At 49.5% G+C, this 123343-nt stretch overlaps 8 protein-coding genes and 2 long non-coding RNA genes across 15 annotated transcripts; 6 read left to right on the top strand and 4 right to left on the bottom strand.

Moving 5' to 3' along the window:
• The first annotated feature begins 380 nt into the window (after positions 1-380).
• ANAPC1 (anaphase promoting complex subunit 1) lies at positions 381-25945 on the top strand. The gene is made up of 47 exons (XM_071452905.1): positions 381-1171; positions 1950-2111; positions 2239-2290; positions 2855-2964; positions 3138-3220; positions 4018-4091; positions 4316-4461; positions 5091-5311; positions 5894-6103; positions 6380-6475; positions 6724-6814; positions 6904-6969; positions 7128-7265; positions 7598-7738; positions 7977-8037; positions 8324-8511; positions 8971-9045; positions 9185-9450; positions 9662-9753; positions 10049-10197; positions 11154-11232; positions 11311-11347; positions 11438-11508; positions 11628-11806; positions 13693-13919; positions 15032-15150; positions 15578-15849; positions 16379-16613; positions 17358-17449; positions 17595-17729; positions 17848-17930; positions 18043-18121; positions 18394-18468; positions 18986-19062; positions 19251-19341; positions 19433-19486; positions 19749-19942; positions 20152-20238; positions 20650-20767; positions 21500-21577; positions 21906-21973; positions 22915-23053; positions 23581-23667; positions 24123-24218; positions 24369-24567; positions 25036-25170; positions 25664-25945. The coding sequence occupies exons 1-47, from the start codon at positions 959-961 to the stop codon at positions 25777-25779; spliced, it is 5856 nt and encodes a 1951-aa protein (XP_071309006.1). The 5' UTR covers positions 381-958; the 3' UTR covers positions 25780-25945.
• Positions 25946-27440: 1495 nt separating this feature from the next.
• On the top strand, positions 27441-46220 carry LOC139602695 (uncharacterized). Its single transcript, XR_011683408.1, has 3 exons — positions 27441-27552; positions 31719-31926; positions 44497-46220. It is a non-coding gene; the product is annotated as an uncharacterized lncRNA (long non-coding RNA).
• BCL2L11 (BCL2 like 11) lies at positions 39958-50506 on the bottom strand. 2 transcript variants are annotated; one of them, XM_071452706.1, is made up of 4 exons: positions 50394-50506; positions 49876-50242; positions 45369-45481; positions 39958-43076 (listed from the first exon to the last, which is right to left on the bottom strand). In XM_071452706.1, the coding sequence occupies exons 2-4, from the start codon at positions 50231-50233 to the stop codon at positions 43020-43022; spliced, it is 528 nt and encodes a 175-aa protein (XP_071308807.1). In that variant the 5' UTR covers positions 50234-50242; positions 50394-50506; the 3' UTR covers positions 39958-43019. The 2 variants fall into 2 exon arrangements, with proteins under 2 accessions (XP_071308807.1, XP_071308724.1); XM_071452623.1 differs by lacking the exon at positions 50394-50506 and having other exon boundaries at positions 49876-50356.
• A 4196-nt stretch (positions 50507-54702) lies between these two features.
• On the bottom strand, positions 54703-79979 carry BUB1 (BUB1 mitotic checkpoint serine/threonine kinase). The gene is made up of 41 exons (XM_071452462.1): positions 78951-79979; positions 78756-78838; positions 78084-78198; positions 76869-76997; positions 76548-76664; positions 75673-75791; positions 75440-75541; positions 74704-74830; positions 73623-73824; positions 72748-72892; positions 71501-71686; positions 71175-71239; positions 70821-70908; positions 70544-70613; positions 69785-70004; positions 69587-69677; positions 68833-68946; positions 66639-66698; positions 66412-66556; positions 65994-66190; positions 65455-65495; positions 65094-65188; positions 64745-64791; positions 64453-64643; positions 64098-64246; positions 62976-63304; positions 62305-62357; positions 61673-61813; positions 60801-60896; positions 60388-60478; positions 59935-60010; positions 59251-59431; positions 58689-58767; positions 58069-58292; positions 57567-57707; positions 56881-56996; positions 56099-56260; positions 55816-55973; positions 55548-55725; positions 55273-55379; positions 54703-55074 (listed from the first exon to the last, which is right to left on the bottom strand). The coding sequence occupies exons 1-41, from the start codon at positions 78969-78971 to the stop codon at positions 54879-54881; spliced, it is 5247 nt and encodes a 1748-aa protein (XP_071308563.1). The 5' UTR covers positions 78972-79979; the 3' UTR covers positions 54703-54878.
• Positions 79980-80462: 483 nt separating this feature from the next.
• NPHP1 (nephrocystin 1) lies at positions 80463-92284 on the top strand. The gene is made up of 20 exons (XM_071452093.1): positions 80463-80642; positions 80844-80908; positions 81592-81652; positions 82062-82198; positions 82536-82728; positions 82915-83016; positions 83497-83588; positions 83720-83759; positions 84040-84124; positions 84675-84769; positions 85057-85185; positions 85960-86034; positions 86301-86411; positions 87332-87414; positions 88320-88396; positions 88672-88771; positions 88879-88991; positions 90253-90326; positions 90438-90482; positions 91868-92284. The coding sequence occupies exons 1-20, from the start codon at positions 80574-80576 to the stop codon at positions 92144-92146; spliced, it is 2025 nt and encodes a 674-aa protein (XP_071308194.1). The 5' UTR covers positions 80463-80573; the 3' UTR covers positions 92147-92284.
• A 1133-nt stretch (positions 92285-93417) lies between these two features.
• On the top strand, positions 93418-96416 carry MALL (mal, T cell differentiation protein like). The gene is made up of 4 exons (XM_071452388.1): positions 93418-93990; positions 95067-95234; positions 95445-95567; positions 95902-96416. Exons 1-4 carry the CDS (start codon positions 93889-93891, stop codon positions 95962-95964), a joined length of 456 nt encoding a protein of 151 aa, XP_071308489.1. The 5' UTR covers positions 93418-93888; the 3' UTR covers positions 95965-96416.
• A 38-nt stretch (positions 96417-96454) lies between these two features.
• Positions 96455-110905, bottom strand: ASB3 (ankyrin repeat and SOCS box containing 3). Of its 3 annotated transcripts, none has more exons than XM_071451974.1 (10): positions 110834-110905; positions 103228-103438; positions 102767-102928; positions 101895-102007; positions 101391-101526; positions 101011-101188; positions 99475-99672; positions 98399-98650; positions 97539-97672; positions 96455-96971 (listed from the first exon to the last, which is right to left on the bottom strand). In XM_071451974.1, the coding sequence occupies exons 2-10, from the start codon at positions 103421-103423 to the stop codon at positions 96724-96726; spliced, it is 1617 nt and encodes a 538-aa protein (XP_071308075.1). In that variant the 5' UTR covers positions 103424-103438; positions 110834-110905; the 3' UTR covers positions 96455-96723. The 3 variants fall into 3 exon arrangements, with proteins under 3 accessions (XP_071308075.1, XP_071307905.1, XP_071307989.1); XM_071451804.1 differs by lacking the exon at positions 110834-110905 and adding an exon at positions 110739-110761; XM_071451888.1 differs by lacking the exon at positions 110834-110905 and adding an exon at positions 110739-110761 and having other exon boundaries at positions 98405-98650.
• Positions 104610-109753, top strand: CHAC2 (ChaC glutathione specific gamma-glutamylcyclotransferase 2). 2 transcript variants are annotated; one of them, XM_071452224.1, is made up of 3 exons: positions 104636-104849; positions 106691-106726; positions 107892-109753. In XM_071452224.1, the coding sequence occupies exons 1-3, from the start codon at positions 104715-104717 to the stop codon at positions 108273-108275; spliced, it is 555 nt and encodes a 184-aa protein (XP_071308325.1). In that variant the 5' UTR covers positions 104636-104714; the 3' UTR covers positions 108276-109753. The 2 variants fall into 2 exon arrangements, with proteins under 2 accessions (XP_071308387.1, XP_071308325.1); XM_071452286.1 differs by lacking the exon at positions 106691-106726 and having other exon boundaries at positions 104610-104849.
• On the top strand, positions 110843-119646 carry ERLEC1 (endoplasmic reticulum lectin 1). 2 transcript variants are annotated; one of them, XM_071451595.1, is made up of 14 exons: positions 110843-111163; positions 111818-111922; positions 112012-112092; positions 112492-112569; positions 113120-113183; positions 114286-114326; positions 116019-116242; positions 117312-117441; positions 117755-117916; positions 118216-118275; positions 118370-118494; positions 118915-118992; positions 119180-119255; positions 119396-119646. In XM_071451595.1, the coding sequence occupies exons 1-14, from the start codon at positions 110858-110860 to the stop codon at positions 119465-119467; spliced, it is 1602 nt and encodes a 533-aa protein (XP_071307696.1). In that variant the 5' UTR covers positions 110843-110857; the 3' UTR covers positions 119468-119646. The 2 variants fall into 2 exon arrangements, with proteins under 2 accessions (XP_071307696.1, XP_071307776.1); XM_071451675.1 differs by lacking the exons at positions 113120-113183; positions 114286-114326.
• On the bottom strand, positions 112302-114290 carry LOC139602579 (uncharacterized). The gene is made up of 2 exons (XR_011683328.1): positions 113321-114290; positions 112302-113277 (listed from the first exon to the last, which is right to left on the bottom strand). It is a non-coding gene; the product is annotated as an uncharacterized lncRNA (long non-coding RNA).
• Positions 119647-123343: the final 3697 nt, after the last annotated feature.

Genomic DNA, 123343 nt, shown 5'->3' with positions numbered 1-123343 from the left:
AGTAGGGCAGGGCTTTTCTGGAACAAACACCCTTGTTCCAGTTCACTGGGACAAAACAACAACAACAAAAAGAGAGCGTCAGCACAGAATTTTTTCTTCCTTTATTTCGGAGCCCCTTCAGGCACTGGAAGGGGCTCTAAGATCTCCCTGGATCTTTTAGATCTCTTCCTTCTCTTTCCCAATTCTGATGGAGATTGAGCCTAAGATTGAATACATCTTCAACCCCACCTCCTCTCTGAAAAGTAGTTCAGGGAACAAGAGGGTTCATTCTGAATCTCCCTTACCCTTTCCTCCCTTTTACACCCCTGGCTTCCATCACAACCACTCTACATGGATTCTGATTATTCTTTATCCTGAGATGCCGGGATGATTTGGGTGGGAAGGAACTTTAAATAGATCTAGTTCCTTGCCATGGGCTGGGAAACCTTCCACTATCCTAGGTCGCTCCAACCTGGCCTGGAACACTTCCAGAGATGGAGCAGCCATAGCTTCTCTGGGCAACTCTTCCAGTGCCTTACTGCCCTCACAGGGAAGAATTAACTTTCCAGCATCCCGTCTAAACGTATTTAAAGACAGTCTAGCACAGCCCCAGGCTGCGAGCTGGGCGATCCATGACGGAAGCCGCCACGGGAGGACAGCAGTCACCAACAACTACCAGCAGCGCTCGGTGGGACTGTGGCACTTTGAAACGGCAATTTTGGGGGAAGTCTCCCCTCGGGATGTGCCGAGAGGCGCTGGATTCCCGCCAGGACTCGCCGGGAGCAGCCGCGCTCCCCGGGGAGCGGCGCGGGCCCCCCCCGTGAGGCGCGGCCATGGCGGAGCGGGCGCGCGCGGGGCAGGGCGGGAGCGCCAAGATGGCCGCGCCCGCGTGAGGGGCCGCCGGTGCCGCTCCACGCGCGTCCCGGTGCCCGCGGGAGCCGCCGGAGCGTCCCGGAAATAATGTGGATATCGGGGCCCCATGTCGGAACACTGTGACGAGAGGGCGACGATGATTGCGGCCGGCGACCTGCAGGAGTTCGCGCCGCGGGGCCGCGAGCAGAGCCGGCGGCACCCGAGCGCCCTGAGCCTGCAGCTGCGGCGGCTGCAGCCCGCGCCGGAGCTCTGCTCCTCCGACGGCGCCGCAGGGCTCGTGGGCTCCCTCCGAGAGGTCACCATCCACGACCGGCACCGGGTACGAGCCTTCCTGAGCCGGGGGTTGGGAGGGAAGGGAACTTAAAGCCCGTCCGGTTCCCTCCCGCCGCCGTGGGCTGGGACAGCTTCCATCAGAGCGGGTTGCTCCAAGCCTCCTCCAGCCTGGCCTTGACTTCCAGGGATGGGGCAGCCTCTGCCAGGGCCTCACCACCCTCCCAGGGGAGAATTCCTTCCCAATGTCCTGTCTAACCCTCCCCTCTGGCAGCAAGAAGCCATTTCCCCTTGTCTTGTCAATCCAGACTCGTGTCCAAGTCCCACTCCAGCTCTCTTGGAGCCCCTTTAAGCACTAGAAGGGATTTTAAGGTCTCCTTGGAGACTTCTCCAGGTGAACATCCCCAGCTCTGATGGAGATCAAGCCTAAGATTGGATCCATCCATATCCCAGCTCCTCTCTGAGAAGGAGTTAAGGGAGCAAGGGGGGTTCACTCTAAATCTCAGAACTCTACAGAGGGTCTCCCTTACCCATTCCTCCCTGGTTTCCATCAAAATAAATCTAAATGGATCCTGGTTGTCCATTACCATGGAATGCCAGGGTTTTTTGGGTTGGAAGGGATCTTATGGATCATCTCATTCCACCCCCTGCCATGATCAGGGACACCTTTCACTATCCCAAGGTGCTCCAAGCCCCATCCAGCCTGGCCTGGGACACTTCCAGGGATAGAGCAGCCACAACATCTCTGTGCCAGCACCTCGTAACTGGCCAAACTCATCACACCCATGGCTCTTGTGGCTTTCCCTCGACAAACCTCTGTTTTCCAGGAAAGCTGGCAGCTGAGGAAAGGCATCAGTGATGTTGGGGAGGAGGTGGACTACGATGAGGAGCTGTACGTGGCCAGCAATGTGGTCATCTGGAGCAAGGGCAGCAGAAGCCAAGCATCCGCCGTGTACAAGGCATTCACCGTCGACAGCCCCGTCCTGCAGGTACAGAAATGTGGGAAAGGGGCACTGGGGGAACCCACAGACCCTTTCCAGACAGGGAACACGGGAAGGTGATGTTGTGTGGGAGCAGCTCATTCTGGAAAACTGATGATGTTGTGTTGGGTTTCAGGCCTTGTGGTGTGACTTCATTATCCCCCAGGAAAAATCGGAAAAAGCTGATGGTGAGTGTCCTGCTTCTTGTGCTGCTGGCCAAATGCTCAGAGCTCAGCTCCCTTGGCTTGGAATCATGGAATTGTTTAGGTTGGGAAAGCCCTCAGAGGCTGCTGAGTCCGGCTGTTGCCAAGGCCACCACAAAACCACATCTCCAAGTGCCACATCCACGTGCCTTTTATAGCCCTGTGCCTGTGTCAGGGCTGGATACTCTTTTGGGGAAGAAATTTTCCCATTATCCACCCTGAATCTCCCCTGGTGCAACTTGGGGCTGTTTCCTCTCATCCAGTCCCTTGTTCCCTGGAAGCAGAGCCTGACCCCACCTGGCTGCACCCTCCTGTCAGGGAATTGTGCAGAGCCAGAAGGTCTCCCCTGAGCCTTCTTTTCTCCAGGCTGAGCTTTCTCAGCCAGTCCTTGTTTTCCAGCCCCTTCCCAGCTCCATTCCCTTCTCCTGGACACACTCCAGGAGCTCATTCACCACCACTTGAAATGTCAGAATTTTCTTTTTGAGTATAAGGGACATCTGGAACGGAGTGAAACTTCACCATTTAATTGTTTTCTTCCTTCCTTTCCAGTGCCAGGCAGTGAGGAAACAGTGGAGAAATGTATCTGCATTTTGCAGAACTCCTGCATAAACGTGCACAGCATGGAGGGGAAGGATTACATCGCTGCTCTGCCTTTCCAGGTAACTTCTGCCATGCTTTTTGTCCACAACTGGTGCATCTGTCCACGTTTACGTTTCCCTGCTCTGCATAAAAAGCCTGAACATCTTATTTTCCTATAAGACCCTCAAACATCATCAACGCAGCACATGGTTGATTTTTTTATCCCACCACAAATCCATATTTTTTTTTATAGGTTGCAAATGTCTGGCCAACCAAATACGGGTTGTTATTTGAGCGCAGTAGTTCTTCCCACGAGGTGCCTCCAAGTCCACCCAGGTATGGGATGAGGAATTTGGGTGGTTTCCTGTTGGATAATCTAATAAGGAATGGAGGAGTTGGAGGGCAGTGGTGAAAGATCCGTGTGTTTCTGATAGGAAAAGATGAAATTGGGTGGAAAAGGAGGAAGTTGTGTTTGGCCCTTCCCTGAAAGTGTTCAAGGACAGCTTGGATGGGGTTTGGAGCAGCCTGAGATAGTGGAAGTGTCCCTGCCCGTGGCAGAGAGTGGAATGGGATCATTTTAAGATCCCTTCCTACCCAAACCATTCTGGGATTTTATTGATGTGCTTCTTCCAGTCTTTTTATCCCATCCCAGTGACTCTGCTTGAGCACACTCAAAGCTGAGTGTTAGAAACTATCTGGGAGTGCTGGTCCTGGGAATAGGATCTGGGAAGCACCAGCCTGATTCCATTAAGGTCTGTCCTAGGAATTGATTCCAGGCTGTCAGGGACAGCTGGGAGAGTCACTGAGTGATTGTCATCGAGACATTTTCTCTCAGCTGCTGGATCCAAACTCCTCTTTGGTGGGGATCCCATTCCCTGTAGGCTGAGGCTCCCAGCCCCTGTGGAAGCCCTCTGTGGATCCCAAAGGAAGCAGCTGGACAATGCACTGATGAGCAGCTTTTATCCACCTTTTTGTGTTTTCCCCTGGGATTCTCTAGTCCTTGGAAGAGCTGGGATTAGGAATACAGGTCCTGAAGAGTTGAATCTACTCAGTCAATCCAACAAGCTTTTTGAGATGGAATCTGTGTCCCTGCTGTCACATTCCAGGCTCTGATTTGTCTGGCTTTTCCCTAGGGAGCCTTTGCCGACGATGTTCAGCATGCTGCACCCCCTGGATGAGATCACCCCTCTGGTCTGGAAGTCTGGAGGTACATTGGATGTCACTGGAGTCCCTCCGGGTGGCAGCAAATCCCAGTGTGTCCCTGTATCAAAAAATTCTGGAAGAGTCACTTCCAGGGATGCAGTTAGAGTGGCTGCATGAACAGGGAAGCTGCCCAGGGGAGAAACCCAGATTGTGGACGGAAGAGAGTGTGGGGAATGCTCATAGGATTGCTGTGGGGCTGATCCTTTGGGATGCATCCGTGTTTTCCAGGAGTGTTTGGATCGTCCCGGGTGCAGTACGTGGCTGACCACACGCTGAGGATCGTGTTCCTCAGCGCTGACCCTTCCATTGTGATGACCTACGACACTGTGCAGAGCTTACACACAGTCTGGGCCCTCAGGAGAGTCAAGCCAGAGGTACATGTTCCATGGGGAATGAAGATCCCTGGAAAACAGCTGTGTGCGTTTCCGTGCCCTGATGTGCGTTAGGAATGCCTGGATTTTGGGATTTGTTTCATTTATAAGAGTAGGATGTTTGGTGGGGCTGGTTCTTTTGGTTTTTAAGACATTTTTTCCATGGATTTGCCTGGAGCAGGAGGATCATGGGGTCATGGATTATGTTATTAACATATTATTCCCTACATTGGACCAGAAGGCTTAAGAAAAGTGGAAAGTAACTTAGTGCCATGAAAACTTTAACAGTGAGGGTTGTGAGGCCCTGGCAGAGTTTCCCAGAGAATCTGTGGCTGCTCCATTCCTGGAAATGTTCCAGGTTGGACAGTGTGCTTGGGATAGGGGAGGGTGTTCCCATGGCAGAGGGTGGAACTGGCTGGGCATTAAGGTCTTTTCCAACCAAATCCTGTGATTTTGTGGAAAAAAAAACCCAAAAAACATTGGAGCAGTTTCTGTGGGAGTGGAAGAGCAGGGTGGATGGGATTAACTCAGTAGGCTGAGCATGAATTTGTAACATGTAACTGATGGGAAAAGCTGTTGGAAAAGCCTCTCCCTGGCTGTCCTTGCCCACATGCCATTGGTTTTCCTCCCAGGAGCAGAGCCTGGTGCTGAAATTCCCAGAGCAGGGGGGCACCCCCCAGCACATGGCCACCAGCAGCTCCCTGACCGCTCATCTCCGGAGCCTCTCCAAAGGAGACTCCCCTGGGGGCTCCCCTTTCCAGAACTACTCATCCATCCACAGCCAGAGCAGATCCAGCTCCTCTCCCAACCTGCAATCCCGCTCTCCCACCATCTCCAACATGGCTGCTTTGAGGTGAGCACCCACAGCAAATCCCAAAGGATGGCACCCATGGAATAGCATGGACACATTTTGCTCTCCGTCTTTCCATCCAAGGCTCTGGTGCCTCTTGTGTTGCAGCACCTGCAATTTCCCTTGGAATGCCCTCCCTGTGCCATTATCCCAGTATTACAGGAGGGGAGTGAGGCCTGTGCCAGAGCCAGGAGGCTGCTCTGTCGTGGATCAAGGAATGTCTGTGGGATGTTTGAGTCCCAGGAGTGTTTTGGGCTGGCTTCTCTAAAGAAATTAGAAGGAAGGGGTTAGGAGGGATTTTTGATGGAATGGACCATCTGAAATCCTTTTGAAATCTCATCTGTTGGATTTGGACAGAGATGCCCGGAAAATAATTAGAGAATTGTTTTCCTGTGCTAGAAAACTAAAGGAAATCAACAGTGAGCTAGTTCCTGGTTTATAGTTTGGTTGAGTTTTTGAAGTCAGTGGATAAGCTCCCTGGGGTTCTCCCTGAATTTGAAGATCCACTTTTTGACTGCATCAATATCTGATTTTTCTATGATTTTGAAGATCCCCTCCTCATCCATATCCTGTCTCTGCCTACAGCCGTTCCCATTCCCCAGCCCTGGGAGTCCATTCCTTCTCTGGAGTGCAGAGGTTCAACTTCTCCAGTAGTGCCCAGTCCCCAAGGAGACCCAGCGTTACCCATTCCCCAAACTCCATTTCCAATGACTCCTTCCTCGTGCCGGAGACGGAGCCGATCGTTCCTGAGCTCTGCATCGACCACCTGTGGACAGAAACAGTCCCAAGCATGAGGTCAGCTGGTTTTCTTGGCTTGAGAGTTGGGAAGCAGGAATCAAAGTGAAAACACAGCTTATTTGAGTAGTTTTTCTGCAATTGGAGCCTTCATGGACTTGCACTCCCTGATTTTTTTGGGGGGGAAATGGTGCTCCCTAGGTGCCCGGCTCCCTTGCAGAGAACTGAGCACTCAGACCAGTTTTTCCTGGTGTGTTATTCCAGGCTTTCTGAATGGTTTCATGGAGTCTCCAAAGGAAAGCAGGTTCTAACCTGGTCCTTGTGTCTCTTTTCCAGAGAGAAGAATTCCCAGGCATCCAAAGTGTTCATTTCCACTGACCTTTGTGGGCAGAAATTCCTGTGCTTTTTAGTGGAATCCCAGCTCCAGCTGAGGTGAGCATTCCTTGGGGACAGGTGAACCAGGAGAAGCACTCCAGAAATTCCCAGCTGGAAGTACATCAGGGGTTTTAATTAAATAGAAAATTAAAAATAAGTTGATTTCTTTTGGGCAAAGCAGGGAAAACAAAGAAGGAAGCACAAAACTCAGGAAAAATCCACTGCACTGTTGGAAGTCTGTGTTTTCTTTCTGTAACAACACCCAGGACAAATCTTTTATGTTTCCTGTTCCTTCTAATCCCTAGGTGTGTAAAATTCCAAGAGAGCAACGATAAATCACAGCTGATCTTTGGATCTGTCACCAATATTCCAGCAAAGGATGCAGCTCCAGTGGAGGTACTGTTACCTGTGGAATGTCCTTGTCATGCAGCTGCTGCCTCCTTAATTAAACACAAGGAGCTGAATGTGCTGCTTGATTATTCCAGGGAATTGACACACTGCTGGTTCTGGAAGGCAGTGGGAATCTGGTGCTTTATTCTGGAGTGGTTCGGGTAAGCGACACCTTTTCCGTCCCTAATTTATGTGCAGTGCTGGAAGGGGAGTCCTGAAGCATCCATAGCATTAATGGGACAATTAAATAATTTTTGGGGGGGGGGGTGTTATTTTTAGAGAAAAACTTAACTTTTTGTTTCCCTTTTCCACCAAAAAGGTGGGGAAGGTTTTTATTCCTGGGCTTCCTGCTCCATCCCTGACAATGTCCAACCCAATGCCTCGGCCAAGCACTCCCTTGGATAGTGTCAGTACTCCATCCAAGCCTTTGAACAAGCACCTGGGGCCCCTGGAAGAGGTAACAAATAAGGAAATATTCCTTTTCTTCTAATGATTGGTGGTTTTTTATCTTCTAAGGTGACTTTTGCAGTTGAATCTTTCCTTCTTGTTTTGTAAATCCTCTGAATAAACTGTATTTAAAGAAGATTTCTGTGGTGCTGCCCTGTTTATTTATTTCTGTTTGCCATAACCCTTCCAAGGCAGGGATTGGAAAGATCTGTAGTCATTTCTAAGATTCTTGTTAGTACTTCAAACCCAACAATTATAGCTGTTCTTTGATCAGATCCACTTTATTTCTGAATTCCACTTCAATTTGAACTCTAAAATGGGCTCGTTTTTCCCACTTTCCAGAGCGTGCTTTTGTCACCAGTTCCGGAATTAAGGGATTCTTCCAAGCTCCATGACTCCCCCTACGTTGAGGACTGCACTTTCCAACAGCTTGGGACTTTCATCCAAGCTCTGAGGGATCCTGTCCACAACAGAGTAACTTTAGTAGGTATTTTCCTGTCATTTGGGGCAACACTTTTGATAACAAAGATTATTCAAGATAATTCCAAGATTTCCAGTGTTTCACAGAGCTGGCACCTGAATTCCATATCTTAATGTAGCATAAGCCAAGATTCGGGAATATCTTCACCCACTAAAGAGTTCTGAGTTGATAGAAAATGACTCTGCCTGCATTTCCTTGATGCATTTCCTGATTTGTTTCCACTTTTGTTGGATTTTCCAGGAGCTCAGCAATAACACCATGGTTCGGATCAGTATTCCTGAAATCGCCACCTCGGAATTAGGTAGGGTTCCAAAGCTTTAGGTGGCTTTTGCTTTGCTTGGGAAAGGGCTGAGGTGCCAGTTCAGACGTGGCTGGTTTCAGTAATGAGCAAAAAAAGGAGTATTTTTCCTTATTTTTGTTCCAAATCGGAGGATTTGTGCTCGACTCAAGGAAGAGCTGTTGGAGTTTTGTGGCTCTATTTAGAGTTGAAAGCAGGCCCAGCAAGATGAACCTTGGAGATTTCCACCACTGATGAAGCAAATCCCAGGACACCGGAGCTGATGGATGATTTCCTTCTTTTCCAACAGTGAAGAGATGCCTGCAGGGGGTGAAAGCCATCCTGCCCAAGGAAACAGCTGTGCAGATGTTGGTGAAGTGGTACAACGCCTACAATGCCCCAGGAGGGCCCAGCTACCACTCAGAGTGGAATTTATTTGTCACCTGTCTCATGAACATGATGGGTTACAACACCGAGAGGCTCTGCTGGACACGGAATGTGAGCAAATCCATTCTTCACTTCTAGTTTTCAGGCCTGTTTTATTCTGTCTTTATCATGAGGTACATTTACAAGGTGCTTATTATAAAAAAAAAAAAAAAAAAAAAAGAAGGAGATTTGATTCCTCCTCAGCACGTAACACTGCTATATTAAATTTGGTTAATCTTATACATAATAAATCAATTCTGAGTTTAAACACAGGTCACAGCTCAGGTTGTTGTTCCCTAAAGAGGATTTTGTGTTTCTGGGGATTGTTCAGCAAATCCAGAAATACCTCAAGCCACATCATGTCCTACTTGGCTTGAGTTCAGATGTTGTGATTCACCTAGGAAACCTTGGTTCCAAAGAAATCACAAGAAACCCTGGTTCCTAAGAAATCCCAAAAAAACCCTCTTTATTTAATTTTATTTTTCTATTTATTTCTTTTATTTTTATTTCTTTTTCTTAAATTTGTTGCAGCTCGATTTTGAAGGATCGCTCTCCCCAGTCATTGCTCCAAAGAAGGCAAGGCCATCAGAAACTGGGTCAGATGAGGTAAGAAACGGTTCCCTCTGTTATATTTGGATTGGTTTTTAGGGAAAAAATTCCTCTGTAACAGTGCTTTGGAATTCCTTTCTGGAAATTATGTTCACCATGGATCCTCTTGTCTTTCTTTCCTGTTTCTTTGCTCTAGGACTGGGAATATCTCCTGAGCTCTGACTACCACAGGAATTTCGAGTCTCATCCCATTGCCAAAGCTCTGCGCCTGGACCCTCTGGAAGTTTCTGCTTCCAGGGATGACTTTTCCCAGAGCCTCAGTTTGGATTCCTCCACGCTCCTTTTCTCCCACATCCCTGCCATTTTCTTTGTTCTCCACCTCATCTATGAGGAGCTCAAACTGAACAGTCTGATGGGAGAAGGACTCCGCTCCCTTGTGGTTCTCCTGGTTCAGCTGGCGAGGTATTCCCACTGGAAAATTGTTTCTTTTGGTGGGATTGCCCAAGTTGGAGCAAACCTGCTCTGTATTTGAAGGAAAGGAATATTTAAAACCCTTCCTAATTGTTCCATGGCTCTAAATTCTTCCCCAGTAGCAGCAGCTGCCCAAAGGTGGCATCTAGGAGGTTGGAATAGTTTTTTCCCCAGTCTGTGACTCCCCTCTCTCTCATTCCAGGGATTTGAAACTGGAAGCTTACGTGGATTATTACTACAGGGACTACCCAGCCCTTGTCAAAACCTCCAGGCAGACCTGCATAATTGACCAGGGTGAGTTCAAGCCTTTGGCTATTCCGTGATACTTGGATAGTCCCTTTGTTTCTAACATTCCCCTCATTCTGGAGGATTATCCCCTGCTTATTCCTTTGAAGTAATTTTTCTTCCTTAAATAGATGCCTTGAGTTTTCATTCCTGTCATAAAATCCCATCTGACAGGAGGGATCTGTAACATTTTGTGGGGAAATGCTGGATTTGTCTTGTTGAAGGAAATGCCGGAGGAATTGGGAATGGTGAGGAATTCTTGTGCCTTTTCCCTGAGCTCACGGTCTTTGCTGTTCATCTTAAGTCCAAACAGGTTTCATGCTCCATCCCTCCTTTTTTTCTGCTGAGCCTCCAAGTATCTTCCAGTGGCTGAGTTCCTGCCTGAAGGGAGAGGGAGTGCAGCCTTATCCCTACTTACCAGGGATCTGTGAAAGGAGCAAACTGGTGGTACTGGTGAGTACTGGGGGACAGGGAAGACAGGGAATGTGCCTTGTTCTGTCAGCACTGCCCTGTGGGCAGGGCTTGCTCCAGCTGCTGAATTTCCTGGGAGTGAAGCATCTCTAAAGGAGGGTGAAATAACAGAGGGATTCATTTACTGGATGTATTGGAGCCGAGCAGCTTCACCACTTCTGTGTTTTTCTGTGGCTTGTGCAAAGTAATAATGGAACTTGGAATTATCTGTGTTTAGGGAATGAGAATTCCCCCATTTTTTCTCCTTGGGCATGCCCCAACATCAATATTTAGTCCTGTGAGTGCTGATGGTATCTCCTGGTCAGCATCACTTCCTTACTCATTGATGGGAAAACCCTTCCAACTGGGAGCAGAGGTGTCAAGCCTGAGGTGCCTAAGGAGAAAAACAGGGAGAAAAAGCCAGGATCTATTTTCCTCCTGTCCCTGCCTGATCTGCCCTTGCAGAGCTCAGAGTTAAAAGATCTTCATAAAGCCCACAAGAGCATTTTACCTGGATGTGATTTTTCCCAGAATTTTCAAAATATAATGACTGATCCCTTGGATTTTGCTGGCTGGACCCAACAGCTTTTCACTTGGAACCTTCACAAAATATCCAAGATGGGGAGGAGACCAAGTGGAAAACGTGTGTGTCCTGCAGGAGAAATGACATGTGAGAAACACAAGAAGGATAACTGGGAACATGTTTTTCTGTTGGGAAGATATTTATCTTTTATCTCTGGAGCAGTGAGGGAAAATTCAGTGCATTGTTTCAGTGTGGATTTTTTCCCCCAAAATTTAAAGCTTCAAAGTTTGTTGTTGTTCAGTTGTTTCAGTCACCTTTCACAATACACCTGCACCACTTCTGAGGTTGTGTTGCAGTTACTTCCTGCCTGTTTTTCTGGGAAGCAAAGGAATATCAGCCGCCAAAACAACTTTTTTTTGGTATTTCTCCTCCCCAGAGTGTGGCTTTGTACATCCTTGGGGATGAGAGTGCTGTGCTGAATGAGGCCTCCCATTATTTGTACAAGATCACATCAGGTAAGGATGCTTTGACTCCATCCTGGGAGTGTCTCAAGCTTGGAAAACATGGAATTAACACAGCCTTGTCTTTCCTAGGCCAACGGAAGCAGCAGATGGAGCAGGATGACAATCGGTATGGAAACTTTTGGTGCTGTTTTATTGAGTTTGTGACTTCCTGCTGACTTCTGGGTGAGCTTTTATTGGCCTCTCCTTAATTTTCCAGGTGCAATTTCAAATCCAGCACTTCTGTTTCCAGCCTGGCTGAAAAATTGGTCCTTTGGATGACCAGTGTTGGTAAGAGCGAAACAACAACATTCCCAAATAACCTTGTGCTTGGATAACAAGAAGCACTCTTTGTCTGGGATTGATAACACTTATTTAGGATTTTTTTTTCCCCCCTCCTTAATTTTAAGGTTTCACCTTGAGGGATCTGGAATCTCTTCCCTTCGGTGTGGCCCTTCCCATCCGGGATGCCATCTACCAGTGCCGGGAGCAGCCGGCCTCGGACTGGCCAGAAGCCGTTTGCCTCCTCATCGGCCGCCAGGATCTGTCCAAGCAGGCCTGGGAAGGGAGCCTGCAGAAGGGAAAATCCGTGAGTATGGCCACAAAGGGATTTCCCAATCCCAGGGTTTGGGCAGAGCAAGCAGCTCAGGGATTTCCAGCTTAATTCCCAAACTGAGGGCGACAAAATGGAGGATTTACATGTACGAGGGTTTTGGTGTGAAATGCAACGTCCAGCAGGGATGGATAATCATGGATAGCTGGGAAAAAACTCAAGATAAATCACATTTTTAAATTTAGACAAAAGTTTTACCTCCAGAGCTGTTGGATTCATCCTCCTCCCATTCTTTGGTGCTTTCTCCAGAGGCTCTGCCATCAAACCATGGCCGGAGGAGAAGGAAGTGGGTATTTGTCAGAGGCTCATTGTGTTGGCATGGCAGGCATCCTCCTTTCCACTAGAAGAGCTGGATTTGGAAATACACTTGCCACATTTCTCTTTTTTTTCCCAAAAAAGGTTTTAGTTATTTGTATCTTGAGGTAAAATGATTTAAAAAACAATGTGATGTTTTTCTCTTCCTTCTGATGGTGGCTATCACCAGCATCCCAAGGAATTGTTTCTCACTGAAATACCCTTTGTTGAAAACCAAAAATCTTCCTAAAGCTGGCATAAAACCCCATCATGGCAAAAGATTGGAGCCTTTTCCAAAGTCAGGAACTGGAATTGAAATCTCAAGTCCATCTTGGTCAAGATCCTTTTTTGCTGTCTCAGCTTTGGAAGGGATATTAAAGTTATTCCAGTTTTCTGCAGCAAAGGCTTTATGACTAATTGCATATCAAAACTGTAATTAATTTGGCAGAAAGGTTCATTAACTCCAGGTCAAACTCCCACCTGCCACCACACGAAAAATCCTTTTTGTTTGCTGCCGGTGGAAGCTGTGCCCAACCGAAACCCTCACAAATCATCGAAAACGATGATAAATTTGATTTTATCACTGACTTTATAACAATGCCTCGAATTGATGTGACCTTAAAAGGCCAAAGTGAGCTTCAAACCCCAAATTGTTTGTCATTTCTCAGGAGGGCAGGGTGGAGTTTCCTGTTTCAGAACGGACGCTGCTGCTCTGGGTGGTGCAGTTGTGTGTTGAGATTGAGTGTGGATTTACCAGAAGAAATTGGGTTTCATTCATCAGCTCTTCATTTACTTGCCTTCCAGGGGCCACATGTTCCCAGAGAACCACGGGAAGATCTGCTCCCTTTGGGTCCTGTCATCACTTGTGTGATGTGAGCAAACAGGAGAGCAGAGTTTTAGAAAAGCATTTCTTAAACCTTGCATGGAAAAGGGGTTTTCCAAAAGTCCTCCTAAGCTTTAGTGCTTTTCTGTTCATGTATGGAAGTTCCAAAACCATTCCCAAGTTTTCTGATAGTGAGGAATTTTGGGATTTTCTGCTGTGCGGGCTGTTTGTTTTAATGGGTAATTTGCTTTTCCAAGGTGGTTGTGGAGGGAATCCAAATTGATGTGTGGAAACATCAACCCTTTAAAAAATAAAACAGGGAGCAGAATCTGCAGAACAGCAGCTCTGGTTGGAGTGATCACAAATTGAGATAATCACGAACTGGGCTGATGGAGTAGGCAGGGAAAGGGAAACCCTTTCCTACAACTGCTCCAAAACAAGGAAAGATTTTGAAAGGACAAGAACTTCATCACACGTCACCTCCTCAATGCATTTGGGGTGTCATATCCTCTTGTCTTTAGTTATTTATCCGATTTGGTTGTGCAGAAGTACTTGATTTCCATCTTTGGAAATCCTCCAGGCCTTTTAATTCCTGTAAGGAGCATGGGAATGCCGTGACCCTCCATCGGTGTGTCCATCCCTCCTGTGTACAGACCCATCACATTGTGCTGGGTGAGTTCAGGTTGTGGTGCCTTCCTGACAATTTTCCCCTCCCCTGGAATTGTCTTTTCCCTTTCCCTTGCAGTCCGTGGGCACGGTGCTGTCCTCGGACATTCCGTCAGCGGCCGAGTCGGAGGAGGATGAGGATGGCATGAACGACATGAACGAGGAGGTGATGTCCCTGATCTGGAGCGAGGACCTGAGGGTGCAGGAGGTGAGGAGGCTCCTCCAGAGCGCCCGGCCCGTCCGCGTCAATGTGGTGCAGATGCCAGAGGCCAGTGACCACGAGTACATCGAGGAGAAGGAAAACAGGTAAGGAGTCCTGGAAGCATGGAATGCCTTGGCTTGGGTTGGGTTTGGATGGACCTTAAAGCTCATCTCATTCCAAGCTCTGCCATGGCCATGGATACCTTCCACTATCCCAGGTTGCTCCAAGCCCCATATATAAAATTGGAAATTTCTCCATTTCCAGCTGTTTCTATTTCCCAGTATTTCGTTCAGCTACAAGGTTGTGGGGATATTTTTGGAGGCTCAGAATCTAATTTAAAAAAAAAATCATAATCCAAGTCTTTGGAGTTGCGTGGATCAAAGCTCTGCTGTGTTGGAGTAGGGGGCTCTTGGGAAGGACAGACAGCACATTGAGTTCAGCTGGGGTTGAAGGGATTTTGTAGCACTTTCCTCTGCCCAAAAAATGTGAAATATAAGCAGGACCTACTGTGTAGAGACCAAACCATCCATGCCCTGCCTAAAGCTGGAGAACCCTTTGTGATAGGCTGGTCTTGAGACAGGGGACCTTGGAATTCCACAGAAAGCACATTCACTGTCGCATCCCATTCCTTTGAAACCTGTCTCCAGTGGCCTCGATTATCCCTGTCCTGCTTTATTCACTTTTTGGGGGGGGGGGGGGGGGTTTGAAAACCTCTTCTTTAAAAACCAAATTAAAAAGCAAACCCGAGAACACCATTACCCTGCAACATGTTCTGAGTCTGACCTAGGGAGCTGAGTAATCTAAGGAGTTTAGAAAGTGTTTCCAGACTAAATCGTAGAGAATTGTGGTCGGCATTCTTGGAAGCACCTTATCACCTCTGTACGCGGGTTATTACTCGGTGTTATCACCACTCATTGCAGGATCCCGCAGGGCAACCACCTTTACTTGGCTTTCTCCCCTCACCTCGCTTCCAGCACGGCTGGGAAGTGTCTGTGGAATGGATTTATTGAGCCAGCTTTAAGGGAAAAGTAGTGCCAGGTTCCAACAGCCAAAAGGTATCTTGGAGATGAACCTTGTAAGGACCAAAGATTTGGTTCAAAAGGAGGAGGAAGGAGTCACAATGAGGGAAAAATGGTTCTGTCCAGTGCCCGTTGTTTGTAGGTGTTTATATTTGGGAAAATTTTCCATGTGGTTTTTGGATTCACCTCCCCACCAGGTTGCTGCAGCTGTGCCAGCGAACCATGGCACTCCCAGTTGGACGAGGAATGTTCACCCTGTTCTCCTACCATCCTGTGCCTACGGAGCAGCTGCCCATCCCTAAGCTGAACCTCACTGGTATGTTGGTCAGGGGTTCCTTCTCAGTCCATCCCAGAGCAGGATGGGCTTTCTTCCAGCTGTTATCCTATTACAGTCATTTTTATAACATCTTCTCCACCAAGGATTTCACGGCTCAAGTGTGGGTTTTGTGGGGAAGCAGCTCCTTTGGGCTTTGAATCTGCCACCTAGAATGGTGGAAGATCCTTCTGGAATGGTCAGGGGGGTCAGGGCCGGTGTTATCAAACACTGAAACCTTTTATTAGGTACAGAAGGAGAGAGGAGTGGAAAAATGGCATAAGCAGTGCTGAGGTCATACAGGATGGAGATCCTGCAAAGGGCTGTCCTGACATTCCTGAACATTCTTGGATCAGAACTGTTCCCTCTCTTGGCACTGGATGAGGAGCTTGGCTTTTCCTGACCGCTGTTACCCCCTCTCCCATGGCAGGCCGTGCCCCTCCGAGGAACACCACTGTGGATCTGAACAGTGGCAACATCGATGTCCCGCCCAACATGGCCTGCTGGGCCAGCTTCCACAACGGCGTGGCCGCCGGCCTGAAGATCGCTCCCGCTTCCCAGATCGACTCCGCCTGGATCGTCTACAACAAGCCCAAAATCGCCGAGCTGGCCAACGAGTACGCGGGGTTCCTCATGGCCCTGGGCCTCAACGGGCACCTCACCAAGCTGGCCACCCTCAACATCCACGACTACCTGACAAAGGTGAGGAGTTCTGGCACATCCAAGAGGCAGATCCCGGTGGGATTGGATTCTTCAGGCAAAACAAGGAAGGTTTTTTTGAACTGCTGCACTGGGAGTTTCCTGGTGTGGGAGAATGTCTGAGTTGCTTTGTTGTGGTCATGGTGCATGGTTTGGGTTGGAAGATTCCTTTCTCAATGTGAGGAAGGACTTCTCTCCAAGGAAGTGGTGGAGAACTGGCTGTCCAGGGAGGGCATGGAGCCTCTGAATAAACTCCATTCCAAACCCACCTGGATGCATTCCTGTGTCACCTGCTCTGAGCGAGCAGGGGGGATAGACTGGATGATCTCCAGAGATCCCTTCCAATCCTAAATATTCTGGCATTCTGCAAAATGAGGAACCTCCATTTCTGTTCAAAGATTTTCAGCAGTGTTACCACCAGATCTCCACCCTGCACACAGCTCATTGGGATAGGCCACTGGAGCACTGGGACAGGGGTTTTCCCATTCCTCACTGGGAATGTGCCTCACTGCTCCTTGTCCCCTTGACCCAGGGCCACGAGATGACGAGCATCGGGCTCCTGCTCGGCGTCTCCGCTGCCAAGCTGGGCACCATGGACATGGCCATCACCCGCCTGCTGAGCATCCACATCCCTGCCCTGCTGCCCCCCACCTCCACGGAGCTGGATGTGCCCCACAACGTCCAGGTGGCTGCCGTGGTCGGCATAGGCCTGGTCTACCAGGGCACTGCCCACAGGCACACTGCTGAGGTGCTGCTGGCTGAGATAGGTGGGTGCCAACGCTGGAAAAACAGGATGAGGGTTGGGATAGTCGCCGTGTGCACCAGGGAGTTGGGATTGTGACCTTGGCGCCTTTTCCCACCACATTTTCTTCCCGTTTTCCCAAACCTTGTGGTTCCTCTTGGGAGCTTGTGCAGCATAAAAAGGAAAGTCACTGGGTTTAGGAAAAGAAAGGTGGCAGCATCATTACTGTTCGTACTTCTTCCACCTGGAAATTTGGTGTCCTAAATTCCCCTGTTTGGGATTTTAAGGGTTTTTAACCACTAGGCCTTAAGAGCTGATGTGAACAGCAGATTTGTGATCTCACTTGTGCTCTCGTTCTGAGTTAATTTGTAACAGCTTTTCTCCATGTTTACATGGGACTATACTTGGAGACTGTGTGGTTTATTTGACGGGGAATGGGATAAATTTTAAGGGTGAGATTGTTGTGTTTCTAGAAATTGGATATGTGCAATCCTTTTTTAGCAGCAGCATTTGGATTGGTTCAGGATCTTAAAGTATCCTCAGTTAAACTTGGCATTTTTATGGCGTTTTTAAACCATGGCTCTAAACTCTAACCATGACATTCAGGAGGGAGTTGCTATTTGGGAGTGGATGGATGAACTGCCAGCTCTTTGCCATTCCACTGAGGACTTCCCTAAAGATGGACAGATATTTTTTTTCTCCTTTCAGTAGGAATTAAGCAATAAGCTGGGATTTTCAAAGATGAATTTTGCTGGTTTGGTTTCTCCAGGGCGTCCCCCCGGCCCAGAAATGGAATATTGCACAGACAGAGAGTCCTATTCCCTGGCATCAGGGCTGGCCTTGGGAATGGTGTGCCTTGGGGTAAGTCAGCTGCAATTAGGAGACTCATTATCCACTGGGATGGCATTCCAAGAGCTGTTCCATCCTTGGCTCCCTGCTGCCTGTGGTGCCTCCTTTTTCTCCTAGAGGAAGGCACTTCCATGTTTTCCTTCTCTCCATTCCTTAGCATGGCAGTAACCTGATTGGGATGTCAGACCTCAACGTTCCTGAGCAGCTCTACCAGTACATGGTGGGGGGCCACAGGAGATTCCAGGCAGGAATGCACAGGGAGAAGCACAAATCTCCCAGTTACCAAATCAAGGTACGTGGTGCCAATGCTGCCTCATTAAAGCTGGAATTCTGGGAGATGTCTCCATGACTTTGGGAGCATCATTCCTTTCCAAGTGAACCTGTGGGAAGTGTTCCCTGTGTTTTCCCAGGAAGGGGACACCATCAACGTGGATGTGACGTGTCCAGGTGCCACCCTTGCACTTGCCATGATTTACCTGAAGACCAACAACAGGTATTGGCCAGGGAATTCCTGCAGGGTGAAACTGCCTTAGTGTTGGCTCTGCTGGGGTTTGGAATTGCTGGAATGTGACCTGGAAACCCTTTTCTTTTGCCATGCCCTGCAGATCCATTGCTGACTGGCTCAAAGCACCAGACACCATGTATCTGCTGGACTTTGTCAAACCAGAATTCCTTTTGTTGAGGGTAAGATTTCCCTTGGGTTCATTCCTCGTCCATTTAAATGATGTTTAGGAATTCCAGCCCAGCATGCCCATCGTCCAGAATTCTTCGCTTCCCATCCAAACTCACCCCTTCCAACAGTTCCTCTTTGTAGTGTGGCAGCTTCCTTGCCATGGAGACAGAATTTAGGGAGAAATAGATGAAAGACAAAATTTATGGGGAATGTCACATTAATTGTTAGGTGTATTTTTATAGCTTTTCCCAGTTCCATAGATAAATTTTCTCCCTTTTTCCAGACCCTGGCTCGATGCCTGATTTTGTGGGATGACATCCTGCCCAATTCCAAGTGGGTCAACAGCAACGTGCCTCAGGTAGGTGTTTGTTTATGTGTGGTGTGTTTGCTTCTCAATTTTACACCTCCCTGGGTTGTTTTCCATGTGGGTATTTCCATAGTCATGTCAGGAGCACAAGGAAATGAGCATTAACATGACAGAGGTGACTGTCCCCTGGGATCCCTGGATTTTAGGAGCACCAGGGACTGGAAAGGAGATGATTGAGGAGAGATGGGATTGTTCCAGACACAAAATGATGTCAGGGAAAGGAAAGGATTAAACTTTTCCCTGCATTGCCAGGTCCAAAACTGGTGCATGGAGGAATAACTTCCCAACAGTGGAATCAGTGATATTCCAAGATATTGTATGGAATTTTTAAGACCAAATGAGCTCAATACCTATAAGATCTACAGGATGCTGATGGTCTCTGTTGGGGAAAAAACAGCTTTTCCTTCCCTTAGACCTGTTTGGTATCACTTATGAGCTCTTGATGGCCAGAGTTTCAATGAGTCATCAGTTTTCCCTTGGATTTCTTTTCCTTTCCTGCTTTTTACAGATCATAAGAGAGAACATTATCTCTCTTCATGCAACAGAGCTGCCTTCTTCTGAAGACCTGAGCTTGGAAACACTGGCGTGAGTGTCCCAAAAATCTCCTCCGAGGGAATTTTACTGTCCTGTAAAGGAGAGTTTTGTTATATGGGATATCCTATAAAGGAGGAGCCTCTTCCCTTTTATTTTTAAGGGATGAAGGGGTTTGTGCTGTGTATTCAGACGAGGAGAAGAGGAGCATTTAGTCATATCCCGTTTGTGTTGTTCCTTAGGCAAGCTCACGTCTACATCATCGCCGGAGCGTGTTTATCCCTGGGATTTCGTTTTGCCGGCTCAGAAAATCTGGCAGCATTTCAGTGCCTGGTAAGAGGAGGGTTATTTGATTCCATTCACTTCCCAGGGAGCTGTCACACCTTTTGGATCCATATTCACTGGGCATTCCTTTTCTTTCTAGTACAAATACGCCACGGATTTCCTGAAGTGCTTGTCGGCTCCGACAGCATCCATAGTAAGTTTTTCCAAGCAAAAAGATGGCTTTGTGTGATCCTCAGCAAAACCTCAATGGAAACCAACCCAGCCCTTTTAATTTCCTGGATTACACATGATATATAGGATGTGGCATAGCTGCACATCATTGAAGGATTTTGCTGGCTCTCCCTCCTTTTGGGGAATGTGGTTTTCAAGCTCGGGGTAGAAAGTGGTGGATCATCCCACCTGGAATGTGCTGTTGGCCATGGAATTGTGATGAAATCTCTCTGTTGTGCTTGAAGACAGGTCACTATAACCTGGAAACGTGCCTGAGTGTCCTTCTCCTGGCCCTGGCCATGGTCATGGCCGGCTCTGGGAACCTCAAAGTGCTCCAGCTCTGCCGTTTCATGCACAAGAAGACGGGGGGAGAGATGAACTACGGCTTCCACCTGGCTCACCACATGGCTTTGGGGCTCCTCTTCCTGGGAGGAGGAAGGTAACGGGCCTGCTCCAAAGGCACATCTCAACCCTTATTTCCATTTCCTCCATTTCTCTTTTTTTAATATATGGATGCACGAAGGCGTCTTCTGTTGGCAGAGAAAGTCTTGTTGTCTTTGTGCACTTTTGGAAATTCCTTTCCTCATCCCACCAAATTATTTTGGCCTCCTGTGTTTTTTAGAAGGAAATCTGTTTTTTTTCCTACAGATATTCCCTGAGCACTTCCAACTCCTCCATTGCTGCTCTTCTCTGTGCTCTGTACCCTCACTTCCCTGTTCACAGCACGGACAATCGGTAAGGCTTCCATGGGGATCCCATTTCCTTTAGCTGAACCATCTTCTTACAAAAGACAAATGATGGATTTTTACCAAAAATCAATTTCTGAAGGTTCTCCATAAAAAAAAAAAAAAAAAAAAGTGGGAAATGGAAGAAGTAAATGACAATGGTAGGGATCTTTGGGCAGCGAGGAAACACCAGCTCTGCTGTGCTGCTATGATGTGGCTGCTCCAGTTTGCTCAGCTGGAAAGATTTTTGTGGAAGATCTGTCCATTTATGACCTTTAATTACTTTTGCTTCTGCTCCATTAAGCCCTGTTCTGTTAATTAACCAATACCAAGGCTACAGGAGCTGTATTTGGGTGTGGAGCAGGAATTGGGTGTCTGGGATCATTCCTAGCCCATGCTGAGCTCCCGGTTCCCACCCCAGGTACCACCTGCAGGCTCTGCGTCACCTGTACGTGCTGGCGGCCGAGCCCAGGCTCCTCACTCCTGTGGATGTGGACACCAACACCCCCTGCTACGCCCTCATAGAGGTCACCTACAAGGTAACGTGGCTGAGAGGCCCCGAGGGGCTGTGGGATGACCAAACACTCGGATTTATCCCAGTTTTCGTTGGAGCGGCCTCCAGTCTTGGGTTTGGTTTCAAGCTGTGGTGGAGACGAGGCGAATTCTGCACAAATAAGTGAAGGGTTGGGCTGAACCCACTCACACCTCAGGTGTGCTTTGGTTGCACCTGGAGAGCAGAAGGGAGGACAGGGAGAGTCACCAGAGTCTTCTAGGGTGTCCTGACTGACCCAGGTCCTTCTCTCTCTTCAGAAGGATTTTCCAATTTGTGGTTTTCCAGGCCTTCTCCTAATTCTGAGATGAGCAACTTGGTGTTTCTCCTTGGTGCTTCCATCAGGTGTCCTTCAGGGAAGAGTCCTTTCTGTGGGATTTATTTTATATGGGAGAAGGGAGATGCTCAGAATTGAGTTCCTGGAATTTTTAGGGGGAAGAGGTGCATCTCTGTGATTCTGGCAAGGATTCTCCATGTTCCCATTACAGCTTGCTTCCCAAACCTTCACGTTTTGGCCTTGCCCAGTGTTAGGTGTTCATCCATCCATCCATGGAAAATACAGCTTGGGAAGTCCATGTTTCCTGACATGAGTCCTGTGTTTACTTAGGAACAGAACCCCCTGCCTGCTGCCAGGGCAGTTGTTCCCCACGAGGTGCCCTTTTCCTTCCTTTTCCCATGGAAATGAGCATTTCTAACCTGTGGCTCCCCTGATGTTCTGCAGGGCACGCAGTGGTACGGGGAGGCCACCGAGGAGCTGATGGCACCCACGCTTCTCCCAGAGCTCCACTTACTGAAGCAGGTAGAGGAAATCTCTGTTTTAATGGAAAATCACCTGGATTTTGCATCACAGGTCTCAAGAGCTGAGATCTGATGGGTTTTGATTCCTTATCCTGACTCTGGATGACATTGTCCCATTACGATTCCAAAGACAATTCTCTGTCTTCTATCTTGATCAAGATCTCCCAAGATCTGATGCAGCAGGGAATTCCCTGTAGGAGACACAAACCTCCTCCTGAATTTTCTGTGTGGGCAACACTATAAAACAACCCTGAAAAAAAAAAAAAAGTAGAAGCCTCTTAATTCAATTATTCTGGTTATATTTAGTAATAAAATGTTTCTATTGACAGATCAGAGTGAAGGGCCCCCGGTACTGGGAATTATTAATAGATTTAAGCAAGGGAACGACTCATCTCCAGTAAGTGTTTTTTTAATGCTCAACTGAATCATGACCTCGTAGTAATCGTATTTCATGTTTTTTTTAAACCCTCCCACAGCTCTGGGTTGAAACCTGGGTTTCATCAAGTCACTGTTATGCATCTGACAGCACTTTAGGGGGGAAGAAAGAAACTGCAGAGTTGGGTTTCACCCATTGAGGTGAATAATTCATGCAAAAAAACAGGGTCGGGGAAAACCTGATAGTAAAACCCACAGAGGCTGGCAGTGGGATGGAGGCACCGGAGAGCAGCTACAACTCATGGTTTTGGTTTGGTTTTGAGTGGTGGTGATATCACATTTCCCAGACTGTTGGGGACTGTTACAAAGCCCTGTGAAATGCTTTTTCTTGTGTCACCCCATGTCACAGAGTGCCACCCACCCTCGTGACGCGCTCAAAACGTGGCGGGCAGCTGTGGGAACCGGAGATTTTACCGGAACACAGGATCTGGGGTGGAGGGAGGGTGTGGAAATCACTCTCATCTTTGCACTCCCCAGTGAGGGGTGGGAGAAACCAGCTCGACCTTTGCTCAGCAACGGGGTGCTTTTGGGTCATTTACTTGCCATTGATCAGTCCCACAATCATTTAGGTTGGAAAAGACCTCCAAGATAATGAGTCCAATCATTGATTGCCCTCTTGTCCAATGGAAGGATTAAATTGAGCTCAGTCCATTAGTGCAGCATGCTTTGGGTTGGGAGGGATTTAAGGATCACCCAGTGCCACCCCTTCCACTACCCCAGGTTTCTCCAAGCCCCATCCAACCTGGCTTTGGACACTTCCAGGCATGGGGCAGCCGCAGCTTCTCTGGGAAACCTGTGCCAGGGCCTCCCCACCCTCGCAGGGAAGAATTCCTTCCCAATATCCAGTTTGAACTTCCTCTCTTTGAACCGATTCTGTAAATGGGCCCTGTTGTGGCATTCCAGGTCGATCCTTTCCAAGGGTGGCATCCTGTACGTGAAGCTCCGGGCTGGGCAGCTCTCCTACAAGGAGGATCCCATGGGATGGCGCAGCCTCCTGGCACAGACCGTCACCCACCGCAACTCCGAAGCACGGGCCTTCAAGGTACTGCTCCCAGGGCGCTTCCTGCCAGGAATGCTGCTGAGAGAGGGAATTCTGGTGGGCTTTCACAGGACAACCATGTGTGGTGCATCTGCCGTGGGCAGACACGAGTGTTGGACACGTCCTGCCCATGAAGTGCTTGATCATGCAATCTGTTAGGGTGGGAAAGTCCTCCAGGGTCATGGAGTCCAACCTTTACATCGTTGAATCCAAATTTTAGATCATGGAGTCCAACCTTTAGATCATGGAATCCAACTTTTAGATTGCATCTAGCCTTTAGATCGTGGAGTCCAACCTTTAGGTCATTGAATCAAAATTGTAGATCGTTGAGTCCAGCCTTTAGATCATCTAGTCTAGCCTTTAAATTGAGTCCAGCTTTTAGATCGTTGAATCCAACCTTTAGGCATGGATTCCAACCTTTGGCGTGGGTTCCAGTTTTCTCCCTTGTGTTCTGGACACTTTGGAAATCAGTTGTTGCTATCTTTGTGCACAAATTCAAAAAGTTCATTTTGATCCCTTTTTTTTTCCAGCCAGAAGCAATTTCCGCTTTCACTTCCGATCCTGCTCTCTTTTCCTTTGCTGATTATTTTTGCAAACCGACTATGGACATGGGCCAGGTAGGATGTGTTGGTGTGGACCAACACTTATTCCATCGATAAAAACTAGGGAAAACCTGCCTTAAACTCTAGAGCAGAATTTAGCCCTGCAATCAGCAGGAGCAGGGAATATCCTGCAGGATGTTGTGTAATACAGTGGTGATCCTCTGATTCCTGTTGGTTTGATACTGGGATTTTTTGTCCCATTCCTTGAGGAGTGTGTTAACAAATCCAGAGAGCCGTGAAACATTTAGGGGAAGTCACAGAAGGTGTTTTTTATGGAATTTCTTTTAAAATTATTTAAGGGAGGACATAAAGCCCAGTTTAATTATCCTAACGAAGAAGTCAAGTGGTATCATTAATTATCCCAAATTCCTGTGATGCCACTGCATGGATTAACTTCAGTTAATTAATCAGTTAATTAATTCCAGGCAGGAACCTGGAATAAATTGTGCTTGACACCTGTCTTTCTTCAGAAACAGGAAATCCTGGATCTTTTCTCCTCCATCCTTTACGAGTGCGTGACCCAGGAGAATCCAGAGATGCTGCCCACGTACATCGCCATCGACCAGGTAGGAAACTCCTGTTCCTGTTGGAAACAACACTTTTTCCCACTTCTTGGGGGGCAATAGTGGCCATTCCGTGTGCTTTTCCAGAGGAGTGAGGGCAGGGGTTGAGGAGTAATTTGCTTGTTTCATTCCTGTTCCAATTCCCGCTGCCAGGCCGTGAGGAGGCTGGAAAGGCGGGAAATGTCCGAGACCTTTGAGCTGTGGCAGATGAAGCTGGTGCTGGAATTCTTCAGCTCCCGGAGCCACCAGGAGAGGATGAGCAGGAATCCAACCCGAGGGCTCTTCATGAACTCGGAATTCCTGCCAGTGATGAAGTGCACCATAGATAACACCTTGGATCAGTGGCTTCAAGGTAAGGAGGAATTTCAATCCAACCAGTGTTGGAATCCCGAAATGGTTTGGGTAGGAAGGGACCTTAAAGACCATCTCATTCCATCCCCTGTTGTTCACCTGGTTCTTGCCTTGCTAATCCATTTTGATTTTTGCCTCAAAAGTGTGGAAACCTGATGAGGGAAGGGAGGGTGTTTTCGGTGTGGTGTGGAACATTCCCTGTAGAATTGTGTTCGCCTGGAGTGATGGGGGGTTTTTAGCAGGGAAGGTGATGTTTCCCAGGGAAAATTCCTTCCTCATCTTGCACAGGGAGAATTTTCCCAGAGCAAAAGCAAAGGGTGACCACAGCAGGGTCGCCATGGCAGAAGGAAGGAGGTCAGAAAACAACCTCCCAAGCCCACCTTCTGTGGGGAATGGAGACTTCAGTGGGATCTGTCTGTGGAAATCCTGCTTCCCAAATGTCACCAAAGATATTCCTTGTCCCTTGCAGCCGGAGGGGACGTGTCCCTGCATTCCTACCTGAGCGGGCAGGCTCCAGAGGAATCCCAGCTGAGCATGCTGGCGTGCTTCCTGATTTACCACTCTGTGCCCACACCGGGGCAGCTGGCAGCTGGAGGCCTGGAAGGTGAGTCTGGAACTGGAATTTGGGGAAATCCTGGATCCTTTCACTGGGCAGCTTTTCCTTGCTCTCAGCAGCCTGGGAATACACCAGTCCTGAGGTTACTAAGGGAAAGGAAAGGCAGCTGGACCTTAATTTTGGGAGCTCTGTTCTTTGCTTAGGGCTGGGGCAGCAATGTCACCACATCCATGAGGGATCGGGAGCCTATCCCAGGAATCTTGTGTGGGCCACAAATTCCTGTGTCTGGGCATGGAAGATTCCAGTTACCTGTTACACAACTCTCTTCTGGCTGTTCTTTTCCTCTGTGTTCTCCTTCTTCCTGGATTTGGGATCCCTTTTCAAAGAGATTTGAGATCTCTGGTGGAACTTCACTTTCCAACCAGTGCACAACAAACGGATCCATGGGATGACACCTCCAGAGCTCTCTGGAGCTTCCCCCTCCAATTTTGACAAAACTTTTCTCGTTTTTACACTTTTCCTTTGCTTTGGATGTTTTTAGGGAGCAGGAACTTCTCGGAGCTGCTGCTGAAGCTGAGGAGGCTGCACGTGCCCGTGCGGGCACTCCTGCGCCTGGCCCCGCTGCTCCTCGGGAACCCCCAGGCCATGGTGCTCTAGTCCCACCAAGCTTCCCAAAATTCTCCTTCTTTTTGTACCTTCCCAAACAGCAGACTCACCCCCAGCTGTGGCAACCCACGACCAGGAGTTATTTATAAATTGTTATGAGGAATTTAAAAAAAGAGCTATAAAAGTGAGGTCATAATAAATTTACTTTTGTAACGAAGGCTTGTTTGTAAATGTGTGGTTTCTGTGGGGAATTTGGGAAAGACCTTGGCTGGGAATGGTGCTTTTCCTTGGCTGTATAACTCCTTTGCTTGTGGTGGATCTTTTTTCCAGACAATGGAAATAATTCCTGGTTTAAACACTTTGTGTTCCCTTCCTCCTTGTGTATCCCCCTGGATGAACCTGGAGCAGGGCTCATTCCTTGTTGGTTCCAGGCAGAGCTGATCCTTAATTTGTCACCAAACACGTGGAATTACTCCATAAAAAGCAGCCAGAGGTTGAGGGATTACTCAGCCAGAGCAAAAGGCTTGGATTCTGATTATTGTTGTTCCAAATTTAATCCTGTTCTGTGGGATTTGTGCCAATTTCTCTCTGTTTTTTTCCCAAATCCTCAAGGATTTTGCAAAGGGTCAAATGGAGGGAGGAGGACAACCGAGTGATTAAAAAGAGAGCAAAAGCAGGAAAATGATGCAAACCTGATTCTTATAAAAACCAAATGTATTGTGTATTAACTGAGGTTTTCCGATTGCTTGAAGTGTCCTGAAGGAGGCAGAGCCTGTGCCAAATTCCAACCCTCATCCCTTTCTTTTTTAAGCTGTTCAGAAACTTCTCTAATTTAATAAAAACGGTTTAATTAATTTAATTTATCACACCTCCTCCACAAGCACCTTCCTTACGTGAATTCAATGAACCCATGAGCAGATGGGAAATCAGAGGAGCCAGGAGGTCTCATGGGGCAATCCTGGATGTTCCTTCCCCTAGGAATTGGGTGCAGCTCAGGGAAGTTCCTTCTAAACGGAGGAAATGGGAAGCATGAAGTGCTGATTTTCCAGAGGGAATGACACTGGGCTTTCATGGCATCCTGGAATGGTTTGGGTTGGAAAGGACCTTAAAGACCAGGAGCAGGGACACCTTCCTTAAAGCCCCATCCAACACCGGCCTCAAACACTTCCAGGGATGGGGAATTAAATTCCCCACGACTTTTCCAAGGACAGGTACTTTTTTTGCCTCCTCAAGCCTCTACCCCAGCCCCAGAATGAACCTCCGGGTTTATCTCAGCTGGACAAAGAGCCGAAAATCCAAACGCTGGATTTGGGGTGGAAAGCTGAAAAACCTGGAGGTGTCCTAAACCCTCTGACTGTCCCGATGGATCCACAGGGTTTATCCCGCGTTCCCAGGGTGATGCTGCCTTGTGGCCGGGCAAGCTGAAAGGCGACGATTCATTTCACCACGGATACGATGAAAAATGACGAGCAACACGAAACCCAGCATCTCCAGCACCTCCCTGCCGGGACCTCGGCCTCGGGATGCTCCCGGTTTCCGCCGGATGCGGGAAAAGCCCCATTCCCAGCGTTTGGCCAGGGAGGCGAGCTCGTGGGCGGGGGTGGGCGCGGGAGGCTCTGGCGAGGAGCTCTGGGGCTTCCTGTTTCCTTCCGAGCAGAATTTGAAAGCAGCGGCTGCCGTGAGCTGGACCAATGATCGGGGCACAGCGCGCCCGGGCCGCCCGCGCCCGTTACGGCCCCGCCGCGGCGCTTCCCGGCTCCGCCTGGGAACACCGGGAACAGCGGGAACCCCCGGCACGGGGGCGGCCCGGACACACCGCCCACGGTAAGGCGCTGCTCCCTTCGCCTGCTGCCGGGAATTGCGGGGGATAAAAAGACACCCCGTGGAAGCAGCGGGAAGGTTTGGGATTTGGCGCGGGGTGCATCGCCCCGCAGGGATCTGCTGGAGGCGGTGTGGGGCTGGGAGGAATTTAGGGAGGGAAGCAGCGCTGCTCGGGCACGGAGAAGGGGGAGGTGGGATGTGGAGGTTCTCCTGCGCCCGGGTAACTCCATTCCCCATCCCTGGAAGTGTCCCAGGCCAGGTTGGACGGGGCTTGGAGCAACCTCGGCGAGGGGAAGGTGGCCCTGCCCATGGCAAGGGGTGGAACGGGATGGGCTTTATGGAACATTCCCACCCCAGTCATTCCCTGGTACCGTGATAATGGCACAGCTGGGAGCGGAGGCCGGGCTCCGCTGGCGTCATGCTGCCCCCACAGTGCTTAGTCACCTTTTTGGGGCATTTTGTGCCGCCCTCTCCCGCCGTTCTGGGCTCTCCTTTGGGATTTGGGCTGGGGAAGGGAGCAGCGAGTTCCCCTCCTGCCTCTCCCGCCACCCGGTACATCCCAAACTGCGGTTCCCTGTGTGTCCCGTGGGCTGTCCCGGAGCTGAGGGACTCTGCCAGGGGCTCCGCATCCCCGGGCTCCCTCCTTTTCCTGCTCTGCTCCGCTTTCGCCCTCGGGATCATCCAGCGGCAGCACATTCCCTCTCCAGGGGGGAATTATCCTCCTGATCCTTCTTTAGTCCAGGGGTGTCCCGCGGTGGCTGCGTGCAGAGCGCGGCTCCTCCAGCTCATCCCATCCCATGGATCGCGGTGCTTTTCCCGGTGCAGCATTCCCGGGAAGGTCCCACAGCTGGGACGCGCTGTCCGTTCCAGCCCGGCCCCATCGCCGCCTTCCCCACCGAGTTCCCTTCGGGGTTTTTTTTTTTGGCTGGGGCTCGCAACTTTTCGGCAACAGTGACCTCTGTCGGCATCGCCACCGGGGCCACCGGCCCCGCTGTCACCCGCCCGCATCCCACAGCTCCATCGCAATTCCACCTCAGGCACGAACGGGACGCGGTCATTTGGGACCGCTCCCGCCGCTCCAGCCGCTGCGGAATCCCGCGGCAAAGCAGCGGCGCCGGGAGGCGGCTGCGAGAGCGGGGCACCGCTTACCGAAAGGTGTCCCCAGGACAACCCCGGAGCCGGGAACCCGAAAATCCCGGGTTTACTGGGCGGCCAAACCTCCGTGACTCATGTCAGCAGCGCTGCAGCCGCCGGTGACTAATCCCGGGAGCGCTCTCTGCCCGGGGCTCCGTTCCTTCCCAGTCCCCGCCAGCGTTTGGCACCGTCCAATAACAACCAAAATAAAAAATCCAGGTGAGGTTACGGGAAAGAAGGGATGAGTGAGGGCTGCCAGGTTGGTCTGGGCATCACCTCGGTTCCTCCATCCATCCTGTGCGCACTCAGAGAGGCTTTCCCTGCCGGGAAGCGCTTCCCAGCACCTCTGGAGCAGCCCTTTGGAGCACGGATCAGCAGCTGCAGGTGGCGGCGAATTTTGGGAGGGCTGTGGGGCCGTGGCGGCGGCCGGGGAGTGACTCAGAGGCGCTTTGGGGCTCTGTGGTTTTGCTTTCATGGTTTTGCTGTGACTTAGCAACTTGTTTGTTCGCTCTGCGGGATGGCAGGTGCCGGCATGCCCGGCAAAGCAGCCGGATCCCGTGGGATTCCAGCTATCCCGAGGGATCCTTTGGGGTGCTGCGCTGCCCAGGTGGATGTGGCTGAACCCCACGGGTGATGCAGGCAGTGGTGTGACATGATTCTTTTGGGATCTGCCTCCTGCAGCAGATATTCCATCCCACTGGGAATATCCAGCAGGAGAAGTTTCCACCCTCTTTTTTTTAGAAGGAAAATGGGATTTTTGATGATGATTCTGGCATTCCCTAGAGCTTGCAGCCACTCCGGGGCGTTTCTGGAGAGTTGGATCTGGAAGCTGGGCTGGCATTTTCCAGGGAGATGCTAATGACTGCCAGGACATTTTCCTGTTTAGTTGCAATATTGGGGGGAATAAAAAGTGGAAAGGGAGCAGGCTGAGTGTTTTCCCACCACAGTGGAAAATACTCCCAATCCTCATGTTCCTCCTTCCCAGAGGATGCTCGTGATGTTATTTCTTCCAGGAAGGGCATTTCCCACCAGCTTGTGCTGTGCTGGGAGGAGCTCCAGGGATGTTGGTGGGAAGCACTGGACAAAGAGGAGCATCCATCTCCCAGTTTTTTGGGGGGAGTAGCCAAGCATTTGGTGCCACTGTAGCCAGTGTGGTGCTCCAACGCCTCCGAAATTCCACAGTTCCTGGGTTCATTTGGAGGTTTGTGATCCCTGGAGTCTCGGGCGAGGGAGCTGGATGGGAAATGGGTGAAAGCCACAGATGAGGACAAAAAGGGATGGTTTTGGGTGGTTTTCCTCCTTCAGCTGAGCCAGGCTATCGCTCATCCCATGTCAGCTCCCTCAGGCACTGCTGGGTTTGTCCTTGCACTGCGGTGATGGTGCTGGAAGGGTTAAAGCCCTTCCAGCAGGTCCTGAAGACAGGGATTGAGGTTGGAATGCTCAGCTGGACCATAGCATAGCCATGGAGCACTCAGTGCCAAACCCCTCTGCATCCCAGCTGCCTCTCCGGTGCCATAAATCCGAGTGTGATTAGCGTGGATTGGGAAAAGGCTGATTAAAGGTTCCCAGAGCTCCCCCTTCCCTCTGCCAGCCCCCGGGGCTCCCCCTCCCTGCTGTGTCACTGCTCCCAGGGCTGCTCGTGCCCCTGAGTCATCTCCAAACTCCAGCTGGACCCAGGAGCACGGCCCTGCCCCAAGCTGACCGTGGGGCGCGTTGTTTTCCCGAAGTACAGCAGCTCCAGAGCACGTGGAACAGAAATGTGGTGGGAAAAACCCAAAGTGGGGACAGCAGCAGGGTGACAGCCACCCCTGTGCTGCAGGAGAGAGGGAAAAGGTCCCTTAGCTGGGAGGGAAAGGGCTTGGAGTGGGGTGAGCATCTCCGGAACTGTTCCCTGGGGAGTGGGGATGGTTTCCGTCCCTCACGTGCAGCCAGAGCCTTTCCTGGGGGATTTGCTGGGAGGTCACGGCTTCTGTTAGATGGGAATGGGGGTAAAATGGGGTTTTCCAGGCTGGAAGAATATCCAAGGTTCCTGAGAGCTCAGGGATGCATTCCCTGGGTGAAAGAGCCTCCCACTCCCATTCTGGGACGGGTCTCATCCCCTTCCCAAGCTCCTCAGCCAACAGTCCCCATGGATTTGGCTCCAGGCCCTGGGAAACGAGACCTTTCCCAGCAAAAGCTCTTTCTGATGAGAAAAAACTCCCTGATCCTCTCCCGATGGGGGAAGTGGGAGAGCCCCTGGGCCATGGGAAAATCTCCTTCCCCACATCCTGGCGGGAGGGACGGGGCCATAAAAGCCCTCGGCACATCCCGGGCTGGGAGCTGCACCAAGGAGAGGCCAGGTAGGATGGGGCATGGATCTGGTCTGCTCTGGGATCTATGGAGGGATCCCATTGCAGGGGATCCACGGGTGGCTTCGGGAACTCGGGTGTGGGGAATTTGCTCCAGGGGATGCTCCTGTGCCTGGGAAGGCGGGGGCTCTGAGCAGAGGGAAAGTGAGACTGAAATTAGTGGAATTCTTACAGTTTTCCCTGGCTGATGGATTTTTTATCTGTCCTTTGCTCTGCCTGCACAATTCCTGCAGCCCAGGGAAGGAGGCTGGAGCCAAGGTTTCTGCTCTCATCCCAACATCCCCCCGTCATTCCCATTAATCCTCAATATCAAACCCTTCATGACATTCCAGCAGAAACTGTGCTGGATGGGGCTGGGCTTTTCCAGGGAAGCTGATCCTCACCCCTTGCCATCAAATGGCTGTGGAAGGAGAAGTGTGGGAAGCACAGGGATGAATCCCTGTGGTGGAGCATCCTGCCTGTGATCCCAGGGGCACAAAGCCATGGATCATTCCCACCCTGCAGCCCAAATCCCACCGGCATAAACCTGGGAGTGAATGGGCAGAAATCCTGGTCTTCTCCTGCTTCCAGCATTCCCAGTGCTGCTTCCTCCATAGGTGATTCCCTCTTTCTGGAACAGAAGAAGCAGTGGAGGTTTTTGGAGCAGCATAAACTAAAAAAAACCCTTTTTTCCTTATTTTTCCCCAGGGAATCAGCAGAAGCATGGCTGTCCTGCTGGGATTAAGACTGGAAAGGGGGATCTTGTCCCCTTCCCAATTATTTAATGGTGGGAAACAAGTGCAGTCAGCACTCTGGGATTTTTCCACCCACTCCCATGAAAACATACCCAGTTCTGGATGTTCCCTCTTCCTGTCTCAGACGCTCCAGAGGATGTGGGGAAGGAGCCGTGGATCTGGTGAGTGCCTCCATGGGATGGATGAGTGTCTCTGTGGGAAGGGCAGGGAGTGGCTTTGGGATGAGTTTTTGGGGTGCAGAGTACCGAGCTGAGAGGCCCAGCCTGGGAATCCCGGGCGCCTGATGCGCGTCCCGCTGCCGGAGCGAGGCTGTGGGTGCCACCAGCACTTCCAACAGCACCAGCTCGGCTCCTGGGCTGGAAACTGGGCTGTGGGGGGCTGAGCAGTTCCTGGAACTGCAGCCCCACGTCATGGGGGGGTTGGGTAATTTGGTGGCAGAGGAGGAAGGGAAAACCCCACGGAGCAGCAGCGTCGGGAGGCTCCGGCTGAAAATGAGTCAGCAGTGACTGGGTGGCTGCCAGGGCTGGTTCTGTGGGGGCTGCGGGGTTTGCTGGGGCTGTTTCTGGTTGTGCTGGGTTTGCTGCTGGTTCTGGTTTCCCTGGGTTTGCTGGTTCTGGTTATACTGGTGATGCTGGTGCTGTGGTGCTGGTGCTGCTGGTTCTGGTTTTACTGCTGGTCCTGGTGGTGCCGGTGTGGATATTGGGGTTCCTCATCTCCCAGCTGCTCCTCTCCCTGTGCCCATTTCCAGGACTTTCGGGCAGCTGATCTTTTCCCCCGCTGGGAATTCCCAGGAATCCCATACAGGGATTTTGCCATGTCCATCCCAGCACCCAGGTCCAAGCCAGGTCCCTCTGGAGCCCATTCCTGTGGTGTTGTGATTCCAAGGGCACCCAGGCTATGTTTTAGGGATTTGGGGCTTTTCAGATGTTTGGGATTTATTTTCTTTTGAAAATATTTGCAGAATTTTTGGGACCAAGTCCTGGCATGAAGGTGCCCCTTCCCAGGTTCTCGGAGCTCTTCCACAATTTTCCATGGCATTAAAATCAGGGAGGGGAATTTAAGTCAGGAAAGGCAATTAAAATCCAGCAAGGCAATTAATTAAAATCTATCAAGGCAATTAATTAAAATCCAGCAGCTCCCAACATTCCCCTGCTTTTTATATTTAAATAAATCCTACATTTGTATATTAATATAAAAATTAAATTTATGTAAATATATTTCTATTTATATGTGAATTTATTTTTATATATTTACATATTGCATGCAAAGACATTTATTTCTGTTCAAATAAAATTATTAAATGTATTCTCACATGTAAACTGTTTGTATGTTTATTGAATAATATGGTTATTAATGCATCAAAATATTTGTTTCTTAAATAAAGTTAAAATATATTAAAATATATCTATTAAATTAAATTTAATAACAGAGTGTGATAGAATAGATAGAATTAATGTAATGTGATAAATATAATTAAAATAATATAATTCATATAATAGCAATTATGTCCTTAATGGTATAAATTAAGCCAAGTGTGGAGTTAATTAAAAAAAAAAGGTAAAAAAATGATTGTTTTTATAATGGGAAAGGATTGGGAATAAATGGAAGCATTGGGAGTAAATGCAAGGATTGGGAATAAATTCAAGGAGTGGGAATAAATGGAAGCACCCACAGATTTAATGGCTACTGCTGAGAGAATCATGGCAGGTGGGTTTCTGGGTATTGAATTTTCCAGATTAATTCCTAGAGGCAAATCCCAGTCTCTGGGAAAGGCCTGTTTGATTTTCCAGCTGGGTTTCTTGATATGATATTGAATTTTTCAGCTTAAATCTCAGAGGCATTTTCCCAGCCCCTGGGGAAATCCTGTACGATTTTCTGGGTGGGACATTTTTAAGCCAACTGTTACCTTTTTCCCAGGATAAAACCCATTCCCCCTCAGGTCAGAGGGATCCCCCTCAAGCATCCACTGAAAAATTACGATGGAGCAAAATCAGATCAGCCACAAATTCCCTTTTCTCCCTTATTTTCCCATTCGGCTGCCCAAGGGATGCTCAGAGAGCAGTGTTGGCAGGAGGGCAGCCCAGAAGTGCTGGAAATGTGACTGATAGAATATCCCGAGTTGAAATGGACACACAAGGATTATCAAAGTCCAATTCCTGGTGCTGAATTTCCCAAAAAATCTGTTTTCTTCACCCGTGGTGAACGGAGTGGGAAAAGCCTGAGGATTTTGGGGGCTCTCAGTGTTCCACTCTCCCCCACACGAGTCAAAGCAAGCAGATTTGCCTCGATTTTCCTTCTCTGCAAATATTCCCAGCCTGTTTGACCCCGGCTCAGGGAAGTGGATGAGCCAACCCCCAGATTTCTCCCCTGTCCCCTCCTTTTGCCACCTTTGGCTCAGGTCTGAGATCAGTGACGTGGGGAAGGAGGGGGAGCGTTTGACTCGAGACGAAAATAGCGACGTGGAAATTCAGCCCAGCTCGAGATTTGAAATGAAATCGTTTGAAATGAAAGATTCCGCGCCTTGCTGAGGCTGCCCCAGCCCCCTCCGTGCTCTGCCTGGGCTGTGGGTGGCTCGGGAAAGGGAGCAGCATCCCGGGAGGGTTTTGAGGGCGCTTTTGGTCATCGTTTCTCGGCACTAAATAGAGGAAGAATAAGTTTCAAACGAAGCGTGTTTTGTTTTGTCACAGGAAGTGGAGAGAGCTTTGGGAGAGCCCTGAGACATTGACTTGAAATTCTGTATTTTAGCGTTTTCCCGGCCGAGCCGATGGCGTGGATCGGTGCCCGGTGGAAGCCGGGGGGGATCGGGATGGGAGGATCAGGGCGGTGCGACCCCCCCCATTCCCAGTTACCCGAATGGGGAGATGTGGGGCTGGAGGGGTTTGTGGGCTGGAGGCAGCCCTTCCTGAGGGAGCTGCTGGCTGCTGCTCCCCGCTCGGGGGAGCCCGAAATTGTGCAGTGCTTGGCTGGCGGGGCGGGCGGCCGGGGGTGTCCCGGCTCCGGGAATCCGTTTGGAGCCGCTGCCCGGGATCCCCCGGGCTCCCTCCCGCCGGCAGCCGCAGCCTCAGGAAAAGGAGCCGCGTTTCACAATGGCTCAGCCCTTCCCCGGCCCGGCAGCCCGAGCCGAGCCGCCCCTTGCCCTGAAAAAGCCCGAAATTGGTTTTCTCCGTGCCCAGGCAGGGGCCGCTCGGCGCGGCGCTTCCCTCGGCGGCGCGCCCGGGGAGCCGCGGCTGCTGCGGCATCCCCGAGCCCGGCCCGGCGGGGGGACAGCCCCGAGCCTTCCCCTGCAGCCCCAGCTCCCCAAAAAACCCTCGGGTTATCCCCTCTGCTCCCCCCGAGCTGCTGGTTCTGCCGGCCAGCATCGCCTCCCACACCGAGCGTGGCGTGCACCGGGGTGACTCTGCTTGAATTTCAGCCAAATTGCCAAATTCCCGCTTGCTCCTGCGGTATTAATTTGCTTTTTGGTTTCGCTATTAATGTTGAAGGGCTGCGAGGTCGGCGGCGTTGGCTTTCGGTGGTAATTCACAGCCCCACTGATTTAATCCACGCTCTGCTGCCAAAACCCGGGCTCGCCCCGGGGTGTTTGGGGTATTTGGGGGTATTTGGGATGGGGTTGTGCCCACGGGTGGGAAAATGCTGGGAAACGCTGTTTGGGATCAGGAAGAATCCAGTGTGTCACGCAGGGCTGAGTTTGGCTTCTGCTGCGAGGGGGAACGGAATTAATTCCTATTAAACTGAGGGGGTGGGCAGGGGCTGGTTTGGTGTCACCCAGCACTGCCCTGGGGCTCGTCCCTGCCTGGGGGACACAGATTTGGGCAAACGCTGATTTTGGGGTTAAATCTGCCCTTTTTCTCGTTGTGCTGTGGTTCTGCTGTGCCTGTCCTCGCCACTGTACTGCAAGCAGTTTTGGGAACACGTTGTCTGCCTGAAACATGTCAGAATCGGCCACAAATTGCAGATGAGACTGATAACAAAAGCCAACAACAGAAAATAGGTAGAAAAACAACACGGTGGAGGCTGAGAGACCACTGAAGGGCTTTTTTGTGTGTTTTTTTAACCAGCTCTCTCACGATGGAAGTGAAAACACATGAAAAGAGAAATGTCTTTTGTTCTCTCACTTGAATTAAGATGCTCCGGCATCAAACCAGGGTTGAACCCCATGGCCGGAGCTGCTGCCCAGCCCAGGGACTCACAAATTGGCATTTTGGCACTGGTGAGGGTGGTTGGATGCATTTTGGGGGAGGTTTATGGTATTTTTTAACCTTCAAAATGTGCCCTGCAGCACGTGGGTAACTCAGCTCATTTTCTCAACCCAGGCTGCTCTACCTGAATGTCTCTGCTCGAATAAATCAGGCTCCAGCTCAGAAATTAGGATGAGGTTTTTGTTTTCGTTCTACTTATTTCGTCTTTGTTTTTATAAATAAATACAAATCACTCAAACTGAAACTCGATGGCTTTGGTGATAATCAAAGAGCAGCCCTGGGGAAATTTTTCTTCATTACCATGTTCTTTCACAGCCCACACTTGGGGTTTCGGGAGGAAAACTTCTTAACCTTTGCAGCAGCAGCAGCACCCGACACTTTTTGAAGTCCCGGCACACTCAGACTCGGGGCTCGCATCGCGGAGCTGCCTTGGCATCACCTTTATTTCAGGGCCATGTGGGGAGGAGAAATTATCTCGGTCCCCAGCCCTTTTCTCCCCTCAGTTCACCCCTTTTCCCTCCTTCAAAAAACATATTTAAAAAAAACCCCAAGAAAATGTTGGACTCCCCCCTTGCAGGGCTTGGGTTTTGTTGTTGTTTTTTCGGTTCTGTGGGGCAGCTCTGTTCTCTACCACCTTTGTACAACATGTTTTAGTATTTGCAGCTCACTTCCTGTATGAGGTTACCTTGTTTATCATAAAACCCCTATTTTTAAACCCATTTCTGCCAATAAGTCATTTGAATGGTAATAGCAGGCGCGTGTGACTGTCCCCTCTGCCCCTGGCTGGCAGGGGGACTCTGGTGGCTCCAGGAGGGATAGGCATTGGAATGTGGGCTGAGGGCATCCCACGGCTCTCCTCTCAAATCTCAGGGGGATTATTTGTGTGAGAACCAGAAGGATTTCTGAAAATCCTGACTTTTTCAGCGTGGGGTCACACGTGGTGTGAGGATGTGGACAGGCAGAGCTGCAGCACTCACCATCCCTTCCATCCTTAGGGAATGGCCTCTGTGCCATCTTCCAGCCTGATTTTCATTAATTACCAGCCAGGAGAAGTGTGGGATTGTCAAAACAGGGTTGGCTCAGCCCGCTCTGCCCATAATTGAGGTGTGGGTTAATGAGCAGCCTGCCAGGCCGGGAAGCACTGGATACCTGTGTGTGCTCCTGGGAAAAGGGATGGAGGAGCCTGTCACAAACCCAGCCAGGAGAAATCCATCAAATCCAGGAAGAACAGGCCCTGTATCCCCACAAGGGCTGTGTGAGGCCCCCTGAGCTCCACAGGACCAGCTTTTGTTGGAACAGCAGTGTCTCCATCAGGGGTAACCTCATTGTCTGCCTTTCCTTGGGTTGCAGGGTTTAATTTTTCAAAATTCCACAGAAAAGAGGTTTGGGATGCTCAGGAAGGGCAGCAGGAAGGTCCCCTTGGTCCAGCCATCCCTGAGCTTGTCTTACACCCTATAAAAACCCTGCTAGAACACTTTTAACATCTTTTTATTGCTTTTAGGGACCTCCCTGGTATCCAATAGTTCCCATCTCTGTCTGCGCCGGGTGTTACCCTAGGAGAGGTTGAGCATCCAAGGAGCTGCCAGAAAGGCAGAAAAGCCGCTGGAAAGAGTGAGCTTTGTTGCAATATGAAAATCAAATGCAAAGCTCGGGGGGTATTTTTAGCTGGTTTAGGCTGCACAGGTGTTTGAAAGGTCAGTGGCGAGTCATTGGAAAAAAAAATTTCTATTTATTTCTGTGTGTGGGGAGAGACTGGTGTCGCTCCCGTGGCTCTGGATGACTGGAATCATCCTCAGCTTGGGTTGCTCGGCATTCCTGAGGCCAGCAGGGGTGTGGGAGTGCAGGAATGTCCCAGTTTTGTGTGTCCCCAACAGCATGAGCACATGGCAGCCATGAGTGTCCAGCTCTGACGGACACAGGGAGCTGTGGCTCTTTCCATTTATAAAATCTGGGAGTTTGCTCCTTTTCAAGGAATAACGGCCATTTGTCATCCTTAAAACAATTGTGTGGGGGGTTTTTATGAGCTCCTAGAATTTAAGAGCATGGAAAGGGCCTGGCTGGTGATGTGGCTTTGGTGGGCCTGGGCCGTGGCCAGCGTGGCTGAGGCCAAGCTGAGTTTGGTGGACCCGTGACCACTTTGGGCTTGGCCACGACCAACAGGCCACAACCACCTTGTCTGGGCCAGGAACACCTTGGAGTTGGCCTTGGCCAACCTAAACCGTGACCTCCTTGGATTTGGCCACGGCCAGCGTGGGCTGAGGCCAAGCTGAGCCTGGCCATGGCCAAATTGGGCTGGGAACACCTCCAAGGTGGCCATGAACCCCTTGGACTCAGTCTTGGCCAACCTGGACCGTGACCACCTTGGATTTGGCCATGTCCAGTGTGGGCTGAGGCCAACCTGAGTTTGGTGGACCATTTTGGGCTTGGCCATGACCAACAGGCCACTACCACCTTTGTCTTGGCCAGGAACACCTTGGAGTTGGCCTTGGCCAACCTAAACCAGGACCACCTTGGATTTGGCCATGGCCAGCGTGGGCTGAGGCCAAGCTGAGTTTGGTGGATCCGTGACCATTTTGGGCTTGGCCACGACCAACAGGCCACGACCACCTTGTCTGGGCCAGGAACACCTTGGCCTTGGCCCACCTAAACCATGACCACCTGGGTTTGGCCATGGCCAGCACGGGCTGTGGGCAAGCTGAGCCTGGCCATGGCCAAGCTGGGACGTGAACACCTCCAAGGTGGCCATGACGCCCTTGGACTCGGCCTTGGCCAACCCGGACCGTGACCACCTTGGATTTGACCATGTCCAGTGTGGGCTGAGGCCAAGCTGAGCCTGGCCCTGGCCAAACCAGGCTGGGAACACCTCTGAGGTGGCCATGACCCCCTTGGAGCTGGCCTTGGCCAGGCTGGGCCTGGCACCTGGTGCCGAGGGCAGATCCCAATGAGGGTCAGCGCTTCCCTCCCGCGGTGCCACCGAGGTCACCAGGTTCAGGCAGGGCGTGAGCTCCTCCCAGCCCGAGTCACAGCAGGGCCACCTCCCAGGTGGGCACATCCATGAGCTCCCAAATCCCAACAGGAGCGCAGAGGCACCGGGAGAGCAGAGCCAGCAGCTGCCACAGGCTCGGCTGGGCAATTAAACCTTTTTTTTGTGAGTTAAAGAAGCCCCCAAAATAGCACCTGAAACCAATAAACTTCCCTTTCAGGAACTTCTGTAATTTGAAACACACTCAAGAACAAAACAAAAAAAAAAAATCCAGAATTTTTTTAGGTTGTTTATCAAGTAGGACTTGGTGGGGTTGTTTTTAAATCCCTTCCACGTGGTGAGTGCTGAGGAATAATATCCCTTCCTGAGAGATAGGAAGGGCTGGCGGGACAAATGGGATGGAGGGTCCAGGCAGAAGGAAGGTGGGATGGGAATTTTTAGGAGCAGATTTAAAACTGCAAAATAAAAACTGCCATGTGAAATAATAAAAGAGAAGAAATAGTGATGTTCCATAACAAAATCAAAATAATGTTAATAAATGCATTAAATAAAAAAATAAAAATAAAACAAGACATACAGTATAAAATAACCCCCAAAACTTCTTCAATGCCAGTGAAAACCAGCTGGGGACAAGAAGTGCATGGAAGGTGCCCAGCAGCTGGGCTTGAGTCCATGACCACAGAAATGTGAGGAAAAGCAAAAAACTTCCAAGGAATCCCCAGATAACTCCCAGCTGGAGCAGCTTTTGGGGTTGGATACACTCAGGGCAGCACCTGACAAAGCAAATTCATTCAAGAGCTGCATTCTGGGTGGCCTGAAGTATCTTGGAGCTCCAGGACACCAAAATGGAGAGGGGAACACCAAAATGGAGAGGGGAACACCAAAATGGAGAGGGGAACACCAGGTCTGGAGGGAGAATGGGTGAAAAATGGGGAAAATTGGTGATAAAGCCATAAATATCCTCTTCTCAGGAGAACCTCAATCCCCACAAAGAACCAGCACTCAGGACAAATAGTTGAAAGTTTTTATTCATATAAAACTCATATTAAAGAACATAAAAGATTCTTAAAAACAAAACCAAAAAACAACCCCCAAAAAACAAGGCTCTTGCAATTATTTACAGCAGTATTGCACAAGTAAAGTGGCAATTACCCTGTCCAAAATTCATCAGTGCAAAACACAAGGAAGGCAGGGAAATTGCAGTCAAAAATGCTACATTAGCTGGGTCCTGCGACACGATTTAGTGATTCACGGGATCCCATGGGATGGCTGCTCCAGGAAAACCTGGCTGGAGCAATCCCGGGGGGTGGAGGAACCAAATTCCAAATTCCCACTGAATTTCACTAATGCTGAAGTCTTTGATGTGCCTAAATCACTCCTGGGAAGTGGAGACTTAGGCACTTGGAGAAAAATAAGATTAAAATCTTGTTATCCACACCACGATGGCTTTGGAAGGGGATCCAACACTTCTGGCAGGGAGGAAACCGAATCTTCACAGGAACTTAAATAAGCAGGAAATAAATATACAACATTTCTACAAGTTACAGCATTAAACAGTAGAGTGCATTAATTACACAAGGAAAAAAAAAAAAACAAGAAAAAAAAAACAAACAAAAAAAGGACCTACAGTATTTACCAATTTACCAATTCCACTCTAAAAAAGTGTAGGAAAAAAACAGGAACTTTTTTTAAAATTTTTTTAGTTTTTTTAAAAGTATTTCTAAGCTGTACAAAACTGACAGGAGAGAAAGGAGAGGGAGTACATTGCACACAGATATTTGGCTCAGATGATGAAAATAATACGGTACTCTACTCTAATAAATATTTGAGTATTTACAGTTTGGTGCAAAAGAGGAGAAGCAAGAACAGGATCAATCTGGTTTCCAAGGAAAACTCTTCATCCTTTTGGTGCAACACAGAGCACAGGCTACACTTAAACACGACCCAGAGCAGGCAGCCAACATGGCTGAAAGGAGCATAAATCCCTGTTTTGTATCATTCTTCTGTTTTGAGGCTTTTTTGGGGGCTTTTTCTCACTAAACCTCACAATGCCACAGGAATCCTATTTTTTGAGGGTTCCTTTTCCTATGATTTTTGGCTGGGAACTCCTCCTGTGGAGAAGGCCCTGGGAGACTTTGCCAATATATTGAATTTTTTTTTTTTTCATTAAAATGAATTTGTCTCCATGGGAGGACAGGGTAAAGTGCTCTTTGGTGATTCTTTGGTGTACTCCAAGGGACACATTCTGGGATGCCCAAAGTTGGGAGATCCCAAAGCACCATTTCATCCACCAGCAATGATGGAACTCAACTGGGAGGAAAAAAGAAAAATCTCACTGGGTCTCCCCGCCCCTGCTGCCAAGTTTTATCCTTTAATTCTAATTTTACCAGTGGAATTCCATGGGAAATCCCTGGTGGCAGCTGGTAGGGCTGACTGGGGCAGCACAGCCACGGTGAGCCAAAGCCAGAGGTAAATCCCAAGGGATGAGGAGCAGGATCTGCCCTGGCCAAGCTCTCTCGTTATTTTGAACCGCTCACTCTCCACCAGTGCAAAGGTTCCCCACAAAGGGCTCCAAAATGCCCTTCCCAAAACACTCCCTGCTCCTGCAACCGCTGCTCACCTTGCACTTCCAAGGAAAAAAAGGAAATAAAATTGGCAATCGAGGTTAAAACCACCTCCATGATCCTCCAGGAGCAGGAGGGGAGGCCCCGCTCCGACCCGCCAGGCAGAGAGGTCCCACTGGGGTCTGTCCATCGTTAACTAACACTAATTATCATCCATGGCACTCAGCAGCTTCTCCCTGTGGGAAGAACCGCTCCAAGGGGGGCTTGGGATGGGGTTTTCCTTCTTTTCTTTTCCTATGCTGCTGGTGAGACCAGAAACAACCCCGCAGCTTTTGGGGAGCACCTGCACCAGCCTGAGGGAAGGGGGATGTTTGTGCATAGATATGGGATGGCTGGAGCAGCCAATCCCCCAAAAACATCTGCTGGGAAGGGGAACACCTGTGGATCCATGGCTCCAGGGAGGGAAGGGGAGAGGCCCTGGGACATGGAGCACCTGGGAACTTCTCTGGGAGGACACAGAGCAGTCAGATCCCCTTGGAATGTCCTGGATAGATCCGTGTGGGGCTGGCATCCTTCCATCTGCATCTGGGTGCTCATCCCCGTCCAAACACGGAGAGGATCCCAGGAAAACACAATCTTGGAAACCTCTTTTGACAGCCACGACTCCCAACAGGTCCTGCTGCCGTCGCCTCCGGCTGCGGCGCTCCGGGAGCTGCTCCCTGCCTCCGGAACGGTTTATTGCTGGATTACTCAGTCCCCCACATCTGATAGCAGACACTACAGAAGCGTTTTCACACGTTTTATAGAAAGAATTTCTTTAAAAAAAGGCAACCTGGTGGCTTGGGGTTTGGTTGGTTGGTTGGTTGGTTGTGATGGTTTGGACCCTGGAGTTCGACAGCAAAGTCTTGAAATTCAGAGTGGATCAAAAAAATAGAGATATCAAAACGCAAAAAAAAAAAAATTAAAAAATCAGTCAGCAGGAAATAGGCTGATTTGCATTATGCAAATGAAGTTGGATTTGGGGTAGCATTAGGTATTTACAGGTAAAAGAAGTGCTGATATTAAATCCCTCTGCCCTTTTTCCAGCCTTTTTTGGGAGCAAATGCCCCAGAGGCAAAGGGAGAGGGGAGGAATCCGAGCCTCTGCAAGGCAAACTCCGAGGGCTCTGCCCATCAGCTGGCTCAGGTTTCCCTCATTCCTGCCATGGGCTCATGCCACAGAATTCCAGGAACGATGACAAAACATGATTCCACATTTTCGCTGAGACTCTTTTGGGGGAAAAAAAAAAGGCAAAAAAATTAATAAAAAGAGTGGAGAGAAACACCGAGTAAACACCACTCTGCCATAAGAACGCCGCGGTCGGAATGGGATGTCCACCCTCATCCTGCCACGTGTCCTGGGGGTGAGAGAGGCAGGGTGGGAGCCCCACATCCATCCATGAGTCCGTCCTTCCCGGGCTTTCCCAGCGAGGAATTCAGTCCTGGTGGCTCGGGATGCGCCGGGCGCTCTCACTGGAGCCTCCAGATGCGGCTGATGATGTAACGCAGCAGGCGCAAGATCATGACCTGGGGGTTTCCCAGAGAGGGGAGGGGAAAACAAAAAAAAGGAAAAAAAAAAAGGAGAAAAACCAAAACGAAGTGGTGACTTTAATTCCCAGCATGAAGCCCCCCATGCTATATGAATGCCTGGAAAATATTCCAGAGGCACAAAGTGTTTAACACTGCAGCCAGCAGAGCCTGGGGCTTGTGACGGCAGTCAGGGGATGCCCCCTCTTCCAGGAAAAGCCTGGGACCCAGGAGCCTTGTTGGGACAAGGAGTGGCTGGATGACGAATTGCCCGATTTCCCTGTCCGAGAAACGGTCCCGGGGGGAGGCCACGCCCTGGGGAACGTGACAGGGAAGGCGCCGGGACCCGTCCGACAGCCCCGACCTGCCCGGCGAGTGCAGCTCTGGCACTGCTGCAGTTCCCCATTTCTAACCTCAGGCTGAAAGGGCAAACCTCAGAGCCAGGCAGGGCCGGCAGGCACGAGCCCTTCCACCCTCCCCTCCGGAGCCCAGGCAGCTCAGGAGCAGCCAGAACGCTTCCAGAAGGAAAAGGGACCTTTTCCACCAAGTGCCTCAGGGATGATAATTACACAGTGCCTGAAATGCTCCAAAACCTCCCCAGTTTTGGGTGCAGGGAGTGAGAATCTGTCACATGCTGGCTGCACCAGGTACAAAGTGTTTTTAGGGTCACGCATGACGTCCCCTGCTCGCGTCACCTGAGCAGGCAGGACGTGTCCCCTGTGTTCCACTCCTCGTCCTGGGCCAGCCCTGGGTTGGAATTGCAGCCTTGGCACTGGAAACAGCCTCGTGCGACCCTGGGGGATGCTCCCTGCACCTCACCCTGCTGCTGCCTGGGAAACACCCCCAATCCCATTAAATTCACCCCCTTATCCACCACAGGGTTGTAGGGAGCAGCAGGATGTGCCCAGAGATTCCCAGCACCAAAGGAGCCAGGATAATGCCGGGAGGATGTTCCTGCTCCTCACAAAGTGCTCCAAATTTAAGGCACTGCTCCGGGAGGCAGGGAGGAGGTGGGAGATGGGTAGCACTGAACAGGCTCCCCAGGCAATGGTCACAGCCCCAAGGCTGCCAGAGTTCGAGGAATATGTGGACAATGCTCTCAGGAACACGGTGGGATTGCTGGGGCTGTGCAGGGCAAGGAGTTTGGACTTGGATTATCCTTGTGGGTCCCTTCCAGCTCAGGATATTCCAGGGCACTCTGCATTTCTTCCAGCTCCTCTGGATCTGCCTGCTGCTACCAGGTGCCTCCAGCTTTCTGGACAGCCTGCTCCCTCCCTTTCATTGAAAAGATGCCCTTTCATCCCAAAAAGCAGCCACTCTGCATCACAAGGGATCAGCCTGGGTGGGGGAGGTCTGAAGATGCGCATTCTGGATTTTGAGTTCTGGATTAGGGTATCAGCTTATCACCATTTTGTCGCAGGTCAGGACTGCCAGGGCATTTGGGAAAAGTGGAGCAGCTGGAGATGATGTGGAAAAAGCAGGATCATAGCAGCCTGATCCCCATTTTGTGGGAAAGCCAACCCTGGGAGCAGCGAGGACACACTGCAGGAGCTATTTGGGAGCTGAAGAGGATGGATAAGGATCCAGCAGCCAGCATTCCATCGCCAAAACTGCTCCTGGCCCCTCTTCCCACAGCCGAGCCCGAGTGGATGGAGCAGAACCCACAAGCAGGGACATGCAGCAGCTCATCCTGGCGAGCCCATCCTGCTTCACCCCCGGGCTGGGCTGCCTTGGGCTTGGGATTGGGCTCCTCTGGGGCATTACTGCATTGACTCGGGTTGCAACACCCCAAGGTGAGCGAGTTCATGGGCTTATAAAAACTCTTTCAAAACAGTCTTTGCAAGAGAAGTAAGTTCTAGGACCAAGTTTCTTCTTTGCAGCAGATGGGATTTGGGAGCTGGGCTGGGAATCCCACTGAAAGCTTCCCTAAAAGTAATGGTGCCAGGCAGTGCATCCCCCAAAATCCCCAAACTTTCCCTGCCTCTTCCTTTCTAAAAGTTTCCTCGTCACCATCAGGTCCAGGCCGCACCCAACACCTCTGCCCCAAAACCCCTGCGCAAACCTGGTGCCCTAAAGCTTCCAGCCCTGATTTCAAGGTTATTTTCAATTGACTTAAAGGTTATTTTTCACTGATTTGAGGCCGCAGCCGCTGATTTGCCTGGTCCAGGCCACCCCCCGCCCGCGCAGCCTTTTCTCGTCTGAGTGAGCGAAATGCTCACCGCAGAGAGAGTTTCCAGAAATGATTCAGCCCTTCCCTTCGAGAGAAACGGGAGGTGAAGAGGGGAAAGTTACCCTGCGTGGACAATAGGAGGCATTGAACTCGTCGCCGATGCGCCGCAGCTCCTGCGCGATCCAGATCTCCGGCTGCACCTCTTCGGCCGGAGAGTGGGACTGCCACCGGGAAGCTGTGGGGCATGGAAGAGGAGAGTTGGAGACCCAGGAAGGAAAACAAATTGTACAGAATTTACTACATAAAACTCTCCAGTAACGCATCAGCTCTTGCCATTTTATTCCTGTTTTTTATTACTATTATATTTTAACTCTCTTAAACCCCAGGGGCTCATGTGGGGGCTCGCTGCGTACAATGAACAGGCTTTTGTTCCTGGTTATTTCTGTATTATTATTATTATTACTGCTATTAGGCTTTTATTTATTAATTGTAAGCTGTCCATGGGAGCATCTCCAAGCTTTGGTCACTCTTAAACAGGGATAAGAGCCAAGATGCCACTCTCCAATTTTCTTCCCTCACCAAACCTCCTCTTCCCACTTTTTTTCCTTCACCAGCAACTCCTTCCCTAACCTTAAAAATCCTCTGCGTCATTCAATTTTCACATTTCTTCCCCAAATCATCCTCAAGTGCCCAACAAGGAAAACCAATGGGTTTGTCATAGGGAGGAGAAAGCCACAGTTGGATTTATGTGTGGAGAAACCACACTTCCAGCAAATCCAAGTGCTGGCTTGAAAGAGAAAAGAAAGAGTTAATGCGTTTATTATACTGCAGGATACAGAATTATTTAGATCTCCATCTTAAAAAGTTATTAAACATGTGATAAATCCTGCAAATAGCCAGGGAAAAAAAAAAAAAAAAAAAAAAAGAAACAGGACATATGTATGATACCCAGCACCACCTCATACCCCCTTCCTTAAAGTTCAGGATCCAAGCAGGAACTGCAGCCTTGAGGAATATTAAAAAAAAAAAGAAAAAAAAAAGAAAAACCAAACTAAAAAAAATAAAAATAAAACAACCAAAAAAACCAAAAAACACTGCACAAAACAAAGCAGTGTTTTGGCACGACAGCTTCGGAGGAATCACAAGGGAACAGGAATAGCTTCCAATCTTCCAAACATTCAAAGGATTAGTAGGGCAGTTAGGGAAAAAAAAAAAAAAAAGAAAGAAAAAAAAAAAAGTAAGAAATTAAATAAAAGCCTGGCTCCAACCTGATTGGAAAATGCGTTTCCGAGCCAAGCAGCGCCGCTTGGCCGGGGGATGTGTTTTGTTTTCACGCTGTAGTAGCAGCGCCCGCCGCCCGCCCCCTCCCTCCCGCCGCCGGGCGCGCCACGCGCGGCGCTCGCGATCCCGCCGGAGCCAGGCGGGACCGGCCGGGGCGGAGCCGCTTCCCAAATCCCACCCCGGCCCGGCCGGGCAAACAAAAACACGCGGCCAGCCCGGGCAGGAAGAGGCGAGGAGCGCCGGGGACGTGAGGAGAACCACGCGAGGGAGCCGCGCTGCTGCCGCTGCTGCTGCCGCCGCTCCATCCTTTCCCCGGCGTGCCATCCTCCCTCCCGCCCCAGAGACTCGGGCTGGGCTCGGTGGCTGAGAGCGAAATCGGGCTGAGGTTTTCAGAAAGGACTTTCTGCGGCGCTGCCGAGCGAAAGGGGCCAGTCATAACCGGGTCCCCAAACCAGTCACGGGCGCTTTCGGGGGCGGGGGGACACAGTCATAGCGTGAGCCACCACCGAGGGTGACAAGCCCGGGGCACCGGCACCGCCGGGAAGCCACGCCTGGCTCCGGGCCGTGGGATGCTCCAGGATGGAATTGCTGCGGTTCCGGCTCGGAAGGGCAAAGAAACCAAGCCCAAATTGCAACGTCAGCTCCTGGGTTAGGTATCCAACCCCTCACCGAAGGAAATCTTGGAGAGCCGGGAGAAAACAGCAGCGACTCCAAAACAAGAGCATCAGGACATCACCAGCAGATTCCCAGCTCAAGGTTTTCCTCTTAAACCCAACTATTTGGAATCTCCTTTGAGAGCAACAGGTTTATACTGCTTCTCTCCTCACAGGAATACACACTGGGATCAAACCAGCACTGGGAAAGCCCATTTCCAGAGCACCTGCTCCAGCCACATTCCCAAAATCTGCGTGCAAACAAACACGTTGCCTTCAGACCAAAAATCCAATGGAAGGAAATGAAGGAGAGACATGAAATACCATGAACAGAGTCACCCAACCCCTCCAGAAAGAGTGAGTTTGTCTTGGGTGACTTACACTCCCAGCTGGGAATTCCCCATCCCTGCCAACCTCTTCCCCAGAACAAACAAATCAACTCACCCTTGCGCCTCTCCTTCCCACCCCCAAAAGCATCATCCTGGATATCCCAGGCTGGCACTGCAGCCCTTGTTCCCTTTCATCCCAGAGCATCCCCTCGCTGCTTTTGTCTCATTTCCCAAAAGAAACGGCTTTGGAGGCAGCTGGATGCATCCACTGAACGGTCAGAAAGGCGGCACAGCCCAAAGCATCACTTCCCAAAACCTCCACACCAACAGCTCTTCCTTACACAACCCTGGGCATTCCCAAGGGCTGCCTCCACCTTTATTTGCCCTCATCAAAACCTTTGGGGAAGGTTTCGCAAGATTTAGAGAGGGACTTTTGAGGCAGAGCATGAGCTCGCCGTGCTGGAGCAGCCTTGGAGCAGTTCCCCACTGCCCATGGGAGAGGCCGGGAGCATCCGTGGCTTCTTTCTGCTCGCAGGAAACGCCTGTTTATTTTAATAAAAATAATAATTATTATTATTATTGCTTATGCTTCCGAGAGAAACTCTCCACCTCGTGAGCCTCTGCTCACAACAGATAAAATCAGTGGGTAAAAGCACAACAAAAATATCTCCTTTGCTTCCTTCCCGAGGGACTGACCCGCTTCCATGTGGAAAACTCCACGGCACGCATCCAGCTGGACACTGCCAAGGCACAGGGATTGAGGAGGAGGTGTGCAGGGCAAAGGCATGGATATTTCCCAAGGAGAGCTGCATGGGAAGTCACAGCCTGGGGATAAAACAGCTCTGTAGCTCCACGTTCCCAGCTTAATCCGTTCAGGAGTATCCAAGAGTCCCAGTTAAACAGCACTGAGGATTTTCCATTTGCTTATAGTTGTTTAGGATGATGCCCCTAGCAACACTCACAGAGCAAAGGCTCCAATAAAACAGCTGATGAGAGCACAGGAATTTGGGAAAAAAAAAAAAATCAGGGAAAACTTCAATTTCTTCCCAGATAAAAGAAACTGAAGCCTTGGCACTCCCAGCGAGGAATTCCGGGAGCATCCCTGCCTGGCCATGCCAGGTCGAGGTTGTGAAACACGAATTAAGCTGTAATTACTGCAATAATGTCACAAAATCTATCCTAAGGGCACGTTACAGCCAGGCCTCTGCAGCCAGAGCCAGGAGGGAGCAAAAACACCACCAACCAAAAAAGATGGTGCTGAGATCCCAAAAAAGCTCGGAGCTGCTGTTTGTTATCCCCATGCCTCACTCCCACCGTGCCCTGGTGCAAGTTCAAAGGTTTCCTCCAATTCACCAGGGAATTCATCAGGAGAGGGGAATGCTGGACACTCATGCAAGCTCCCGCGGGCAGGTTTTCCCTGCTGGAGAGGCTTCACCTGGCAAAGCCACTCGTAAACACGCCCCCGCCCGCCTCCGGGCCGCTTCCCGGCGGGATTTCGGGATGCATGACCCCAGCACCTCCGCCACCGATCGATGGGAGAGCCGGCAGCGGCACACGAGCCAGGAGCCACTTGCTTGGCAAAACATCCTGGGACAGCGAGCCCTGAGCAGAAAACTGGACTCAACAACCCTTGTCCCCTCCTCCCCTGGCAGCGACTGACCGAGCCCGGAAAAGAATAAACATCATAGTAATAAAAACCCCGGCGCTGGACGCGCGGGAGTTCCCCGGCGCTGTGTTTGCCCGCGGCCCCGGCCAGCTTCCACAAATCCCAGAGCGCCGGGAGAGCCTCCCGCCCGCGGCACGGCTGCTCCCAAAATCCACGGGGTGGGTGGGATGCGGGTGGTGCTGCTGCAGGTGCCTGGCGTGGCTACCTGCGTTCTCCATCCTTCCAAGGGAAGCCAAAGGACAGGACCCCTCACGCACCCCTCAACAATCCCCTGGCACTGTGCGCTCACAGTTTTTCACACCTCTCTCCTCTTCATCCACACCTGTACACAAATCCCGGCCCTTCACACACCCCACGAGAATCCGTGTTTTCCACGCTTCTGAGGAAAGCCAAGCCAGGTGAGGAGGAGAAGGCAAGGAAAGCCAAGCCAGGTGAGGAGGGGAAGGCGAGGAAAGCCAAGCCAGGTGAAGGGTCGGAAAAGCGCTCCCGCACTTTCAAGCTACCCCTGACCAGCGTATTCCCCCTCCACACATCTCCCCCGGCACTTCACTTTCACACCTTCGCACGCCCCCACAGCAACTCTGCTCTGAGGAAAGCCACGCCAGGTGAGGTGGGGGAGCGAGGGCAGCCGAGCCCGGCGGGGAGGGGAGGCGACGACGACGAGGAGGAGGAGGATGGAGAGCCGCGCCCCAGAGCTTACCCATGGCGCTGAGGCAGTGGCTGAGCGCCTGGCAGGGCGGGCTGGGGGTCTGCGTGGCCTTGTCGCAGCTCAGGGGCGCGGGGCTGCGCTCGGCTTCGAACGAGAAGTACCCGCTGGAGGAGCGCGGCAGCAGCGGCGACCTCCGCACGAAGATGAAGAGCGGCGAGCGGGTGGCGAAGGGGCCGGGGCTGGCGGGCGGGCCCCGCGCCGCGGCGGCCGCGGACACCGGGCCAGCCCCGGGCAGGGCAGCGGGAGCGCCGGGACGCAGCTGCGCGCCCGGGCCCGGCCCCTCCGCCGCCGGCAGCCGCCCGCCCTCGCCGTCGCGTCGCGCCTTCACCTCGGGGGGCTGCTTGGCCATCGGGGCTGCCTGCGGGGAGCGGAGCGCGGTGAGCGGCCGAGCGCGCCCAGGCCGGCCCGGCCCCCGCCCGTCCGCCCGCCCCATTGTTCTGCCGAGCGCGCCCCCGCCCCGGCCCCGGCCCCGGCCCGGGCCCCCACCCCGCGCCCCCGGCCCCGCTCACGGTGCTGCCGCCGCTGGAGCGGCCCCGGCCGCGGCTGCGCTCGGGTGTGCGCGGGAGCGGCCCCGGCCCCGCTCCGCCCCGTGTTTACGAGCCAGCACCGCCCCGGCCTCCCCCGGCCCGGCACCGCCCCGGCCCCGGCACCGCCCCGGCCTCGGCGCCGCCCCGCGCCCGCCCCGGCCCCGGCCCCGGCCCCCGCCCCGCCCGCGGGGAGCGCCCGGCTGGGCTCGGGCACAGCCTTACACACGCTCAGGGACTGATAAACACAGCCCGGGGCACGGCACGGCCTTACACACGCACACGTGCATTGCCAGCCTCACACACACACACACATCGCACACATCGCACACAAACACACACACATCCCACACAAACACAGCCCAGAGCTGCGTCCTGATACCTTCACCCTTCCCTCCCTGCAGCACGCACTCTCGCCTTGCACACACAATACTCACCCCGCGGGGTTCTCCCCTACACACACCCCGTGTACTGTGGGTGCTCCCCTTACCCGCACACCTCTTACACGCCCCAGGCGCGCCTTGTTGCACCCCCATGTGCACACACACCTCACACCCAGGTGCTTGCTCTTCACACACACTTTACACACACACACCAGCTGCAGGGCATCTCCTGCGCCCCACAACCCCTCCTGCTGCACCCCTTGCACATGCGTGTGCACACACACCCAGCACTGGTGCATCCCTCGAGCAGCAGCAGCATCTCCAGCCCGTGGAGAAACACAGCTGTGGAGGGGAAGACCATGGAGGGGTAGGAAGGACCACGGGGTGGAAGAAGCCTAATGGAGAGGGAGAACCTGGCCTATCCACCACAGGGGCTGAGCGGTGCTGCTGGAGCAGATTCCGGGGTGGCCACAGCTCCCCCATTCCATCCCATCCCCGTGTCCCTCACTTCAGCCAGGGATGGTCTCACACACCGCTTGGAGCATCCCTGGCTGCTCCGGCTCTGTTCCCACCCCCTTCACGCCTCTCCAATGGGCGGGGAAGGAAAAGTGTCTGCGGGTGTTTGAGTGGGCAAAAATAATTAGGGAAACTTGTTAGGAAGGCATATTAGGGAAAAAATTGAAGACAGCAGCAGAAGGGAAGGGCTAAAAAGGCCTGGCCATCACCTTTCCACACCAGAAAAGTGAGGGAGAAGCAGGGCTGAAAATCAGGCTTGTTCCTCTTTTCCCAGCCCTCCAGCAGTGGTACCCACAGCATGGTGCTGGTGGGTCTCCACAAGACCCCGCTTCCCTCACGCTTCCCTTGGATCCAGGAGCCACCCGAGGCTTTTCCCCTTGGCTGGGGCCTGCAGAGCATCCTGTGGTGGTGGGGCAGAGCGAGGGGGACACTCTGGAGGCACCTGGGCTGCCAGGACACGGGGCCAGCCAGCAGATGTTGAGTCTATTTTCTCCTCCTGGGTCGTTTTCGTTTCTGCGTGGGCGGCTCACACGAGCAGAAAGGGGATGGGGAGCAGCCTGGCCTTTCCAGCACCCAGCCTTGAGCTGGCCCTTCTCCTCCTGTCCTCGGGATTTTGGAGAGCCATGACAGGCACCAAGTGCATTTTCCCACTGTGAATCATGGCTCCAGCCTCACGGAAGAAACCCGTTTCGATGTTATCCTTGTTCCTCTTGTCGTGAGCCATCTTGGAGGAATTCACACCGAAGCCCATCCCAAAGTCCTTCATTTTGGCACAGATTGAGGGAGGGGGAGTTGAAACCTGCCCCTCAACACTGCCTCAGGCCCTGCAGCATCCATCCCCAGCTCCCTGGGAATGCTGTTTGGGAATGCCCCATCCCAGCCCTCCTGCGCACCCATCAGCATCCATGGGCAGGGAGCTTTCCCACGTCCCACATGGAAATGAGGAGGGAGAAGGGAGAGGGATGGAGGAGGATGGAAGGGATCCCATGCTGCTGCAGCACTCCAGTTGTGGCATCTCCCACCCAGCCAACCCTCTGTGCCATCACAGAATCGCTTTGGTTGGAAACAACCTCCCAGATTGTGGAGCCCAGTCCAATCCCAGCAGGCTGTCCCTGCCACTGGGAAGCAGGCAGGGAGGAGGTTGGAGCAAAGAAGACGGAGCCTGGCTGGAGGGAACAGACTCCTCACAGTGCCCTGAAAACCCCCAGGGAAAACCACCCCCAAGCCCTCCTCCCCAGCCAGCAGGTGCTCACCAAACCCATTCTGACCTGAACAAAGCACCAACGGAAAAAAATGACACCTTGTTCTCCTTCTCCTGCACCCATCATGATAAATGTTACTTCACTCGTGCTGCCAGATAAAATCAGGTTTGAGCCTCAAGCACGAGGCTTTTTCTGAGCCAGGCTTGGAGCCTGACCTTTACAGAGCTCCCAATTTCAAACACCAACCCAAAATCAAACCCTGTGTCATCAGCGTGGGGGTGCTCGAACAGCAAAGGTTGGATAGAGATAAGAACAGGTGGGTTTTGTTAAAAAAAAAGTGTATTTTAGTTAAAGAAACCCCCAAACCCTCTCTGGGGGATCTCCACACATCCACAGCTGTGACAGTGATGTGGGGGAGAATCAAGTGACAAGAATGGTCCTGTTGTGACCTGAGTGGTCCCTGGGCTGGGCAGGGGGGTGGCACTTGGGTTCCTTGCTACCACCAGTGAATTTGGGACCTGTTAATGTATATTTAAAGTTATTTTTATTGTTCCTAATGGGGCAAGTGACATTGCTGCGGGTGACCCCAAGGAGGGGGACCAGGACTGCTGCTTCATTAGTGTGCACCTGACTAATTACTGAGGCGGCTGCAGCTTTCAACAACCTCACACTTTATCCCTGTTAATGCCTTCAAAGTAAAAATTAAGAATTTTGGCCAGGAATTGCAGGGAGGTGGCAGCAGAAAGGGCTTGGCCGGGGCTGAGTGGTGATGAGCCAGCAACAAGCAAGGGATGGAGGAGCTGGGAGAGAGCCTCAGACCCCAGGGGGGGCCCTGGCTTGATGGGAGAGGGTGAAAGATGAGTAAAACCTGGGTTTTCTGCAGAAGAAAAGGCAGAGGCACCCACCCACGCGCCAGGAAATCTCTCCTCTCCCGTGTGGGTGGTGGAGGCCCCGAGATGAGTTATCTCTAAAGGGCGACTCTGGGGATACCTCGAGATCTGCAGCGGCGTGGAGCCAGCGCGTGCCGGCGAGGAAACATCACCCTGCCAGCTGGGCCCTCTTGGGCTCCACTCTTGGGTTTTGTAACAGTTTGGTTTAAATAAAACACAACAGCAGAACCTCCACCCCGCCTCGTCACCGCACTGATCCATTTTTACCCCTCGTGGGGTGGTTTTAACCTCCCTGCCTCTCATGGGATGATGGTGGGACAGGGGCAGGAGCAGGTGGCTGGGACAGGAGGCTGGTTTTAGGGGTGTTTAATGTAAAATAACAGCATTAAGGGCAGAGCTGCAGCTAAAAGCTCCATCATGCTCATAATGCTCTGAAAAGTGCTCCTCCACATATCCCTCTCCATTATATGAGGAACTAAAAATATATAATTTACAATATACATCTAAAAACTTAAGCCTGGCAGAGATTTTGGCCTGGCCAGAGAACAGCTGGCTCCGGCTCAGCGCGTAAAAAAAGGCAACTAAGGGGAGAACGGGAACAAAAAAAGCCACCCCAGCATCCAATGTTTATGTTTCCACCAGCTCTGAGGTTGCTCCAGCTGATCTGCCTCCTGGTGCAACTCACTCCAGCTGAGTCAGGAACCAGCTGCTTCGGATCAAAGCCCAAGGCTTTTCCGCGTGCCACGGGAAGCGGGCTGCTTCCAAGGGGAATCTGAGAGGTTCTGCCATCAGGGCAGGGAGAGGAGCCCCAGCTGGAGGGAGAACAGCAGTCCCTAGAACACATCTCAGCTCCTCCTAACCATCCAAGCTCTACCAGGTGCTCAGGCTCACCATGGTTATCCAGCTGAACAATTTAAGCAGAGGAAAAACACCCCTGAAACAGAAGCAGGAGAAGGGAGAATAGGAAAGGCTGTTGTCTCCCTCCTGTGGGGAGACGCAAAAATCAAATTAATGCCCTCTCCTCCCTCACGGGGGTTGTGCTGCTCAGGTATTCCTTTTAAAGGAACACTTTCTTCCCAAAATTCTGCTGTTACAGTCAAACAAGAGACATTTGTCTTCTGGGTTTCCCCCGAGCTTGAATAAGGATGTGAGGGGAGGCCAGAACTGGAGGTGCCAAGGCTGGGTTCAGTCCTGTCCAACTTGCATCTGACCTGCAAACCTCCATTTCCTCCATCTTAGAAATTCCTAAGGACAGGCAGAGCAGGAAGAGCCCAATCCAAGTACATCCATTGCCTCCCAAACCAAATCAACAACTCAATTTAGCGTATTTCCCCCCCCCCCCCCAAAAAGCACAGAAAGATGCGAGCCATCATTGCTGAAGTCAACCCCAAACCCATTTATTATTTGAAACCAAGTTATTACAAAAATATTCCACATCCATAAAACCCCAAGTCCTTGGAAACTGGGCAAAGTCAACCCTTATTTCCGTGAGCGTTTGTGCTCGATGAGCAACACAACAAGTCTGTTCCGAAGGAACTTGATTTCCTTAGCGTAGGACCTGCAAAATAAATCCTTGAGCTTCTGGCGCAGGGCTCTGAGGGACGGCAGGTTGTGGCAGCTGGGAATGTTCAGCAGGCTCTCAAAGAACTCCTTCCACAGCTCAGCATTGGCAAGCCTGCAAAAAGGGACAAAAAAAGCATCAAAAAAAGCACTAAATTCAGCTGTTAAAGTACTCGTTTTTACTCTGCTCCCAGTTAGGAAAGGTGTGACAGAACCTGACCTCGGAGCAATGTGGTAATAATGAGCAGTGTGGTACTGATGTGGGTTTCTAGGGAATCTAGGCAAAGATTTGGGGAATGTTTTGGACACCCACCTCCTGAAGGTTCCCTCAGGCTTCCAGACCCCATTGTCCTCCTTGAGGCGCATGTAGGACCCGAAGAGCAGGCAGTACACGGTGGCTGCGATCCCAAAGTAGTCTGTCTGAACCAAAATCACACCAGTTTTGTGTCAAAACCACACCCAGAGCACTAAAAATGAGCTGGAAACACCCCATGGAGGGGGAGAGGCTCTGCAAGAGGCTCCAACTCTGGTACCAGGGTCCAGCTGCTCGGTGTGCAGTAACTGCTGAGCTTCCAGGCCGTCCCTTACCTGGTAGTTCCATGGTTTGTTTGTCAGCATTTCCACGCACTGGAATCCAGATGTTTCACACCTGGCAGTGAAGGCTGTTCCCTCAGGGAAGAGCTTCATGTCGATGCTCTGTCCCAGGTCAATGAGGGTCAGGCCGTGGCAGAGCCCGTCGATGTCACACGTGCTGTTGTCCAGGAACCTTCAACCAGGACAAGAAACAAACCCCCCCTCTCAGTGCCTCCAGGCTCCTCCCATGTGGTGACATCTGGTCACAACAGGACACACTTGCCTTTCTCCCAGGATGAAATTGTCCGGCTTGATGTCCCCGTGGATGATTTTGCAGCTGTGCAACTCCTCCACCATGTGAAGGATTTTGACAGCGAAGTAGATGACGAGGGCTTGGGGCATCACCTTCTCCGGGAGCTTCTTGTAAATGTTGACGGCGTTCTGGAAGCCAGGGGCACACAGCACGGGTTAAGGCACGGCACATTCCCAAAGGAGGTAAAAATCAGGAGGAGGAAAGGGCTCTGCAAGGGCAGAGGTGCTCTGGGACAGAAGCTGGTGGCACTCACGAGCAGTGTTCCGTAGTTGTGGAGCTCGCCCACCAAGACGCTGCCGTTGGGGAAGAAATGGGCGGAATAGAAGCGGATGTAGAGGTGGTGCATGCTGGGGCTCAGCCTCTCCACCAGCTGGGTTGCAATGTAGAACTCCCAGGGGTTGGCAGGTTTCTGGACCTGGAAGAAAGGAGGGGATTTTCCTGGGAAAATCTGGGAGCGGTAAAAGCTGGGGTTCCTCTCAGGTTGGGCTTTCAATGGCAGATCAGGCATCTTTCCCTCTTGAACTGATCCCAGAATGGTTTGGTTGAAAGATGATCCAGTCCCATCTTCCATACTCTGCCACAGGACACTTTCCACTATCCCAGGGTGCTCCAAGCCCTGTCCATCCTGGCCTTGTACACTTCCAGGGATCCAGGGGCAGCCGCAGCTTCTCTGGGCAGCCTGTGCCAGGGCCTCCCCACCCTCACAATAATTAACCTCAGCTGATAAACTCCTCATGATTAATCCTCTCAAATCTAGACTTCAATCCCATGCCACGATTCCACACACTCCTTTGTGAATCCCTGATGCTCCAAAGAAAGCATAAATCACCTTTCTGTCCTGAAAAAGTTTCACTTCAGGGGTTAAAGAGGGGCTTTAGTTCTTCCTGAAGGACTAAATGTTGGAGAGGAGATCCACAAAAAGGTCCCGAGGCAGATCTGACATGGAAAGGCCAAGGATGTGTGTGAATCCACCCAGGGGGAGGGTCAGACTCCAGAATTATTGCAGGAGAGCTGCTGTGGCCCAACACCACTGACCTTGAATATCACTTTCTGATTATTCTGAGGGTTACTGGCATCCAGAATGGAAGCTTGATAGACTTGGGCAAAAGCTCCTTCTCCAACCAAGCAGTCCACATGGAATGAGCTGGGACCTTTAAAAAGATTAACATTAGATCCTGCTTGCCAACTCCACAGAGGAAAAACAGGAGAAAAAAAAGAGAAAAGCACCAGCCCATATGAATGGTTTAATCCTAGATCAAGTCTTTCCCTACAAATCTCTTCCTGCTAGGCACAGGAGAGAGCAGGAGTGCTGGACGTGCCACACACTCGACCCCAGTGTTTCTATTTTTGCCTGACCCCCTGGAAGCAGTCAAATTCCAAAGGGCATGCCCTGAAAAGTAAACACCAATGTTTAAGTCCCACAGGGATGTTGCAATCCCTGTCCTACAGCTTTTGTTGACATGGGCCCGCTGCTGTTCCACACAAAGCTGGAGAGCTGTGGCCCAGTTTACAGGGAGAACTGGGAAAAATGCCTCATCCAAAAGGCTCATGCTTCAAAAGGCAAACAAAGCAACCCCAGGCCTAATTCCCAACCTGAGGCTGAGATAATCTGGAGATACACACACACACAAGGAAGCTGAATTCCCACACACTTCTGAGAGGTTATCCTGGAAAAAGCTTCAAGAAATGCTTGGCAGTGATGAGTTTGAAGGAGCTCTTACCCAGTGAGAGTTCAGCCTTCACTTTGATGAATGGAAGGGGAGATTTCCACTCAAAGTAGTTGGCATAGGTGTGGAGCGGCTCCGGCAGCTCTGACAAGAATTTGCCAATCAATTCCTTGTCCCAAGGGTTCTCAACAAGGACTTCATGGAAAAAAAGGGAAGAGTTTAAGCTCTGGGTGTCATTCCAAGGAGGTAACACAAGTTTGGGCTTGAGAGAGCATCACTGATTTAAAGAAAATAATAAATCAAAACCCCCAGGAGGGATAAGGATATGTGAAGTATTCCTTGATTTTGACACTCCATCTTCTGCACCTGCCCAGAAATCCAGAGTTTCCCAAAGTGCACTCTGGAGTATCCATGGCAATGTGCAATCCAGGTCCAACCCACACTCATCCCTCACAGGTGAGCAGGGATTCCTCACGGGAATCATGGAACTGCTCCCTCCAGTGCACAGAGCACAGCCCTTGGAACGCAGGGAGGAGAACAAGGGGATGCTGTGTACCTGCAGGTCTCCCATTCCACGCTGTCCTGTCCTGCCCAGCTCCACAGAGCATCCCCTGGGAATGTCTATCCACCCCAAGGCAGGAGGAATGTCCAGTTCTGCTTTGAGCTGTCTGCTCATGCAGTGGTTGGGAAGCAGCTGCAGCAATTCCCTGGATTCCAGTCCCTTGTTTCGGGATGTTCCCACGAAGCCCTCTCTGTTCTGGGACATGTTCGAGAACAGGGCTATGGATTTAAACAGAACATCATTAATCATTATTAATGTTATAATAGTATTATATTATTAACCTTCTGCCTTGGAGGTTTGGCACCTTTAGGGAGCAAAAATGTGTCAAATGTCACCGTGGCCAACATGGAGGTGAATAAAATGGAATTTTTTAAGGAAAATTAGATTTGGTCCAGTCACTTTACCCATTCCCTAATAATTCTCAAGTTCACCAAGGGAAGAAAACAGTGGATTTTTGGCCAATTAATTTTTAATTTCCATGGGGCAGAACTTAAATCTTGGAAGGATTTTGGGGGCATGGTCACCAAGCCCAGGTCCATTTCCCCCCAGAGTGCTGGGCAGAGCCAGGCTGATACAGTGGAAAACCTTGGGACACTTACATTGGAGCAGCATACCTTAACTTCTTGGCCTTTTGCTGCCTGTGCAGTTCTCCAGAGAATTCCAAATTCATCTGGGGCAAATTTTCCTTACAGGCTGAACAAAGGGAGCAAGAACAAGAGCAAATCAATGTTTATGTCCCCAAAACCAGGAATATTTGGAGTATTCTCACCCAGCAGCTCTGAAAGCTGCTGCCATAAAAACCAGAACTCAACAAAGCCTCATTTCAAATATCCAAGTTAAAATAACATCTGGATTTCTCCAGGGAGCAGATTCCAAGACTTAAAAAGGGGCAGAGCAGCATAAAGGTGCTCCCAGATGGGATTCAGCCAATGTCTGGATATTCCCAACCCTTTGGAATTGTTCACAGCAGCAGCTGCTGGACACACAAAGCCTCTCTTGTTCCTCACCACCTCCTCTTATCCCAATTAAAAATCCTTGGAGAGCTTATGAGCTGCTGTTCCACAGGGAATGTGGCCTCAGGAGTGGGAGCACCTGGGTGGGATTTGGACTGAGGCAGAAGTGGAGTCGCAAGGCACCAAATTCCATGTTTTCCACACAAAACATTGCTTATTTTACCTCTGTCCTGCAAAGGGGGCTGGGAAGGAGCTGCCAGGTAATTAAAGGGTGTGGACATGAGCTGGGCAGCTCGGGCAAAATCCCTGGTGTTGTCTGGACTGGGAGCCAGGGCCTTGTTGCTGCAGGGGCCATTCCACACCGTGTAATCATCCCGCAGGAATTCCATGGTCCCTGTTTCTTCCTAGGGAGGAAAAACAACCAAGATTTAAAATGAAACCATCAAAATTACCCTGAAAATATAAACAAAACCCCATGTTTCCATAGTTTTACACTAGGTCTGAATGCTGGTAATAGTCAAAGCCATAGCAAAATGCCAGACCACCAGAAATTGCTGTGGGAGCCTGGAAAAGTCAATCCCATGGGAAGGGATCTCTTCCATCCAAGTTTTATCCATCTCCTTGGCTATGGAAGCTGCAAGGTGGCTGCTGGAAGATGAAATGTCTCTTCCTCCCCCAAACTGATGCCAAGCCCACACATTTGAGAGGTGAAGTTCTCCATCAATTTCATGTCAATCAACAATCAAAAACGCTCAAGGAATGGGAAGAAGTATCCAGCCTTCAGCAGGCATCATTCCTAGGAATATTATGGGATTGGGATAGAGCAGAGGTGAATCCACCCCCTCTGGTAACCCTCCTAAGTGCATAACCCAGTTCCAAGGCTAATCCCTGCAGGATCCCCACTCACTTCTGCTGCACAGTCAGTCAGGGGATGTTCTCCAAAAGTTCTGGGCTCTCCTGCTTTGTTCTTGTGCCGTGGGATCCTGAAAAATGACCCAAAAAGTTTAGAACAGCTTTTCCCCAGGAGCTTTCCCAGGCACAGGGGTCACAACAAAGGTTGGTTTGTTTTAACTTGAATTTTTAATTTTATTTTAAGAGCCCCATTTGCAGCAACTTGGAGAAGCTGCAGCAGCTCAGAGTTCCATCCAAATTCTGCAGGGAATGGAAGTGCTGTCCAGGCACTCCCAAGCACTGTCCAAACAGGGAAGTTGTGCAATCCCAGAGCAGCAACTCCTGCTTTTCTCCTGCCACTCCACCAGTTGTATCCTGGCACAGCCACAGCAAAGTCCCATGGAATGGGATCCATTTTTTCCATGATTTTTAAGGAGCTGAGCTTAGCTGCTCCTTTTTCCCTCCTCACCCTCCATTCTCCTTCTCCTCCTCATCCTCAAAGATGGCAAAGGCGGGAGTGGCAGGGACAGCAATGCTTGTTTTCAAACATCCACCAGGCTCTGAAAACAAAAGATAACCCCTGTTATCTTCACCCAACAAAGATTATTTACACAGCCACCTTCTCCCCCCTCTCCAGGCACGTGGTGCTCAGTGCTCCATCCAGCTGCACCTGCAGAATTCCCACTCCAATCACCTTTCCTACAAACTCTTGGAAAGGTGATTTTTCCAGCCCAAGCCCAGCTGTGAAATCTCTCTCTGTTCACTCCTGTAAAGCCCTTGGGTTTCAGACTGGCTCAACTCTTACAGCAAGGGCTGGTGGGAGGTGTCAATGGGAAATAAAGGATGGAATTCCATGGGACTGAGAAAACAAAGAGCACACACCACTTTTTCTGCAAAAGGCTTCAAATTGTTCCTCACTGTCTTCCAGGGGAGATGGCTCAGGCAAGAAGGGTGTTTGGAACATATCCATGAGAACACCTAAGAAAGAAGGAAATAATAAAGGAATAAATAATACAGGAAAAACACTCCCAGAAAAAGAAATTTTCAGAGGTTCTTCCATTGTGTAGCAGCCAAATCAAATGCCACTTGACTCTAACAGCCTTAAATGTCAATTAATAATATTCTTATAATTTATCAGCAGTCAATAACCAGTTGTTCCTCCCTCTTGCATTTAAACACCTCAGACAACCAATCAGACACAGGAAGGGCCAATTTGGCCAACACACACTTGGTCATGGCCCTTTTTATTCCCTATCCAAGGGGAGATTCCAAGTTTCCTAAGAGAGCAAATTCTCCTTTAATTTCCCAGATTTTTGGAAAACTTAGATATTTGTAGGACTAATGAATGCCTCAGGCTTTTTGGGTTTGGTTTTTTTTTTTTTCAATTTTATTCAGCTCAGCATCAAGCAGAGCTGACTGTGAGCTTCCAAATTAGTGTGGTTTAGGTCCTCACATCCCAAACAAGATTCCCTGAAAAGCAGCTCAGACAACACACTCCCAAAGAAGCCTGGCAGTGATTTATCCAGGAATTGATGGGAATTGTGGGATGTTGTTAAAACATCAATTTCTGGTCAGAAGTTTTGGGTCACCCAGATAATCCCAACAGGCAATTAATGATGTAACGTCATTTTCCTCTTTGGATGGCGCACAGGCCCATCCCTGAGCAGCTCCCTTGGCCAGAAAAGGCTCCACTAACATTTCCAGGGAAGATCCCAGGGACTCCAGGGGAAGGAAAACTTCATTCCAGGCCTTACCCAAGGCTTCCTTCGTGTGGACCGTGGGTGAGGGCTGCACCTTGAAGGGCGTTGTCGTCCCCATTGCTCCTCCCAGCGAGGTGTTGGGGGTGGCCTGGGAAGCATTTCCGTAGGCAAAGGAGGAATTCCCGACTCTGGAAGCTGGAAAACACAAGGGCAAGATCATTCCTGAAGGAGCCTGGGATTGTTTATGAGCATTCCAGCAAAATATTAGTGAGGGAAGTAAACAAAAGGAGCAGCAGCGACGCAGAATTTGGGGAGAGATTTTGGCTTGTTCAGGGATTTGCGTGGCAGAGTCCCGAAGGAGGCTGCCCTGGAGGGCAAGAGGGACCTGGGACAGCTGGGTGGCTTCCAAGGAATCCATCTGCAATTCCCAGGAATGCTCTATCCTGGCACAGAAAGTGAAGCAGGACAAACAGCGATTCCCAACCACGCTCCAAAAGGAGCTGCTCAGAACATGGGAGCAGGGACTGGATCCATGTTCCATGGAAGGGATAGGATAGAGACACCCTGCACAGACACGCAGGGATGGAGGCTGGGGAGTCAAGAAGCTTTGCCAGGGTTGCAGTTAATGATTCCCAGCTGGGAACAGCCACACCAATGGCATCAGTCTCCCTCCAAAGGTTCCTTACCTTCCTTCACATCCACAGCAGGAGTTAATCCAGTGCATCCTTTGTTAGGGGACCTTCAGAAGAAAGGGTCACAACATTACCTTGGAATAAAAGCTATTTAAACCCCATTTTAATCTCTGTTTCAATGAAGTGAGAGGTCCTTTAATAAAGATCACCCTGGAAAGTTTCTCCTACAGCTGCCAATAACCTGGGAGGCAGCAGAGTCCCTTAAAAAGGTTAAAATGCATTAAAAGCTCTCCTAGGACATAATTTGCCTCTAAGGAATTCCACAACATGAGTGAACAATCTGTTCCCACCTTGGCCAAGTCCACTGAGCCACCCTTGCTTTGCCAGCCTGGGTTTCTCCCTCTGCCCCCCCATTTTGTGGCCAAGTCCCACAGCAGAAGTGCAGGAGAGAAATCCCAGCACTTTTAATCTTTCTCTGGAGACCTTGGAGTGTGATCTGCAGGAACAAAGCACATCCTGGGTTTTATTCCAGGCATTACACACCAAATTTCCTCTTATTGCAATTAAACCACAGGGTAAAAGGAATTAAACATGGCCAGGAGGACCAAGTTTGATTAAGTTTAATAAACAGTGGCTTCAGGTCAGGTATTTTTTTCCAGAAGGGGAAGAAAGGCTCATTTTTAGCTAATTCTCACAACTGAGAGGAGGAGCCTGTTCACACTCACAGTTCTGCCGTGCTCCGAGGGTCAGCACCAGCCCGTTCCTGAGCGGCAGCAGCACTGAAGGAAGGGTGCAGCAAACTCTTCTGGAGCTCCCCAAGCTCTGCCCGAGCTCCAGCTGGGTCCTTCTCCTCTGGTGCTTCCCAGGGGGAGGTGGCTGGGATGTGGTTTCCAAGGGGCTTGGCTGGCCGCAGGGTGGGAGCGGTGGCTGGTGGTGCCTGGAATTGGGGCTGCTCAGGCACCAGAGCTGGGCCCTTTGGCACATCCAGCCCTGCAGCAGGTGCCATCCAGCTCCCTGGGACGTGAGATGTGCTGGGCCTCACAGGTGGGGGCACCTTGAGGGATGAGAAGTGCTCTGTGACACCCAAATTCCCCCCAGATGCAGCCATTCCCATTTTCTCTACCAGCTCCGTGTGACCAGAATGTAACAGAACCTTTAAGTTCCCCCCCCCAAATATAGCCATTCTCATTTTTCCTGTTAGTTCCACATGCCCAGAACCCAAGACAACTTCCAGCTGCATCTCAAACTAAACTGTGGAGAAGCAAAGCCGCAGTTCAGGGTGAAACCTTTAAAATCTGGGTGCTGCAAGTTGTGCCAGGTTTCCACACTGGTATTGCAGCCTCAGCCTCCAGACTGGAGAAAGATCCTATTCCACAGTGCTCTCTTAGGAAAAACATATCAAACATATTTTTACTCCTTTTTTTTCCCCCCCTCTCCTCTTTCCTTTTTGCAATAAGCTCTGAAGGAAGCCCAGAGCCAGAGCCTGGTGTCTGTCTGGATCAGTGACATGCACTGGATGAGCTGAGCCTGTCCCAGTTTGAAGGATGCATTCCCAGGAAGAATTCAGCTCATTTTTGGGCTCTGGAAAAAGCCTGCAGGCACCTCCTAGAGCTGGTTAAAGCTGTGGCTCAGCTTTGTAACACCCTCTAAGCCCCCTGAGGGGGGGTTTATCCCATCCAGGAAGATTGGGCAGCTCAAAGTCACATCTTGCTCTTGCTCTGCCTGGAGCAGCAGAGCCCAGCTGCAGTCTCACACCAGGGAAAAACCAACCCTGGTTCCTACAGCATGGCTGGATTTTGTGGGATAAGCCCAGGCAGAGCCTTCCTGTCCATCCCAGAACCACTCACCACCCTCTGGCTTGGCTCAGCTGCTGGTTCCAGCTTCGTTTCCTCCAGGCTCCTGGAGAGCTGGGTGAGCTGGTCCAGCTTCTGCTGCAGCGCTTGGAGCTCCAGGACGGCCGACTCCTTTTTCCTCATGGAGTCCTTCTGCTCCTCCTCTAGGGATTAAACAGCGAGACTAAATTAATATGTGTGGTCTGCATGACCACAAACAATGAGATTAAATGAACATGTGTGGTGCTGATGGCTCCCCCTGGGCCTCCTCAGGAGGGACACCACGAATGTGGCACTGACAGGAGAAGCCCAAAAGCCATGAACTTGACCAGGAAAGAGCCATTTGGAGAGTTGGAAAAAGGAGGAATACCCAGTGCCTGCTGCCTCCTGAGGAGCTCATATTTCCTGAAGTATCTCTTGGCCCTGAGCTCCTCGAAGGAGAGCTCGGAGCCCTGGCACAGGAGCAGGTTCTTGTCGTACATGGGGACCTGCTCCCACCCTGCGGCGCCCGACGGCGGCTTCGGAGCGACCTCGGACTTGGAGATGTAGGTGATGTAGTTCCTGGCAGGGAGAGGGAGGAAAGGGCCAGGATTGGGGGATTTATCCCAGCAGAGAGCTTGTTCTCTCACAGGGGGCTTTGAAAGGGCCACCCAGCCACTTACACTTCTTTTCCAGCAGCACAGGGTTGAGAACCAGCAGCATCCAGACCCTAAAGCAGGGAAATAAAACACAAAAAAATGAAATTAAGTTCAAGCAGCACAGCTGGCACAGAATCCACTGCTAATATTATTCCTGTGATTCTGGGAATGTGTCAGGCCACTGGGTGTGCCCCAGTGCTTCCCAGATGAGACATTCCTATGGAGATGCTTTCCTGCTGCAAGCACCACAGCAGCAGTATCATCTCCATGTCAGTTTTGAGATGCACCAGACACAGTCAGTCTGCCCTGCTCAGCCAAGCTCACCAACCCAAACTCTACGTGAAACACCTTTCCCAAATAATTAATGATTTACCTGAGTTTTGCAGGGATTAGGACTTGAGACACCTTTTGGAGGAGCCATTTGATTTGCAGCATGGGAAGGCTGAAGTGGTTTTAGAACAGCAGTATCTGGGACAGAAAATGTAATGTAAGTATTTTCTACTCATTAATGAGTAAAAATTGTTTGATCCTTTGTGAATTTTAATTAACTTGAAGCACTGGAAAATTAATAACTTGTTTTGAATACATTGCCCTTAAGAATTTTTCACATAAAGAGGGAAAATAAAGTGATTTCTATGGGGAATTTGGTTTTTTTTTCAGTGACAAAACTCACTCACTGAAGTAAAAAATTCATTTAGAGGAGCTACAGATCAAACAGGACTCTTCATCCTCACCTTGCAAAGGAGGATTCCGAGGATCATAACTCTGCAGGGAGCTAAAGTGCAAAAAAAACCCTCAGTTATTACCATGAAATCACCTGTCCCTCACCCTTCCCGTCTCCCAGCAATCTTGGGCTTCCTTGTACAATCATGCCATGAAATGCAACATTGAAAAGCAGGATTTTTACTGAATATGGACATCTCCACAGCTGCAAAACTAAAAAAGCCTTCAAGAGACAGCAGGAGAACAGAATTAGGCATTTGTTTTATGTTTTACATTACATTTTACTTTTGGTTTTTTGCATTTACCTTCCTAGAATTAAACGCTTAACTCCAAGGATCTGCTTCACTCTGGGATGCTTTTTTTTAATCCCAGAACACCCAATGAATATTCAACATCCAAGAACCATTATTAAGTTTAAACCTCCCTTCACCAAAAATAAGAATACTGGAAAAAAAATTAAAAATAATTTTAAAAAATCATATGCTACCCACGGTTAATTATGAGTCATTATGAGCACTGAGTACATGAGCAGAAGAGGCCCCAGAGTTACCAGTGGAGCTGCTGCAGGTTCTCCCGGGGCTGTGCCTGGTTCAGGAGCCCTTTTTGGAGCACGGCTGCTGCTCCCTGCACGTTGCCCTCCTTGAGCAGCAGCCGAGCCCAGGCCAGGTAGAAATCCGAGCTCCTGGCTCCGATTCCCTGCCCGTGCAGGTACTCAAAGTACTGGCCCGGGGAAGAGATGAACTCTGCCTGCACAACAAGAATTTCTCAGTCATCGTAAAAGGAAAGAGAAGTTAAGGCAAATCTCCCAGCTTAAAAAACACGCTCTTGTCTTTTTCTGATCCCCCTGCCCTGCAGAGAATCAGAATTCCCGAGGCCTCCCGCTCCTCCCAAAGCTCTCTGCAGTGCCAGAACCGCGGGGTGGGTGAATTAGGATAATTTAATTCCCGGAGAAGCGCAGCCGGACCCACCAGTTTGACGCAGTATCTGACGAACCGCGGGTCCTGCTGGTACCGCTTGTCGCTCACGAACAGCTCCACCAGCTGCTCCAGGAGCCCCGGCCAGCGGCTCTGCTTCTCTTGGGCAGGGAGACATCGCTCTGCCCACTGCAGGTACCTGCAACCAGCCCGCGGTCAGCTCCGGGCCCGGGCAGATCCCGAACCGGGGACGGAGCACCCCAGCCAGGCCCAGCGCTCACCTGTCCCACGGCTCCAGAGGGTCGGGCCCTCGGTAGCTCCGGATCTGAGCCTCGTAATTCCTGCAGGGAAAAGGCCGGGTCAGGCCGGGATCAGGGAGGGTGGGAAGCGCCCGGGGCGGGCGGAGGCTCTGCCGCCCCCACGGCGCCGCTTGGCCACGGCACCCGCACAGCTCCGGGGGCCGAAGCAGCCCCCGATGCCGCTCCCCATCCCGTTGTCCCATTATCCATCCCGTTATCCCGTTCCCCGCTCACCGCCCGGACTCGTCCATGCCCAACGGCTCCCGCCGATTCAAACTGGCCGCGCGCGGCCCCGCACCGCCTCCCCATTGGCCAGCCCTCGGCCCGCACTGCATTCTCATTGGTCGTTGCCCCATCAATCACGCAGGAAACACCGCCCTCCGCGGGTGCAGTTCCCGCCGCGGCCGCTGGACGGCGCCCTGGGGCCAGGCCCAAGGGAAATAAGGGAAAAAACGAGGGGAAAAAAGGAGGAATTGGGAAAAGGGAAAGGCTGGGCCAGCCCTGGGAGCGAGGAGCAGCGCCCACTCCTCTCCCCCCCTCCTCGTTTCCCACCTCAAAGCCCCGCACATTATCCTGGAGCAGCCGCAACCCTCTCCCCTCATAAAACTCGGAGATATTCCATCGTTTTTCCAAACTGCTGAATTTATTGTGCTAAAGAGCTGCTTCATTCAGCGTACACCGCTCCAGAGCTGCATATAAAAGTGCTGCGATACAATTCCAGTTACAAGAAGTAGTTATTCCATAACATACTGCCCACGGCACCGTCCCAGCCCAGGCACGGCCGGAGACTCCGACTCCTGCCCGCATTCCAGAGGTTTATATGAGACTTTACATGAGATAAAGCTCCTGTACAGGACAGAGCTGTTTGTTCCCACCGTGTCACCCGGGCCCCACGCGTGGGAGCAGCCAGGGAGCACCTGGACAGCCGGGAATGAGCTCCATTCCCTGATCCCCCCCTCAGGCTGCACTCTCGGAACTCGGGCTCCTGGGAACAGCCGAGGTGGGGGACAAATTCAGGATCTCCTCAAAGGAAGGGCCTTCGTCCTCCAGGGGTATCTCTGCCTCGAACATGCGCTGGAGCAGAGCATCCACTGTCCTGTATCCTGGAGGGACAAAAAAAATGCCCTGTGAGCACCAGATGTGCTCCCCTGGATGCCTTAAAACAGCCAAGAAAATCCTCCAAATTACACTCCCTGCTGTTCCATCCCAGCTACTTTAAGTACTCCAAGCCCTTCTTATACTTATTATTTGGGATTTTAAGCCCTTCTATTCCTACACAACAGAAAGCTGAGGTACAGCAGGAAAGCCAGGAGAAGGAGGGAAATAGTCACCGAGCCAGAAGAAAGGATCCAAGGCAGCAGGAATGCAAAGCCCACAGAGGAAGGAGAAAGGAAAATGGGTGTCTTGGCACAGCAGGACCTCAGCCAGCAGGGCAGTGTATCCAGAGGGAGGCTACTGAGGACAAGGAACACAGAAGGGCTGAGGTGGGAGAGGAGAAAATGCTACAGAAGTAAAAACAAACAACAAACATCACATGTCCACAGCTGTCCCAAAGTTTCCAGGTGGGGTTCAGCTGCTTTTGTAGCCCCAAGGGAGCAGCAGGGATTGGGAGCTTTCCCAGGAACAGCTGGGAGCCTTGGGCCTGGACACCCTGGAGGGTCACACTTACGTTTGGAGGCAATTTTGAACACCAGCCCTTGGCTCTGTGGCTTGGCTCCACCTTCCCCCTCGAGCTCGTGCTCTGCACTCTCCATGTTGTCAAGGAGCTGTTCATGCTGGAGCTCTTCCCTGCACAGCAAGGGCCAGGAATTACCCTGGGAAGGGGTCACATCCCACCCTGGGAGCCTGGCAGTGATGGGGTCTCAGTGGGGCAGGACAAGCACCACCATGGGGTTATTTTCCAGCATCTTTCCTGTCCTCTGGGCTGGAATTCCCAGCTGGAAGAGCCAGGGGAGGTAGCAAAGCCAACACCAGTGGCCTTCGACTGGCACCTAAGCCAGCAGAGGAGCCAGAACTTCAAGACATGGAAGAGGAATCTCCATTTTTCAGGAAGATGAGCCAGAACTTTGTGACAAGGAAGGGGAATGTCAGCTCACACCTCGACAAAGAGGGTGGTTTCCCCTCATCACTGGTGCCAAACTGGCCACAGCCAGCTTGGCTACATTTGGGGCCTTACTCTTGAACTCCCATTCCCAGCTCCTGGATTTTCTGCTCAATGGCAGTTTCCACTTCACTCTTCTCCAGGGAGTACTCCACAAAGAAAGCTTCCAGGATGAATGACACGAAGATACTGAAAGAAACAACGAGCAGAACTGAGACAGCATTTCCTCCCTGTCTCAGCAAGCCCAGACTCATTCTCCAGTGCTCCATCCCCTCCAGGTCACAGCAGCTCCCATTGGTGTCACCATGATATTTTCTGAAAAAATCCCTTTGCCAGGATTTTTCTCCTAAGAAGCTGAGAAGCCTCAGAGGAAAAGAAAACCAATGGTTATCTGCTGCTGTGGAATGTAACAGGTGCATCTTTGATTGGTCCACATTGGTTGTTTCTAATTAATGGCCAATCACAGTTCAGCTGGCTTGGACTCTCTGAGAGTCACAAGCTTTTCTTATCATTCCATTCCTTTCCTTTCAAGCCTTCTGATGAAATCCTTTCTTCTATTCTTTAGTGTAGTTTTAATGTATCATTTTCGTTTAATATGTCATAAAATAATAAATCAGCCTTCTGAAACATGGAGTCAAGATTCTCATCTCTTCCCTCATCCTGGGACCCCTGTGAACACCACCACACAGTGGGGACAAGAATGCAGCACATCCCTCTAAACCCATCCCACCTGTCTCCAGTGGGTGACCCCAGCACCCACCAGCAGTGCCCTGACAGGGGCACATCCCCTTTTCCCCTAAAGCAGAGGAAATCACCCCAAAAAACATACTTGACAATGATTATCACCATCACAATGTGGAAGGCGATGAAGTAGAGCTTGGCAGGCTGAGCTGTCACGTTGGCAAATCCATTGGCAAAGAGTGGAGTGGGAGTTAAGGGAAAAGAGGAAAGGAGGAGCTGAGGGGGGAACCAGAAACCCAGCAAATGTCCCAAGGATCCAGCTGGGAATGGGCCCCACAAAGGATATCGTGCCACTGGTTGACCACAGTGAGCTCCATGAGCACGATGAAGGACGAGGCGAAGTTGTTGAAGTTGTTCTTGCAGTACTTGCCACGAGCAAACAGGGAATCCTTGAGAGCTGGATTCCCACACTCCAGGGCGTGAGGAGCATTTGAGTTGGCTGGGAAGTACTGGATTTTCCCGTGGAATAGCTCCATGCCAATGATAGCAAACACACAATACACAACCTGGGAAGAGAAACCCCATCACCTGCTTCTCCAGCAAGCTGCAAGCCCCAGGGCAAGCTCAGCACCCCAGCAAGTTTTCCAGTTTCCACAGGCACAGCAAGGGGCTGGAGGGCAGCACAGACTCCAAGAGCCCCAAGCCACCCAACAGCAATCACCAAGCAGGAATAATTAGCAAAGAACTACAAATACACGGATGGGAAATATTCCCAAATCACAACAGAAGCTCATTTTAGGAAATCATTTGAAATCCAGGTTTCTCATTCAACCTCTTGCCCAAACCATGATTTGATTCCTTATGATGCAAAGCCCAGGCTGCCAGAACATCCCATGGATCCTAGGAGGATGTTCTGATCCAGGAAAAAGCAGGAATGCAGCCCTTTGCTCGCACAATGGCCGCGACTCAAACGGATACTTACAGTTCCAAGGGCCTGCCATCCAGGGAATTGCATTTATCCCCTTGGAAACAGCATGAGCGTGAGATTTATGACACACTTCTTTGAAACTGGAGTGCTTTGAGCCAACACACCAGGATTTCTTACCAGAGTGAGCCCACCAAAGGTCAGCATGGTCGGGACGATGTTTATCAGGGTGTTCATGATCACCTGGAACCTGCAGAGAGCCCACGCTGGTTATTGTCACACCCTGGCCACCCACACTCCCCATGTGCCCAGAGAGGCTCCTGCAGCCACTGGGCTCCTCCCAGGCAGGCTGGGACAAGGCCTTGGGAAGCTCTGTGGGGTGGCCCTGGTCAGTGTGGGCACACAGAGCACCACCCCCTGCCCAAAAACCAGCTCCCATCCCACTTCCCCATCTCACCTCTGAATGCTGTCAACAATCCGGATCAGCCTGAGGACTCTCAGGATGAACACAATGTCCAGGATCTGCTGGCTGTTGTACTTCATGGCTGAAAAAAAGAACAAAGATGTTTTTATTATGAAAATAAAGCAGGGAGGTGTTTAGATAAAATTCTTTCATTTGTTACGATTGTGTCCTTGTTAAACACTATAACAGGGAGCTAAAAAAAAAAAAAAGAGAAAAAAAGAGGAAGACTGGGTTAGTTCTTAGAAACCCTCCAGAAATTCCTTGTCTGGTCACAAAGCCTCTCAAGCCAGAAGGCTGGGGAGGACACCAGGATTCCCAAGGCATGCAGGCTGCTCAAGCTGCACTTACTGGACTTGAGGGTGGCATTGAGAATCGTTGCAGTCAGGGCAGCAAAGATGATCAGAGTATCAAACCTGGCACGAGGGAAGGCACTGCTGTTAGAGTTTGGGGGACAGGGACAGGAGTGGGGTTTAAACAAGGAGTGACCCCTGCTCCTCACATCAGGGCCAGGCAGCCCTGGGCCAGCTCAGGCTATGGGCACACAGGAGAGCTTTGTCACAACATCCTCTGATTCACCTTAAACACACCCTGGCACAGGAGTTCGGAGCCTTTCAGTCCCTGAGGAGCTGAGCACAGCACTCACCACACTCCACACAAACCTCCAGCCCACTCACCAGTTCCAGAACTGGGTTTTGCCAAAGAACTCCCTGGGTTCATAAGTGTAGACCTTCAGGAGGATCTCGATGATGTACAGAGCAAGGAACACCCACTCTGCATAGGAAATGTAGGGGCTTTCCTCATCCAGAGCAATGAAGACAGCATTTATCAGGATGATGGCATCGTAGGTCCAAACAAAAGCCCTGCAAGAACCAAGAGAGATCAGTCTGCAGCTCCCAGGAAGGTCCAAGTCACAGTTATTTCAGAAGCTCTTTGCCTCCTCTCTCAAAAATCCTCTACCCATCAGCTCTCCTCAAACCTGAGAGTTTGGGAGTCACTGAAGAGATGAGTTTTGCTCTTGAAGTGCAACACAGAATTTAGTTAACAGGTCCAGGGAAATGATTTTTCCCCACCTACTGAGTACTGGTGAGGCCACACTTGGAGGTGCTGGGGGAGGAACCAGGGTTAGCTGGGCTCCCCAGTACTGGAGAGGCCTGAACACACAGAGCTGGTGCAGCAAAGGTCACAGAACTGACAGAATGACAGGACAGTGCAATGTGACGTGTTGGGAGAGCTGGGGTGGTCCAGCCTGACAGGGAAAAGGGTCAGGAGCAGCTCCTGTGCATAAATACCTGATGGGAAGGTGCAGGGAAGATGGAGCCAGACTCTTCTCAGTGATATCCAGTGGAAGCACAAGAGGAAAGGGGCAGAAGTTGAAATTCAGGAACTTCCACTTAAACAAAGAAGTTGCTCGGGTTTGGTTTTTTTTAGCCAGGGGTGATCAAGCACTGGAAGGGGTTGCAGAGAGGTTATGGAGCCTCCATCCTTTGGGGATACTCTAGACCCAGCTAGGACAGCCCTGAGTACCCTCCTGTGGCTGACCTTGCTTGGAGCAGGGGGGTTCCACTAGCCCATCCCTAGATGTTCCTTGCAACCTCAGCTATTTTGGGATCCTGGGAAGGCTCAGAGGTGAAAGAGAGCTCTAGAGAACTCCCAGAGCTGATGAGGCAGGAGGACACAGCTCTGCAGCAGAGACTGCTGAGCCAGGAGCAGATCTGAGTGCATGGCAGGACACAAAGCACAGCCTGATGTCAGCAAAACCCAGCTCAGGCAGCGGGGCCTCACCCACAGCCGCAGCTGGTTCCTCCACACTGAGCAAGGCAGGCCAGCAGCAGCAGAGCCCTGAGGGCTTCTCCTCCCCAGCAGCACAGCCAGAAGAGCCCTGGGCCCTGGCAGAGCTCACCTGTGCCGTGCCAGGGCTCACCTGTGCCTGACGAGGCTGCGCAGGAGCCGGCTGGGCGCGGATCCGTACAGCGCCGGCGCCCAGCGCGCCAGGGGGTGCCTGCGGATCCTCAGCGTCACCACCTGGATGTTGAGCAGGTCTGCCAGCTGCACGAAGGACTTCTTGTCTGCAGCAGAGTGTCAGTGTCAGCCTGATCTCATGGCAAACAAACAGTGCCTGCCAAAGGCACATCCAAGCCCACAGGAGCAGCAGCCGTCTGGGCTCCTCGGTCTCTGCTCCCAGCAAAGCCAATCCCAGAGTGGTGTCCACCACAATGGGCTGAACTTGGAATTCAAGCAACTTCTCCGCCCCATTCCTGGGGAATTGGCTCGAGCCATGGGCCAACAACCACCACAGAAAGATTCAGAACAAGGAGAGTGACCCATCTCTCTGGATATTCCCGCTCCAGAGGGCTGAGTGGGGAGCCACATTGCATCTGATAACAAGGGAGGCTTTCCACCGCCTCTGCTGAGAACGGGAAGGCCCACATGCCATGGAGAGCTTGGCCTGATGTCAAATGGCCACAAAGGGCCACTCACAGTGTGTGGGACATGGGCTATAGCACAGGCAGCAAGAACAACTTTTTGGGACTCCAGGAATCTGGAGGGAAACAGGAAGAGGGGCCCAGAGACCCCATTCCTGGAGGTGCTCAAGGAAAGACTGGAAATGGCACCCAGTGCTCTGGGCTGGGTGATAAAGTGGGGAACAGGCACAGGTTGGACTCTACCTTGGAGGTCTTTTCCAACCTCAATGACTGTGATTCTGAGTCCCTCTGGGGCCATTACAGATCACAACTCCCAATGCCAAACCCCCGGAAGGATCAGGGTCCTGGCTCCTCCCCATTCCCCACTGCTCACCTACGAACCCTTTCTGCTCGTCATCCGAGATGCGGAGCAGCAGCTCCCGGTGGGAATTGCTGGTGTCAGGAGCCACCAGCTTGACCAGCTGCTTCCAGCGGGCCTCCCGAACCACGAACTGCTCTCCCTCCTCTTCCTTCAGCAGGTTGAAGGCCTCGATCATCTTGCGGCGCTTCATGTAGGCGAGTTTACGGATCTCGTTCTGGAGAGAGCGCCAGGAGTCAGGCGGCTCCAGGTGCCCTCCCCCTTCTTTAACAAATAAACTCATGTTCATAGCACAGAGGTGCAAGAAGAGACCCAGGGGAATGGCACTGGACACAGAGCACAGCACAGTTAGTGTGTGTGTGGGGGGGTGAGAATTGGTGTTTAACAGGCGGCTGTGGGTTCTCCACACCGAGCTTTGGAAGGATCAGCAGATTGCTGGATGCTGGGACAGCACTGAAAAACCGGAAGGAAAGACAAAGGGTAGTGTCAGACAGGAAGGAGGTGACAAAGATCACGGGACCTGCATGGCCACAGAAGCAAAGAGGATGTGTCCACACATGCTTCCCATCCACAAGTGAATCCTGCTGAGAACAGGGCTGGGGATCCTCTTCTGCACATGACTGTGAGCAGAGGGACATCCAGCACTCTGCTTCCTGAGAAAGATCCAACCCCCTCATGGGAGCACCCAGGAATTCCCAGCTAGCCTCCTTTGATCACAAGTCCCAAACTGCACCTACAAAAATTCTGATTTTTTGTAGACCTCCCATTTCCAATTCACTTGCTCTCAGAGCACATGCAAAGATGCTGTGCAACAACAGTTCCCTGCATGGAGACAGCATTCCTGAGCTAGGACTAAGCCTCCAAGATAATGCAGAATGTGCTTCTTATCAGTGGGGAACACCATAGAATGTTTCATTCAATGCCAACAGCAGAACTCCCAACAAACCCATGCTATGAGAAGTGGGTCTGTGCTTGCTGTCTGCAGAACACCAAAAAGGCAAGAAACTCTTTCCCCTTCTCAAAGCTTTCCAAGGTAAAAAAACAGAGGTTCCTGACAGAGAACAGCAGGAAGGTCACAAGCCCCTCCAGGCATTACCTTCAGGTGTTTTTTGTAGTTGTTGTAGACCACAGCCAGGAAGAGAGACATGAAGATGTAAGTGTTGACGATGACGAAGGCGATGAAGAACAGGGCGTACCAGGAGCTGAAGTCAAACGCTGGCATCCTAGAGAAGGGGAGAGGGATTGCTGCTTTCCAGACTGACAAAAATGAGCCCACGAGAAAACAGACTACCACGTGGATTTCCAAGTGCTGTTTTGGACTGCCAGATCAAACTCATCAGAATAAAGCTAAAAGCTGCATTAGTTCACTTAGAGAACCCTTTTCTTCTGCTGGGTTTTCATCCTAGTTTGTCAGGCCCTGACTGAAGGGGTGCAGAAGACAGCACAGAGATGAAATCTCTGTCAGTGCAGCCAAATTTAAGAGCAGACATGAGGCAATGCCTCAGCCAGATGCTATTTTTTGGCCTCAGAGCCTTGCTGCACTCACATCTGCTTTTCCACTTGCTCTAGGATGAGCAGCATTTTATTTTATTTCAGTTTAAATTCCCAGGGTCACTGTACCATTGCAGTTGCAGCACATGGATGACTGAGCCCTTCCTCCCTGCCCTACTCCTGACAGCACCTTCCCAGCACAAACTACAGTGGGAACCCAGAAGAGATAGGGATGAAAAGCCCAACGCCCACAGAATTTTAACCCTGCTGTGCAAATTACAGGCTGCACAGAGAGCCCTGTGAGAGAAAGAGATCTGATCATCTACACATGACATCCATACATGACATCCGGGCTGTTTGCTGTGGTCACCAGTACGTAAAGGTCAAACACAATCTCCAGGTAGTTTCTGAAGTAGGGGAGGCCTTCTGCTGTCTGGAGATTCCTGTGAGGAAGAGGAGAGCCTGGAGTTAAGCACTGGGATCACATGTCCCGCAACAGGAGCGGTGCTTGCATTCCCTAGGAATTGCTTGGAGTGTGCCCAGAGTATCCCAGGAGCAAAGGAAGTACCCACACCTCTCTCCAAACAGCTTCAAGGCCATGAGGGAGAACATGAGGAGGCTGAACATGAAGAGCAGGAAGACGTAGGTGATCTCCGGGAGCGTGTTGCGGATGCTGCGGAACGCCCTCCGGATCTGCCGGGACAAGGGAATGTTCAGAGGCAACGTGGCACCCCTTTTCCCCCATCCCACCTGGATCAAACCCCTGCAGTGGGGTGCAAGAGACCCAGGCCTTTCCCTCTAGGATCCCCCTGAAGAACAAGGAGGAAAGACCCCAGCTACACATCACAGTGAGCTCAGGAGCCAAGGGACAGAGAGCCCCAGGGCACTGCTGAGATGTTCATGCTGCAGGGAACCAGTCAGGGACAGAAATCCATTGCTCCAGGCCACAAAACACAGGCTCTGAGCCCAAATGTTGAGCTGCTCCCTCCCCCAGGCCTCCACATCACAGTTTATTCATCTGTAAGTCAGGACCAGACCAGTCTTGGGCAGCAGGACAAAGATCTCTCCATGCTGAGAGGAATCAGAGTCCAAACCCAGACTACAGCACTTGTTTGTTTACCCAGGAGACTTCCAGCAATCAGTAACCTGGTCCCTGACTCAGGGAGAAACACAGGGGTTTTTCCTGTGGTACTGAGTGAATCCACCCTTTTGCCCACCTCAAATTATTACTTCAAGCCACTTCTGAAACAAACCTTCTCTCACAGGATCCTAAATTCTGCCTGAGGGTTTCTCCTCCCCAGCAGCACATCCAGGAGAGCCCTGGGCCCTGGCAGAGCTCACCTGTACCAGGGCTCATAAAACCTTTCTGCTAAATCCCCTGGATTGTGGAAAGCAGCAGGCTGCCTGAAAAAACAGGACCCTGGCCATCCCACCAGACCTTTTCTTTACCTGGCGGCTCTCTGCGAAGTTGATGAGGAAGATGGGCCTCACAATCCTTGACCATCGGATGCTCCTCACATCATACAGCCTGAGGACCCCATATATGGCCAGGTCTGTCAGGGATAGCTGTGGGAGAAAGAAGGAAAGCTCCCAGAATTAATGCTGGAATGTGTCTAGACAGGGAAGTGTTCATTGATAGAGGAGAGGTGCACACATGACAGGTTTGTGACAGCTGGCTGGCTTGGCCATGGATCGTGTATGCCAGGTCTGGGATCCCAGGAAAGCAGCATGAGGGGAAAAAAAACCCCACCTCCCCTGGGCCCAACTCACCAGGATTGCCACCATGATGCAGATGTTCTTGGTGTCCTTCCAGAACACGTTGTGCAGGGTGACTTTGGCAAAGTGTGTCAGGCGGCCGAGGAACACCAGGAGGCACAACACCTCCAGCACTGACGTGGCCTGCAGAGAGAGCAGGGCTCAGCCAGCACAACCAGGAGCAGCAATATTCCTTTTTGCACAATAAAAAACAGGCAGAGCGATATTTTCAGGCTTCCTTTGCAGAATTCCTTGCCACAAGCAGGTTAAAGGCAGCAGGTCTGTGTTTGCTTAGGATTCAAGGAGTACATCTTTCACAATCACACTGGTGCAGGACAAATAAAGGCTGCAGAAAAGTCTGGCCTAAAGTAAAACTTGGCTTCTACTTTCATGCACGAGGACTGGACTTGAGTCCCAAAGAAGGCTGGAATTGGTCTCTGAGATGGAGAACAGCAATATGACTTTGACCACAGTCACATGGGCCATTGCTGGTGGCCACAATGGCTCCTACAGTCCCTGGGCCAGCTCCTGTGCCTTTTTTGTCCCTATTTCAAACAGATCACAGAATTATAAAGTCACAGAATCATTTGGGTTGAAGGGTACCATAAAGATGATCCCATTCCACCCCCTGCCATGGGCAGGGACATCTTCCACTATCCCAGGTTGCTCCAAGCCCTATCCAACCTGATCTGGAACGCTTCCAGGGATGGGGCAGCCACAGCTTCTCTGTCAAACCTCTGCCAGGGCCTCACCACCCTCACAGGGGACAATTTCTTTCCAATCTATTTCTTTCCAGTCTCCCACCTAACCCTGCCCTCTTGTAGCGGGAAGCCATTCCCCCATGTCCTGGCACTCCAGGCCCTTGGAAATAGTCTTTATCTTTCTTGTTGGCCATTTCAAGTACTGGAAGAGCCAATTAGGTCACTCCAAAGCTTCTCCAGGCTCAACAACCCCAATTCTCTCAGCTTTTCCTCACAGCAGAGCTGTTCCACCCCTCTGATCAACTTGGTGACTTCCTCTGGACTCACTCCAACTTTCCATGTCCTTCCTGTGCTGGGGACCTAGAGCTGGATGCAGGACTCCAGGGGAGGTCTCACCAGAGCAGAGGATCAAAGATACCCAAAAACATCTCCATCCACTGTCTCTTGGCACGTCTGATAACCACTTTGAAGCAAGAAGCCCTTGCTGGCTCCAGCAGCTGCATTTGCTGCTCCTACACCACACACTCACCAGGAAGGGGAGTGGATACACAGCAGGTTCCTCAAACAGGGCAAGGGACAGGTTGAGGAAGATGAAGAAGTAGGTGGCTGTTCGCATCATCCAGTGGTTATAGAGGTGATAGAGCCTGGAGGAAGAAGGCATGGGCACCATAAATAAAGGCTACAAGGCACATCCCCAGGGCATCACCAAATGTGTCCTGGAAGAACAGCACTTGCTGCCCCAAACAAACATTTTTGCCAGCAAGGAATTTGATAATGTGTTTCCAAATCAGCATCAGAGCTGATGGATACGATACTGCCTTTCAGAGCAGGGTTAAATAATAGAATATTTATTATAGTAAACAAAAAAGATTTAACTTGGTTCAGCCACTCCAGCACCTTCCACACAGCTGAGAGCTGACCAAGCCTCCCACACTCTTCATTGCCCCAGAGGCTTGGAAGACTTTATGTTAGTTTTATTTTCTCCCCTCCAGCAAACAACAACTTTTTAATGTCAATTCCCATCCTCAACATACAGATGCGCTGAGCTCCGTTTTAAGCATTTCAGCTTAACTACATTTTTAGCACCCCACCCATCCACCCCTCTTAGCACCCCCGACTTTTCCCGGCTGTTGCTGTTTGCCCACGGATACCGCGGGCTCTCCGCAGGTGTGGTCGGGGCGGGGGGCGCATCCCTCCTTACCTGACGGCCTCCGGAGATGTCTTAAAAGGAATATTCCTGTTGTACTGCGCGTCGGACACGAACGCCGCTGCCAGCAGCAGATCCTGGAGGAAACACAGGACAGCGTGTGAGGAGCTTCGGGGGAACTCCGCGGAGTTATTGAGGGGAAGGAGAAGAGGGAGAAGGGTGCCAGAGTGCCTCGGGGAGAGGCGCTACCTGCGCTGCCGCCTCGGCCATGGCGCGGGCAGACGCGGCGCCTCCCCGGCCCCGCCGCCTTTAACGGGGCCGGTCCCGCCCAGCGGCGGCGGAAGCGGGAGGCGGTGCCGGGCTCGGGGGAGCCGGAGCGGGCCCGGGATGGTGCTGGAGGCGCTGCGGCCGCGGGTGGTGCGCTGGGCGCTGCTGGCCGCCTTCGCCGCCGGGGTGGCGGTGGGCTGGCAGGCGGGCCGGGCGCGCCGCCGCTTCCTGCGCTGGCGGCAGCGATACCTCCAGCGCCGCCTCGCCGCCGCTCAGGAGAAGCTGGAAGCGGCCTGAGCGCCGGCATGGCCTGGCTGCCCCTGGCTGCGGACTCCGGGCGGCTCCTCCGGCGGATTCGGCTCCTCCGGAGCACCGGTGGGCGCTGCCTGAGCCGCTGGGAACGGGGGAAGCGCTGCTGGGGAAGGACAGCATCTCTGGCATAGCAGGGCTGCCGGCTGGACAGCATCCGTGGAATAGCGGGAAGGACAGCACCCGTGGAATATCAGGGCTTCTGGGGAAGGACAGCACCCGTGGACTATCAGGGTTTCTGGGGAAGGACAGCATCCGTGGAACAGCAGTGCTGCCAGAGAGGAGAGCATCCATGGAATAGCAGGACTTGTCTTCCTCCCTTCGCAAAGCAAGATCCCAAACTGTGTCAGACTAACCTAAGAGCTGAGGATATGCAAGCAGCGATGCCAAGCTTGGAATGGACTGCTCGGGGAGGTTTGGAGTCCCCGTCCCTGGAGGTGTCCAAGGAACAACTGGACGTGGCACTCGGTGCTCGGGGATGGGTGACAAGGTGGGGATCGGTCACGGGTTGCACTCGGTGATCTCGGAGGTCTTTTCTGAGCTCAGCGATTCCATGATTCTCGGATTTCCATATTCCACAAAAGGGTTGTGTGCACTTGTCCAGCTCTAAGCCTGCTTCTCTGCCCTTGCCAGGAAGCGCTGCCAACACAATAAACTAGTAAAACTCATCGCATGGTGCTCCTAGGTGTTTATTTCTGGAATAAATGTGAAAACGTGCCTTACGGGCACATGTAAAAAGTCCCATTATGGGTGTGCATGGGGACAATTAAGTGGTGAAAGAGCTCATGCTTTGTCTGGGTGAATGAACAAGTGAAATAAAGGAGTAACAATTCCTCCTGGCACTTTGGATAAGGAATTGTGAAGGTAGCTGTAGCAAATTCCTTCTTCCCTTTGCTAGAGAATGCCAGGAGAAGGAATGCTGGGGGATTCATTGCAGGCTGCTGGTTTTCAGAGGTATTATGGAGTTCTCATATCTATGGGGGAGAAAAAGCTCTGCCCAGAGCCCGTTAAGGCTTGGTCTTGATCTTGCACCTCCTTCCCAAACTTAACGATCCTGCCATCAGACTGGGGGATCTCCAGAGGTGCCATCCAACCCCACCTATTCCGTGATTCCGTGGCTGGGATCACAAAACGCCATCGTTTGTTCCCTGATGAGCCCCGCCGGCTCTGTTGGGGGTGCGAGGGACCTTCCCGAGCTCGGGGCTGCGGGGGCCGGGCCGCGGGGCTCGGAGCGCTCCGGCCCCGCCCCGGGCCCGTCATCCGGCGGCGCCGGGGCTGCCCCGTTGCCCGGTGACGATGGCGGAGCGGCGGGCGCGGGGGCCGCTGCAGCGAGTGCAGCGCCGGAGCCGGGAGCTGCGGGCGCAGGTACCGGGACAGGTACCGGGATTGTACTGGGGCTGCACCAGGGGTGTACCGGGGCTGCACCAGGGATGTACCGGGGCCGGTCCCGGGGATGTACCAGGGTTGTACCGGGGCCGGTCCCGGGGATGTACCAGGGTTGTACCGGTGCCGGTGCCATACCGGGTGTCTCGCCCCCGGCCCTGACCGCCCCGTCCCCTGTTGCAGGTGGAGGCGCTGCGGGCGGAGAGCGCGGCCGCAGCCCCCGGGCAGCGGGAGCCCCTTCGGCTAAGGTGAGGGCATCCCGATCCCCATCCCGAACCCCTATCCCAATCCCCATCCCCCGATCCCAGTGCCCCGGCGCTGCCCTCACCGTCCCCTCTGGTACCCTCAGCAGTGTTCGCTCCCTCCGTGCCTTTTCTCTCCCGATTGTGCAGCTTTCTCCCTGCCCTTCCCTCTCCTGTTTTCCAGGCTGGCTCTTTCCCAGTCCTCTGGGGCTGAGGACGGTCTGGAGAAGGGAAGGCTGAGATGGGACCTCACCAATCCATATATATATTTCCAAGGTGATGGTGCCAGGCTCTTTCCGGTGTTCCCAACAACAGGATGAGGAGCAACGGCCATAAGTTAAAACACAAGATCCACTTCAACAGGAGGGTGGCAGAGAATTGGAAGAGCTGCCCAGGGAGGGTGTGGAGTCTCCCTCCCCTCTCTGGAGACATCCCAAACCCATCTGGATGCATTCCTGTGTCACCTGCTCTGGGTGATCCTGCCTGAGCAGTGGGGTTGGACTGGGTGAGCTCCAGAGATCCATCCCAGTCCCAGCTATTCTGGGATTCTAGCCAATGCTGCTGTTTGGGCTTGGAGTTCTCAACCTGAAGGGACACACAGCACCTAAAATGACACCTTTCAGTCAGCAAGTGTGGTTTGGGTCAGAATTTTAAGAAAATACCATGTGCCTGTCTTGCTCTCAATGCAGATGTACAGAGCTGAAGGAATTGGTGGAGGAGAATACAAAGGCTCTCCACGCTTTGAAAAAAGTAAGTATGGAGATTAATTTGTGGTTTCCTCCAAAATTCACCATGGAAATTGTTTAAAGAAAATCAATGTTCCATTTTAGATGGCTCACAACAAGAGCAGTGCCCAGCACTGCACAATCCCTGCTTGTCATCTCTCCAATTTATATTTTTTATATCCATTTATATAATTTAAAACTCACTTGAGTGCTTTATTTTGTCCAAGTCCCAGGTGAAAACTTAACAGAGAATTTCACCTTGGCAGAGTGAAAGGGTAAGAAAGTTGTCACTAAAGAGGGAGTGGCAGCAGCCCAGGAAGGGGAAAACTTGTAAGACATGTCTGGAAAACTTAATTTATAGAGGGACTTTGATTCTTTGAGCAATTAATTGGGGAACTTTGATTGTTTGGGGCATTTGTTGGGTTCTCTGTCAGGCTGACGAGCCTGCGCCGGTGGGGAATTACAGCCAGAGGAAGGAAGAGGAAGAAAAGCTTTTGCTAAGACTCTCCCAGCAGCTGCAGAAACTCCTTCTTGTCTTGGATCAGAAAAATGTGACAAAGAATTATCCAGGGTGAGTAGCTTAAAGATACAAATGCAAATGGTTTTTTAAAGGGTAGCTGGCATGGACCTTGAAAAATCATTATCTCCCCCCCTTAATTAGCTGAAAAATAACAGAAGGATCAAAGTAGAAATGCTCAGGAGAGAAGTCATTTATGGCTTGCTGGAATTTTCTCAGGGTGCTGGATAATGGCTGGAATATAAGGTTTGGAGGAGTTTCTTCAGGACAGAGGGAAAAACAGAGGAATGGAAATGCTGTATCTGAATAATGTCCTTGCAGAGGCTTAACAGCATTTCAGAAAGTTTGGTGGGAATGATACTAAAAAAATTGTTTGATTTGTTTTGGGTAGGGGTGAGGAACACCAGAAAGGCCCTCATGCAGAAGAGGGAAATGAAGAAGAGGAGGAGAGTGAAGATGAAGAAAGTGAGGAGGAAGACACTGAAGAAGAAGATGAGGAGAAATTGTTGGATGATCCAAATGTTAGAGAATGTGTTGCTGTTGGGAACTTTGATGCCCAGCAGGAAGGGGATCTCACATTTGCGGTAAATATCTCTCTGTAAAGGATGTTTACTGCAGATCACTCTGAGTTAAGCAGTAACCATAATGAAATCCTGTGCTTTTGGGATTCAGCCAGTTGTGGGATTTGGGGAGAAACTGGAGTTAGGTCATTTTTCATTTAAATATTTGCTTGTTTTTTTTTGTCTCTGTCTCTTCCTCCAATGCCAAAGAAAGGTGAAATCCTGCTCATACATGACAAGAAGGAGGATGGCTGGTGGGTAGCTGAAAATTCCAAGGGGGAGAGAGGCCTCGTTCCCAGGACCTACCTTGCGGTGGGTGTGCTGCAACCTCTGTCCTCATCTCACCTCTGCTCTTTTGTATAGATTAATGACCAGTAATTAATGATGTGGTCACAATGCCATGTGTTGTTTGGAAATAAAGCCAGTTATTTGGAAATAACTCCATGGTTTTGTCCATGGGGCTGGAGATATCCATCAAAAGCAGCATTTCTGTGCCTTGTGAAAATGTGGCAGAGAAGTTCCTTGAATATCAAAGGCAGAATCTTTGTCACCTAAAGGTCAACTCTGATGACTCCAAGCTGCTGTGGCTTGATTTGGGGTTTTAATAACTTATCTGAAATGAGAGTCCATGTAAATGTGGGAGAATTTTCTTCATCACAGAGAGAAAATCTCCTTTTCTAAACTTAATTTATTCTAAACTTATATTAATATGGGCTGTGGTTGGAGGATGCATTTTTAAGAACAGAACTGGGAAGGAATCAAGCCTTTTGCCATTTAAAATGTGAATTCCAGGTTCCTAAGGAAGAGGAAGAAAGCCAGGAGGAGTCAGAAGAACACATAGAAGTGGTTGATGAAACAGCAGATGGAACTGAAATTAAAAAAAGGTAAATGGAATGCCTCAGATATGGTTGTGAAGCTGCTGCTGTTTGGAAACAGAGCAATATTTAGTGGCTAAATTTTTGTTCATATACTAAATTTTTGTTCATTTACTATAAATCCCTCTATTTTCTTCCAGAACAGATTCCCACTGGAGTGCTGTCCGAGCCATTGTAGAGGTAGGTGCCCCTCTTACAGGGCAGCTGCACCTGCCATAATCTTCATTATTTTGTAGAAAAGCTGTGCCTTTCCCAAACACTGTGTCTCATATCAAAGACCATTGTTCTTAATTAACATCTGTGGTTTGGGAATTTTTGGTAGCAAGAAATGCCACAAAAATGCTTCAGAAGAGGTGACTGATACCTCAAGTTTCTGGTTGCAAACAGAGCTGTAAATTAGGATGAAATTTGCTGTTAAATAGCAGGACCAGTAACATCCCTTTTCCTTTGTTTTTCCTAGAATGACACCGTGGAGGTGCTGACCACCACAGGGGCAGTTCCTGCAGGGTTTCGCCCATCCATGCTGTTCCAGCTCCTGGAGGAAGGTAGGGATCTCACCTGGCAGCATTCTCAGGTCTCTGTGGTGGCTTTCTCATCCTGTCATCAGCCTGTTGGACCCCAGTCCATACTGCTTAATTTTAATTAATTGGCTAACTGGCTATATTTGACCCATAAAAAAAGTATATTTTTTTCCCTTAAATTTTAATTTATCAATGTGAAATCCTGACAAATTTCCTCATGATTTCAAAGTGTTTCCTCTTTAGAAGTTTGTTCCTGTTGACTTTGCAGGAAATGATGATTTTTTTTTGTTTTTTTCTCAAAGGTCTTTTCTAGTCTCTTCACCAAATATATTAAGATATTTCATGTTTTGTTAGTCTTTCTGTTTAAAGCTGTTTAATCTCTTTTTAAAATTAGGTTATTGTGCTTTTGAGATGAAATACTTCAGAACACTCACAAATAGTAAACAGTGTTCATGGCAGATAATTCCATAGTTTTGTTTAGTCAAATATTCAACTGGTCATGAATTTTGGGTGTTGTCCTTTTTGGCACAATAATTTGAAAAACGAAGAGTTTGTAAATTTACTCTTGTTGTAGGTGAAGAGTTTCGAGGAAGTTACTATTTGCAACCCAAGCTTACTCCATCCCAGCTGGCTTTCAAAGACTTGGTGTGGAACTCTGAGAGAAATACTGTGAGTATTGCTGCTAAGGAGGGCACAAACCTTATTTGCCTTCTTTCCTTTTGGCTAACAATTATGTCTTAATTTGTATCATTTCTGGTGCAAAAATTTCTTCTGCTGGGACCTTCTGTCTGTCCTCCTAAAACATCCCTGGGGCAGAGCTAAAGGCTTGTGAAGAAATCCTGCTGCCACCACTGCACTGGGTTGGTGCTTGGGAGAATAACCTCAGTCCATAAACACAAGATGAGACCTCGTGCAGAGGGGCCTGTAGGCTTAATCCTCCTTCTGCTGTGTTTCAGATCCATCCTAGACCCACCAGAGTGTCCCTGATTGTCACTTTATGCAGCTGCAAGATGATCCCTTTCCCTGGGAGCGGCGTGCGCGTCCTCAGCCGGCACGTCCGGCTCTGCCTCTTCGATGGCAGCCGGGTAAGGAATGTGTCTGCTCCCCAAAAAGGGACTGCAGGAGGTTTGGAGCTTCCAGCATCCTTCAGGTTCTGCTTCCTCTCTGTCTCACTCAGAGACACACACACAACCTGCCTCCCAAGCTGTTTAATTTATGCTCAGATGAGTCTGGTTTGAGCCCACTCGCCCAGAAGAACAGAACTGAATGATAAAACAGGCCAGACTGCATTGATGGGCATGGCCAGGCAAGCACACTCAGCCCTGCTTCCCACCCAAGGTGCTCCACAAGGCACTTGGACCCCTCCCTTTTTCTGCCTTTGGTTTCTCCCCCTCTGCTTTCCTCGCATGGTAATTCAGGTGCAGCCCCAAAATGCCCCAGAGCAGAGTGAGGTGAGCCAGGGAGCTGGTGACAGTCACACCCTGCCCCTGGGGTTGTGCTGGGTGGCCCTGGGAGGGGCTGGGGAGGGAGCTCCATTTCTCTGAGTCCCTAATTTCGGGTCCCCCACCTGCCATTGTGCCTCCTGGCTCCTTTGTGTTCCTGGCAATGAGTGTTTCCTGGGCTGATCTGTCTCCTGGGATGGGCCTGGAGCAGCTGGGTCAGGGGCAGATTCCTCCATGTGCCCTTGATCCTCTGTTCCTTTGTGTGTGTGCAGAGCAGCTTTTTGTAAAAACATAACTCTGATTATCCAGCAGTTTTCTTCCAGTTGTCTTTGTTGTGTGCAGTGTTGGATCCATCTGGGATAGCCCCAGAAAGGGGCTTTCCAGAAAAACTTACCTTAGCTTTTTTCCCCACTTTAGGTGCTGAGTAACATTCACACAGTGAGAGCCACGTGGCTGCCCAAAAATCCTCAAACTTGGACCTTTTCTCCAAGGGTAGGTGATACAGCCCCTGGCTGTTTACAGCTTCTTCCTTCAGTGTCACTAAAGTGTTCCTTGGTGGCACAGCTGTTCTCCATGGAAAGACAATAAGGGGAGCAAAATTTTGACTGGAATTGGTTCTCTCCTCATTTTTATATGGATTGGGTCTAAGATCTTGTGTTGAGTGAGGGATGTGCTTGATGGCATTAAAAATCAAGATTTTTTTTTTATAGGTACATTAACTTCTTTTTTTTTTTTTTCCCTCCCTCTCTTTGTACCAGGTGATGGGCATCTTACCCAGCTTGCTTGATGGTGACTGTTTTGTCAGGTCCAACTCCCTGTCTTCAGACATTGGGATCTTGTTTGAGCTTGGCATCACCTACAAGTGCAATGTGAGTGTGGGTAGGTGCAGTGGAAACCACTCCAAGGTTTATAAAGGGAACCAGCTGTTCCCAGTTAGAGAATATCCCTCATTAGAGAACAGGATTAGAAAACAGGATTTCCTGGAAGGAGCCTACAGGAAAGATGGAGAGAGGACTTTTCACAAGCTCATGTAGTGATAGGACAAGGGGGAATGACTTCCCACTATCAGAGGGCAGGGATAGCTGGGAAGGAATTCTTCTCTGTGAGGGTGCAGAGGCCCTGGCACAGGTTGCCCAAAGGAGCTCTGGCTGCCCCTGGATCCCTGGAAGTGTCCAAGGCCAGGTTGGATGGGGCTTGGAGCAACCTGGGATAGTGGGAGATATCTCTGCCCGTAGCAGGGGGTGGAACAAGATAATCCTTAAAATCCCTTCCAACCCAAAGCATTCTGGGATTCTCTGATAGGAGAATATCCCTAATTAGAGAATAAAAATCCCCCTGGCTCATGGACATGAGTGTCCCTGTACCAACACTGAAATAACTTGTGCCAAAGATCCCATGCCATGGGATCACAATGGACTAGTTCTCCCCTCACTCCTGCAGTTTTCCATCTCTGTGATTTATTTCAGACCAATGTCCTGTACAGTTGGAAAACTAAAGTTTTAACTGTTTCAGCAGCATGGACAGTGGTCTGCAGCTCCAGTTTACACAGATAGAGCCTATCCATCTGGGATATGCTACTGGAAAGCACAACAGGTAGTAAAACAATAGATGGTAAAGCCAGAAAAACGACCCTCAGAGAAGGCAGGTTGTGGTTTTTGAACACACAAAGGTGAAAGAGGAAAAGGGGATAACTACAACAATTTTCACATGGTTGCTGTTATTAATTGTGGTTCAGTCACTCATTCTGGGTCAGCTACTCATATAATTTACATTTCTCTTTTTTTCCTAGTCAACAGGTGAAAGAGGAGAGCTGAGCTGTGGCTGGGCCTTTCTGAAGCTTTTCACTTCCACTGGGATTCCTATTCCTTCCAAGTGAGTTTGTTGCCTTTTCCTGCTCTCCCTGTATTTACACACAGATGTAATTTATACATCTGTTTGAGACTGAGAGTAAAACTCATCTTTCATACTTACACACTGCTGGGGCAGGGGGCATCCAGACCAGTCCTTTGGCATTCTGGCTCTTCTTTGCTGCATCATCCCTTTCCCAGGGGAACATTGTAGACTGGTTCCCAAGACATGGAGTCAGGTGGGAGTTGTTGTGAATTAATCTCTCACTGCTCTTGGAGTATGAATTATATTTTTCAGCTGATTTATGATTAGTGGGTCCAGTCATCTGAAAGAATAATGAAGTTTGTATATTTTTATTTTATTAAATGTAGGAAAACTTTCTGTTTATTGACATAAATAATTCATTGTAGCTCAGACTTTCAAGACTTGGTTTTTGCCAAATATTGGTACACACACACACACACACATATATATATATAGTGTATATGTGTGTATATGTATTCTGAATTTATCTGGGTTACAGCTCAAAAAAAAAACCCAAATACCCACGGGACATGTCTACTGTTCTAGAACTCTAAACCTCTTCTAAGTCTCATATTTTAAATGTTCTATTATTTCATTAAGTAAGATGGTATTACAGATTAAATTTCATGCTAGTTTCAGCAGTGACTTACTCTTGGCAGAACTGGGGTTACATTATTCTTTAACAAATATTAAATCTGAAAGATTTTAATTGTTGAAGTGGTGATTCCTCAAAACCATTGTAGCGAAAGAATTGCTAAATTCCTTGCAAGAAAAATATTTGGGCTGTGGAAAAGAAACAATGTTGTTAATGGCTTTTAAAATAATTGACCTCCCAGTACAATTAAATTCCAAAAATAGTCGAATTCCCAATATCATACAGGCTTCAAATTTATCTTTATTGGCAGGATGCATGAGCTGGTCCTGAGTGGTGGAACTCCCTATGAGAGAGGCGTTGAGGTTGACCCATCAATATCGAGGAGAGGTGTGGTTTCTTTTCAATATAATATAAACATAATAATGTGATTAATGCTGCATCTCCTTCACAACAGTCCCCACAGCCTGGCTTGGGTTTGTGTGTTCTGTTTTTGCATGCATTTTATTATTTATCTGCTTTTGCCTTGGCTGTGGGGAGCTGGGTACTACCAGGCTAACTAAACTTGAAAGAGTTCTCAACCCACTGAAATGCCCATTTTTGTAATATAATCATTACTGTTGTTTCAAACTGACTGTTTGAATCTGTGCTGTCTCTACCTGCAGCAGGCTCTGGGGTTTTTCAGCAGCTTATGAGCCTCAGGAAGCAGCCTGTGCTTCTGGTGAAAGTGAAGTCACCGAGTGTGCACTCCAAAGACATCCTGAAGTGAGTCCTTGTGCTTCCATAAAATAAAAAAGTATTCCAGACAGCCTAGAGAAATCTGCAGTGTTTGCAGTGAACACCTCAGCTGCTGTCCCTTATTCTCCCAACAGTTTTCTCCCTGAAACATTAGTTGGGGGCATGTGCTACATCCATCTCCTGGTGTTTTATCGGCAAATCCTTGGAGATGCCCTCCTGAAGGACAGGCTGAGCATGCAAAGCACAGGTGAGCACTGGAGGAAGATCAGGTTCATCCAGGGAATGACTCTTGCCAGGTCTGCCTTTGGTAAGAGATGTTTTTGGCACTCAGGCTAAGTTATCCTCTTTATTTTTAGTTTTTAATTATTATTTACTTGCTGACAGTAGGGAGAGACAGAAGTTGGAGAATTCTGGATTTAGAACTCACTGTCTTGCCCTGATTATTCAACAGAACTAATGATAGTTCATAGCCTTCTCCATTTTAAAACCAACTTGAAATAAGGAAATAAGGAAAAATTACATTTCTTGACTGTACTACATATGAATTTATATAGGTGAGAACTGCCACACTTACCTGATTTGATCTGCATAATTTAGGACAGTAGATCAGGCTGATGACCTCTCCTGGAGTTAAATTCCCTTTGGATTCAGACTTCATGTGAAGCCATTGCAAGGCTTGAACCCCAGGAGTTGTTCTGGTAGCTGTGCAACTAAAGAAGATTTCTATTATTTCAAAATCCACCATCACTTTAGGAATAGACAACTGAAAATGTCTGTTCTCCTTCCCAGAAGGAAGTCCTGGCTCTCTTCCCTGAAATGTTTGGGCATTAGTAAATGCTTCATGTTTACCAAACTTACCATCAGCTTCAAGGTGAAGGGACAATTGTACATTCAATATTTGAAATCACATGATAAAGAAAACACTTCAGCCAAAATCCTGCTCTCTGTCACTTGGAATCTTACCACAGTCTCATTAATTAAAATAATCACAGGAGCAGAGTGATTTCTCATGGAAGTGACCCAAAAAGCACCAGGACACCTGTGCAGTGGGATATGTGCTCCATTGGGAAAATTCACTGTGCACTTGGTCCTTGGTTCTCCTAAAATGCCACACCAGGCTGAGGTAGAACCCAAGTGTGTTTATCCATAACATCCAAACTAAGCAGCACAATTGCAGCTGTGTATAAAAAAGGCAGGTGCAGAAATGAGGGAAAACACCTCTGGCAGGTAAATCAGGAAGGGTTCATGTTTGCTGGCGTTCCAAATAAACAGCACTGGGGTTTGTGTGTCCCCTCTCCTGGTTTAACTGTCTCTCAGCCACTGAGAATTGGCTGCAGTCAGAACAGTTTTTAGGGAGTTCTCCTACCTTCCCTGCTCTGGAGAACTGTCACAGCTCATTTTCCCTTTGGAATAATCTGACAGGAGGGGATGTGCTGAGTACCTGGATGTGCCAATACTTTGAAACCTGATTCTTCCTTAGCTTTGAATGTGTTTGTTTTCTGTTTCAGACTTAATCTGTAATCCTGTTCTAGCAACTTTCCCTCAACTCCTGGATCAGCCAGACCTGATGGATGCACTTCGGGTATGTTACCTTGTCAGGATTTCCAAGCTCAATTTGAGCTGCTTTTTTTTTTTTTGTCCTGGGAGAAGACAAAGTTCTCCAGCCTTGCTCTGATTTTTCATTTCATTTTAGAGTGCCTGGGCAGAGAAAGAAAGAACATTGAAGAGAATTGAGAAGGTAACAAACTGCAGGTTTTTCTTCCCATATATTCAGGGTAATTCCACCTAGCTGCTCCCTGCCAGTGCAATCACTGCTTAGCTTTTCCTCTCGCCATACATCTGTTTAGAAAATAGAGATATGTAAATGCAGTTCTTAACATTTCTCACCCAGATTTATAACAGTAAACCAGGAGCAGGAGGAAAATGAAATTAACTTGTAACTTTTTATTTCATTGTTGTTAGGGGGGAACCTGTTACAGGTTGGTACCCAGAGAGGCTCCCTGTCATGATGTGCTTCTAACAGTCATGGATACAAAAAGGGACTGTGTATGCCCACAAAATCATCTTCCTTCCTCCAAATTCTGAACTTCAGTCCTCCCACAATCTGCCTGGGAAAAGGCTCCCTAAATTCCTCAGATCTCCCTACCCCAGAGAGTTGTAGTCCATGTTTTGGCATGTAGACAGCTGGAGAATTTACCTGGTTGTCCCTGGGCTCACCCAGACCTTGTCCTACATCCTGTCCCCTGGACAGGGAGCAGCTGCAGGAACTGAATGAGAAAGCCATTGGCTCTCAGTGCTGGATTTCCTGGAAGCAGCAGTGGGATATTTCATTCCTGTGCATGCTCCTGAATTGATGCACAAGGATGGCTCCCTGTTTATGCAGAACAAACACCCGCTGAGTCAGAGCAGCTTTTTCAGGGCCATTCATCCAAAAGGAGAGCAGATCTGCTCACGGAATTGGCAACTCCCTGGGATCCCAGAACCATCCAGTTCTACCTGACTGGCATGTGCCACTCCCAGGGGAGGATTGCTGAATGCTCACCCCTGGTGTGGTTCCATGAGGCTGAGCTGTGAAATGCTCCCTGCCAGGCACAGCACTCCTGGGGCTGGGACACTCCGGACTTGGATCTTGCCCAGGGGTTTGATAATTGACCAGGCTGATCCTTTGTCTGTGGGTTTTCCAAACTGATCTTCGCAGGGGAGCACACAGGTCACACCATGCACAAAGAGTGGGACAGCAGTGCCCAGGGGCAGCATCAGCTCTGGCTCCAAGGAGCGGAATCAGAGCCATGCTCCGCCTAGGACAGCAGGGAGATGAGAGGAGTTTGGGTTTCCAGGGCAGGGAGTTTGTGGCACTGCTTTTAAGAAATATAAATACCCCACAGCAAAGGGCTCTCAGTGCCTGTAGTTTGTGGGAAGGCTGGCAGAGTTCAGGTTTGTGGATATGCTGGAGGCTTATCCGAGATAACAGATGCATGTTTAGGAAGGTCAAATCTCTTCCCATTGTTTTCCTGGGAACTGGGAGTGAGTTGCTTGGGATTTTTCCCTGTGTACAATACTTTGGAAAAGTGCTTGGCAACCATGTGTTTGCACTGAGGTATTTTCAAACACTCTTCTCTGCAGAGAGATCAAGAATTCCTAAAGTCTGCGTTTGTCCTGGTGTACCACGACTCTGTGTTCCCTCTGCTCTGCTCCATGTCCCTCCCCAGCTACAGATGGGCTGAGGAAGAGGTGGAATTGTCTCGCTGGAAGGTGATCCATGACTTCCTGAAAAGGAGCCAGGAGAAGGATGGTGCCCTGGAGTACCTGCTGTCATCAGAAAACACCCACAGAGCCTTTGACATCTCAGAGCTGGCCTATGATTTCTTAGGAGAAGTGAGGGAAAACAATCCTGGAGAATGAACAATTCAGGCTCTCTAAGGACGTGGTAACAATAAAATTAAGTTCTTACCAAAGAGATTGTGTAGGAGCTGAATTGTAATGGATATTTTAGCACAATTAAAAGATTTTGAGAGAGATTAAAATTATTTTATCTGTTTATCTGCTGGAAATTGTATTTTACATTTTTAACTTTGCAGGGTTAAACAAGGCTCTGGTTGCCTATTACTACCTGTTGTAGCTATGTCAGGTGTCATATTTTGCCAAAGCTGAGGTAGCCTTTTTCTCTTCTCATGCAGCTTCCAATTAATTTCCAGTGTAGTTTTAATCAGGGTGAACAAAAGACTCTTTGTCCCAGTCCCCCAGCAGCCTGGGAGCAGGGAAGGGAAAGAGCAGAGATCTCTAAGAATGCTGCTGAGCAAGGACAGCCAGCTTAAGGGAAGAATCCTCTCTTGCCCAACCAGTGACCAGCAGGTTGCTCTGTTTTTAGACTGTTTGCCTGTTCCTCTCCCCCACTCAGGAGAAGGCTGGGTTCCTCCCAGGAATGTGCCTGACCCAACACAAATAGCAGCAGGTGGGAATCCTGGGAATGCTGTGTTTCCCCAGGATTGTTTCCTCTGCTGACCCCTGAGCACCTTGTGACCACAGGCTCTGTGTGCTGCCCATTCCCAGGGGGAAGTGATTAATCCACTTTCTCTTTAGTGCTGGAGCATCTGGATGCTTCCTGCAGGGCGATGGGGACATTGCCGCCGAGTCACACCTGGATTTAAGCCCAGGCCAGGCTCAGTTTTGTCTGGCGAGATTTGAAACAAGATTTTTGAAAACCTCCACTGCATGGAGCCAAAAACCAGCTCCCACTGGAGTATCTGTAAACTGGAGCCTCCAGAAATACCACTGGACACTTCCCCCAGCCTAGGAAGCGCTCAGAGACATGGATTTGATCTTTGCTCTGTGTTGTGCAAGAGCTTGGCATAGAAGCCAAGTTCCTGGGGCATCACCTGTCTCGCCTAGCAGAGCTGGGATAACTCACTGGGACAGTGTCTTCCTCCTGCTGTAGCCCATTGCCCTGGTTAATGGGGTCAGTCTGTCCTCTCTGAGCCACCAGGCAGAAGTGCCACCCCCAGCCTTTCATCCCACCCCTTATCTGGGAGTTCTGGGGCCAGGCAGAGTGCACTGGATGAGACAGCAAGCGCTTCCCGAATCCAAACTGCATTTGCCAGGAGGCAGAAATTCCTGCAGCTCCCCTTCACACCTTACTGGGCACTCGGGAGCACATTGCCAAACCCTCCCGGTGTGCTTGTAAAATTTACCTGCGAGTTTCTGAAGGCTGGATGTGCCTGGAGGGCGTGGAGGTGTCTGACGTGACCGCGGAGCAGAAACCTGAACAGAAAGGGGAGGAGGCAACAACAGTGGAAGCTAAAATATTTCAGGATTGGAAGCGTGCCAAGAGAACTGTTTGCAGGAAACATTTCTGTGCCGGCAAGGTGTAGGAAATTTTTTCTTTCCCTCTCCAGTTAATGACCTTGCATTGGTGCCCGGCGGGGCCGGGGTGCCGTGTGTCCCATCGCGGCTGGCAGGGGGATGCACAGAGCGGCGCAGCCTCGGGCGGTGCCAGGGCTCGGCGGGCCGGGGCAGCGGCGCGGTGCCAGCCCGGGCCGGTTCCTGTGCTTACGTCCCGCGGGCGTGTCCCTTAAATCCCGCACGGGAGCGGCGCGGGACAGGCGAGCGCCAGCGGAGCCGAGCGGAGCGCTGTCAGCGGGGCAGAGATGGCCTCGGTGGGTCCCTCCGCAGCCTCCACGCAGCCCGACCTGCCCTCCGGAGCCGCCGTCTTCAAAACCATCCCCTACGCCTTCATCCTGCCGGAGATCGTGAGTATGCCTCGTTCCGCCGCCTCACGGAGCCCGCTCCTGGCTAAAATCCCCCGAAGCCATCCTGAAGGCAGCCTGACTGGGGAGTGACATCTTGTCTTTGAGCTTACGCTGAGTGCACAAAGTATTCCTGATGGGGTTTTTTAGGAACAGCTTAAGGACAAGGCACACTCGGCTCCATCACAGCCTGCGTGAGGGTCACTGGCTGCAGTGGGGCTGGGAGAGGCTGAAGAGCTGCTGGCTCATCCAGGGCAGACTGGGAGCTCTCGTTATCATGAAGCAGCTCTCTGTAGAGAAGGCTGGAAAATCAAGGCAGTTTTGCTCTCTGTATCTAGTAGTTCCAGGGGTTGAAGGCATTTGGGCGTCTGGTAATGTGTGATGACATTCCATGATTCTTTCAATTGCTTCTGGGTCCAGAGGGCATCCAGTGAGACCAGCCAAGATAGCACCTGATGTACTTTGTCATGGTGCACGGGGCTGGCAACCCACACACCCTGTGCTCACGGGCACAATCCCTGCCCGTGGTGGTGGGCTCAGCTCCCTGCTGCGATTCCAGGGGTTTCACCCACCACAGCTGGGATGGCACAGGGTGGCACGGGCTCATCCCGATGACTCTGTGGGCTTTTTGTGCTCAGTAAATATTTTGGGTGGATCCAGAGCGAGCAACTCGCTCCAGGCTGGCGTGTGGAGTGAGAGGAGACTTCCTTGTGCTGTGATTCCAAGCCCTGGAGATTAACGAGTGGGCAGGGCTGGGTTGAGGCAGCCGCTCTCTTTTCCCAGATAAAAGCACATTTTCTGGCTTCTCCACCAAATCCCTCGGGGTGAGACATTTCCTTGTCTGCAAGGCGGCAGCAAACCCTTCCCTTTCGTGTGAACACTCATTTCCCCTGAGTTTTCAGGGAAACCAGTGCCAACTTGCTTGCTTGCTTCCCATAGCACTGGGATGCTCTGGGACAGATGCAGGGGTTCTGCTGGCTGCTGCAGCTGGCCCAGGAGGGAGGCGAGGAGGGAACTGGGGAGGAAAAGAGCTTTTCCTCATCCCACACTCATCAGTGGCGCCTGTTTGTCCCCGGCAGGTCTGCGGGACCTGGGTGTGGATCCTCGTCGCTGCTACCTCCGTCTCCTTGCCGCTGCTGCAGGGATGGGTGATGTACGTGTCCCTCACCTCCTGCCTCATCTCCCTGCTGCTCCTCTTAAGCTACCTCCTCGGCTTCCACAAGAACAGTGAGAACTGGAAAGTGCTGGTAAGGAGGGGATGGAACAGGGGTTGGCAGATGTTGGCAGCAGCAACGTGGGCACAGGATCACCATGGCTGGTGACCAACCAACCCTTTCCTCCTTTTGCCTTGACTGGAAAGTCCAGGGGAGCTCTGCTGTGAAACCACTGCTTGGTTTGGTCCCAGGCCTCTCCAGGCAGTGCCCCTTTGGGGCACTCACAGGTGCCTTGTTTTGCAGGACAGTTTGTACCATGGCGCCACGGCCATTCTGTACATGAGCGCCGCTGTCCTGCAGGCCAACGCCACCATCAACTCTGAGTTCGGCGTCAACGCCAACTACCAACTCAACAGCGCTGCATCGGTGAGTCCAGAGCACCCTGCCAGGCTGCAGGACACACACTCACCCCTGCAAGGGCAGCAGCACGTGCTAAAGCCACAGCAGAGCCACCCTAAATGCCAACAGGGCAGAGTTTCAGCTCCTCAGCTCTGCGGGTTGTGCAGCTGGCGTTGGCTTCTCAGGGTGCACCAGTTCACGGACAGCCTGATGTTGCTGGTGCTGAGAAAAGCTGAGCCTTTGCCTCTCCTTTGAGGCTGGAGGGAGCTCTGTGCTGGGAGGCTTCCCCATGCTGAGAGCACTGGGAGGAGATGGGGTTTGACTCTGCCAGCTGACCCTTCCTCTTCTTCCTCTCGTGCAGTTCTTCGCCTTCCTCACGACCTTCCTGTACATCCTCCACGCCTTCAGCATCTACTACCAGTGATCCTGGCAGCACCAGATTCACCTTGACAGGACGAGGGCTTTCCCAGTGTGAGAGACCTTGCTGTCATCCCAAGGTGTCCCTGCTCCAGCCCTGTCACCAGGCCTCAGGAACAGCAAGTCCTTTTGCACTCCATCACAGGAGGGATTTTGCTGGCACAAGTTGGTGTGCCTGTGGGACATTTCCTGCCTTGCCTGGGGGAGGGACTTGTGAGGGGAGGGACAGGGTGCAGGCCCCAAGCCTCCAATACCAACATTCTGCCAAATATTGACAACCATGCGAAGAGAAAAAAAAAAAATCACTGTTCCTTCAGCAAACAATCTCCTTTCTTATGTCATTTGCCTTTCTCCGGTTCAGCTCCATCCCTCCCCAACACAAGTTCATAACAATGATACAAGATTGTGTTCCTTGACTTTTAGATGGTTTCATTTGGTAAATGCTGTATTTGGAATAAAGTGTCAATGGGCAGATTTTGACTACTCTGTAAGCTGTGTTCACTGAAAAAACCCATTTTACTTCCCAAGAGTTAGAAAAGAAACAGAAAATGTTCACTTACAAAGCTACAACAGATTGTAAACAAGCAAATCCTAGAACCCATAGGAAATTTCTAGATGTAGTACAAAACTACAGCGTGAAAAGAATGATTACACGGGAGGAGAACAGGCATTTACAGCAGCTCTCCTCCCGTGTCTTCTGATTCCCATTACAAAACCTGTGGCTGTAGAGTCCAGGCACCGGCACCGCTGTCACGGAGCACCGGTGTTACTGCCGTCCCTCCTCCGTGTCCTGTGCCTCGGAGTGACTGGAAGGAGCTCCCTCCTGTCCCTGCTCCAGGCAGTCCTGCAGCTCTGGGATGCTGTTGGCTCGCAGCACATCCAGGTAGAGCAGGTAGTCCTGGAGGCAGGCTGGCAGCGGCAGCTCCCGGATCACACGCTCCGAGCGCAGGCGCTCGCTCCCCAGCAGGGACCGGATCTCCAGGCGGCACAGGTGGGACAGGGAAGGAAGGAAGGCTGGAAAATGGAATCCCAAGTCAAACACAGAGCAGCTCTTACTACACCAATATATTTACCAATAAAAAAGGAAATCAAGAGTGAACTTAATCTCAATTTTCCCAAATAACTCCTGTTTTTTAAACTCCAAAAACATCCTCATTAGCTTCAAGCATTCCAAAGGAAATATGATTAAATGACATTATCACTTGGACAACTTAAAATTATTACAGACTCTTTTAAAGAATCATTTCCTTTGAAAGGAATTATTAACAAAGACATCTAAGTGCAGTTTCTCAGTCACATAACACAAGACCTGCTTTTCTGAAGGCTGAACTATGAAAAATTCCTGCACAGCCTATTGAATCTTTTTGGCTGGTCACATTTTGATTATGTTTGATTTTTATGGTTTGCATTTAATTCCTGCCCAATGCTTACAAAACAGGACAGATGCCTCATTGGAAATACAAATCAAATCAGAGAAGTAAAACATAACTAAGTCATATTGTCATCTTCTCCTAAATGTCCCCATCTGCAGCCTGGAAGCTGGACACACGGAGACATTATTTTCCTGTCTGTATTCCTTACCAAAATGGCTCTTGGAAGTCCAAGTGAACTTCTCCTTGTATTGGGAAAGGTGTTGCTCCACAATTGGAGGAAGTCTGCTCCAATTCATGAACTCCAAGACAAAATTAAGGACATCCTCACTCATGGAGAAAATCCTGTGTAACAAAGACTTCTTTAAAATACCTTTTTAAAGTATTTGTAGATTACAGAATAAAAGACCAAAAAGCAACACATGTGATACACAAAGACAGTGACATTCATTCAGTGACTGAATAGCAAACTTGTGGTGTGTTTACTACAGCCTGCAGAAAATACAAATATTTCAAAACTCTAAGTTTAATCCTGTAGTGCCCAATTAAATTTAAAACATCACCAAGCTGTTGTTTATATGTGGAAAAACTTCAATAATAATAATAATAAAAAAATCTGACTGGAATTTTTGCCACATTGTGTTAAACAAAACAGTCTCAAACTGCATCCGTTTCCTCTCCTCCCAGCCTTGGCCCAGCTTCATTTCCCATTTGTTTCCCATCCCTCCTGACCTATTTCTCCCATTGAAATTTCTTCTTACCATGGCTGTATTAAAGTATCACACACACAATTTGCAGCTAAATTTGGGGGTTAAGTAGAGATGTTAGATATAAACTTGGGAAGTGACCCTTTATTGCTATTCTAGAGAAAGGCAATTTCCAGTCTGGCTTTCTTCCTAAAGAAAATTGTTTTACTGCCTCCAGACATGACGTGTGAATGATTTATTTCAGACTTTCCACAACCCCTCCCGTTCCTGATGGTGGCAACAGATTATCAAGGGCCATCCTGTAGCAGCTTTGCACATTAGCATGGGATGTTTGAGTTAAGAAAGACAAGGCTCCCTGCTTTACCAGAACCTGTGCATGAAATTCACGGGGTTGAAGCCAGCCAGGAGCAGGCAGGGCAGCCATTCCTTGTATTCCTTCTGCACTGTGCTGCTGTAGAGGATGAAGTCTGTTAATTCCTCCTCCGAGGGCAGGGAACAGCCAGACCTCAGGAAGCGCCGGAACAGAGCAAACTTCTTATGGCACAGGCAGTGAGCCAAGTTGATGCCACGCAGGGTGATGCCGTATTTCAGAAGGACATCAATGAACTGGTAATACCTGTGAGCAGAAGGAACAGGGCATCCCGTGAGCTTTGCCTCAGAAAGCACCCACCACTTGTTACATCTGTCTGCAATAAAACGTTTCAAAATGTTTTTATTCAAATCCTTCTATCATTACCCCCAATAGGGTAAGGACTGAGACTGTGACTGGTGCTGCCTTTTAGGGATTAGAGGGCACATTCCTCCACAGAAGGGGTGACATGTGTTACCTGCCTCGTTCACAGAGCAATCACCTGCTCTGCATCCCTTCCTAAATTACTTATTATAAAGCAGCACCAGGACAGAAAGGGAAAAATGGTGTCCAAGGACTTTTAAAGGCAGCTTCCTAGGAGCAGGCCAGGAACTAAATTCACTACTAACAAACCTTGTTAATTTAAATGGCAGCCATAAATAGATTATAAATAATATAAATATTTTATATAATTATATATCATTATTAAAAGATTTATTTATTATAAATAGATAAATAGAAATATTTATTTATTATAAATATTATAATAAATATTTATTTATTATAAATAAATAAATTTCAATCCATGTACAAAGAAATAATCTGTTAAAATCTGAGAGGATTCAAAAGCCGTTTTTGAAGATGTTTTCCTTAGTGCGGCAAGCGAGTCACACTCCAGGGCTTTACATTAATATTCCCAAGGAAATGGGAATAATGAGGAGTGTCTGCAAAGGGGGAACACACTGGCATTCTGGAAAAACGTTAGATGATAGAAAGCAGTTGAGGGAAGAAGGTGGAAACTACAGTTAAAAGCAAGTTAATTAAAGCAAATATGATTACGAATAACTCCAAAATAGAAGAGGTTTGCTTACTGCTTTTGGAAGATCATGCACATGGGGGACCTGCAGCCGAAGTCCAGGCACTCCTGAGCATCTGGGCTGAAGCCCTGCTTGAGCAGCATCTCCAGGCACTCGCCGTCCCCGCCGTACAGTGCAGAGTACACCGGGCTCACTTTGCCCTCGCCCTTGTCACACACCCGGTCAGTGACTGGAATCAGCAGCTCCAGTATCCTGCAGATGTTTAAAACCACTGCTTTCTGATCTCATTGCAATGACTGATCTTAAACACACAGCTATTTTTTCACAGGGTGAAAAAATAGCTGTGTGTTTAAGATTAGTTGCAGCTTTGGAAGAAAATTGTGTTTTTTCACTCTTGAATTTGCAGCTTTATCATTCCATACACAGACCCCCGGCAAATGTTGTGCTTTGGGATGGATTTGGGCTGGAAAGAAGTATTTTAGACCAAACCAGGGACAGCTACTTACTATTACCCATCAACTCTTTCTACAGCAACAGAACACCACTGCACACTAAATCCCAACTCCAAGCAAGTTTGGAAGCAAACTGTAAATGTGAGCTGCAAATGAAATGAATTCTTATTTCTATGAAACAGAAAAATCATTCTGTTTACACCTCACACTCCAGGCCACATCACATTAGTGACAAGCACCAGATCCTTTGCTGCTGGAACCTATTGGTGCTGCATAAGAGCTGCCAGTGATGTATCATCATTTATATATTTAAGTGCTGTCCATGTGTGAATCATGGAGTTCCTGAGAGATCCTTCTCCCCAATGGTCTACTCCCAAAACTTCCTTCCACTCTTGGCTCGCTGCTGTGGAACTGACTTGTATATCTGAAATTGGGCAAAGCTGCAAATGCATCTCTGGAAAGATTAAAGAAACTGTTTCTGTGGCTTTGATTTTTCTGGCTGGTCCAGCTAATTCAATATTTGCATATAATTACTTCTGCTACTTAATATAGAATTCTAATTAGCAGCTGTTCGAGTAATGTATAATGTATAACATGGTTATTTGCATTTTTAAATGGAAAAGTAAAATGGCCATGGAGTGAATTGGTATCTGGTTCAGCACTGTGGAAAACCCTCTAAATTCATTAGGTTATGGATCAAACCCAGGTTAGATGCTGAGTTAAAAATCATATAATCACAGAATGGGTGGGGTTGGGAGGGACCTTCAAGGTGATCCAGTTCTACCCCCTGCAATGGGCAGGGACACTTCCACTACCCCAGGTTTCTCCAAGCCCCATGCAACCTGGCCTGGAACACTTCCAGGGATGGCACAGCCACAGCTTCTCTGGGCACCCTGTGTGTGCCAGGGCCTCACCACCCTCACAGGGAAGCATTTTTCCCTAATATTTCATCTAAACCTACTCCCTGTCAGTGTGGAAGAAACTACTAAAGAGACATTTAAAATACAAAAATAATCAGAACTTCTAAACTACAGTTTGAACACTCAATTTTCCTCCCTTTTAGGGTTGAACTTCCTCCTTTGGGGATCAGATTTGTGTGACCAGGACCTTCTGTCTGAATGCCTCTCCAACCACCTACTTTGCATGGCCCATCTCAGCTGCTGCATGGATGGGTAACTGCCAGTTATCCTCGTTGCAGTAGAGGTTTGGGTCTGCCCCTGCAGCCAGCAGCAGCTTCACACAGTCCAGGTGTCCCTCCTGCGCAGCAATCAGCAGGGGAGTGGCCCTGTCCTTGGCCTGGCAGTTGACGTCCGCACCTGGCACAAGACAAAACCAAAGTCACCTCCATCAGTCATTATCCTCCACAGGGTGGCTTCAAATTCAGCAAGGTCTCCTCAGCAATAAGGAAATAAAACCTGTAACACTTGAAAAGATGATGTGCAGGAGCAGAGCCCCAGTTGCACTCAGTGGGAGCTGCTGGGAGGGAGCGTGGCCAGGGAAATGGAGGGTGGTGGTTACCGTGGGACAGAAGCAGGCGCAGACTCTCCAGCTGGCCATACTGAGCAGCCACAAACAGAGGGGTGATTCCAAAGTCATCACGGCAGTCCTTGCTGGCCCCTTTCTCCAGGAGCATTTGCATTATCTCAGTGCAACCCTGAAATCAGCGTTTTTATTCTCAACCAGCAGGAAAGCGAGGAAATGACACGACCCCTTTTCCCCCACATGATCCAGACAGAAATAATAAAACCCATGATATATATTCAATATCCTGAAGATGCACTTAAAAATTAATGGTAAAAGAAATTAGGCAAGTTTAAATTGATCACTTTTGCTCATTTACATGATAAAGTGATTTGTATGTGTTAGAACCATTAAGCCAACATATTTTTAAGTACAAGCTTATGACTGCTAGGGTAGGTTAGGAAAAATTACCTGACAAAAAATGCAATAATTATTAAATAAATAATTATCCCCCAGAATGCACCAGTTACACCAAAATTACATTATGTGCTCACAGGTTACCTGAAAGGAAGCTTGGTGCAAAGAATTCCATCCAGACCAAGAATGAGAACCTTCAATATTTGCTCCGTGTTGGAGCAGGAACTTGACAACCTCTGTATGTTTATTTTCAACAGCTTCCACAGAACAGTAATAAAAAGAAAAAAATCTTATTGAAGAATTTGAAAAAGAAATAATTTAAGTATTTGGATTTAAAAGCTCAAAAGGTCTCACTGCCAACTTCCTGAAACAATAATCACAATTCCTTTAAACTTGCCCATTATATACTGGCTTGCCCTTTATATTTAGATCCCCAAAACAGTGTTGGGGAATGGAAATGATGCCAAATTCCCCCAAACTTGGAAAAGAGTTGGAATCAAAGGTAACATGGCATGCATGATGTCTGGGTAGAGAGGCAAGTAAACCAATAAATGTATTTAATCAGATGATTTAGAAGCATTCAATTAAGTCAAACATAAGTCATAGAAAAAATGTTGAAATAATGGAGCTTAGTTGCCAGACTAGGAATGTCAAAAATAAGTCTTTTTACATAAGAATTAGGGAGGAATTATAAAAATCATAAAGGCTTTGAAACAGCCTCATACAGATGTAATCCTGAACCTCCTAAAGTTTTTCTGTGCTTGATGCAGAAAATATATTTGCTTTTATAATTTATAATTTGCTTTTATATTTTGTTTTAAAACATTGTCTGAAGCAGATTTACCCATAAACAAAAGGCTATTTCCACACCTCTGAGTCTAAAGCCTGTTTATTTAGGGCTACAAAAATATGCAACATGGCAGGCAAGTAAGAAACTCCGGTGAGTTTAAACTCGGAGAAACTTGAGTTTTAACTGGTGAGTTCAAACTCTGGGGCTTGAGGAAAGCTTGTGTCACCTAGGAAGAGTGGGGTGGTGGCAGATTCAGTGGTGACATTGTCCAGGTCAGCCCCAGCTTCCAGGAGAACCCGGAGACATTCCAAAGAGCCGTGACGGGCAGAGAGGTGCAGAGCACACATCCCTTCAAACGTCCTCGAGTGGATGTAGTCATCAGCTGGAGCTGCAGAGGAGCATAATGACAGGACAAAAGGGATATTTGGCAGTGAATTGCAAAATACAATCATTTTAAGAAAATAACAGAGTTATTCGAGATATGTGGCCTACGGAACACCCATGAATATGCTGTTATCACCTCAAGAATCACCCATGAATCCCAACATGTCAATTTCTACTTCCCACAGTCAGGAAACCACACAGAAAATCCCCAAACAAGGATAGGATAAATCTATGGAACTTGTATTTTCTATGACAGGGTAATTTAGCCCAAAATCACACTGTTTCCCATTAGGTTTTCCTTACCTGTATCAATGAGGAGCTTCAGGCACTCACTGGAATTGTGCGCTGCCGCTTCGTGGATGGGCAGCCACCTCCTGTTATCTGGGACATCGACGCTGTATCCCCGATTTATCAGTTCCCTCAAAATCTCAACATTGCCTTCTCTGGCTGCAAGGCCCACGGCCGAGCACCTGTCGGAATAGGCTTCTGTGAAATCCATCCCTGGCAGGGAGCTCTGCAGCAGGAGGAAAGGAGTAGAGGGGGAAAAAACAAAGAGAGATGTGTGTTGGCACAATATAGATATGAGGGGGGTTCAGTTTGTTTAGCAGAGGATTTGGTTTGGTTTGTAGGGAGATGGTGGTTTGTCGGGCTTAGGGAGAGGTAATTGCCAGGTGTGAAAAATGCCAATGACATGTTTTTAAAATTTTTTAAAAGTTTAATAGTAATAAAATGGTTATAAGAATAGTAATACAATTAGAGTAATAATAATTTGGACAATTTGAATTAGGACAATATGAAACAATAGGAACAAAGAGTTATGGACATCCAGGTACCTTTTTCTGGGCAAAATAAGCCCGAAGAAGGACCCCCGTTAACAGAGGATTAACCATTAAAAGCAGCAGCCTGTTGCATATTCATACACCTCATACATGATGCATAAATTCCATTCAAACACAGGATTCTGTCCAGTCAGTGTCAACTTCTTCCTCTGAATCCTGACTGCACCTTCAGGACTGAGCAAGGCAGGAAGTTTCTTCTGATAATGGAGCAATAAATTCTCTTTCTCTGAAAGATTTAGGTGTCCTGTGGCTGCTATCTCAGTGCGAGTCCTTTCTTTAGAAAAAAAAAGTATCCTACGTAGCACAGTTTCTATTTTAACATTTTGTTATAACCTAAAACTATATTTAACACACTATTTGAGAGAATTAACACAGCATTACTTTCTAACAAAAACACATACAATATTCATTTTAATATTTGCGAAAAGCCAATAATAAAATATGCATTTTTCACACCTGGGGTTGTGAGAAATTAAACCAAATTTATCACAGGGTGGGCTGGGGAAGGTCGTTTGTGGGTTTTGAGGGGAGGTGGTTGAGGTTTGAGGGGAGGTGGTTGTTTGGAAGGTGTTTGAGGATTTAAGGGGAGGTTGAATTGGAGGAGAGATGGTTGTTTATGGGGTTAAGGGGTGGTTCTTTGTGGGGTTTGAAGGCAGAGGTGGTTGGGGGCTTTGGCGCAAGGTGATTGTTTGGGGGGATGCGGTTGTTTGCAGGACTGGGGGGCGAGGCAGGTGCTTGGGGGAGGTCGTTTGTGGCTTAGGGACGTGGTCGCTGGTGGGTTTTCGGGGTGACGGTGTCTGTGGCCTTGGCGGAGGCTGTTCGGGCCAAGGAACGGCTCCCGGCGAGCCGTCACAGCGCCGGCCCCGCCAGGCTCCGCCGCCGCACCGGGGCCGCCGCCTCCGGCCGGGGCCGCCCCGCGGCTCTGCGCAGGCCCCGCCGGGCCGGGCCGCCATGTGGGTGTTCGGCTACGGCTCCCTCATCTGGAAGGTGGATTTCCCCTACCAGGAGAAGCTGGTGGGGCGCATCCGCGGCTACAGCCGGCGCTTCTGGCAGGGCAGCACCGACCACCGCGGGGTGCCGGGCAAGGTGAGCCGGGGCCGGGGGGAACGCGGCCGCCGCGTCGGGCCCGGCTTCGGGCCCTGCCCCGCGGCCGGAGCCGCCCGCAAGGGCTGCACAGAAACCCAGGAACACAAAGCCCTTTAAAGAGGGCTCCGAAATGCCCGCATTTGTCATTAAATGCCTTCGGTGAGGGGCGGATGTCAGGCTGCGCACAGCGAATATGACCAGCCAGAATTATTGATCCAAGTAACCCCCGGCTGTGTTTTAACTTATTTTACTCTCAGGTGAAAATTCATGGATTAGGAAATACCTGAAGTTCTAAAATTCTTCACTGTTTGGAAAGAGAAAAAAAAAAATAGCGAGAAAAAGAAACTAAAATTCCAAGTGGACATTCCCAGTGTCATATGTTTTTAAGCCACGGGGATAAGGTATAGCCTGCACCCAGGTAACTCCACTGTAAAACCTGAGGCGGTTTTAAGAGAGAAAAAGCATCAGGATTATTTTAAAGAACACATCTTGCTTCTTGGAAGGTTCCTGTTGAAACAACAGTCATTAGAATATCAAACACCATAAAATAACTTGCACAGAGCTCAAAGAACACAGCCTGAGCCGCCACTGACACACATTCAAGAACAGCAACAAGGAAAAAACAGCTCTTAAAAATATACAGCAAATTACTTGCTAGCTGCGTTTTAAAAATATTTTCAGAGGATTATTCCCAGTAGTACAAACAGTACTTAATTCCTCTGATCAATAAGTATTTAGTAATTTATTTCTTAATGTTTGTTTTGGGTAGTTCCAGGCAAGACAAGGACTTTGCAAGAAATTAAGTAAATATCCTGCCCTTCCTTAGGCAAACAGATCCTTCTTCCTTCACACAGCCCACCTGAAGTTCTCCTCAGTACTGCCTTTCATATTAAATCAAATCAGATTTAAATGAATTTAATTAATTTAGGCTACAGTTACAGACATTCCTAGTAAGTAAGGACAAGAAAGCTGATTTCCATCCACCACAGAATGTCTCTTTAATCCATAATTACAAAATTCACAAAAATCTTCGTGACCCATTGCAAGTGCACAAGTTAGAGAACTATCAATGACTGGGAAAAACAATCCAAAAGGAACACTGAAGTTATCTTTGGTGTATCATGGGAACAGACTCATTTCTCCTCAGGAAATAGGAGTCATTTAGTGTTCATGTAGCTTTATTGCCTTATTTTATCAGTCAGGTCAGGAATAAATTGCTCACGCTGGGAGAGAACTAATTTGATACCAAAAGCAGCAATTTTAAACTGCAGATGTAGTTCAGCACAGGGTTTTATGTTTTAAAGTTTTATACAACAAACTTCAACTATTTTATTTCCAGTATGTACATACTGGCTCCTTACTTTTTCCTACAAGAATTAACTTCCTGGGGAAAACAAGCCATTTGGAAGGTATCCTCCCTCTGTCCAGTGAGGCTCCAAGGCCTCCTTGAGGATAGTTTTACATTAATGAAACTCTTAATTATCACTTTTGTTGTATTGTTAATTAATTGTCACTGTTTTTAATTGCAGTGGAATTGAGTCTGGACAGCACATGTAAAGCAAGAACATTCAAACCCTCCCAATTTCTGACTGCCTTTAATTTTTGTGTCACAGGCACTGTCCACCCAGAATTTAACATGTTGTTTATTTTATCTAATACACATCCCAAGCTACTCTACAAAAATACTTACAATGGATCTGGACCTTACTGGAATTGTGCTGGATTAGTTCTCTGAGAGTTTCATTCCTGTTCCTTGTTTTTTTCTCGTTTTGGTTTGGTTTTGCTCATGATTTAGGGCAAAAGCCTCTGACTGAATGATGATTTCGTCTTTTAAATTTTAGCCTGGAAGAGTTGTGACCCTGGTTGAAGATGCTGAGGTACAGTACTGTTGTACAGAATGTCCTGTTGCATTTCCACTCATTAATTTTTGCTTTTCTACGAGCAGATAACTGTCTTATCTTAAGGGAAAAGTTCTCTCAGTGTTTCCCAGAGTTACACCAATGATTGTTTCAAATAATCAGTATAAACTGGAAGTAGTTTGGGTCTGTTATTACCACAGGGATATTTTAAAGTATATTCTGGAATAATCACTTTGGCTATCCAGTTGTGAGATGCAGAATTTGATAGAAAGATATATCAAACATACATGATTTGATATCAGCATTGAATGATAAATGTAATTGCTTTAATTTCAGCTTTACAAGGCTTGACCAAATTGTGAAGGTATCTCAGCACACCACACCAGTTCAGGTGTGTAACAGGTGTAGGTGACCCTCAGGTCCTTACCAAACTGTCACTAAACACAAGGAACCTGATCAAAATTCCTTCAAATTCAGCATTATTTAAATTTGTCATTTTCAGACATAAATTTTATGAGGTCAGGGGGAAACTCTGTGTCCGTTTTGCCAGCTCCTTAGTGGCCTGTACCGAGGCTATTTACTACTCCAGATATTAACAAAACAAGAAGTTGCTCTGTTAGGAAAACCTCAGCCTTAGCAGAAAGAGGATGCTCAGTGTTTTCACTGATAATTGCCTGAATAAAGCAAATTCAGCATTATTTAAATTTATCATTTTCAGACATAAATCTTATGAGGTCCGAGAGAAGCCCTGTGTCCGTTTTGCCAGCTCCTTAGTGGCCTGTACCGAGGCTATTTACTACTCCAGATATTAACAAAACAGGAAGTTGCTCTGTTAGGAAAACCTTAAATGCAGAGAATAAACCATTTTATTGTAAAGGAAATAATTCCTTCCCTTGGCTGCTGATGTCAAGCCCTGAAAACCAAAGCTCTGGGCACTCTGACTCAAACAAGCCATAACCCATCAGTGCTCGTTTTAATTTTTAATCCTAATATAAAGAATAACCCCAAAATAGCAGAAAGAGGATGATCACTGATGATTGCCTGAATAAAGCAGGGACTGAATACTTTGGGACTCTTACAAACCCTGCAAAAAGCAGCAGAAGGGCAGGAAATCACTTTCCTGAAAGCTTTGCCTGAATGCAAGGATTCCCGAGTATCCCTCTGACCACCTCTCCTCGGCCAGGGCAGCGTGTGGGGCGTCGCCTACCGATTACCAGCCGGCCAGGAGGGAGAGGTGAAAGCCTACCTGGATTTCCGGGAGAAGGGCGGCTACAGGACCACCACGGTGATCTTCTACCCCAAGGACCCGTCGGTGCAGCCCTTCGACGTGCTGCTCTACATCGGCACCCGCGACAACCCCAACTACCTGGGCCCCGCGCCGCTCGAGGACATCGCGCGCCAGATCCTGGGCGCCGCCGGGCCCAGCGGCAGGAACACCGAGTACCTGTTTGAGCTGGCCAACTCCATCAGGAACCTCGTGCCCGAGGATGTGGACGAGCACCTCTTCTCCTTAGAGACACTGGTCAAGGAGCTCTTGAGCAAGCACCAAAATCTCAACTGTCTGTGAAGTGACCTCGTAACAGGCCTGGTTCTGGTGTTCTGATCCCTGGGAGGAATGCTCCTCTGCATTGTGCTGTCCTAATTAGTGCTGCATATCTTAATTAATGCTGCATTCAGAATAGGAGTTGGTTACTTAAAACTGCCAAAATCATTCTCCCATTCTTTCTCAAGAAAGGAGAGCAATGAAAGTCTTCTAAGTTCAAATCCAAATATCTCGGCTTTTCATCCAAAGACTACACCTCAAGACAACCACCTAAACTTCTCTTTATGTTTTATTATTATTTCAGGTTTAAAATAAATCTTTAGAATATTTTTGGGGTCAAAATTGGCATGCAGAGACAAGTTCCTTAAGATTTAAGTGATAGTTTGTTCTGGTCCTAGACCACAGTGCAGGAATTTTAAGTGGTTGGCCTAAATTGTGTAGTAGAACATTTATATCAACATTCAACTCCTCTGAAATGAAGTTACACCACTGAATTAGTCATCTCACCCTTTATATGTTACTTTATCCTTAAATGCAGAGGATAAACCATTTTATTGTAAAGGAGATAATTCCTTCCCTTGGCTGATGTCAAGCCCTGAAAACCAAAGCTCTGGGCACTCTGACTCAAACAAGCCATAACCCGTCAGTGCCTCGTTTTAATTTTTAATCCTAATACCAAGAATAACTCCAAAATACTAAAATTAACTAAGAGCCTGACTTGAAGTCACAACACAGCAAGAAGAGCAACTTTCATCTCTGTTACTTCAGGTGCTGTTGTGGCCCCCATCTCTTTGAAAATCCCAGCTGCAAGGATAGATTTTAGTTTCACCAACAGAAGGTAATTAAGGGAGGAACCCTCTCTCCAGTAACCTTAGGGGTGTGTATGGACATCCCAAGAGGGTTGGGAAGCCCCAGTTTAGGCTGGTAGGCTTCCTGATGCAATCCGTCCCAACATGGACTTGTCATGCTCCTCAAAACTCTTTATTTTTATTAACTTTTAACCAAGTATATTTTTATATCTTAATATAAATGGTCCTGTTCCAAACACCACATAACATCCTGTTTTCCCATCCAGGGAATGTGTGTTTAGTAGCAGCCTGGAAGCCTGGATTCTGCATCAGTAATTGCAAAAAAAGTGTGGTTTTCCCCTAAAAAAGGTTGACCTTTCCTGTTCTTTACATCTTCCTGGTTTATATTTGTGAAGATAAAAGTGTGCAATGGCACTCTCTGCTTTCTTGAAAATTCTTTATAGGTTTAAAAATTCTTTCCTCCAAGACTTATCCTTGTTCCTTAAAAGAGGGCAGGGGATCCAGAACCATCAGGGCTGATCCTCCCTTTAAAATGCTAATTATTTAAGTACTGTGATTCTGTGTAGCTCCACATTCTCTGTCTTTGCCTCCAAGATTTTGTTGGTTCTTTGCTTCTTAAATGCATAAACCATTGCAATAATACACGTTCCTGTGTAGGATTTCAGTGCAATAAAAAAGCATTACAATGACTAACGAGGTTGGAAATTTCCAGAAATGTTATGTTTAAAGTGTGTCTGTGTGAGGGGGGGACATCAAGGTGTGTGTTCATTGTGCCTCGCTGTAAAATTGTTCTTGGGACTGAGAGTGACAACACACATACAAACTGTGGCACATTAGGGATTAATTAAAGCATGGGAAATATAAATAGATACATTTGTTCTTGCTGTGTGGGATTAAAGCCACTGCTCTGCCCCCAGCTTTGGTCCCTACCAAAAGCCTTCCAGATCTGCTACCTTAAAAATTTTAGGCCATTTAGGCTTCCTTTTTTTCCTGACTGGTTAAACTCAGTCTCTATTTATGCAAATACAGATTCATATCCGTAGGCTTCACTACACAACCACGCATACAAAGCCACTGCTAAACGTGTTCTCAAACGGTGTCTGGGGAAACAACAGGCACATCCATGACTGTTTACAGAAGATAATGCAGAGAGGAGGGAGAGGGAAATCCAGACTTAAGGGTTAGCATCCATCATCTCCAAGGTATTTTCCAACCAGAATAACTCTAAGGCTCTGTAATAAGGGCATTCTCTGTAGCATGGCAAATTAATTTCTCACTCTTACACATCCTCCAATTATTTATCTGCTCCATGTTTCCCATGGATCAGATGGGACTGGCCTAACCTGCTCTGATGTGAAGACTGTTTGGGTTCTCAGGTGTATAGATATACACACACACACACAGGTGTATAGAGAAACACACAGAGGAGCCCCTGAAGTGCTCTTTTACCCTCATAACCTCGTACCTGTTGATTATGTTTAACCCTTAGCGCTGCCACTGATGACCGAAGTTAATTACTCGCATACCATTCCCCCCCTCCTCTTACTCGCCCCCATTTTACCCCTCGCTCACTCATTCCCTCATTCACACTCCTGCCTCCCTCACATTCCTCCCTCACACTCGTTCCCTCACTTACACTCCTCATTCAAATTCCTCACTCCCTCACGCTTCTACTTACTCGCTCACTCACTTCACTCACTAAATTACTTCCATCGCTCACTTCCATCACTCCCCCACCCCGGTCCTTGTCCCTCTCCGCGCCCGGCCCCTCACCTGCGGCGGCGAGCGCTGCCCCGGATGCCGCTGCTGGCGGCGGGCGCTGCCCCGGTTGTTGATCGCGGCTGCCGGAAGCCGACGTGGCGGCGGCGCGGCGCGGCCTCGGCGGAGCCGCCGGCCGGCATGAGGGGCTGCGGGCTGCGGCCGCCGAGCCCGGCCCCGGCCCCGCGGAGGGGCTGCGAGCTGCGGCCGCCCTGCCCGGCCCCGGCGCTGCTCTGCGGGCTCCTGGCGGCCGTGGCCGCGGTGGCCGAGGGCGGCCGAGCGCTCCCGCAGCTCAGCGACGACATCCCGTTCAGGGTGAACTGGCCCGGCACCGAGCTCAGCCTGGTGAGCTCCCCCCTCACCGCAGGGCCCGCACGGCCGCGCCGCCCGCGGAGGGGCTCGTAGCCGCCTCGGCGATCAGGGGGGCTCGGGTGGGGCTGGCCCGCCGCCGGAGGGAGCCCGGCGGCTGGGAGAGAATCCCGGGGGATTCTGTGCCGAAAGCGGAGGGGGGAGAGCTGGGGGTGAAGGGGGATGGCTGGGGCTGGGGGCTGTAATAAAGGTCTGAAATGGGAGAGCAGGAGTGAGGGGGGGCATGGAGGGGATTGGGGATCTGGAGGGGATCGGGGATCTGGAGAGGATCGGGTATCTGGAAGGGCTTGGGCATCTGGAGGGGATCAGGGACTGGAATCTGGAGGGGATCGGGCATCTGGAAGGGATTGGGGATCTGGGAGGGATTGTGGATCTGGAAGGGATTTGGGATCTGGAAGGGATCGAGGATATGGTTGGAAGTAGAAGGTCCGAAGCGAAGGCAGCAGCAAGCAGCTCCCAGCCAGCTAAACCACCAAACTCGAGTCTTGTGGTATAATTAAATCCCAGGAAATACTCTGGGAGCTGAAACTAATACAGTCTGGAGCACCGCTCAGGAATTCAGGGGTGTTTCTAATGAGTAGCATTAAAAAGCCCCTGCCTGGCTGATACATGGGTTGGTTATTTTCTCAGCCGACCACTGGTGTCTTGTACAAGGAGGACAATTACATCATCATGACCACTGTGGATAAAGAGAAGTACAAGTGTCTCCTGCCATTGATAGCCAGTGGCAACGAGGTGAGTTCAGGAGTTATTCTGTAAATATAAACTGTACCTGAGTCTTTACACTGTCAGTCTCAATATCATGAGATGTCCTTTTGTTGCAGGAAGAAGAAAAGGACTATAAAGGTCCTACTCCAGGGGAACTGCTGGAGCCTCTCTTTAAGCAAAGCAGCTGTTCCTATAGAGTATGTTACTTTTGTTCTGTTCATTAAATGCCAATTAAAAGGTTACAGGCCAGTCCATGTCAAGGTTTTAGGGTAGTAAATGAGATACTAATACAGTCTGAAACAAGGTCTTTAAAATTTTATGCCTTAATATTGCTGACAAAATTCTGTGTGATTAAAGATGTCAAAATTCAGATAAATAGGTAGCTATGGTAGCAGTTAAAATATGAATTTTTATTTTTTAATTTAATTTTTTCCTTTGTTTTATTTGTGTGAAAGTCAAGGAAGTGTTTTCTGTTGTGTTTGTTTGGGCAACACTGAGACCACTCGCCTGTGCTCTTGTTTTTGAGGGTGCTCAAGCCAACATCTGAGTGGTTTTGTGGTGTAAAGATAATTTTTAAAATGTATTTTATTTCTCAGATTGAATCTTACTGGACTTACGAGGTGTGCCATGGGAAGCACATCCGTCAGTACCACGAGGAGAAGGAAACGGGGCAGGTAGGCTGCTCACAACCCCCTTCCCACTGGCACAGTCCTGCTGAACTCCTCCAGCAGACTTGAGTTTCTGCAATAATTTAGCCACGATTCCATTTTCCTCATGCAGAAAACCTGCATCTTTATTGTACAGGACATATTTTATAGGATTATCAGAAGGCACTGTGTCAGATCTTACTGGTTGACAACATACACTTAGTTGACTGCTCAGTACATGGTATTTTGCATATCTATTAAACTTCTGTATTTTTAGTTAGTTTACATACTTCTTTACTGATTCTTATGAGACAGATCTCTTGTTATTACAGATGCCATTTGTTCTTCACCCTAGAAGCAGATTGTTGGGTTAATGAACTCTCATTCCCAAAATTATTTTTTATAGGAACTTGCAAGCTGTCTGCACTTAAAAGTGACAGACTAGCTTTGGCACTTTAGCAGAGCAAGGCCTGATTTCATGAGGCCTTTCTTTTATAACTTCTTTTATCTGTGTGCAACATTGAATTCCCTGAAAAAACTTAGAAAGTGGTAACTGATTTGTTTTTTTTGATTGTAGAAAATAAACATCCAAGAATACTACCTGGGGAATATGATAATGAAGAACCCGTTGTCAGAACCAGGTGTGTTTTAGATTATTTCATTCTGCTGATAAAGAAATTTTTGGGTTTTAATTATTGCTGTCTGACCAGTTTGAGAGCCATTTTTTCAGGGAACCTGGCACAGATCCTCAGAAATATTCAAGTGCCTAGAGTGGGACTTGGGTGGAAATGAGGTCGCTGAGCCCCAAGCTCAAGGGGCAGTTTAGAATAACTGATTTTTGGAGCATTTTTTGCCTGTAAATTAGTTGAAAGAAGTCTTCCAAATCCACAGACTAAGTGTTCATTCAGAGTTGAACAGAACAGGACAGAACAGAATTGAACAGAAATAGAATAGAAAAACATCACCTAGGCCGGGGTGTTTGTTTCATTGTAGGCCAGTGTGTGAAAGGCAGACACCATTGTTTTCCTGGAAGTGATGAGCTGCAATGCTGCAGTCTCTTGGGGGGATTTAGTGCTGTTCATCCTGCTTCTGGATCTCTGTCTGCAGCCCTGAGTGAGGGATCTTAGTCCTGGAAAGAACCAGGGCTTCAGAACGTGCCTTGTTTGGCCTTTCTGGGTGGGTGGGTGCAGTCTCTGTGCAGGGGTGCCTCGTTCTGCTGCTGCTGCTGCACAGAGCACAGAGTGTTTGATCTGAGTCACCCTTTTTGTGGGGCTGGATGTTGAAGCCTGATGGGACCTCAGGTGACCATAGCTGGGGCTGTCAGGCTGTTGTCCCTCTGCCCTTCCTGCTTAGGTGGCAGATTGTGTCCTGTGTCCTTTCCCTGCTTCCTATCTGGCAGCTCCTGCTCCTTCCAAAGCACCTGCTTGTTTCCTGTCCAATTCCCACCCTTCCCAAACAGCTGCAGTGACGTGTTCTGCAGCCCTGCCTCGGTGTCAGGGCTGGATTTGGCCTGTCCTACCAGCTCCAGGTGGTTTTGTGATGAACTGAAGTGTATTTTGCTCTGTTTGCTGTGGGCCTCAGATCACTGGTTATTTCCTTTCTTTCCTCTTTTGCACCTGCAAGTGGCTCTTGGCAGTGTATAAAGCACCAGCAAATACACAAACCAGAAAAGCTTCTCTGTGAAATTCCTTTTGTTTTTTTTTTCAAGTGCAGAAACTTACCCCATTCTTAATTATTCCCTAGATCAAGAAGAGAAGGAAAATTCCAAAGACGGTGCAAAAGAGGCAAGTGAAAACCATCTGTTTTAACTTCTGCCATCAATAGTGGATTTATAGTGCAATTTATATATGATCATAGAATCCCAGAATGGGTTGTGTTGGAGGGGACCTCTGAGATATCCAGTGCCACGGACACCTTCCACTATCCCTCATCCTGCCTGGCCTTGGACACTTCCAGGGATGGGGCAGCCACAGCTTCTCTGGGGAACCTGTGCCAGGGCCTCCCCACCTTCACAGGGAGGAATTTCTTTCTAATATCCAATCTAATGATAAGATGATGTAATTAGTCCCCTCCCAAAATGAATATCAAGAAATGGAACTGTTCCTGAGCTGCACTTCTCTTGCTTTTAATTATCAGTCCCAGCTCAGAAAATTCATTTAGTCTTGCTGCTCAAATTACTTACACTCATCAAAGCCCTACAGCACAAAATCCCTAAGAGATGGAGCTGACTTGCTGACCCATCCCATAATAGTCTGTGTTTCCCTTTCCCCTTAGAGGACTTCCCCACTTGTTTAAGCCCCAGAACTCAACCCTTGAGCAGCTGGTTCTATAGCAGAGCAGTGGAGGTACCTGAAGCAAGCTAGAGTTTGGAATTAGTGAGAGCAGGTTGGACTTTGTTGCCAGTTCCCCTTAATTTTCATGCTGAAATGAAGTTTTTGTGTCTGTGGCCTTTGGAAGAGCCCAGGTTGTTTTGTGTTCTCAGCAGTACCCAGGCCTGAGGAGCATTTTGAAAGTCAAGTGGGGGCAGAACGGGGCTGTTCTGGTGGCAGTGGCAGCTGTGCCTCTTGGAAAGCCAAGAAAACCAAGTGTTTTGCAGTGCAGCTTTTTTTCCTTCAGCTTCAGAGGAAATGAAGTCCTTTATTGCCTTTTTCTTGGGCAGTATTTATGATGCACTTGCCATATCAGGATTTCCTGGAATCTCTTATCAGGCAAGGGCGTGTTGGTTCCTTAATCTCGTGAGTGTCTTCACTGGTGGTGGAGCAGTTTCTGGGAGGAGTCAGTGGCCTGGGACAGGGTGACGTGGCTTGAAAGCCAGAGCAGGTGAGGGGCAGAGAGGTCCTGGATCCCTGGGGTGTCCTGACCCCAGGAAACACCTCTGTCTTTTAGCACAGACCCCTGCCTGTTCAGCACTGAAAACCCTCAGCAGCTCAAGCAACACGGGTAAAAAAGAGTCAGTTTATGGGTTTGGGCACTTTGGGAAGCCAGGGACTCCAGCTAATTTCAGGATAGAGATTTACCACTTTAGGGAATTAATGTCTTAAAGAGGGAGCTGGATGAAACACGAAGGAACAAACCTGAAGGGAGCAGACTGGAAGTTGTGACAAAATGGGATTTACATTGTACACCATTAACTTCTTTAGCCACACCCACCAGTGCTGTGGGATCCTCTGGATAAGGAGCAGCCTGGGCTGGGAATGCTGAGAGGTGTAGTGCAGGTGCCAGGGTGACTTTGCAGAAGTTTTTTGGGTTCTTTAGGGCCTGTTGCTGCAGGTGATGAGCCTGGCAAACCCAGTTTGGGGGTGAAACACCCCAGGAAACACCTGAACGGTTTGGATGTTGCAGAAACACTGAGCAGCCACACTGGGTCTGATTTTAACCTGGTAATGCTTGCTCTGCACACAGGAATAACATTTTTTGTTTCAGAGGAGTCTCAGGAGCTATCCTGTGGTTATGACCTGTTCCTTTCCCTCACCCAGATCCCCACAAAGAACATTGAAGGGCAGATGACTCCCTACTACCCTGTGGAGCTGGGCAATGGCACTCCCTGCAGCCTGAGGCAGAACCTGCCCAGGTCCAGCACAGTGATGTACATCTGCCACCCCGAGGCCAAGCACGAGATCCTGTCCGTGGCAGAAGTCACCACCTGTGAGTACGAGGTGGTGATCCTGACCCCGCTGCTCTGCAACCACCCCAAGTACAGGTACAGTGCCCAGAGCACCTCTGTCTCCTCCTAGTTTGGGGTTTCTTGAGGGATCATCTTCATGGTATTTGAAGACTGCAGATACCATGTGTGTACGCTTTAAAAGTCTATAAAACCAAAAAGTATCTTCTCCAACCATAACCTTGACCTTGACTTTAGCTCCTCCCAACACGAGGAGCTCTCTAGAAGCCATTTCCTTATGGAGAACTCACAATTTCAGTGTTATCTTCCAAAAATGAAGTGTAGGTTTCTTGTTTCCTCCCCTTCCCTGAACTGTACCATGTATCTGAGGGACCCCCTGGGTCTATGGACCTTCCAAGGGATGTAAAGAGAACTGCGAAGGGAATGTGCTATATAGACAAGGGGGGATAATGGACAGGATTCCTGGATTTACACAGATGTTGGAATAAGTGAGTATTTAATCAGAGATCTGAAACAGGCCACAAGGCCTGAAGGCAAAATCCTGAATTTTGTAAACACGTGGCAGTTGGAGTTACTAAGTGCTAAAAACATTTTTAATGTTTGGTATCCACTGTAAACTTTCTCATGTGGGTGGGTTTGGTCATACTCTGTTATCTGTGGCACTGTTATCTCTTTAATGTGTGAGTCTTTTCAGCCTCTGTAGCAGTAGGAAAAAAACATAGAAAGTGCACAGGGAAACTGTTCTGTTGCTTGATAAGGACAAAATCTGGAGCTGCTGCCTCCTTCCAAAGGGTTCCTGGCCACCAGCAGGAAACACTGAAAATAAACACACAGGATCATCTTTCCCCCCTTATGTCACCTTGGTAAAAAAGGAAAGGTGGAGGTGGCAGCCTGGGAATGCTGCCCAGTGACATCACAGGGATCACAACCCAAATTCCAAGTTCAGTGTCCCTTTTTTTCCTGTTGTGTGTTCCCAGAACAGCCCTGAGCAGTGCCTCGGCCTCTGGGGCTTTCCCTGTACACCTGGCATCTCATCCAGGGATGCACCTGCACCACCTGAGCAGCAGCAGATCCAGAAGCTCAGAGCACTGAACCGATTCCTGTACTTGAAGGTGTAACAGTGACATGTTCTTAACTTGCTGGGCAGGTTCAGGGCTTCCCCTGTGAATGACATCTTCTGCCAGTCCCTGCCAGGATCCCCACTTAAACCCCACAACCTGGAACAGCTGGAGAAACAGCAGGAAATGCTGAAGATGCCTTTTAGGAGGGTTAAGGAGGTAGGATTTGTGTCATTTACTTTCCATCTTTAAGACATCTTGTAAGATGATGTCAGTCTTTCATTGGTCTTTAAGCTTGTTGAAACCATCTGTAACTCACCCTATTTGGAAGCAAAACAGAGCAAGTGTGGGCTACTGATTTAAATTTTTGTAGCCTTTGTAGCCTACAGTTCACAAATGTGTGAAGATTTTGAGTGGAATTTTCTTTCTTTCAGCTAAAATTGCCCAAAACAGCCAACCTGATTCAGTGTTCAGTAACTTCATACAACTTGTAAGACTTTGTAAGGGACTTAATTGTATCCTTTAATTGCAGGAAGAAATGCCTTCAACGAAGGAAGAGAAATTCTCTTCCATCCACAAGCCTGTGGCTGTTGGGAGCCACCAGCTGCTAACGGTGGGGACAACCCACATCTCCAAACTGACCGATGAGCAGCTCATCAAGGAATTCCTCAGTGGCTCCTACTGCTTCCATGGGGTGAGCAGCAAAGCCATGTGGAATAAAGCTATATGGAATACATCCTAATTTGTGTACTTGTTTAGTTTTTATCTTTAATTTTTCTGTTGAAATAAAGTTTATTTGAGCAGACAGTGAAATGAAAGTAGGTAACAAAATTAGTCATGAAGGATTTTTGTTAACTAACAGATACATAGTTTTACAGCTCAAACAGCTGGTTTAAAGTCTGGAGGGAAAGGATGGGTTTGTTTTGGGGTGTTCTGTTTGTTTTAGGGGTTCTTTCTGGTTCTTTCTAACACTGAGGTTGTTCCTCTCCCCAGGGCGTCGGCTGGTGGAAATACGAATTCTGCTACGGCAAATACGTCCACCAGTACCACGAGGTGTGTTCAGAGAGTTCTGATCATTCCTTTAAGTTCCTGTTAAGAAAATACAATCCTCTGGACACAGTGTAGTGATCAGCTTTTCCTGTTTTAGGATAAGGAAAGTGGCAAGACCTCCGTGGTGGTGGGTACGTGGAGCAAGGAGGAGCACATCGAGTGGTCGAGGAAGAATGCGGCCAGGACCTTCTACCTGCGAGAGGATGGCACCCAGACAGTCAGGTACCAACCAGGCTCTCACACCTGGGACACAGGGCCCAGCCCTCTGAAATTTGGGTTATCAACAGGTGAAATAAACTGCCAAGAGCAGCATGTTCAGATTTACCCCCCAGTCAACATCACAAATAAGGAATTCAGCACTTCGGATGTGGCACAGAGAGAAATCTTTCAACACTGAACAACTCTTTCCCTCTGCAGTAACTGCAATACAACCTATTGCTGTATAATAATACAATAGCTATATAGAACAGTAGTATAATATACAGTATAATAATACATAGTATAGTACATTATACTTGTTGCTATTTGTTAGTATATTAAATACTTGACCAATGACGAGGTGCTGGATCGCACCACTGAACTGACTGCTTTAAAATTGTGTGTGATACTTCCAAACTCTTCTATTCTGATCTTTTGTGGCAGGATGGTGTCTCATTTCTATGGAAATGGAGATGTTTGTGACTTGACAGACAAGCCAAGGCAGGTGACTGTGAAATTGAAGTAAGTGGACTTCTACAAGGTGATGTTTTGTGTCTGTTTCCTGGGTCAGAGGGGAAAGCTGCTGCTGGTGTCACAAGGCTCAGAAGGCCATAGCTGTTAACTTAATAAAATGTTGCAGACAGCAGTGAAATACATGTTACTGTGTGCTTATTGGCTACCAACCTCCCAATTTTTCCTCTATTTTCAGATGTAAAGAATCAGACTCCCCTCACGCTGTGACCATTTACATGTTGGAGCCTCACTCTTGCCAATACATCCTTGGGGTACGTACAGACACGCCCTGAGGTCAGGGCTGGCAGTAGGGCACATCTCCAGGATTATGTTTAAGGTGGCCCCTTTCTCCCAGTGACTGTTCCCAAGATTCCTGCAGGGCTGAGTTCATGGTTTGGTCTCTCTGTTCCAGGTGGAATCTCCAGTCATCTGTAAAATCCTGGATACAGCAGATGAATATGGGCTCCTCTCAGTGCCCAGCTGAGGACAGCAAAGCCCCCAAGGCCAAATCCTGGCATTTCCATGGGAACAGTGTCTGTGAGCTGACAAAGGCCTCACCAGCACAGCTCTCCAAGCTGAGGGACTCGTGAACCACTTTGTGTATAACTATGTGTATATAAGAGCTTATTGATAAACTTTTAATGATTAAAACCTTGTCTTGCACTTCCTGCCTGGCTCGTGTGTGGCACGTTCCCCCCTCGTTGATGCCATTGTTAAGGTGTAAACTCAACTCAGAAAAGGCACTGAAAAATAACTGAAGCTTCAAGGGAGGAGTTCAGCTGCCAACAGAAGGAAAAAGTGAAGCCAACACTTCCAGCTCAGGAGCCACAGCACCACTCATGGTTTTCGTACTGTTCCTGCTGCCTCCCAACACCCATGTTACCTCACTGTAACTGCTGGGAATTGTATTCTCCTGTCACTGTACCTCACCCCTCTTCAGCTGCTCTTTCTGCCCTGCTTCCCAGGACATTCAGTTTATTTATTTATATTTAACACTGTAAGGACAATTATTTTGCTGAACATCCTTCCTGACACCAGGTCCAGTTCCCCATAGTGTGTCTACCTCGCCAAGAACATTTGGGAAGTTTTAATTTGCTGGCATTAGACATTCCTAGAAGTAAGTTGGGAGGGATCAGATAAGTTGAAATGTTGCTGACAGGAGGATCTGAAGTAGATTTAGATTATATTTTTGAACAAGTTTGTAATGGCCAACACCCAGCAGAGCCTGGAACGTCTGGGGCTGTAGCAACAGTGTCCGGTCAGCGCGTGTTGGTCACTTCCCTGTGCCCACCACACTTCTCCTTTCTGCAGCCCTTGTGCAAGGCATAGGAATTTCTGATGGCTGCAGGGCAGGAACCTGCCACCCTCGTGGCAGATGAGTGGGGAAATAATGCCCAAAATACTCCCCTGGGCTGCTGGACTGTCTGGGTGAGACATTATAGTGTCTCACCAAGCAGAAAACCCAAACAGCAGCAGCAGCATGATTTGGCATTTAAATTGACACTGCTCTTGCTCATATCCTGATTTCTGAGGCTCAGCAAAGTGGCAGAGGGAGCTGGAAAGGGGGAAAAATCTTTTACATGGATAATTTCTCAATGGAACAGTCTTGTACCCAGAGTCCCCCATTCCCAGCCTTCCTGCCTGCCAGAGGCATCAGCAGCCAGCACAGAGCAGGAAAAGATGGAATCATTTCACCTTCTGCTGCCTGCACAAGGGGCTGGCTGGACCCCCTTGTTGTGGATCCGAGCTGCACAATCCCTTGGGATGGTTTTATTCTGGATCAAGGTTGCCCTGATGAAAGGCTGGAGCCACCCAGCTCTGGGCAGCCTCAGCATCCCTCAGGCTGTGCCAAGGAAGGGAACACAACACAGTCGCTCTTCCTGCTCATCCCTCCCTCCTTGTGGTGATTAGATCAGAGGGCAAGCCAAGAACAGTTATTTTGTGGAATGTCAGAATTCCCCACATGGAGGGGAACTCCCTGGAGGAAGGGGGAAGCACATCCCTGACTCAGAAGTCACAGCACCTGGTGCCTCCCAACAGCAGCTTTTGCCATGATGTGACCAAACAGGTTCTTGGCAAACCCTCGACTCGAGGGTTTCCTCAAGGTGTTCCTCAGCCTTGACTTCCCCTTGCACAGGAAGCTCCACGCTCACAGCTATTCCTGCCTGGAATCTGGGCTGCCCCAGCACCCACATCCACCTCCAAAAGAAACATGTTTTGCTCCCCCTCCTCTCCCATTCCCTCCTGACCAACAGCTGGCTTAGATTTGCTCCTACACCTTCAGGGAGTAGAGCTGTTTCACACAGACAAGTGCATTTCCAGGTCATCAGTACCTTATATTTTTATACAGCACCTAAATCCAAGCCCACCTTAATAAGAAAAGCTCCTGTGAGGTCTGGCCTCCTCAAAGCTGGTGCTGATCCTGTTTGGATTTGAGCAGCTCCTGTGCAGGTTGAGCTCTCCTCCATTAAACAATATTCCCAGTGCACAAAAAGCCTTTCCCTGCAGAGAGAGACAGAACAAGTGGCACATGACCTGTTTTGGGAATTAATGCACTGGTCCTGCTCTTGGCCACATGGTGTGGACCTTCCTTGCTCACTCAGACCTTTCTTATGTCCTGCTCTTGCCTCAATTCCCAAAATAAGAGGTTGCTTAAAAAAATGCACAGAGAGGGTATTGGATGAAGTAAATGACAGAATAATTCCAGCACAGGAAGTTGGTAGAATAACTCTGCTTGTACCAGAAAGCTGCCTTTTTAACTTTGTCCCTTCCAACCAGGATTGAGTCTCTCTGGGATTTTGCTGGCCCCTGAGCTAGGATGAAGCTGTCCCATCTTCCCAAAGCAAAGCACAGCCCAAGGCTCATGAGCAACACCACTGTATTCAGCTGGAGAATTCTCCAGTTACAAGGCCTCACCCTATACTGACGGCAGGAGCAAAAAACCCTCCCTGACATCCCAGCTTATCAATTTCCTGTCCCTTTTATCAAAGAAGGTTGGGATCTGTCTGAAGAAGGGACGACTGTGGGGCAATTCCCAGAACCTGCCGCAGCAGGGAAGGGCGTGGTCAGACCAGACAGACAACCAGCATAAACCACCTTGGGTTTTCCAGCCCCCAGGGCTGGACAGAGGGGCCTCTGCCCTGCTGTGAGAGTTTCCAGTCACTGCTGGTTGCAAAAGAGTGGAAAAAACCAAAATTGGATGCGAGATAAAGGCAAGGTCTGGCCCCAGTGAAAGCTCCAGGTAATAATTTAGAGTAAGGTTCTAATCCAGGTGTCCCTGTGGGGCATCAGCTGACCCCAGGATGTGTGATGGCCTCTCCTCTGACCTCCTTCCCCACTCAAGCTGTTTTTACATTATTTTCTTTGAGGCAGAGGCAAAGGTGAAGTTACAGTTGATGTCATTTCATGGTTATGAGGAGTTTGAGTGCCTTTGGTCACCAGAATGGGCTAACAGCAAGCGTAACCTGAATTTCTGAGTTAATGAAGGCGGAGTCAGCTTTGTCTGGATCATTCCTTTGGCTCTGTTCTCCTTAGCAGTGTTGTTTTTGACAGAGCATGACCACAGCACCAGGGTGTTGCTCCATTCTTTGCTCTGTGTTCTCCTGGAAGGATCACTCCAAGCTCCCTCGGCATTCCTACAGTCTGTCCCTGCTGGATTCCGGCCAACCCATGCCCTCCTTGCTGAACTCGGTTTCTCACTTTTTCCCTCCACCTGTGATGCTGAGGCCGAGGCAAACCTCGGGACCACGCTGTGATGCATTAAACGAGCAACTTCCACCTTTTATTTCCCCCTCGGGCAAGGGTTGGGCAACGCCCGAGTGCGGCGCGAAGAGGAAAACTTGGTGGATTTCACCGGGGAGCATCATCTCCGGCACCTCCTCCTCCTCCTCCTCCTCCTCCGCCGGGCACAGGGGAGGGGGCGAGGCTGGGCGGCCCCGGGGTGTCCCCTCCGCTCCCAGCTCCACAAAAGGCACCCGAGGCAGCAGAAAGGGAGGAAGGAGCACCCAGGAGAGCAGGTACGGGGTCAGAGGGGTGGGAGCGTGGCTGGAAGCGAGGAGAGAGCTGTGCGATAAATTAAAATGCTTATAAAATGCGATAAATTAAAATGCTCATACCCCGGGGGTTCCTGCGGGACGTGGCGTGGGCTGGGTGTCGCAGACATCTTTCATGAAAAATCCTTTCTTAGGATTTTTCCTTGTGAGAGGCTGCAGTTTCAGCAACCAAAAGTGAACAATGGTTATCTGCTGCTGTAGAATGCAACAGGTAGACCCGTGACTGGTCTCCTGTAGATGTTTGGATTTACTGACCACTCATGGCAGAGCTGGCTCTTGCTCTGTCTGAGACACAGATCTTTGTTTTT

This window comes from Agelaius tricolor, unplaced genomic scaffold (genome assembly GCF_023055355.1).
Source record: "Agelaius tricolor isolate 1412-34295 unplaced genomic scaffold, bAgeTri1.0.p SCAF_1, whole genome shotgun sequence".
In the NCBI taxonomy this organism is placed as follows: domain Eukaryota; kingdom Metazoa; phylum Chordata; class Aves; order Passeriformes; family Icteridae; genus Agelaius; species Agelaius tricolor.
This window is presented reverse-complemented; position numbering and strand designations above follow the sequence as displayed.

Coding starts and splice junctions, on each gene's coding strand:
- ANAPC1 (XM_071452905.1), top strand. CDS start 959: ATGTCGGAACACTGTGACGAGAGGGCGACGATGATTGCGGCCGGCGAC. Junction 19,063..19,250: donor CTGAGCTTGGAAACACTGGC/GTGAGTGTCCCA, acceptor GTTGTTCCTTAG/GCAAGCTCACGTCTACATCA. Junction 20,768..21,499: donor TCATAGAGGTCACCTACAAG/GTAACGTGGCTG, acceptor GATGTTCTGCAG/GGCACGCAGTGGTACGGGGA.
- BCL2L11 (XM_071452623.1), bottom strand. CDS start 50,317: ATGGGGCGGGCGGACGGGCGGGGGCCGGGCCGGCCTGGGCGCGCTCGG. Junction 45,482..49,875: donor CCACTGCCTCAGCGCCATGG/GTAAGCTCTGGG, acceptor CATGCCCCACAG/CTTCCCGGTGGCAGTCCCAC. Junction 43,077..45,368: donor CCTCCTATTGTCCACGCAGG/GTAACTTTCCCC, acceptor GGAAACCCCCAG/GTCATGATCTTGCGCCTGCT.
- BUB1 (XM_071452462.1), bottom strand. CDS start 78,971: ATGGCCGAGGCGGCAGCGCAG. Junction 69,678..69,784: donor TGTGGTCAACCAGTGGCACG/ATATCCTTTGTG, acceptor CTCCCACTCCAC/TCTTTGCCAATGGATTTGCC. Junction 68,947..69,586: donor ATGGTGATAATCATTGTCAA/GTATGTTTTTTG, acceptor TGTTTCTTTCAG/TATCTTCGTGTCATTCATCC.
- NPHP1 (XM_071452093.1), top strand. CDS start 80,574: ATGGCGGAGCGGCGGGCGCGGGGGCCGCTGCAGCGAGTGCAGCGCCGG. Junction 87,415..88,319: donor GGGATTCCTATTCCTTCCAA/GTGAGTTTGTTG, acceptor CTTTATTGGCAG/GATGCATGAGCTGGTCCTGA. Junction 88,397..88,671: donor CCCATCAATATCGAGGAGAG/GTGTGGTTTCTT, acceptor CTCTACCTGCAG/CAGGCTCTGGGGTTTTTCAG.
- MALL (XM_071452388.1), top strand. CDS start 93,889: ATGGCCTCGGTGGGTCCCTCCGCAGCCTCCACGCAGCCCGACCTGCCC. Junction 93,991..95,066: donor CCTTCATCCTGCCGGAGATC/GTGAGTATGCCT, acceptor TGTCCCCGGCAG/GTCTGCGGGACCTGGGTGTG. Junction 95,568..95,901: donor AACTCAACAGCGCTGCATCG/GTGAGTCCAGAG, acceptor CCTCTCGTGCAG/TTCTTCGCCTTCCTCACGAC.
- ASB3 (XM_071451974.1), bottom strand. CDS start 103,423: ATGGATTTCACAGAAGCCTATTCCGACAGGTGCTCGGCCGTGGGCCTT. Junction 102,008..102,766: donor CACCACCCCACTCTTCCTAG/GTGACACAAGCT, acceptor GTTCTGTGGAAG/CTGTTGAAAATAAACATACA. Junction 101,527..101,894: donor TGCACCAAGCTTCCTTTCAG/GTAACCTGTGAG, acceptor CGCTGATTTCAG/GGTTGCACTGAGATAATGCA.
- CHAC2 (XM_071452224.1), top strand. CDS start 104,715: ATGTGGGTGTTCGGCTACGGCTCCCTCATCTGGAAGGTGGATTTCCCC. Junction 104,850..106,690: donor ACCGCGGGGTGCCGGGCAAG/GTGAGCCGGGGC, acceptor TTTAAATTTTAG/CCTGGAAGAGTTGTGACCCT. Junction 106,727..107,891: donor CCCTGGTTGAAGATGCTGAG/GTACAGTACTGT, acceptor CTCCTCGGCCAG/GGCAGCGTGTGGGGCGTCGC.
- ERLEC1 (XM_071451595.1), top strand. CDS start 110,858: ATGCCGCTGCTGGCGGCGGGCGCTGCCCCGGTTGTTGATCGCGGCTGC. Junction 116,243..117,311: donor TGCAACCACCCCAAGTACAG/GTACAGTGCCCA, acceptor CTTGCTGGGCAG/GTTCAGGGCTTCCCCTGTGA. Junction 118,276..118,369: donor ACGTCCACCAGTACCACGAG/GTGTGTTCAGAG, acceptor TTCCTGTTTTAG/GATAAGGAAAGTGGCAAGAC.